This window comes from Salvelinus fontinalis, chromosome 17 (assembly GCF_029448725.1).
Source record: "Salvelinus fontinalis isolate EN_2023a chromosome 17, ASM2944872v1, whole genome shotgun sequence".
In the NCBI taxonomy this organism is placed as follows: Eukaryota; Metazoa; Chordata; class Actinopteri; order Salmoniformes; family Salmonidae; genus Salvelinus; species Salvelinus fontinalis.
The window spans coordinates 46,331,474-46,475,652 of NC_074681.1; the positions used below are offsets into that span (position 1 = coordinate 46,331,474).

The 144,179-nt window shown below is 43.6% G+C and overlaps 7 protein-coding genes across 13 annotated transcripts in view; 4 read left to right on the forward strand and 3 right to left on the reverse strand.

The window, feature by feature from the left end:
• Positions 1–10,746, forward strand: part of saga (S-antigen; retina and pineal gland (arrestin) a) — a 12,583-nt gene extending 1,837 nt beyond the window's left edge. Inside the window, exons 4-16 of the mRNA XM_055867611.1 lie at positions 1–11; positions 251–450; positions 678–737; positions 943–1,010; positions 1,719–1,854; positions 4,122–4,206; positions 4,651–4,723; positions 4,884–5,021; positions 9,142–9,219; positions 9,338–9,352; positions 9,458–9,510; positions 9,651–9,660; positions 10,284–10,746. The exon at positions 1–11 is cut by the window's left edge and continues 34 nt beyond it. Coding sequence (XP_055723586.1) covers positions 1–11; positions 251–450; positions 678–737; positions 943–1,010; positions 1,719–1,854; positions 4,122–4,206; positions 4,651–4,723; positions 4,884–5,021; positions 9,142–9,219; positions 9,338–9,352; positions 9,458–9,510; positions 9,651–9,660; positions 10,284–10,392 — 1,036 coding nt within the window. The 3' untranslated portion in view covers positions 10,393–10,746. The remainder of the gene's footprint in view (positions 12–250; positions 451–677; positions 738–942; positions 1,011–1,718; positions 1,855–4,121; positions 4,207–4,650; positions 4,724–4,883; positions 5,022–9,141; positions 9,220–9,337; positions 9,353–9,457; positions 9,511–9,650; positions 9,661–10,283) is intronic.
• Positions 10,747–19,604: 8,858 nt separating this feature from the next.
• On the reverse strand, positions 19,605–24,138 carry LOC129814615 (inner ear-specific collagen-like). The gene is made up of 5 exons (XM_055867788.1): positions 24,010–24,138; positions 21,538–22,003; positions 21,095–21,175; positions 20,873–20,953; positions 19,605–20,733 (listed from the first exon to the last, which is right to left on the reverse strand). Exons 1-5 carry the CDS (start codon positions 24,034–24,036, stop codon positions 19,838–19,840), a joined length of 1,551 nt encoding a protein of 516 aa, XP_055723763.1. The 5' UTR covers positions 24,037–24,138; the 3' UTR covers positions 19,605–19,837.
• An 11,923-nt stretch (positions 24,139–36,061) lies between these two features.
• On the forward strand, positions 36,062–42,962 carry proca (protein C (inactivator of coagulation factors Va and VIIIa), a). 2 transcript variants are annotated; one of them, XM_055867612.1, is made up of 9 exons: positions 36,062–36,170; positions 36,694–36,793; positions 37,901–38,058; positions 38,166–38,190; positions 38,526–38,636; positions 38,920–39,060; positions 41,418–41,536; positions 41,874–41,991; positions 42,279–42,962. In XM_055867612.1, the coding sequence occupies exons 2-9, from the start codon at positions 36,724–36,726 to the stop codon at positions 42,824–42,826; spliced, it is 1,290 nt and encodes a 429-aa protein (XP_055723587.1). In that variant the 5' UTR covers positions 36,062–36,170; positions 36,694–36,723; the 3' UTR covers positions 42,827–42,962. The 2 variants fall into 2 exon arrangements, with proteins under 2 accessions (XP_055723587.1, XP_055723588.1); XM_055867613.1 differs by lacking the exon at positions 36,062–36,170 and adding an exon at positions 36,333–36,504.
• Positions 42,963–47,556: 4,594 nt separating this feature from the next.
• On the reverse strand, positions 47,557–56,756 carry dusp28 (dual specificity phosphatase 28). Its single transcript, XM_055867614.1, has 2 exons — positions 55,953–56,756; positions 47,557–48,356 (listed from the first exon to the last, which is right to left on the reverse strand). Exons 1-2 carry the CDS (start codon positions 56,310–56,312, stop codon positions 48,240–48,242), a joined length of 477 nt encoding a protein of 158 aa, XP_055723589.1. The 5' UTR covers positions 56,313–56,756; the 3' UTR covers positions 47,557–48,239.
• Positions 56,757–60,690: 3,934 nt separating this feature from the next.
• Positions 60,691–102,073, forward strand: wdr33 (WD repeat domain 33). Of its 5 annotated transcripts, none has more exons than XM_055867615.1 (23): positions 60,691–60,885; positions 63,806–64,033; positions 66,912–66,980; positions 67,205–67,309; positions 71,664–71,759; positions 71,992–72,143; positions 76,055–76,152; positions 82,640–82,766; positions 83,078–83,232; positions 83,540–83,618; positions 83,938–84,048; positions 87,610–87,704; positions 89,573–89,659; positions 89,888–90,027; positions 90,175–90,285; positions 91,139–91,909; positions 92,210–92,270; positions 96,084–96,414; positions 96,736–96,828; positions 97,495–97,655; positions 97,807–97,914; positions 98,363–98,563; positions 100,572–102,073. In XM_055867615.1, the coding sequence occupies exons 2-23, from the start codon at positions 63,830–63,832 to the stop codon at positions 100,682–100,684; spliced, it is 3,468 nt and encodes a 1,155-aa protein (XP_055723590.1). In that variant the 5' UTR covers positions 60,691–60,885; positions 63,806–63,829; the 3' UTR covers positions 100,685–102,073. The 5 variants fall into 5 exon arrangements, with proteins under 5 accessions (XP_055723590.1, XP_055723591.1, XP_055723592.1 ...); XM_055867616.1 differs by having other exon boundaries at positions 96,087–96,414; XM_055867617.1 differs by having other exon boundaries at positions 89,894–90,027.
• Positions 102,074–102,648: 575 nt separating this feature from the next.
• Positions 102,649–103,686, reverse strand: sft2d3 (SFT2 domain containing 3). The gene has a single exon (XM_055867620.1). It carries the CDS (start codon positions 103,579–103,581, stop codon positions 102,907–102,909), a length of 675 nt encoding a protein of 224 aa, XP_055723595.1. The 5' UTR covers positions 103,582–103,686; the 3' UTR covers positions 102,649–102,906.
• A 29,198-nt stretch (positions 103,687–132,884) lies between these two features.
• si:ch1073-184j22.2 (dual specificity protein phosphatase 18) lies at positions 132,885–136,177 on the forward strand. 2 transcript variants are annotated; one of them, XM_055867622.1, is made up of 2 exons: positions 132,885–133,113; positions 134,053–136,177. In XM_055867622.1, exon 2 carries the CDS (start codon positions 134,059–134,061, stop codon positions 134,653–134,655), a length of 597 nt encoding a protein of 198 aa, XP_055723597.1. In that variant the 5' UTR covers positions 132,885–133,113; positions 134,053–134,058; the 3' UTR covers positions 134,656–136,177. The 2 variants fall into 2 exon arrangements, with proteins under 2 accessions (XP_055723597.1, XP_055723596.1); XM_055867621.1 differs by lacking the exon at positions 132,885–133,113 and adding an exon at positions 133,123–133,806.
• Positions 136,178–144,179: the final 8,002 nt, after the last annotated feature.

The following is a 144,179-nucleotide window of genomic DNA, read 5'->3' on the forward strand; positions in this document are numbered from 1 at the left end:
AGGGAAAAAAGGTCTGCATCTCACCAAACGTGTGCGTGTGTGTACATGGGCAAGTGTATGTGCCTGTGTGCGTGGAACAGGGTTGGGCTCCGTTTTAATTGAAGGCAGTCAATTCAGAAAGTGATTTGAATAAAAAAATCATATAAAATGGAACAACTTTTAAAATAAATAGCTTTTACTTCAACTTTTTTTGAGAAGCCATTGAAAATAGCAGTACTTATTGTAATCATATATCTTTGACGCCCCCTAGCGTTCGTCCAGCTGTCCTGCACGTTCCGGTACGGTCGTGAAGATATGGACGTGATGGGAATTGCCTTCCGTAGGGAGATCTACATAGCCATCCGTCAGGTGTATCCGCCCAAACAGGACAGGGAGCAGTCCACACACACCAAGATGCAGGGCAAACTGCTGCGCAAACTGGGAGACAATGCCTTTCCTTTCTTTTTCGAGGTGAGGGCCAAGGACCTCAAGAGATACCAACCTTTTATTGTACATGCAAATTGCAAATTAAAAACACATATACATGTCAAGGAAAACACAAAACTCACATAGGCCTACTCGCCTCATTACACACACACACACACACACACACACACACACACACACACACACACACACGCGCGCGCGCGCCTCTCGTTCATCTTAATTACATTTTTCTGTGTGTGTGTGTGTTTCAGTTCCCTGATAACCTGCCTTGTTCAGTGGGTTTGCAGCCTGGCCCTAATGATTCTGGGAAGGTAAGGATCGTGAACCTTGACCTGGTTGTCTCTTACATTGCTTCATTTTATTATGTGATATTTGGTCATTATACTTGAAATGCATATACTGTATTTTGTATTCTGAGAATTTTTACATTGTGACGATTGACGTATACAGTTCATGTAATCTAAAATGTAAGAAAAATGTATCTCTGATTGTGAGCAAGCTCTGTTGTCTTGGTAGCAATGTGTCGTGGAGTTTGAGGTCAAAGCCTTCAGTGCGGAGAGCCAGGAGGCCAAAGTCCGCAAACGGTCAGTGGAGTTTTCTCTGTCCCAGATAACCCCCATTCCTAACCCCAAGTCTCCACCATCGGCCCTGGAGAGCTGCTTTAACAGAAATAGCCGCTTGTGGCTCTATATCACAACAAACTTTGATGGACGGTGTCACGAAACCAATAACTAGCCTACCAATGTTGTTGCACTTGATTTGTTTAGGGGTCCTAGGCCTAGTTACACGGTCTGTAACTTGAATGAATGTGTTCATTTTTGTGAGAAATCAGCCTTTGAGGACCATGTTGGATGCACATGTGCCCAGGGAGACAGCCATCTTCCTTTAGGCAAAGGGCCAGCTCCTTCTTGATCTCTTGGTCGGCCAGTCCAAACTGATTATTATTTGTTCAGTTGGTGACAAAACAGAAATATGTAGAAAAGGAAAAATAAAAAAAGGCATGCCCAAACTAAAGACTCCAAAACAAACAAAAGGCCTCATGGACACCAAACTAAACCAGCAGCCTCACGGCTTTTCCAGCTGGGTCAGTGACAATCGCATAATTGGCAGCACCTGTCTCCTTATCAACCAGGCTCAGCACCTGGACACGGTTCCCTTGGGGAATGGAGTGTGGAATTGGTAGTGAGCTGTAGCGTGCTGTCTAAACTACCTAACATATTCCATAACAATGGTTCTTTCTCATCCATTCCCTCCCTTCCTCTCCCCTTCCCCCTTCTCTCCTTCCTCGATAGGAGTACAGTGCATCTGATGATCCGGAAGCTGCAGTATGCCCCGGAGAATAGCGGGACGGCTCCCTCTGTGAAGACCACCCGTGAGTTTGTCATGTCCGACAAGCCCCTGCACCTGGAGGCGAGTCTTGACAAGGAGGTGGGTAGGATACCGTTAGAGTCAACAGCACATCACTGGCCTTAGATTTTATGCATTTGCTCATACATGATTAGTGAAGCATCTACAGAGCATTCAGAAAGTATTCAGACCCCTTCCCTTTTTACACATTTTCTTACATTACAACCTTGTTCTAAAATGGATTAAATCGTTTTTCCGCACACACCTGTCTATAAAAGGTCCCACAGTTAAAAGTGCATGTCAGAACAAAAACCAAGCCATGAGGTCGAAGGAATTGTCCGTAGAGCTCTGAGACAGGATTGTGTCGAGGGACAGATCTGGGGAAGGGTACCAAAACATTTATGCAGCTTTGAAGGTCCCCTTAAAACACAGTGGCATCCATCATTCTTGAATGGAAGAAGTTTGGTGTCACATTCCGGACCTGTTTTCTGTTATTTTTGTATGTGTTTAGTTGGTCACGGCGTGAGTTGGGGTGGGCATTCTATGTTTTGTGTTTCTATGTTTAGGTCATTGGTAATTAGCCTTATATGGTTCTCAATCAGGGACAGGTGTTTGACGCTTCCTCTGATTGAGAACCATATAAAGGTAGGCTGTTCACACTGTTTGTGTGTGGGTGGATGTCTTCCCTGTTTGTGTCTGTGCACCACACGGGACTGTTTCGTTTGTTCGTTCGTTTGTGTAGTCTGTACCTGTTCATGCGTTCTTCGTGTTTATGTAAGTTCTCTCGTTCAGGTCTGTCTACATCGTTTATTTGTTTTTGTAGTTTGTTGAAGTATTTTCGTGTTTCGTCATTACTTTAATAAATTCATTATGTCATATCACAACGCTGCGCTTTGGTCCAATCCCTACTCCTCCTCTTCGGACGAAGAGGAGGAGGACAACCGTTACATTTGGAACAACCAAGACTCTTCCTAGAGCTGGCCACCAGCCAAACTAAGCAATCGGGGGAGAACAGCATTGGTCAGGGAGGTGACCAAGAACCCGATGGTCACTCTGACAGAGCTCCAGATTTCTTCTGTGGAGATGGGAGAACCTTTCAGAAGTACAACCATCTCTGCAGCACTCCACCAATCAGGCCTTTATGGTAGAGTGGCCGGAAGTAAGCCACTCCTCAGTAAAAGGCACATGACAGCCCGCTTGGAGTTTACCAAAAGGCACCAAAGGACTCTCAGACAATGAGAAACACGATTCTCTGGTCTGATAAAACCAAGATTGAATTATTTTGCCTGAATGCCAAGCATTACATCTGGAAGACACCTGGCACCATCCCTACGGTGAAGCATGGTGGTGGCAGCATCATGCTGTGGGGCTGTTTTTCAGCAACAGGGACTGGGAGACTAGTCAGGATCGAGGGAATGATAAGTGGCGCAAAGTACAGAGAGATCCTTGATGAAAACTGACTCCAGAGCGCTCAGAATCTCAGACTGGGGCAAAGGTTCACCTTCCAACAGGACAATGACCCTAAGCACACAGCCAAGACAACGCAGGAGAGTGTTTGGGACAAGTCTCTGAATGTCCTTGAGTGACCCAGCTAGAGCCTGGACTTGAACCCAATAGAACATCTCTGGAGAGACCTGAAAATAGCTGTGCAGCGATGCTCCCCATCCAACCTGACAGAGCTTGAGAGGATCTGCAAAGAAGAATGGGAGAAACTCCCCAAATACAGGTGTTCCAAGCTTGTAGCTTCAAACCCAGGAAGACTCAAGGCTGTAATCGCTGCCAAAGGTGCTTCAACAAAGTACTGAGTAAAGGGTCTGAATACTTGTGTAAATGTGATATTGCATGTTTTTATTTGTAAAACATTTACACAAATTTCTAAAAACCAGTTTTTGCTTTGTCATTATGGGCTATTGTGTGTGGACTGATAAGGGGAAAAAAATGATTTAATACATTTTAGTCAAGGGGTCTGAATACTTTTCGAATACACTATATATAGTGTTTGTTGAAAGTGGGACCAGCGGTCGTATGTATTAAGAGTAGGATTTCCTATATAGGATCAGGTCCCTCCTGTCATGTTATCTTATTCACTGTGATCTAAAATGAAAAACTGATCCTAGATCAGCACTCCTACTCTGAGACGCTTGATACACACAACCCCAGATTTTACATGTGCTGGGGCTTGTTCAATGGGGTCCAACATTTCAAACATTGCTGGTATAAATGTTATTTATAGACCTTGGACAAAGCCTGGGATTTTTTCAGAGAGTTCCATATGGTCATATGGCCACAACAAAAAATTGGCCGCCACAAGGAGCCCTCCTGTCTGACATGATTTCCTTCCCTTGCAGATCTACTACCATGGAGAGCCCATTAATGTGTGTGTCAACGTCACAAACAGCTCCAACAAGAATGTGAAGAACATCATTGTCTCCGGTAAGGAAAGACCAACCCGTGGCAAACTTTACAAACGGACACACACGCGAACGAACAAGATATCTACTCTATATTATATCAAAACTGTAACAAGCAGTACCCCGCAATTTGCAAAGCACCAGATGTAAGAACACATCATGTTACCCTTATTATATTGCTGAATGATTTGTGAAGTGTCTATGTAGGCATTATAAAGACTTTATGGGTCCTGTACAGCTCAGTTGGTAGAGCATGGCACTTGCAGCGCTAGGGTTATGTGTTTGATTCCCCACGCGGTACCAGTACGAAAACACTTGAAAATGTAAGCCCTAAGCACTAAGTCTGGATAAGAATGTCTGATAAAATGTCAAAATGTTATGAAGCCTGACTCGTGCCCTATAAGTTAGTCTTCAAAGTCTGACTGGAGATGTCATACTCATTCTATCTCTATATTTTATTTCTCAGTGGACCAGGTGGCCACTGTGGTCTTGTATTCCAATGACAGCTACGTGAGGGCAGTGGCCTTAGAGGAATCTGGGTAAGCGTCCAGCCTTTGAGTGAATACATGTTTAATCTGCACTAAACCACAATGGGAAATTATATTTTAATCATTGGAATCAGCTATGCAGTGTGACTGCTATACATACGACCTGGAAAGCACTCCAAAATGTCTAACTCGGACTCTCCCATTGGTCTAGGGATGCTGTTGCTGCTGGTGCAAGCCTGAAGAAAGTGTACACCCTGACTCCCCTATTGGTCTGCAACCGGGAGAGGCGGGGCATAGCTCTTGATGGCAAGTTGAAGCATGAAGACACTAATCTGGCATCGTCGAGCATGTGAGTATCTCGTCAGTCATCGGCAACTAGTTAAACAAGTGGTGATGCTGGAGGACAATCTGTGTCGTGTTCAGTGGGACACTCCGTAGCAAAACATTTGGAAAACGAGAAACGCTTCTTACTGGACAAATTCAAATAGTACCTCCCCTTTACCTTTTCGCAACCTTTTCATTCGTTTGTGCCTACTGAACACGACTATGGAACATTCAGATATATTGTGTAGAACAGACATCCCAGCAAACCAAAATTGGTTCTATGAAAGTTCCCAGAACACTCGTTAGGTCGTGTCAAATGTTCTCAAAACACAAAAAATGTCCAGTCGTCCTGATGATTATACACTGAACAAAAATATAAATGCAACATGCAAAGTGTTGGTCCCATGTTTCATGAGCTGAAATAAAAGATCCCAGAAATGTACCATATGCACAAAAAGCTTATTTCTCTCAAATTTTAGACAAATTTGTTTACATCCCTTTTAGTGAGTATTTCTCCTTTGCCAAGGTAAACCATCCACTTGACAGGTGTGGCATATCAAGAAGCTGATTAAACAGCATGATCATTGCACAAGTGCAGCTTGTGGACAATAAAAGGCCACTCTAAAATGTGCAGTTTTTGCACACAACACAATGCCACAGAATTCTCATGTTTTGAGGGAGGGTGCAATCGAATAAGCCCCCACTTCCCGATTGAATAAACCCCCACTTCCCTCCATTCTGCTAGCAAACGAACTATCTTTGGACAATAAAATCTACTAGTTACTGGGAAGATTAAACTACCAACGGGACATTAAAAACTGTAGCATCTTATGCTTCACGCAGTCACACAAAATCAACATACAGCTGGCTGGTTATACGCTGTACTGGCAGGATAGAACAGCGGTGTCTGGTAAGACAAGGGGCAGCGGACAATGTATTTTTGTAAACAGCTGGTGCACGATATCAAAGGAAGTCTCGAGCTATTGCTTGCCTGAGGTAGAGTATCTCATGATAAGCTGCAGACCACACTACCGAGAGTTTTCATCTGTATTCTTTGTAGCTGTTTACATACCGCCACAGTCAGAGGCTGGCACTAAAACAGCATTGAATGAGCTGTATTCCGCCATAAGCAAACAAGAAAACGCTCACCCAGAGGCGGCGCTCCTAGTAGCCGAGAACTTTAATGCAGGGAAACTTACAGAAATTTGGTAAAACGGATATCAGCATGTTAAATGTGCAATCAGAGGAAAAATAACTCTGGACCACCTATACTCTACACGCAGAGACTCATACAAAGCTCTCCCTCGCCCTCCATTTGGAAAATCTGACCATAAATTTATCCTCCTGATTCCTGCTTACAAGCAAAAGTTAAAGCAGGAAGCACCAGTGACTAGATCAATAAAAAGTGGTCAGATGAAGCAGATGCTAAGTTACAGGACAGTTTTGCTAGCACAGACTGGAATATGTTCCAGGATTCCTCCGATGGCATTGAGGAGTACACCAAATCAGTCATTGGCTTCATCAATAAGTGCATTGATGACGTCGTTCCCACAGTGACTGTACGTACATACCCCAACCAGAAGCCATGGATTACAGGCAGCATGCGCACTGAGCTAAAGGCTAGAGGTGCCGCTTTGAAGGAGAGGGAGACAGCCTATAGGGAGTAGGTCAGAGACCTGGCCGTGTGGTGCCAGGACAACAACCTCTCCATCAATGTGATCAAGACAAAGGAGATGATTGTGGACTACAGGAAAAAGATGACCGAGCACGTTCCCATTCTCATCGACGGGGCTGCAGTGGAGCAGGTTGAGAGCTCCAAGCACACCAAGACAGTCGTGAAAAGGGCACGACAAAACCTATTCCCCCTCAGGAGACTGAAAAGATTTGGCATTGGACCTCAGATCCTCAAAAGGTTCTACAGCTGCACCATCGAGAGCATCCTGACTAGTTGCATCACTGCCTGGAATGGCAAGTGCTCGGCCTGTGACCGCAAGGCACTACAGAGGGTATTATATTACTGGGGCCAAGCTTCCTGGGCCTCTATACCAGGCGGTGTCAAAAGAAGGCCCTAAAAATTGTCAAAGACTCCAGCCACCCTAGTCATTGACTGTTCTCTCTGCTACCGCACAACAAGCGGTACCGGAGCGCCAAGTCTACGTCCAAGAGGCTTCTAAACAGCTTCTACCCCCAAGCCATAAGACTCCGGAACATCTAGTCAAATGGCTACCCAGACTATTTGCAGTGCCTCCCCACTCAGCCCCTCTCACCCCCTCTTTACACCACTGCTACTCTCTGTTGTCATCTATGCATAGTCACTTTAATAACTACCTACATGTACATTCTACCTCAAAAAAACAGTGCCCCCGCACATTGACTCTGTTTTGGTGCCCCCCTGTATACAGTGGCTTGCGAACGTATTCACCCCCCTTGGCATTTTTCCTATTTTATTGACTTACAACCTGGAATTAAAATATATTTTTGGGGGGTTTGTATCATTGGATTTACACAACCTTCCTACCATTTTGAAGATGCAAAATATTTTTTATTGTGAAACAAACAAGAAATAAGACAAAGAAACAGAAAACTTGAGCGTGCATAACTATTCACCCCCCCAAAGTCAATACATTGTAGAGCCACCTTTCTCAGCAATTACAGCTGCAAGTCTCTTGGGGTATGTCTCTATAAGCTTGGCACATCTAGCCACTGGGATTTTTGCCCGTTCTTCAAGGCAAAACTGCTCCAGCTCCTTCAAGTTGGATGGGTTCTGCTGGTGTACAGCAATCTTTTTCGTCATACCACAGATTCTCAATTGGATTGAGGTCTGGGCTTTGACTAGGCCATTCCAAGACATTTAAATGTTTCCCCATAAACCACTTGAATGTTGCTTTAGCAGTATGCTTAGGGTCATTGTCCTGCTGGAAGGTGAACCTCCGTCCCAGTCTCAAATCTCTGGAAGACAGAAACAGGTTTCCCTCAAGAATTTCCCTGTATTTAGCGCCACCCACCATTCCTTCAATTCTGACCAGTTTCCCAGTCCCTGCCGATGAAAAACATCCCCACAGCATGATGCTGCCTAACCATGCTTCACTGTGGGGATGGTGTTCTCTGGGTGATGTTGGGTTTGCGCCAGACATAGCGTTTTCCTAGATGGCCAAAAAGCTACATTTTAGTCTCATCTGACCAGAGTAGCTACTTCCATATGTTTTGGGAGTCTCCCACATGCCTTTTGGCGAACACCAAACACGTTTGCTTATTTTTTTCTTTAATCTTTCTGGCGCAGGCATTCCGCTAGCGACCCACCTCGACAACATTGTACTAGTATAGACATGATGTTGCATGAATGTTCCCAGAACACATTTTTTCTGTTCTTTAAAAGGTTCCCAGAATGTTTCATTCAGGTGAGCTTTTGTGTTTTGGGAACATATAAACAGTATATTTTGTGATGTCCCCATAATGTTCTCACCAGACTGTTCCCACAACCTAATGAAACATTCTGGGAACCTTTTAAAGAACATAAAAAAATGTCTTCTGGGAACATTCATGCAACATCAGGCAAACCTTTTATAAAAACATTATACACTGAAACATATATATATAAAAGCAGCATCCAACAATTTCAAAGATTTTACTGAGTTACATTTCATATAAGAAAATCAGTTATATATATATATACTGTATTTTTTTTTTTAAATGGAAAACATTCTTTAAATGTTTATGGGATGTTATCCTAATGTTAGATTAAACCCTAACTAGAACTTAATGGGAACCTTATGGAATGTTCCCGGTTTGCTGGGATTTATCTCAAAACAAATAATCATGTAAGCTCTATTCTTGTCATTTCTATCTGCAACGTTCATGGCGTTGCTTCCTGAACACAAATGTTGTTCCTTATTGAAACATATTAAAGTGGCAACACTTTCGGGTGATACAAGTAGCCTTTTATACTGGTGACTTAATTACACGTCTCCACTTTCTTCTTTCTTCATTTCCATTCCTTTCACCTCGTTCTCTCTCTCTCTCTCTCTCTCTCTCTCTCTCTCTCTCTCTCTCTCTCTCTCTCTCTCTCTCTCTCTCTCTCTCTCTCTCTCTCTCTCTCTCTCTCTCTCTCTCTCTCTCTCTCTCTCTCTCTCTATCCTGCTCTACAGTGTTAAAGAAGGTGTGCAGAAGGAGGTTCTAGGAATCCTGGTGTCATACAGAGTCATGGTTAAGCTCATCATCGGCGGGTCAGTCCACTGTGCATGTGCGTGTGTGGCGCGTTTGTGTTTGACGCTTGGGTTCGTTATTGGTTATGTTCTTTATTTTGTATGTTTAATACGTTTTTTCTCTTTTATGCTTTCGTAGAATAATGGGATCTAGGTATGATGGCTTTATCTTATTCAGCATTGCATTTCTAAGAGTGTGTGTGTGCAGTTGCTTATATTATATGTGCGGTTAATCTGTATCCTATTTGTTTTACTTCAGTGAGGTGGGAGTAGAGCTGCCACTCACACTGATGCACCCAAAACCTGACCTAGGTACAAATATTTTTGTTTCAAGATGTGGGTATGAGTGTATGTTGCATTTTTCTGAAGCTTTCAAGGCTTCACTCCATAGTCCAAAAGTACCTAACCCATGAAATCTAATCACTCGTGTTGTTATCTTTTGCCTTCTGAAGTGAGGGAAAGGTAAAATTGGATTATCTTTCCTCCATGTCTTGCTTAGAAGTCATATGTGATTACATGATTGATCAATTGCGATTATGATCGCAAGTACAATTAATCCGTGGAGGGTGTCATATTCTGAACATGCACCTGGACACATTTAATCTCTCTATCTGTCCTTCTCTTGTTTCTCTCTGACCATGCCTCTGTGTCTTCCTCCTCTTATCGTTCTGTCTTTCATTTCTTTCTGTCTGTATTTCCGCTTACTCTGTGTGTGTGTGTGTGTGTCTGTCTGTCTAAACACCTGTCTGTCTGTCTTTTCATACACCTACCTTATTGCTTATCTGTCTGTCTATCTGTCTTCTTGTCTTGCCACCTCTCTGGCTTTACATCTGTCTGTCTGTCTGTCTGTCTGTCTGTCTGTCTGTCTGTCTGTCTTGTCTTGCCACCTGTCTGTCTGTCTATCTGTCTGTCTGTCTGTCTGTCTGTCTGTCTGTCTGTCTGTCTGTCTGTCTGTCTGTCTGTCTGTCGGTATGTCTGTCTGTCTGCCTGTCTGTCGGTATGTCTGTCTGTCTGTCTTCTTGTCTTTGCCATCTCTCTGACTTTACATCTGTCCGGTTGTCCATGGACACATTTGTTGGGAGCAGCGAGCTGGAAGAGGAGATGGTGTTTGAGGAGTTCAAGCGCTCCTACCTGAAGGGGGTGGCCGACGATGAAGAGGAGGGCAACGTGTCTACAGGAGACGCCGCTTCCTGAGCAGGGCCCCTCGTCGCTGGCCAGGCAGCCTCGGTCACAGCACCCCTTGTGGTTGCCTCCAGTACTCCATGCAATGAGGATGGAAAACGGGGATAGTATTGAGTAAAAAGTATAACGATAGCAGTCAAAACAATTGTGGTTAGGTGTTTGAGTCACCCTTAGAGGTAGTTTAGAACATTGCTGGTGGATGATTAATAATTTATTCACAAAGCTTAGGGGGTCTGTATTTCAGCCTCACCATCAGTAGACTCTTTCAGCTTTGTAATCTGCAGGATTTCACTCACTGTCTTATGGTCACTGTGAGCACAGGGTAATGTAACATCCATCCCTGTCTTTAATAAAGAGTTTGGCAGCGATGTTGTGAGGTGAATGGCGGCCATTTTGAGTCATGTAGAAGATGCTCTGTTACATTGACTATTATTAGCGTTATCTAGTAGATAAAATTGTAGTGCACTAGATAACTGGGCATATGTTTGTGCTTGCAGTGAAGACCAACTGTCTTGTACTGGCGTTATGGTATTAAAAGCTAGAGATGTTCTCACAAAAGCTATAGTATTACATTTTCATAGCATCCTTTCATACAGGGAAGATACTTTGTCAACGCAGGCTTTACCTAGCGGGGGTTGGATTAAAATCTACCTGGGAGGCACACTTTTAGAAAAAAGGTACTATCTAGAACCTTATAGGGTTCTTCAGCTGTCCCCATAGGATAACCCTTTGAATAAACCTTTTGAGTTCCATGTAGAACTCTTTCTACAGAGGGTTTTACATGGAACTCAAAAGGGTTATACCTAGAACCCAAAAAGATTTGACCTGGAACCAAAAAGGGTTCTCCTATGGGGACAGCTAAATAACCCTTTTGGAACACTTTTTTGTAAGAGTGTAGGGCTGCCTCACAGGTGTTGTTGAGGGCAGATTTGTCCCATGCGCTTCAACAAGTCACACACAAATAAGTATGAACGATACAAAGACGGACGCACGGTTCAACCAATCAAAAACAGACAAAGACCAAGAGTTTACATTTTATTTAGGCGAGGATGAGCAATATACAGAACAAAACACAAGCAACAACCGTAAAATCCATGTACTACAAATCACAAAACAACATACCGTATCTTGTAACGCTCGTCCTCCTCCTCGTCTGAGGATAACAGACCTGAACTTGAGAACATATAAAAATGAACGCACGAACAGGAAAGAAGGAAGGAAGGAAGGAAGGAAGGAAGGAAGGAAGGAAGGAACAAACGAACGAACCAGCCCGTGTGGCACAAACACTGACACAGGAACAATCACCCACAAACAAACAGTGAAAACAGCCTACCTTAATATGGTTCTTTAATCAGAGGAAACCTAAAACACCTGCCCCTGATTGAGAACCATATCAGGCTAATTAACAATGAACCCAACATAGAAACACATAACATAGAATGCCCACCCAGCTCACGTCCTGACCAACTAAACAAAGACAAAACAAAGGAAATAAGGTCAGGAACGTGACAGTATCTACCTGTATCACAATGCATCATCAATCACTTTAGATACTATTGAGGAGTATACATCTGTTCCAAAAACCACCTGTACCAAATTCCATAATAGCCCAATGTCTCCTAAATTGCAAGGAGCCTTTTTCACAAAACGGATTATTTTGCCATTCAGGGACATGCAGTTCATTCTGAGGTCCATATACCATCAAAACATGTTTCAATACCCTTCTGCTTTTTCTGTCTCAATTCACCCAAATATAGTGTAAGGTTACTTCACAATTCAGTCAATCAATATCCGAACTTAAACAACTAAGACGGTTAATCATTTTGACTGCATGAATACATTTTTCTTATGTCGTCCACAAGATTAATAAATGAATGAACAAAAATGGTGTGGGCATAGAGAGGAAGGTCTGCAACAGGATACGTGTGCTTGCTGTTTTCAAAGCAAAAGCTGCATGACTATCTGACGTTACCTGACCATCGCTCCAGCTAGCTAGCTTTCGACCAGGTTAGTTATAAATAAGGGCCACCGACAAGTAATGTTAGTTAGCTAGCTAGCTGACTTCCTTCAATGCTTGGTGGCTTTACTGACAGACAACAGGGAGATTATATGTAAAGCCACAAAGCATCGAGGTAAAGGCTAAAGATAGCTAGCTATCATACCAAACAGGTGTGTGTGTGCTTGCTTGTGTCCGTCTGTACACTGTACAAGGATTGTTCAAGACTATCCAGCCCCAGCATACACAGCTTGGCACACCAAGTTTTGACCATTACACTGCAATCAAGTGAGTATTAATTAATTATCAACATTTGTCTATATGCTGTAGGTAGCTAGGTATAGGTAGTCCTTTCCTCCACTTAATAATGCCAGAGATGAAAGTCATTAAGATGGATCGGTCAATTGTTCAACCATTCAATTATTCTCAATGGTAATTAGTGAGTATAGGTGAGTATGTCTTCAGATAAATAGGTGGGCATACTGAATATGCCTGCGTATAGCCGCCACTACACCTGCACCATTGGGTGAGATTGAAGTTGTCAGTGTTGACAGTGACACTACACATATAAGCAGGCACAGCACTTCTGCCATCCCCTGCCTTGCATGGTATGACTTTGTATATACTAGAGATCTCAAACTAGACTCTGGACCTTGAAGCCAGTTCCACTGCCTTTTTTCCCTCTGAGTGACTGATTTATACCTGGGAAACCAGGAGGGTACAATGAATTATCAGGTAGAACAGAAAACCAACAAGCCCCGGACCTCGTAGGGTAAGAGTTGAATAACCCTGTACTAGAGTATAATTACATACTTCCCTCTGTTTTTCTAGAGAAGGACCTGGACAGTATGTCATGTATTTGACTTTGTGTGTAGAATATTATTTCTCCATAGAGAAGCTGGATGCAGAATTACAGTACCTTACAATCCCTCACATTCTACACATGTTCAGTAGAGAAGAACATCAACAGACATGGAGCTGTTGCAGCTGCTAGACCACACCCTACAGGTAACACACACACACACAGGAATCGATGAGCACACAAACAAACACATGGTCATCATTTCCAGATAGAAAGGCTTAAAGTCTGCATCGAGAATCTTATGAGATTCATTTGTGTGTGGTGCGAGGTAAGGTGTGTCTACGTAAGAGTGTTTCCCAATGTGCTCGGTTAGAGGGTATGTATCTGAAGGCTCTAACCTGTGTATGTGTGTGTGTGTGTGTGTGTGTGTGTGTGTGTGTGTGTGTGTGTGTGTGTGTGTGTGTGTGTGTGTGTGTGTGTGTGTGTGTGTGTGTGTGTGTGTGTGTGTGTGTGTGTGTGCGCGTAGTAAGTGAAAAGGCAGACTGTGTTGTACCCTCTGTCCTCTCTGAAGGGGTTAGTGTGAAGGCTCTAGCCAGCTGCTTCTGATGCTGCTCCCTCTGAGGAAGAGCATCCTGAAAAACATGACCTTTTACCAGGATACTCACATCTCAACCTCCACATACCAGTCAAAGGTTTGGACACAACAACTCATTCAATGGTTTTTCATTATTTCAACTATTTTCTACATTGTAGAATAATAGTGAATACATAACTATGAATTAACACATATGGAATCATGTAGTAACCAAAAAAGTGCTAAACAAATCAAAATATATGTTATATTTGAGATTCTTCCAAGTATTGATGACAGCTTTGCATACTCTCAGCATTCTCTCAACCAGCTTCATTAGGTAGTCACCTGGAATACATTTCAATTAACAGGTGTGCCTTGGTTAAAAGTTAATTTGACTAATTTCTTTCCTTCTTAATGCGTTTGAGACAATCAGTTGTTTTGTTACAAGGTAGGGTTCGTATAGAGAAGATAGCCCTATTTGGTAAAATACCAAGTCCATATTATTGCAAGAACAGCTCAAATAAGCTAAGAGAAATGACAGTCCATCATTACTTTAAGACATGAAGGTCAGTCAATCTGGAACATTTAAAAACCGATGAAAGTTTGTTCAAGTGCAGTCGCAAAAACCATCAAGCCCTATGACGAAACTGGCTCTCATGAGGACCGCCACAGGATAGGAAGACCGAGTTACCTCTGCTGCAGAGGATAAGTTTATTAGAGTTACCAGCCTCCGAAATTGTAGCCCAAATAAATGCTTCACAGAGTTCAAGTAACAGACACATCTCAACATCAACTGTTGGGCCAAGAAACACGAGCAATGGGCATTAGAATGGTGGAAATCTGTCACACCCTGATCTGTTTCACCTGTCTTTGTGATTGTCTCCACCCCCCTCCAGGTGTCGCTCATCTTCCCATATTTAGACCTCTGTTTGTATGTTGGCAGTTTGTCTTCTTTGTTCAAGCCTACCAGCGTTTTGTTTCTCAGCACCTGCCTTTTCCAGTTTCTCTTTTTTCGCCCTCCTGGTTTTGACCTTTGCCTGTCCTGACTCCGAGCCCACCTGCCTGACCGCTGACCTGTACCTTTGCCCCCTCTGGATTACCGACCTCTGCCTGACCCTGCCTGCCACCCGGTACTGTTGCCCCACCTCTGGTTTACTGACCCCTGCCTGCCTTGACCGGTCTATTGCCTACCCCTGTTGGGATATTAAACTATTGTTTATTTGACGTGGTCTGCATCTGGGTCTAACCTTCATACCTGATAGAAATCTATCCTTTGGTCTGATGAGCCCAAATTTGAGAATTTTGGTTCCAACTGCCGTGTCTTTGTGAGATGCAGAGTAGGTGAACGGATGATCTCTGCATGTGTGGTTCCCACCGGGAAGCATGGAGGAGGTGTTATGGTGTGAGGGTGCTTTGCTGGTGACACTGTCTGTGATTTATTTAGAATTCAAGGCACACTTAACCAACATAGCTACCACAGCATTCTGCAGAGATACGCCATCCCATCTGGTTTGGGTTTAGTGTTACTATCATTTGTTTTTCAACAGGACAATGACCCAACACACCTCCAGGCTGTGTAAGGGCTATTTGACCAAGAAGGAGAGTGATGGAGTGCTGCATCAGATGACCTGGCCTCCACAATCACCCGACCTCAACCCAATTGAGATGGTTTGGGATGAGTTGGATAGCAGAGTGAAGAAAAAGCAGCCTACAAGAGCTCAGCATATGTGGGAACTCCTTAAATACTGTTGGAAAAGCATTCCAGGTGAAGCTGGTTGTGAGATTGCCAAGAGTGTGCAAAGCTGTCAAGGCGAAGGGTGGCTAGAGAAGTGGTGGGTGTGAAGTGTTTTCACTGTTCTATGAAGTTGATGTGCATTCTCAGTTGTGTTTGATTTGATCTCGTTCCCAGACACTCCTGCCCAAATGCACACAAATTCTAGGGCACCACTGTTCCTGCCTCTCTTTCTCCCTGTGTGATGACATATCCTGTTTAGGCACCTGGCCAGCTGAGTGCAGGTAGGCTGTCCTGTCAACATGAGGATCCTGCTGCTCCCGCCCCAAAAACACATGGGTACACAAACACACCCACGGACACTATTAGGAATGCTAGCCTATTTAAATATATGTGTGGTGTCAGAGTTAAGGGATAATAAGACGGTGTGTGGGAGGAGGACATGGAGATGCACTCCAAGTTTCTGGACAGAAAGGTGACATATTAGTCTTTCCTTATACCCTACCATTACCCCCTACTCTCACCTAGCCCCTTCCACTTAACCTCTAACCCCTAAGTTTCTAACATGACCTGATGTGTGTTACAGGAAGAGTTGAAGGCGGAGCATGCCTCGTACCTGCAGCAGCACCTGGAGCTCCTTGCCACGACGGCCAACTTCTTGCAGTTCCTTTCACCACGAAAACCGAGCAATGTCTTCTTGTTTGCCCTCGAAGGACTTCTCCCCCTTCGCCTCCCACTGACCTCCAGGTGGCACATTCAACACCTCTCCTTGTCAACACACTGGCTGCGTCTCAATAGTCGGTTAGCTTCCTCTCACAGGCACTTTAGTGAGGACAATACTCTTGTCATTATTATGTACAGAGGCCCTCGATCATCAAATATGAACGCTTTAATGGAGGTTTTGTATTTCAATTGTGTGATAGTTTTTACCGTTATTGTATGACTGAGCTTCACTGAAAACAATTCCAATCAACTCTGTCGATATGGCAATCACAAGAGTTAGTTATGTCTTGTATATTTCCATGGTTGATTTCTGTTAAGAACTTTATCCTCAAGTGTGGTAATTTTAGTAACTGGTACTTTGCTTTCGCTCTGATGTGATCACCCCATACATTTGTAAGGATAAAGTTACTAATGCGATTGTTTGTTTAACTTCACTGCCCTTATTTCCTAGGGAAATGATCATGTCTACTCCTAACACATATTAATTCATTACAAAACGGACAGCTGGCGAATATGTACAATGATTCATAAATGTACAGAACCCACTGCATTTACTAACAAGTCAATGTTTTTATTGTAACATAACAAAAATATATTAACAACTTCACGCCAAAACAAAATATAATCATTTCCAACAATTGACACCCTTGAAAAAGATTAGCAAAAAAAGGGGAAAAGCTTCAAGTTGCTCTGTGTACATGTGAAATGGTACACCCACACAGACAGTGTGGTGAAGATGCAACAGCGCCTCTTCAACCTATAGAGACTGAAGAAATTTGGCTTGGCATCTAAGACCCTCACAAACTTCTACAGATGCACCACTGAGAGCATCCTGTCGGATGTATCGCTATATGTATCGCTGCATGGTACAGCAACTGCACCATCTGCAACCGCAGGGCTCGTCAGAGGGTGGTGCTGTCTGCCCAATGCATCACTGCCTGCACACTTCCTGCCCTCCAGGACCTGCTGTCACAGGAAAGCCAAGAAGTTAATCTAGGACTTCAGCCACCCGAGCCACGGCCTGTTAATCCCGCTACTATCCAGAAGGGGAGATCAGTACAGGTGTATCAAAGCTGGGACCGAGAGACAGCTTCTATCAAGGCCATCAGACTGTTAAATAGTCACCACTAGCCGGCCTGTGCCCAGAACAGTACCCTGCCTTGAACTTTAGTCACTGTAATTAGCTGGCTACCACCCAGTTCCTCAACCCTGCACCTTAGAGGTTGCTGCCCCTAAGTACATAGTCATGGAACACTGGTCCCTTCAGTATTGTTTACATACTGTTTGACCCACATATGTATATACTGTGTTCTAGTCATGTCCTATCCTATTTAACTCTTGCTGTACATATACCATTCTATCCTACGTATTCTACAGATATACTACATATTGCATCCATAAACTGTCCATAATGTCTATACATAGCATCACATACAGTGCCTTCGGAAAGTATTCAGACCCCTTGACTTTTTCCACATTTGTTATGTTACAGCCTTATTCTAAAATTGATTAAATAAAACAAATTATTCAGCAATCTACGCACAAAACCCCATAATGACAAAGCGAAAACAATTTTCTACATTTTTGCAAATGTAATAAAAAAAATTATTAAATACCATATTTACATACAAGTATTCAGCCCCTTTGATATTAGACTTGAAATTGAACTCAGGTGCATCCTGTTTCCATTGATCATCCTTGAGATGTTTCTACAACTTGATTGGAGTCCACCTGTGGTAAATTCAATTGATTGGACATGATTTGAAAAGGCACACAACTGTCTATATAAGGTCCCATAGTTGACAGTGAATGTCAGAGCAAAATCCAAGCCATGAGGTTGAAGGAATTGTCCGTAGAGCGCCAAGACAGGATTATGTTGAGGCACGATCTGGGGAAGGGTACCAAAACCTTTCTGCAACATTGAAGGTCCACAAGAACACAGTGGCCTCCATCATTCTTAATTAAATGGAAGAAGTTTGGAATCACCAAGACTCTTCCTAGAAGCAATCGAGGGAGACTGAGCAAACGGGGGAGAAGGGAATTGGTCAGGGAGATGACCAACTACCCGATGGTCACTGACAGTGCTCTAGAGTTCCTCCTGTCTCAGTAGCTTGTGTCGGGGGGGGGGGCTATGTGTAGTGTCACTGAAGCTGGCAGTGTTGACAATCTCACCCAGTGGTGCAGGGGTATTGGTGGTCATACGCTGGCATACTCAGTATTCCCACCTATTTTGGGAATTGTCTTCCGTGTCTGTGTATGTCGCACCACACGGGACTGTTTTGTTGTCGTTCGTGTATGTAGTCTGTTCCTGTTCGTGCGTTCTTCGTGTTATTATGTAAGTTCCATGTTCAGGTCTGTCTACGTCGTTTTGTTATTTTGGTAATCATTTCAAGTGTTCATCGTGTTTCGTCTTGTTATAATAAATCATTATGGATTCAACCTACCCTGCATTTAGTCCGACCCTTACTCCTCCTCTACAGGCATTAGACGAACGTTACATTTCCTCTACAGATATACTCACTAATTATTATTGAGAATGATTGAACGATCCATCCTAATTCCTTTCATCTCTGCCATTATTATGTGGAGGGAATAACCACCTATAGCTAGCTACCTACAGCATATAGACAATTGTTGATACTTAATTAATACTCACCTCATGACAGAGAAAGGGTGATGCTCAAAACTTGGTATGTCAAGCCTTGTTAGCTGGGGCTGGATTGTCTTGAATGAGCCGTGTACAGTCTACAGACACACACAATTGTTTGGTATGATAGCTCTCTAGCTTCAGCCTTTAGCTCGATGCTTTAAATATAAAGAGACCAAGTATTGAAGGAAGGCAGCTGGCTAGCTAACGAACTAACGTTGCTTGTTGGTGGCCCTTATTTATAACTAACCTGGTCGAAAGCTAGCTAGCTGGAGCGATGGTCAGGTAACGTCAGTCACACAGCTTTTACTTTGAAAACAGCTAGCAGAAGTATCCTGTTGCAGCTCCTCCTCTACACCTATACCGTCTCTGTTCATTAATTAAATCTTGTGGACGACATAAATGTATTCATGCAGTCAAACATTAACCGTCTTATGCAGATTTGTTTTGTTTTTTACAATAGCTCTAATGTTGAATCCCAAAAATATAGCTCTTATCAGACCGCTAATATTGTAAACATGTGAGTAGCAACATGGTTGGATTTTTGTATCAAAAAGCAGATAACTATTTTGAATTTAACTGAGATTTTGTTCTCATATATGGAGCTTATATGTGAATGTGGAGGTCACAAAGCTCCAGGAATAAAATGTCCTAAATCTGCACTATGCAAGAACAAGAGATTTTGCTAAACAATACAATCATGAGCACACTCTCACTCATTAAGATAAACAAATCAGTCAAACAAATAGGTCGTTTTGTAGGAAATTTTATTCATTCATGTTATAGAAAACTACCCAGAGCTAACAGGCCATTGGAAATGGCTTTTGATTTATAGAAGGTGCTCTGTTGGTGTTAACTTCGAGAACTTTGTTAATGTATGTGTATGTGGATTGTGTGTCTTCAAATTCTATGTGTGTGTAACCTGTGTCTGTGTACCTGACTCTCACTGACTAAGGCGATGGGGTGGTGGATGGCCCCTCAATCTACCCCCAACTATAGATCCCCTCGTCACCACCTGGAGCGCCTGCTGGAGGAAAGTCTCGGAACAAGGGCAAGTCGCAGGAGTCAGGGTAGAGCAGGAAGCCAGAGAAGGTGCTTCTGCTCTCGTTGTCAGCATACATGCCGTTGGAGATGTTGTCCTTCACCTGCAGCCACACCCGGTCGCCCATGACCAGGTGGAGCACCACCTGGTGGCTAGCGGTGCCCAGCTGGGCTGGCTCTGTGGTCTTCACGATAGAGTTGAAATTATGGAACAGACCCACCTTCAGCACCTTGCTGAACACCATCAGGTGGTAGCTGAAGACATAGGTGCCGTTCACTGGTGCCCTGTAGATGCCCATGATGGGGTCGAAATGAAACTGCCGGTTGTTGATGACTTGGGTAAACGGCACGGGCTTGTCCGGTAGCGGGTAAATTGTGCCGAGCGCGGCGGTGAATGAGGACTGGATGGCTGGAGAGCATGGCCCGGGAATGCCCATCATACCGAGGTCACCCTGGTCTCCCTTTTTACCGTTGAGACCCATGGCACCCTTAGGGCCCAACTCACCTTGCACTCCCTTGGGCCCAGGGATCCCTTGTTGACCGTCTGCCCCGTCTGCTCCATCTGTGCAGTTGCACTCGCCCTTTGCCCCTAGTTCACCTTTCTCACCATTCGTCCCGGGGACCCCAGGGGAACCCATGTACCCTGTTTCGCCCTTGGCCCCCGTAGTCCCTGGAGGGCCTGCTACTCCAGGGAGACCCCTGGCTCCAGCCACACCGGGTATCCCTGGTTGTCCTGCACGGCCCTGAACACTTTCACAGGACGCAGGACAGGTCCCTACCTCTCCCCGGGGCCCCATCTCTCCTTGTGCACCCTCCAGACCCTGGTCCCCTTTGTCCCCTGAAACAAAAACAAAAAATGCACACCGCGCACAACACACATACACACACACGCATACATACACATAGATGAGATCTAAAGTTCCAAAGTTGGATGACGGAGAGATGAGTTTAAGTTCTGCATCTGTTGTTTAACTGACCTTTGAAGCCGCGGGCCCCCTTGGTGCCGGTGAAACCCACTAGCCCACGTTCGCCCTTCTCATTTTCATCACCCTTCTGACCTGTAACAAATAGGTAGAAAGTAAGAGAAAGAGAGAACAAAGTTGCAAATCATTTTCTGCAAGCTTGTTTTACGGTCATTGCTCGGACACAGCTTTTTTGCTTTTTTTTGAGTCTTAACAGAATTGACAAGTATCACTTACCCTTCAGCCCTTGGCGGCCCACGAACCCAGGGTGACCTCTGAACCCTGTGAGTCCTCTTCTCCCAGGACTTCCTGGAATACCTTTGTGGGTTAAGAACAATGACGTAAACAATATGTAGCTAGCTAATGTACTGTATTTAATATCTTATATCTATGCTTGAGAGTGGCAGAGAGAGAGAACCGAGAATGAGGCAAAGACTGTGGATGCAGCTAGTTATATCATTTGTTTAGGAAGTTTAGATGGTGTGTTAGACCTAAAATACTGTCAGAGCAAAAGAAAAGGTCCACACTTCTAATTAGGGTGAAAAAAACGACATGTTTTTGATCCATTTCAGATAAACCATTTTAAGAGAGTGTACATCTCTTGTTCTACTTCTAATGGAACTACCTGGTAAAATAAAGGTGAAATAAAAATGTATACTATTCTATGCCTTTCTACATACCTGTGAGGCCCCTGTCTCCTCTGTCCCCTTTGGGTCCCACGCTGGCCTTGCAGCGGGAGCAGACACAGAACCAGGGCACCTGGTCCATGGGTGGTGGCACTGGCACCTCCAGTAGTGTCTGGCAGTACGACATGTCCGGCTCCGACCCGTCCTCAACTAGCAGCAGTTCCCCAGTTCGCCGGTTCCCAGTCATGTTCATGTAAGGGCTTGGTGGCATGGGGAAGCCATGATTGGGGTAGTCGGAGGGGGGCATTGGACCGCTGTGGGCATTCATGTTCTGGTTGTTGGTGGACATAGGGTAGCCAGATCGCATTGGGTCCATGTGGAGGTCCGTAGGGGGGATGGGGCTGTCTTGGGAGCCTGTGAACGGGTGAGGGGGAATCTCGTTGTATTCCCCTTTGGGTGAAGTATGCATCGCAGAGGAGATGGTGGTGCATAGGATCAGTCCCAGCAGACTGGTAGTCTTCTAGACAGAGAGAGAGAGAGACAGAAAAAGAGACAGACATACACACACAGATCCAGAGAGTCAAAAAGTGAGAGACAGATAGAGTGAGAGATTTGCCCAGCTGTTTTCATGATTTTTGTATAATATGATAATCATTCAAGAGAACTACTTAATCAATTTCATTTCTTCAAACAATGACCCAAAACTTATTTTTGCTACAAAATGGGAAGAAAAATACCGTGGTATCCCATCGGGCACGAACTGGTTAAATCAACATTGTTTCAACGTCATTTGTGACATGGCACCTACGTGGAAAATACATTGGATTTGAAAGGGTGAAACTTCAACCACAGGATTATGTCATCGTGGTAACCAATTTTCAACATAGACAAACCTTGTACAAAATATGTTGCACTTGTACCTTTGAAACGACGTCAGATCTTCAACGTTATATCCACCATCAGAAAAAAACAATAGGCTGGGCAGCACCTCCTACTGGAAAGCTGCTCTATCTAGAGCTATCCACTTGGTCTCTCGTCCAGGATTTTAACCAATCCCAGCTTTGATATTTATCACTGACTACTACAAATGTTCTATCTATCTCAGCCAAAAATCTAACTCAGTACTATGCTTTCATTTAGATTTTTGGTTGAGATGGACACATGTATCCAACATACAAATTATTCATTTGTAGACAAACTTGAATTAACACCAGACTAAGTCAGTGGCACAAAACATACATCTCCTTCAAATGTTGCTATTAGGTTGCGTTGACAACCAAACACAATTCAATATCACTTTTGCAATACAGTAAATAGTGTAAAGGTAAGACTTTCTTACAAACTAATGTGCCAATATTTATTCAACCTTAAAAATGAGTAACACACCCATGGCCACATTTTAAGATGACAATAAATGTCTTCTTACGTAATCATAGAAAGCGTGCATGTTCAAGGTCGCACGCAAAGGTCACAGGTCTGTGGAGAGCTTCACAATTGCTGTAGTAATCTGTGCAGAATCTCGAACAGCATTGATGTAATCTCAACTGCACTCCAGGTCATTTGGTTGTGCTATTAAATGAAGCATGGTGATAACACATTAAGTTGTTGTAAATCTATCTGACATTGTATTCCCATTTTAACGTTGTTGTTGTGTTTTTAAATGATTGAAACCCGCAATGACAACACATTTCGATGACAAATCAGACATGGTTTTTCCATAGACATTTGGTTGTGCTTGGTAAAACACTAGAATTCAACAAACTTCTGGCTGTCTTTTGTGTGAACACAGCTTGAAGTCTCATTGATCAACGTCTCAACCAAATATTACCCACATTTCCATGCTGAAATGATGTGGTGTGCCCAGTGGCATGTTTTCAGTTAACCTATACCATACTTCATTTTGTTTATCGCAAAGTTATAATAGTGATTAGTGACTAACGTACTTGTTTCCTGAGAATTATCCACCAATCCCTTACCAATCACTGCACACTCATGTCTAACCAGTTTATTAAAGTTCACCATGAAGACTATCATCTACTACAGATAATGCAATAAAAGAAATGTGCTTCTTACTATAGGACCATGCAATCCCTACCAACCAATAACACATCAATCACCAAAACACTTATCAACACATCAATTGTACCACTCATCCATAAAACTGAACACTCATTCACGACTCACCAATCCCATTGGTCAATACTCATACAAGAACAGCCCAAACTATCAACGGTCCTAACCAACAGCCTTGACTCACTGGTAATAGTCTTTTGAAGTTTTCCATTATTCAAAAGACTGTTACCAGTGAGTGCTCCGTGCGGATTTTCAACCACCACAGATATCCTTTTCACACTACCTTGCCGTTTCAAACCAAACTGTGCTGACTCTTTAATTTGTACATGGTCCTTTTCAGCAAAGTTCCAGCAGCTATGGTGGATGTATACAACTAGGCCAACTCAGTACAGCTTGGTTTGGCTCAGCTCAGTTCTGCTCAGTAGTGTGAAAAGCCCCAAGAGTTGCACTCACCCTTCCTTTGGAGTCTTGTATCATCATGTGCAGGATGAGAGATGTTGGTGGAATGATGAGCGGGACAGAAGCATTGATCAATATATAGGCCTTGCCCCAAAAAAAACACTTCTTTCAATCCACCTCGCACCCTCTAGACCTGCAGACAAAGGATAGGAGGGAGGAATGGAGGGTGGGAGGGAGGAGGAAGAGATACTTCATTGTGCTGTGGACAGAGTAACTAGGGCTTCTACCTGTAAGACGACCTCATTAGCGATCAACAGCATGGGCCACAGAATTATAATAAAAATAATAGACGGGTAAACAAGTGAGAGAGAGGCGTCACCCATGTTGCTACAGTATATTCCACCCTATTCCATGTCCCATGACTCCCTCCACCTTGCTATGTCTTCCCTTTTCCTCTCACCTCTCACTTCTCTCCCTTAATGTCACTTTTCAGTCTTCCTCTCTCTCTTCTCTCGCTCCTTTTCTATCACCTCTACTTTCTTCCCCTTTTTCACTATCTCTCCATCTCCCTTTCCCTCTCATTCTCTGCCTCTCTCCCTCTCCTCTACGAGGTTTCAGAGAAGGTGTTGATGGAGAGATAAGGAGCTCAGACAGAAAGCAGATCTATTTCAGACAGCTGGGTCTGTTGTAACCAGCACTCCAGAGACACAAGGGGCTCCACTGGCCTACTTCAGCTCGTGTCTGTTTCTGGACTGGACTGCTGTAGGCCCCTAACAGGAAATGTCAGGACCCCCCAATATAGACCTGGGCCCATATTCATAAAGCATCTCAGAGTAGAATAACTAATCTAGGATCTGTTTCGGCTTTTAGATCAAAATGAATCAGATTGGATGGACAGGGGGTGACCCTATCCGAGATCAGCACTCATACTTTGAGATGCTTTATGCCTACAGGCTCTGATAAATCACATTGGAGCGAGTGCAGTGTGTGGAGTCTCTTGTATAATATTTATTTTATATCCAGGACTTGCTCAAAGACATTGGTATGTCTGTAATATTTTCCAATATCCCCCAATATAATAAAATATTGTATTGACACACTGCATTTTATTGAGGAAATATATGTTGAAGTCTTGTTTAAAGTAATGGAAGGGTGACATGGTCTTGTCTTTGGGGTTTTCAGAGAAAAGGAAACTTTTGTAGAAATATGACCCAAAGGCAAATTAATTAAGGGCAATAGTTCAGATAATTTGTGTGACAATTATTTATAAAATGTCTATATGGATTAATAATGTTATGTTCATCAATAATGTTAATTTCATCATATAAGCATAATAAAAGATGCACTATGCAGAAATGTCTCCACTCTTTTCCTGGTTTGTCACGTGTGATTTGGGTGGGCATTCTATGTTCTCTATTTCTTTGTGTTTGGCCAAGTGTGGCTCCCAATCAGAGACAGCTGTCTTTCATTGTCTCTGATTGGGGATCATACTTAGGCAGCCCTTTTTCCCTCCTTCAGTGCGGGATCTTGTCTTTGTTTGAGTGCAGGGAGTTTGCATGACGAAGCTTTTTGGTCGTTGCATTGTTTTTCTTGGTGGAACATTTAAATAAAAGAATGTACGCCTACCACGCTGCACCTTGGTCTCCTTCCGACGACAAGCGTTACATGGTTGCTAAAATCCTGATGGTTTACCTCATTTCAGTTTATGTGACAAAACAAGCAAGTACTGTATAGTGTAGAGAATCATTGTACCATCTAAACTGCAGTGAAATATATTTTCAATCACTAAAAATATTGTATTTTCAGCTGTTCGAAGCTTGTGTGCAAAACCGAAAGTAAAAGATGCAAAAACGAACACGCATAGAACAGATCTACCTTGCTTTCAATGAGAATGACAGACCTATAACCCACATTTCTATGTGAATTTTGTTGGGTCGCCCAAAAGTTACATAATTGGTAGCTTTAATATATTAAGTCAAAGTAAATCACGTATTTCACGAGTTGAGGATTTATGTCTTTACGATCAAATCTGCACATACACATTTTTTGGGTACAAATGAAGCCCCACCAATGATGACTGTGCTTCTCACGTGTTTCAGGGAAAGAGGATTAGGGTGGACCGGTAAACTGGTCTGGGACACAAAACAGGCCCCTAGCGACCAAAACAAACCCCTGGCCCTGTTACGCGTGGGGGACCGTCTAGCGGGACGGCCAGTTCTGTACCCATTGTGTCCTGGGGAATAACCACAACCTTTGCTCCAAACACCTTTGTTCCTCCCGCAGAACTCTATTATCCAGGCCGGTTCTGTATAAAATCAACAGCGTGGATACAACAGAAACCTGAGCCATAGACACAAGGCTCAAGCACAATGAGGATAATGGAGGATGAATGGCTAACCCTAATAACTGTCCTCATTTCCACGCTCTCAGACACAAATACAGGCCAACCGAAGGTGGTGTGTTGTCAACGTGCCTCTGTTTTCTAGTACCCTCTGCTCTTTCTCATCTTTGTGCCCCTTTCAACAGTATATCGAAGGTGTAGTATGTCTCTGTGTGTGTGTGTGTGTGTGTGTGTGTGTGTGTGTGTGTGTGTGTGTGTGTGTGTGTGTGTGTGTGTGTGTGTGTGTGTGTGTGTGTGTGTGTGTGTGTGTGTGTGTGTGTGTGTGTGTGTGTGTGTGTGTGTGTGTGTGTGTGTGTGTGTGCTCGTATGCGTGTGTGAGCATGCGCGTGTGCGCACACATTTATTCATGCTTTTCTCTGTGCTCTATTGTTCGTCCATATGTAGTCCTATGTGTTTAAGTTTAGAGTATTTTGACCTTTAAATTGAGGCTTCCTACGCTATCGTGTTGAGAAGGACAGTAGTATCTTAAGAAGGCTATTTGATGCCTTCCCTCTTTCTGAGTTGTGAATTTGCATGGGAGTGTGTGCTACATAATTGAAAAATGAGAAGAATCATTCATATCTTCATGTCTTTCATGGACAGGGATGATTTGAGTTTGTCCGTACAGCGTTGTAATCCACTGTTGACCCAAATTAACAGAATTTGTAGAAAGTATTGGTAAGCCTTCATATGAATTCCTTCTCCATTATGCATTATAAGCACATTCACAATGCTTTATGAGCTATGCATAATGCACTATCAACAACAGAGTTGCTAATAGCTGCTCATAAGCATCTATAACTACACACATAAAGTATTATTGTCACGTTCCTGACCTGTTTTCTCTTGTTTTTGTATGTGTTTAGTTGATCAGGGCGTGAGTTGGGGTGGGCATTCTATGTTATGTGTTTCTATGTTTAGGTTCATTGTCATTTAGCCTGATATGGTTCTCAATCAGGGACAGGTGTTTTACGTTTCCTCTGATTGAGAACCATATTAAGGTAGGTTGTTCACACTGTTTGTTTGTGGGTGATTGTCTTCCATGTTTGTGTCTGTGCACCACACGGGACTGTTTCGTTTGTTCGTTCGTTTGTGTAGTCTGTACCTGTTCATGCGTTCTTCGTGTTTATGTAAGTTCTCTCGTTCAGGTCTGTCTACATCGTTTATTTGTTTTTGTAGTTTGTTGGAGTATTTTCGTGTTTCGTCTTACTTTAATAAATTCATTATGTTATATCACAACGCTGCGCTTTGGTCCAATCCCTACTCCTCCTCTTCGGACGAAGAGGAGGAGGACAACCGTTACAGAACCACCCACCTACCAAGGATCAAGCAGCGTGAGAGGAACCAGCAGCAGCGGCCAAAAAAACAGGACTCGTGGACTTGGGAGGAAATATTGAACGGAGTAGGACCCTGGGCTAAGGTGGGAGAGAATCGCCGCTCTCGGGAGGCGATGGAGTCAGCGAAAGCCCAGGATCGGTGGTATGAGGAGGCAGGTAGGAGACGTGGCTGGAAACCCGAAAGTAAACCCCAAAAATGTATTGGGGGGGGGGATAAAAGGGAGAGTGGCGAAGTCAGGTAGGAGACCTGCGCCTACTCCCTCTACTTACCGTGGAGAGCGAAAGTACGGGCAGACACCGTGTTACGGAGTAGAGCGCATGGTGTCTCCTGTATGTGTGCATAGCCCGGTGCGGTACATACCAGCTCCTCGTATCGGCCGGGCCAGATTGAGCATTGAGCCAAGTGCCATGAAGCCGGCTCTACATATCTGGCCACCAGTGCGTCTCCTCGGGAGGGCTTACATGGCACCAGCCTTACGCATGGTGTCCCCGGTTCGCCTACATAGCCCGGTGCGGGTTATTCCACCTCCCCGCACTGGTCGGGCGACGGGGAGCATACAACCAGGTAAGGTTGGGCAGGCTCAGTGCTCAAAGAAGCCAGTACGCCTGCACGGTCCGGTATTTCCGGCGCCACCTCCTCGCTCCAGCCCAGTACCACCAGTGCCTGCACCACGCACCAGGCTTCCAGTGCGTCTCCAGAGCCCTGTTCCTCTTCCACGCACTCTCCCTGTGGTGCGTGTATCCAGCCCAGTGCCTCCAGTTCCGGCACCACGCATCAAGCCTCCTGTGCGTCTCCAGAGCCCTGTACGCACTGTTCCTTCTCCCCGTACTCGCCCTGATGTGCGTGCCCTCAGCCCGGTACCACCAGTGCCGGTACCACGCACCAGGCCTATAGTACGCCTTGAGAGTCCAGTGTGCCCTGTTGTTGTTCCCCGCACTAGCCTGAAGGTGCGTGTCTTTAGCCCGGTACCTCCAGTTCCGGCACCATGCACCAGGCCTACAGTGCGTCTCAGCCGGCCAGAGTCTGCCGTCTGCCCAGCGGCGCCTGAACTGCCCGTCTGCCCAGCGGCGCCTGAACTGCCCGTCTGCCCAGCGGCGCCTGAACTGCCCGTCTGCCCAGCGGCGCCTGAACTGCCCGTCTGCCCAACGGCGCCTGAACTGCCCGTCTGCCCAACGCCGTCTGAACTGTCCGTCTGCCAAGCGCCGCATGAACTGCCCGTCTGTACTGAGCCTTCAAAGCCGCCCGTCTGTACTGAGCCTGCAAAGCCGCCCGTCTGCCATGAGCCTTCAGAGCCGTCTGCCAGACAGGAGCCGCTAGAGCCTTCCGCCAGACAGGAGCCGCTAGTGCCTTCCACCAGACAGGAGCAGCCAAAGCCTTCCGCCAGACAGGATCAGCCAGAGCCTTCTGCCAGACAGGATCAGCCAGAGCCTTCCGCCAGACAGGATCAGACAGAGCCTTCCGCCAGACAGGATCAGCCAGAGCCTTCCGCCAGACAGGATCAGCCAGAGCCGTCAGCGAGCCATGACCAGCCAGAGCCGTCAGCCAGCCATGACCAGCCAGAGCCGTCAGCCAGCCATGACCAGCCAGAGCCGTCAGCCAGCCATGACCAGCCAGAGCCGTCAGCCAGCCAGAGCCGTCAGCCAGCCATGACCAGCCAGAGCCATCAGCCAGTCCGGAGCTGCCCCTCAGTCCGGAGCTGCCCCTCAGTCCGGAGCTGCCCTTCACTTCGGAGTTGCCCCTCAATCCGGTGTTGCCCCTCATTCTGGTGTTGCCCCACATTCTGGTGTTGCCCCTCATTCCGGTGTTGCCCCTCATTCCGTTTTGCGTTTTGTTGCTGTGCGTTTTGTTGCTGTGCGTTTTGCTGCCACCTTTACTTTGCTAGCTGACAACTTTACGTTTTTTTTTTTTTCTTTTTATTACCGTTTATATTTTTTGTTTTTCCATCGCAACTTTTTTCCCTCATTCAACTTTTTCACTCCGGACGCTTTATCTGGACATGGTTCGTAAGCACCTTCAACAGCCGAAGCTAAGTAGTAACATTAACATTATGTCTTCTAATTGCAGTCCCTGTACTCATAATATACAGGAGAACGATCGCCTTACGGCGAGGATAGCTGTGCTACAAGCCCAGCTTCAGACGCAATCGTTAGGCAAGGGTAATTTCAGTGTAGGAAAGGAAGAAACAGCGTCTGTGCCACCAGTAAGTACAGATAGTAACGTTAGTATAAACCCCCCCGCAGAGTCCCCGCTGCCGGACAACTTTCTCATGGCTTCTGGAGGGAAATGCTGTTGGAATGCTCAACTGGTGTCGCTCATTCAGCCGACAGAAACTTTCAACCGGTTTTCCCCATTATGTAGCGAGTCGGAGTCTGAGGCCGAGTCTTTTCTTGTTTCTACTCCTCCCGCTACGGGGTCTGAGACGCCGAAGGCTCCAACCATTAGCTCTGACAAATTGAAAACCCTAGTCATTGGCGACTCCATTACCCGCAGTATTAGACTTAAAACGAATCACCCAGCGATCATACACTGTTTACCAGGGGGCAGGGCTACCGACGTTAAGGCTAATCTAAAGATGGTGCTGGCTAAAGCTAAATCTGGCGAGTATAGAGATATTGTTATCCACGTCGGCACCAACGATGTTAGGATGAAACAGTCAGAGGTCACCAAGTGCAACATAGCTTCAGCGTGTAAATCAGCTAGAAAGATGTGTCGGCATCGAGTAATTGTCTCTGGCCCTCTCCCAGTTAGGGGGAGTGACGAGCTCTACAGCAGAGTCTCAGCACTCAATCGCTGGTTGAAAACTGTTTTCTGCCCCTCCCAAAAGATAGAATTTGTAGATAATTGGCCCTCTTTCTGGGACTCACCCACAAACAGGACCAAGCCTGACCTGCTAAGGAGTGACGGACTCCATCCTACCTGGAGGGGTGCTCTCATCTTATCTACCAACATAGATAGGGCTCTAACTCCTTTAGCCCCACAATGAAATAGGGTGCAGGCCAGGCAGCAGGCTGTTAGCCAACCTGCCAGCTTAGTGGAGTCTGCCAATAGCACAGTCAGTGTAGTCAGCTCAGCCATACCCATTGAGACTGTGTCTGTGCCTCGACCTAGGTTGGGCAAAACTAAACATGGCGGTGTTCGCCTTAGCAATCTTATTAGGATAAAGACCTCCTCCATTCCTGCCATTATTGAAAGAGATCGTGATACCTCACATCTCAAAATAGGGTTACTTAATGTTAGATCCCTCACTTCAAAGGCAGTCATAGTCAATGAACTAATCACTGATCATAATCTTGATGTGATTGGCCTGACTGAAACATGGCTTAAGCCTGATGAATTTACTGTGTTAAATGAGGCCTCACCTCCTGGTTACACTAGTGACCATATTCCCCGTGCATCCCGCAAAGGCGGAGGTGTTGCTAACATTTACGATAGCAAATTTCAATTTACAAAAAAAAAATAAGTTTTCGTCTTTTGAGCTTCTAGTCATGAAATCTATGCAACCTACTCAATCACTTTTTATAGCTACTGTTTACAGGCCTCCTGGGCCATATACAGCGTTCCTCTCTGAGTTCCCTGAATTCCTATCAGACCTTGTAGTCATAGCAGATCATTTTCTAATTTTTGGTGATTTTAATATTCATATGGAGAAGTCCACAGACCCACTCCAAAAGTCTTTCGGAGCCATCATCGACTCAATGGGTTTTGTCCAACATGTCTCTGGACCTACTCACTGCCACAGTCATACTCTGGACCTAGTTTTGTCCCATGGAATAAATGTTGTAGATCTTAATGTTTTTCCACATAATCCTGGACTATCGGACCACCATTTTATTACGTTTGCAATCGCAACAAATAATCTGCTCAGACCCCAACCAAGGAGCATCAAAAGTCGTGCTATAAATTCTCAGACAACACAAAAATTCCTTGATGCCCTTCCAGACTCCTTCTGCCTACCCAATGACGTCAGAGGACAAAAATCAGTTAACCACTTAACTGAGGAACTCAATTTAACCTTGCGCAATACCCTAGATGCAGTTGCACCCCTAAAAACGAACAACATTTGTCATAAGAAACTAGCTCCCTGGTATACAGAAAATACCCGAGCTTTGAAGCAAGCTTCCAGGAAATTGAAACGGAAATGGCGCCACACCAAACTGGAAGTCTTCCGACTAGCTTGGAAAGACAGTACCGTGCAGTACCGAAGAGCCCTCACTGCTGCTCGATCATCCTACTTTTCCAACTTAATCGAGGAAAATAAGAACAATCCAAAATTTCCGTTTGATACTGTTGCAAAGCTAACTAAAAAGCAGCATTCCCCAAGAGAGGATGGCTTTCACTTCAGCAGGAATAAATTCATGAACTTCTTTGAGGACAAGATCATGACCATTAGAAAGCAAATTACGGACTCCTCTTTGAATCTGCATATTCCTCCAGGGCTTAGCTGTCCTGGATCTGCACAGCTCTGCCAGGGCCAGGGATCGGGAGAGACACTTAAGTGTTTTAGTACTATATCTCTTGACACAATGATGAAAATGATCATGGCCTCTAAACCTTCAAGCTGCATACTGGATCCTATTCCTACTAAACTACTGAAAGAGCTGCTTCCTGTGCTTGGCCCTCCTATGTTGAACATAATAAACAGCTCTCTATCCACCGGATGTGTACCAAACTCACTAAAAGTGGCAGTGATAAAGCCTCTCTTGAAAAAGCCAAACCTTGACCCGGAAAATATAAAAAACTATCGGCCTATATCGAATCTTCCATTCCTCTCAACATTTTTAGAAAAAGCTGTTGCGCAGCAACTCACTGCCTTTCTGAAGACAAACAATGTATACGAAATGCTTCAGTCTGGTTTTAGACCCCATCATAGCACTGAGACTGCACTTGTGAAGGTGGTAAATGACCTTTTAATGGCGTCAGACCGAGGTACTGCATCTGTCCTCGTGCTACTAGACCTTAGTGCTGCCTTTGACACCATCGATCACCACATTCTTTTGGAGAGACTGGAAACCCATATTGGTCTACACGCACAAGTTCTGGCCTGGTTTAGATCTTACCTGTCGGAAAGATATCAGTTTGTCTCTGTGAATGGTTTGTCCTCTGACAAATCAACTGTACATTTCGGTGTTCCTCAAGGTTCCGTTTTAGGACCACTACTGTTTTCACTATATATTTTACCTCTTGGGGATGTTATTCGAAAACATAATGTTAACTTTCACTGCTATGTGGATGACACACAGCTGTACATTTCAATGAAACATGGTGAAGCCCCAAAATTGCCCTCGCTAGAAGCCTGTGTTTCAGACATAAGGAAGTGGATGGCTGAAAACTTTCTACTTTTAAACTCGGACAAAACAGAGATGCTTGTTCTAGGTCCCAAGAAACAAAGAGATCTTCTGTTAAATCTGACAATTCATCTTGATGGTTGTAAAGTCGCCTCAAATAAAACTGTGAAGGACCTCGGCGTTACTCTTGACCCTGATCTCTCTTTTGACGAACATATCAAGACTGTTTCAAGGACAGCTTTTTTCCATCTACGTAACATTGCAAAAATCCGAAATGTTCTGTTCAAAAATGATGCACAAAAATTAATCCATGCATTTGTTACTTCTAGGTTAGACTACTGCAATGCTCTACTTTCCCGGATAAAGCACTAAATAAACTTCAGTTAGTGCTAAATACGGCTGCTAGAATCCTGACTAGAACCAAGAAATTTGATCATATTACTCCAGTGCTAGCTTCCCTACACTGGCTTCCTGTTAAGGCAAGGGCTGATTTCAAGGTTTTACTGTTAACCTATAAAGCGTTACATGGGCTTGCTCCTACCTATCTTTCCGAGTTGGTCCTGCCGTACATACCTATACGTACGCTACGGTCACAAGACGCAGGCCTCCTAATTGTCCCTAGAATTACTAAGCAAACAGCGGGAGGCAGGGCTTTCTCCTATAGATCTCCATTTTTATGGAACAGTCTGCCTACCCATGTGAGAGACTCAGACTCGGTCTCAACCTTTAAGTCTTTACTGAAGACTTATCTCTTCAGTAGGTCATATGATTGAGTGTAGTCTGGCCCAGGAGTGTGAAGGTGAACGGAAAGGCTCTGGAGCAACGAACCGCCCTTGCTGTCTCTGCCTGGCCGGTTCCCCTCTCTCCACTGGGATTCTCTGCCTCTAACCCTATTACAGGGGCTGAGTCACTGGCTTACTGGTGCTCTTTCATGCCGTCCCTAGGAGGGGTGCGTCACTTGAGTGGGTTGAGTTACTGACGTGATCTTCCTGTCTGGGTTGGCGCCCCCCCTTGGTTTGTGCTGTGGTGGAGATCTTTGTGGGCTATACTCGGCCTTGTCTCAGGATTGTAAGTTGGTGGTTGAAGATATCCCTCTAGTGGTGCGGGGGCTGTGCTTTGGCAAAGTGGGTGGGGTTATATCCTTCCTGTTTGGCCCTGTCCGGGGGTATCTTCGGATGGGGCCACAGTGACTCCTGACCGCTCCTCTCTCAGCCTCCAGTATTTATGCTGCAGTAGTTTATGTGTCGGGGGGCTAGGGTCAGTTGGTTATACCTGGAGTACTTCTCCTGTCCTGTGTGAATTTAAGTATGCTCTCTCTAATTCTCTCGTTCTCTCTTTCTTTCTCTCTGAGAACCTGAGCCCTAGGACCATACGTCAGGACTACCGGGCATGATGACTCCTTGCTGTCCCCAGTCCGCCTGGCCTTGCTGCTATTCCAGTTTCAACTGTTCTGCCTGCGGTTACGGAACCCCTACCTGTCCCAGACCTGCTGTTTTCAACTCTTAATGATCGGCTATGAAAAGCCAACTGACATTTATTCCTGATTATTATTTGACCATGCTTGTCATTTATGATCATTTTGAAAATCTTGGCTCTCTCTAATTTTCTCCTTCTCTCTTTCTTTCTCTCGGAAGACCTGAGCACTAGGACCATACGTCGGGACTACCGGGCGTGGTGACTCCTTGCTGTCCCCAGTCCGCCTGGCCTTGCTGCTATTCCAGTTTCAACTGTTCTGCCTGCGGTTATGGAACCGCCACCTGCCCCAGACCTGCTGTTTTCAACTCTTAATGATCGGCTATGAAAAGCCAACTATTTATTCCTGATTATTATTTGACCATGCTTGTCACTTATGAACATTTTTGAATATCTTGGCATAGTTCTGTTATAATCTCCACCCGGCACAGCCAGAAGAGGACTGGCCACCCCTCATAGCCTGGTTCCTCTCTAGGTTTCTTCCTAGGTTTTGGCCTTTCTAGGGAGTTTTTCCTAGCCACCGTGCTTCTACACCTGCATTACTAGCTGTTTGGGGTTTTAGGCTGGGTTTCTGTACAGCACTTCGAGATATTAGCTGATGTACGAAGGGCTATATAAAATAAACTTGATTGATTGATTGATTGATTCCGGTGCTGCCCCTCATTCCGGTATTGCCCCTTAGTCCGGTGCTGCCCCTTAATCCAGTGGGTTTAATTTGGAGGGTGGTCATTGGGAGGAGGCTAAAAAAGCGGGGATTGATTATGGTGGGATGGGGACCACGCCCAGAGCCTGAGCCGCCACCGTGGACAGATGCCCACCCAGACCCTCCCCTAGACTTTTGGTGGTGCGTCCGGAGTTCGCACCTTGAGGGGGGGGTTATGTCACGTTCCTGACCTGTTTTCTCTTGTTTTTGTATGTGTTTAGTTGGTCAGGGCGTGAGTTGGGGTGGGCATTCTATGTTATGTGTTTCTATGTTTAGGTTCATTGTCATTTAGCCTGATATGGTTCTCAATCAGGGACAGGTGTTTTACGTTTCCTCTGATTGAGAACCATATTAAGGTAGGTTGTTTACACTGTTTGTTTGTGGGTGGTTGTCTTCCGTGTTTGTGTCTGTGCACCACACGGGACTGTTTCGTTTGTTCATTCGTTTGTGTAGTCTGTACCTGTTCATGCGTTCTTCGTGTTTATGTAAGTTCTCTCGTTCAGGTCTGTCTACATCGTTTATTTGTTTTTGTAGTTTGTTGGAGTATTTTTGTGTTTCGTCATTACTTTAATAAATTCATTATGTCATATCACAACGCTGCGCTTTGGTCCAATCCCTACTCCTCCTCTTCGGACGAAGAGGAGGAGGACAACCGTTACAATTATGAGCAGGGAGCATGCTTGTTTGTACTATTTTTCATGTCATGTATCTCTTATATGTTTCTTACTTAATAACTATTAATGATTTAACAGAATTTGGTACATTATATAACAACATGTATGTACACATTAATGATACCATTTGATTTTATGTATATGACCTTAATTAATGCGTATTCATGTGCGCGTGCCTGTGCTTTTGCTCATTTGTGCGTGCTCAGGTTAGAATGGGAGGTGAGTATTGTGTTAGGGAACACTGACTGAGATAGACAGTAGTAACGCAGACTGTGGACTCACAGTAAACATCTGTAGTTAGTCATTAACACAGTTTAAACAGCACATCCCGTCAGTCCTGTCCCGGCCCTGATTCTGAAGATGTAAGTAAAAAAATATATATTTTATGAATGCTTTGTTTTGCCATTTCTCTTTTTCATTGGAAAATTGTCTGGTTTGATCAACGATATGTTTTTATTAGTTGAGGGCAAGGTCATGAATCAATGCTAATTCACTCTATGGGCATGTGTCCCTCCTATCATTTGGACAGGGCCATGTTTGTAGAGATTCCACGGTCGCTAGTCGTATCTTTATAAACGTTGCATGAGGAACGATGCAACCGAAGTAACCCAAAGCATAGGGAATCAGCACACCAGTTTGATATTTTGAATCTCTGTTTTCTTCGAGAAGAACATTGAAGTGGCGATAATTGAGTTTGTAGGTCTTTAACTATCTGTTATGGGACCTCTATTTTTATTGAGCAATAATTCATGTGGTTTAATGAAGATATAGATCTTATACCAGTACAACGTGTTCATACTGAGTGTTCAGCTACTGTGTGAACATCAGATTGATGTCAACATAAATCTCTATGCTACCGTTCACAAATGCGTTCCCTGTTGACAGTTTCCATTGGCTGCAGGGTCTGTAGATATCATGGGCGAGCTTTTCCTCTGCGTGAGTGCGGCTCTCGCTTTGTGGTCGGCTTCTGCTCTCAGCACATCAGGTAAAAAAAAATGTATCATCTGAAGAACCAGTAGCACGTTTTTCAATGGCGTTAAACATATTGTCCACCACCAATACGACGCGATCACCTGTAAGGTCACAGCTGTACGGACAAACACTACTAAGTGTTTCTGTATTTTTGTCATGTTTCTATATAGTATATAATAGTACTGCATGTGTAATAGGAGAGACCAGTGATTGGGTTGTGTGTAGGTAGCGAAAGTGTTGTGATTCCAAATATCACAGGGCTAGAGTAATGCACAGTTCTGGTGCTTAAAGAGTTACATTTCCTGAAAGTTTGTGTGCCATGTTGCACAAGCACATTGAATAACATTCTAACCTTACAAGACAGTTCATTGAGGTCTAATATAAGTTGCATTTTGCAATGCAACGCAAAAATGAACGTTTCATATTGGACAAGTACGTGGCAGGGGTGGAAAAAGTACCCAAATGTCATACTGTAGTAAAAGTAAAGAAACCTTCATAGAAAAGGACTCAAGTAAAAGGGAAAGTCACTCATTGAAATACTATTTGAGTAAAAGTCTAAAAGTATATGGTTTTAAATGTACTTAAGTATTGAAAGTAAATGGAATTGCTAAAATATACTTAATTATCAAAAGTAAAAGTATTAATAATTTAAAATTCCTTATGTTATGCAAACCAGAAGGACATTTTCTTGTGTTTTAATTTTCTTTACTGATAGCCAGGGGCACACTCCAACACTCAGACATTCATTTAAAAATGAAGCATTTGTGTTTAGTGAGTCCACCAGATCAGAGGCAGTAGGGATGACCAGGGATGTTTTCTTTATAAGGGGGTAAATTGGACCATTTTCCAGTTAAAATGTAACAAGTACTTTTGGGTGTAAGGGAAAATGTATGGAGTAAAAAGTACATTATTTTCTTTAGGAATGTAGTGAAGTAAAAGTAGTTGTCAAAAATCTAAATAGTAAAGTATAGTACAGATATCCCCAAAAATCTACTTAAGTAGTACTTTAAAGTATTTTTACTTAAGTACTTTACACCACTGGTTCATGGTAGTCCCTCCCTGTTATAGCCGGTTTTCCTCCTTTTAATGCCAAATGAACATACCTGGTTTTGTTGGTCAGTGTTTTCCAGCGGCCCTGAGGCCAACATGCTTCTCCGTTCCAAAAGGGCCAACACCTTCCTGGAGGAACTGAAGCCTCCATCAATGGAGCGGGAATGCGTGGAGGAGAGATGTGAGTTTGAGGAGGCAAGGGAGATTTTCATAGCCAGGGAAGCCACGGTAAGCTGTTTTTAATTCAATGAAATGTTACGTTTTTGTGTATACCGTTTATCAATTCTGTATGGCTAAGGAATAACATACATGGACCGTTTTCTACTACTTTTCAGTTGGAATTCTGGACGGTTTATACAGGTCAGTGAAGTCTTTTGTTCCTGAATAGACTCATATATCCTTCTAACTGTCTTGTATTTTATACTGTTTATGTTGTACACTTTGTAAGGACATTGGCAAACATGCACAGTCGGGAATCAGTTGAATGAACAAACAGATATCTACACAACGGTTAAACTACAAGCAAATGTTTTCTACCAAAACAGCTTCATTGTCGGTCTCCCTGTGTCAACGTACTGTACCTCTCAGACACAGCGTACAACGCTTCTGTCCTGTGATGGAGAGGAAATGTTGCCATGTTGTTTGGCCTGCTTATCGGAGTTCAGGGTTACATCTGTCTTTGGTGTGTGTCTTAGATGGAAATCAGTGCATTTCAAACCCGTGTGTGAATGGGACCTGTGTGGACCTCTACCAGTCCTATGCCTGCCGCTGCAATCCAGGATTTGAGGGAAAACACTGCGACCAACGTGAGCCCCTTTACACCGCTGTGTTTGATACGTTTGCACCTGCGATGTTCTTGACTTTTGACTGTTTGTCGTGTATCTTTTTTTTCTGTGATCAACTTTTTGTTTTCTAATATATGAGAAACAAACATTAACATGTGTTTGTTATGTCTGTGATGGGATGTGAAACGTCTTTTCTGATGTGTGTTTTGTCTGGGAGAGTACTTGTTATGTCTCTGGTTCTGGTTATGTTCCTTGTGTCGGTGCTTCTTTGTGTTTTGGCTTTGATACTGTCTGTTGTGTTTAGCTAGCACAGCCACTAATTGTGCAATAGCCAACGGTGGTTGTGACCATGAGTGCCAAAACGATAAGGATGGCCTGAGACGTACCTGCAGCTGTGTCCGGGGATACCGTCTCCACCAAAACTCTAGACACTGTGTCCCCGAAGGTAAGAATTACTCTGGGACCCTGTCTAGAAACAACCCTGGCTAGGGATGTTTCTGAACCATGCCTGGCTCTCTTCTGTGGTACAGGGAATTCTCCTCAAACGGGATAACATTTATGTAGGGGATTGTCTAATTTGTAAGTATGTGTTGTAAAAATGTGTACAAGAGTACACAGTGTTTTGGAAATGTTCATCCATGTGTGTCTTAAACGAAAAACTCGAGCAGGTGGAGAAAGCAGAATGAGGCAGGTGGAAAGGATGGGACAGCGATGTTGTGTTTCCATCTTTGCTGACAGCGATGTTGTGTTTCCAGAAGTGGATAAATTGGTCTAATTTAGCATGTATGGTAAAGCCTCAACCCTTAGATAACTCTTCAATTTGAGCAACAAAAAAAAGAGTTAATAACGACAAAACGTTTTGTGTTTTGTGTGACTACGGTGCCCAAATAAGTAAAGATAGAGATACGTTCTAATTGAGCGAGGCGTCAAAGCGAACAACCCACCCACCGTGCTTCGTTTGGGTCATTATAATTAAGCAATAAGGAACGAGGGGGTGTGGTATATGGCCAATATACCACGGCTAAGGGCTGGCCTCGACGCAATGCCGAGTGCCTTATCACAAATCCCCGAGGAGCCTTATTGCTATTCTAAACTGTTTACCAACGTAATTCGAGCAGTAAAAATAACAGTTTTGTCATACCTGTGGTGTATGGTCTGATATACCACGGCTGTCAGCCGATCAGCATTCAGGGCTCAACCCACCCAGTTTATAATTCAAAACCATGCAACCATGCATTGCCATTAAAGGGTGGACAAAATAAATTCATGAGCATGGCCTTATTTCTATTACAGCATATTGGAAGACTCTCATTCATACTCTAATCACCCAGTTCAATGTAACAGCGATAGGTTTAGGCTACTACCTGATACTACAATTTTCCCTATACTCATCATGAGGTTGCTACAACCTAGCCTATGAATGAAAGTTTACAACGTAGGTGCCCACAGGTCGAGAGACAAATTTGAGGTAACAGACAGTGATACATGGCACACAGTGACATTCAATACCGCCTTGCACACTCTTGCCTGCACCTAGCTGATATAGGGTGTAATCATTAGTCCAACAGTTGCAAACAAGAGTTTCTATTGGACAAATTCAGCTATGTTTATCCCTGTTTTGTTCCATTTGATTGCGTTTAAGAAACTTTTTCAACAGAATCGGCGGAATGAATACACCCCTGATCACGTGTAAACACAGTTCACTTTCATAGCAGGCACGTTGTATTCCTTCTCGCATCTATGCGCTCTCCTCCTCTCACCTCTTCCCTTTGCTTGTGGGCCTCAATGCAAAACACATCAGCTGTATGTGACCAGGCCAAAAAAACTTTCCAAGCCAACCCGCTACACACAGCCTACATCCTTGTCACCATATTAGCTAAAGTAACGTCAAGGTCAGCATGGCTAATAGAACTAACGCATTAGTAAAGCCGCTACAATCATGCAGTAACATTACAGTGTACAGTCAGTAAGCAGTTACACCGGTGGGCCCGATGGCAATAAATTAGTAATACCAAAAGCTTATCTTGAATTGGAAGAGTTCCAGTGCTGTGTTGAAAAGTCATAGCCAGGGCCTCCCGAGTGGCGCAGTGGTTTAAGGCTAGCTGTGCCACTAGAGATTCTGGGTTCAAGTCCAGGTTCTGTCGCAGCAGGCCGCGACCGGGAGGCCCATGGGGTGGCACACAATTGGCCCAGCGTCATCCGGGTTAGGGAGGTTTTGGCCAGCAGGGATATCCTTGTCTCATCGTGCACTAGCAACTCCTGTGGCGGGCCGGGCGCAGTGCACGCTGACACAGTCGCCAGGTGTACGGTGTTTCCTCCAACACATTGGTGCGGCTGGCTTCCGGATTGGATGGACATTGTGTCAAGAAGCAGTGCGGCTTGGTTGGGTTGTGTTTCGGAGGACGCATGGCTCTCGACCTTCGCCTCTCCCGAGTCCGTACGGGAGTTTCAGCGGTGAGACAAGACTGTAACTACTACCAATTGGATATCATGAAATTGGGGAGAAAAAGGGGGTGAAAAATACAACAATAAAAATTATAATAAGTTATAGCCAGCTAGCTAACATAGCACCCCTCTTTTTGAGCGGGGCGTTTCAGTAGGCTAAACTAGCTAGCTGCATTTGCTAGCTGTGAAACTGAAAGTTATATCTTTTTTTAAATTGTTATGTTTATATTTATCTAAAAATGATAACTTTTTAAATGTTTTTTAACTTTATAAATCTTTATGAAATTCACTGAGGAGGATGACTGCTTGTGTTTTAGTGTACAGTACAGTTTCTCTCCATTCCTTTCTTACCTTTAGGTGCCCACTCCTGTGGGCAGATACTGGTGGCCAAGACCTCCTACAGTAAACCCATTCAAGGACTACTGCCCTGGCTGGTAGGGGGAGAAATGGGCAAGAAGGGGGAGAGCCCCTGGCAGGTACCATCCATACCTTGATCCATACACTACCCATACATTGATTCTGTTTCAGTACCCATGCACTACAACTGACATCAAAAGTAGTCAAGTGTCAAGATGATTCCACTTCCCAGCCCATAAAGGGAAAAGATAGACATTTCCTGATTTGCAGGGCAATATTATCTTTTTCATTCATTTGGGGTTGAAACATCTAGCTGGATCTATACAACCAATGACGTGGGATGTGGAATCGTGTTGACATTAGACTACAGCGGAAATCTGAAAACATCTGACGAACATACATTTAGGAGTGTAATATGCCTTTAAAAATTCCTAAAGTTGTTTGTGTGTGTCTTAGGCTCTTGTGTTGAATGCAAAGGGAAAGTTTCACTGCGGAGGGGTCTTAATTGATGAGAACTGGGTCCTCACCGCAGCCCATTGCCTGACCGGTAGCCTTCGCTTCAGCGTCAGACTGGGTAAGTCACATTATACCTTCATCACTACCCCGATACAAGGTGAGTTGATTATTGTGATTATTATTATTATACACTCCAGAAGACCAATCCTTCTCATCTTCTTCTCCCTATACATGGCCAGATTAGGGTAGTGTTCAATGCAAAGGAAAGGTTTAAAACCTATTGCAATGGAAAATGAGTGTTTCTTATCAGTGACTGTAAAACACTTTATCCTATGTTGCTGCAACCAGCTCTTTATCACTGATTATCCATATTTAACTTTCACCCATCTACTATTTCAACAACAGGTGACTACGAGCGCTATAAGTTGGAGGGCACCGAAGTCACCCTGCAGGTGATCAAGACCTTCTCTCACCCGAACTATGACAAAGTCACGGTGGACAACGACATCGCCCTACTGCGCCTGGCCTCTCCTGTCTCCTTCTCCGAGTACATCCTCCCGGCATGCCTCCCTAGCCGTGCTCTGGCCGAGGGTGTGCTCCACCTCAACGGCACACGCACAGTGGTGACGGGTTGGGGCAAGGAGGAGCAGAACTCCCAGCGCTTCACCTCAGCTCTCAACTTCATCGAGGTGCCGCTGGTGGAGCATGAGCTGTGTGCCCGTCAGATGGTCAACAACGTGACAGGCAATGTTCTGTGCGCCGGTGTGCTAGGCCGGCGGGAGGACGCGTGCGAGGGCGACAGCGGCGGCCCAATGGTCACCTTGTACCGTGATACCTGGTTCCTCATCGGCCTGGTGTCCTGGGGCGAGGGTTGTGGTGACGAGGACAAACTGGGCATCTACACCAAGGTGTCCAACTACAATGAGTGGATTGAGAGTGTGCGGAAGGGGTGAGACAAGGCTCCTGAGCCCTAAGACAAGTCCCTCTATGCTTCCAATTCCTTCCCTCCATCCTCCCTACTGAGTCTATCCACCCGGCTACAGTTTAGATATGTAACATGCTTTGTGAAATAAATCAACACATTCTCAAGTTTCACAGTTTTTCTTTAATGTTAGTGATTCATTATTCATTATTTTGTCATCTTTACAAACAAAGGTACAGTAGAATACTGGCCTTTGGTATAATTCACTTTTTTATTTTATTTAACTAGGCAATTCAGTTAAGAACAAATTCTTATTTACAAAGACGGCCTACTACGGCCAAACTCTAATAGTGCTGGGACGCCAACTGCCCTATGGGACTCCCTATCACAGCCAGTTGTGATACAGCCTGGAATCACACCAGGATCTGCAGCACCGCCTCTAGCACTGAGATAGACTGCTGTACCACTCGGGAGCCCAAAGCTGTTTATCCCCTGACCGGGAATTAAACCCGGGCTGCAATGGTGAAAGCGCCAAATCCTAACCACTAGACCACCAAGGAGAGATTCTAATCACACATTATTTGGATAGTCCCATAAAGATGATCTACAGATGGTCATACTATAAAAAAAACTATCTGTTGGTAAGCAATTGCTTGCTAAGGTTAGGGTTACAACTTTAGAGTAAAGGGTAAGGATTAAGGTTAGGGTTAGGTTAAGGGTTAAGTTTAGGGTTGGGATAAGGGTTAAGGTTTTCCTATGAGATTTACAGTGATATACTTTATTAAAGGGATTGTAGTTGCCTAATATTCAGCCCTAGTTCATACAGAAGTATTTTTTTCTATTGGCTATTTCTACCTTGTTGTAGCACAAACAGTATCACAGTTAAAGGCCAGCACTTGTACAAACAGTTGTACAGCATTCTTTTTGAAATTCACAGATATACAGTCTCAATTATCATATGGTTGATTTCTTCTCTCTCGTCTAGATTTTTCTTTGTCTCGTCTTGATTTTTTTATGGCTTAAACATGTCAGACACATAGCTTCGGTAAAGTCTCAAATATTTTAGGCTACACAAGCAGCACCTGGCACGTAATGCATGTAAACAAAATGCATGCAATACCAAAGACAGGTCATCGATTAACCTATAGCAATGAACAACATTAAACAACACTGACAAAGGGAATAAAGTGTTAAAAATGCCTGAAAGCACCCAAGATGTCCCCCGTGTATACATTCAGCAGACAGTTTCATCCAGAAGCAATTAGTGCAAAGTGCCTTCCTTAAGGGTACGTCGACCGATTTTTCCACATCGTGTGCTTGGGGATTTGAACCAGTGACCTTTCAGTTCCTGGCTCTATGCTCTAAACCGCTATGCTACCACTTGCCCCATATAAGGGGAACATCTGATCATGGTTGCAAACAGGTTTACATGAAATGGGTGCTGGGATGCACTCCCAATAACAAATCAGGGCACAGTGGCGCCAGGGCACCCTGAGTTCAAAATGTTAAAGTGGGCACCCATATAAGCGCCATATAAGAACCCCAACAGCCAAATCAAATCAAATTGTATTGGTCAAGTACACATATTTTGCCGATTTTATCGCAGGTGCAGCAAAATGCTTATGTTTCTAGCTCCAACAGTGCAGTACACCGAACAATACAAAACCATACACAAATGAAAAAAAAATAATGAAAGAACTTAAGAAATATCAGAACAAGCAATGTCAGAATCCAGTATATATATATATATATATATATATATATATATATATATATATATATATATATATATATATATATATACAGTGCCTTTTACTTTTTTCACATCTTGTTACGTTACAGTCTTGTTCTAAAATGTATTGTATTTTTAAAAATCAGCAGCAATCTACACACAATACCCCATAATGACAAAGCGAAAACAGGTTTTTGACATTTTTTAGAGCTCCGAGACAGGATTGTGTCGAGGCACACATCTCTGGAAGGGTACCAAAAAATGTTCAGCATTAAAAGTCCCCAAGAACACAGTGGCCTCCCTCATTCTTAAATGAAAGAAGTTTGGAACCACCAAGACTCTTCCTAGAGCTGGCCGCCCGGCCAAACTGATCAATCGGGGAGAAGGGCCTTGGTCAGGGAGATGACCAATGACTATGTACATAGGGCAGCAGTCTCTAAGGTACAGGGTAGAGTACCTGGTGGTAGCCGGCTAGTAACAGTGACTAAGTTCAATTCAGGTTACTTGGCAGAGGCCGGCTAGTGATAACTATTTAACTGTCTGATGGCCTGGAGATAAAAGCTGTCTTTCAACCTCTCGATCCCAGTTTTGATGCACCTGTACTGTCTCCTCCTTCTAGATGGTAGCAGGGTCAGACTGCTGCTCCACTTGGGAGCCCCCAGTAGGTGTGTCCAAACTTTTGACTGGTACTGTATATGTATATATCATCATTTACATTACTGTAAGTGTTTATATAGTAAAACAACATTCAATGCATCTTTAAAGCTACAAATTATCCTAGCCGCGTCCTCAGAGCAATCTGTCGTCCCCACTTGCTTCATTATGTCCACCATTGTTCCTGTACCCAAGAAAGCAAAGGGAACTGAACTAAATGACTATCGCCACGTAGCACTCACTTCTATCTCATGAAGTGCTTTGAGAGGCTAGTTAAGGATCATATCACCTCCAACTTACCCAACATTGAAGACCCACTACAATTTGCATACCGCCTTAACAGATCCACGGATGGCGCAATCACCATCGCACTGCACACCATCTGGACACGAGGAATACCTATGTAAGAATGCTGTATATTGACTATGGCTCAGCCTTCAGATCCACTAAGGTCAGAGCCCTGGGTCTGAAACACGCCCTGTGTAACTGGGTCCTGAATTTCCTGATGGACCGACCCCAGTTAGGGGGTGAAGGTAGGTAACAACACCTCCGCTACGCTGATCCTCAAGATGGGGGCTCCACAAAGGTACGTGCTCAGCCTCCTCCTGTACTCCCTGTTCACCCATGACTGCGTGGCCATGCACGTCTCCAACTCAAACATCTAGTTTGCAGACGACACAACAGTGGTAGGCCTGATTACCAACAATGACTAAACAGCTTAGAGGGAGGAGATGAGGGCCTTGGCGGAGTTCTGCCAGTAAAATGAACCTCTCCCTCAATGTCAACAAAGAGAAGGAGCTGATCGTGGACTTCAGGAGACAGCAGAGTGAGCACGCCCCCATCCATATCCATCGACCAGAGAGGATGAAAAGCTCCAAGTTCCTTGGCGTGCACATCACTGACAACCTGAAATGGTCCATCCACATAGACAATGTGGTGAAGAAGGTGCAAAAGCGCCTCTTCAACCTCAAGAGGCTGAAGAAATTTGGCTTGGCCCCTAAGACCCTCACAAATTTCTACAGTTGCACCATTGAGAGCCTCCTGTCCAGATGTATTACCGCCTGGTACAGTACGGCAACTGCACCGTCCGCAACCACAGGACTCCCCAGAGGGTGGCGCGGTCAGCCAAACACATCACTGGGGACACACTGCCTGCCATCCAGGACATCTGCAGCACCCTGTGTCACAGGAAGGCCAAAAAGGTCGTCAGGGACCTCATCCACCCAATCAATGGCATGTTCACCCCGCTACCATCTAGAAGGCGGAGACAGTGCATGTGCATCATACTGAAAAACTGCTTTTATCTCCAGGCCATCAGACTGTTAAATATTCACGACTAGCTGGCCTCCACCCAGTATCCTGGCTTGAATTTGTGTCACTGCTACTAGCCAGCTGCCAACCAGTACTCAACCCCGCACCTTAAAGAACACTGCCCTATGTACAATTGAACACTGGTCACTTTAATAACGTTTACATACTGTTTTACGCACTTCATATGTATATAGTGTATTCTAGGCAAGGCTCATCCTATATAACTACTGCTGTACACACCTTTTCTATTCATATACTGTCCATAATGTCTATACACACCATCATGTTCATATATATATTTATATTCTGGACTCTGACATTGCTTGTTCTAATATTTCTATATTACTTTCTTTTTATTTTCGGGGATTTGCGTGTATTGTTTTGTATTGTCAGGCGTTACTGCACTGTTGGAGCTAGGAACATAAGCGTTTCGCTACACCCGCGATAACATCAGCAAAATATGTGTACACGTGACCAATACGATTTGATTTGATTTGATGCTTTATCTAGTCAATAGCAGCCCTCTATTGTGACTTGTTGTATTACCTGAGCACAGGTCATTGCACCTGCTCTACATTAGCTGCTATAACTAACGTTTAACGGCTAAGACTCGTTAAATCCCTGCAGAGTTAAGGTTCAGAGTATTGCTCAGATAAATATTTCATGTGCAGAGGAGAAAAGTTTCTGAGCTGTAGAGATTTCAACGCAAAAAGTCTGTGGTAGTATGTCTCCACAAAGCAGCCCATCTGGTTTGTCGTGTTTTGTACTCTATTCCATTGTAATACTTCCCTCTAGAGGTTAAAGGTGGCACTGCAACAGCCTCTTCAGTGTTTGTACAGGGGCACGTGCTGTCAATGACTATAGAGCCAGAGTAACACTCTATGCAACCCCATGGAAATATACATTATTGTGACATATAATTTAAGAGATTGGGTTGATTTATGAACCAACTGTACATAATGCATTATGATGGCACTTACATTGTCTATTATCACCCACTTGTGCATTATAATACCTTTTTTCCATTGTATATCTTGCTATAAGCATTCATAGCAGTGCATGGCTCCTTTCAGCAGGCTTTTTAAATGCCTAAAGGCTACACATGTATTCATAACACATATACATAGACATATTTTTGCTAAAAGGACTCCATATGGCTTCTTATAAGAAATTATATAAATGCATACATGTAATGAATTTAGAATGCATTACAAAGCATGTGGCTTTGTAACGCATTGGATTTGTAATGAACAAATGGAGGGTCCTTTTGAGGGTAAAAAGTAGCGCTTCTCTTTGGTTCTCTAAGGGGTAGAGAGGGCCAGGGTCACACAGGGTGGAGTTCGATGTAGAAGTAGCCCCTAGCCTACCACAGATCTAGGATCAGATTACCCAACCCAAAATCATAACAACCATTAGGAGGATGGACAATATCGGACCCTGGCCCAGCGATTATAGGGGCAACTTCTACCAACTCCAGAGGTGGGGGCTCCTCTAGACCGGAGGCTCGTCCACCTTTTTAGATACAATGCTAGTTTCCCAGACACAGATGTCCTTTAAAAATGCTATGTAAAACGCATGTATCATTAAACCTAGTGCTGGATTTAAAATGGAGATGCTCTATTGACCACGGTTTTTAATCTAGGATTAGGCTTAATCTGTGTCCGGGAAATTGGCCCAAAGAGTTTCAGGACTGTTGGTTTACGGTGGAGAGCTGCAGGGTCCTAGAGGGCGAGGCATTGGCACAACGTTAGGTTGGGGCGTTGTCCACCTCCCCCCGCCTCTTTTTCAGCTCTTGCTCATATCTTTCCAGCTGGGCCCAGAATCCCGAGTTGGGGTCCACCACTGAGCGTGAAGTCCTCACTTTCTGGAGAAGAAGACGAAGAAAAGGAGTGTATAATGGTAATCAGTTACCTGATCAGCCCTGGTACATACATACTGTATCTGAATCACACAACACATTGGGTGCATCTCAATACTCTAATATGACTTCCTCTCCTCTCCTCCTGATGCAATGACAAAGAACTGGGCAGGTATTTCAAGCAAGCAAAGTCTTGGTAAGCGTCCTTGATATAGCTTTAACTCAGCCGTGGTTAATTTCAGATCATTGAAGATGAAAGAGAGGAGACGAGGATAGGAGACTAAAGGCATGCTTCTCAGCTGAAACAGTTCAGAAGAGTTTGTGCATTCAGTACCAGTCAAAAGTTTGGACACACCTACTCATTCAAGGGTTTTTCTTTATTTGAACTATTTTCTACAATGCGAAATAATAGTGAAGACATCATTGAAAAATAGTGAAGACATGAAAAAAGCCTAGCCAGCTCTGCTAGATGAGTAGAATGGAGAGTGAAGACGTATTCTCTCGTTTGTGTCTGGAAGTAGCGTTAGCTAGCAAGCTAGCCAACTTTAGCCAGTTAGCTTGGGTGTGAGGCAAGAAAAGTATTATATTTTATGAGAGTTGGATCAAGATCAACCTTGCTCCTTGTGAGAATCAAGGAGAGTGGATAAGAGATAACATGTTAAAGTGGACTCCCTGTGAACAGAAGTCATCTTTGTTTTGACTGTAATTGAAAGGCTAATTTAATAGCGAGGCGATTTCGATGTAATACGTTGTGTGGCCTAAATGGTCTGCTGGAAAAACCTTGTGAGAATGGAGTCGTATTTGAATCACTGAATCATGAACTGAATGTATCCTTGTAAACAATTGCAAGTGTTTGTTTTCTTACTTGTAGCCTACTCAGGAGAGACAGTTGCCTAAATCTAATGAATTCTGATAATAGCGGATAGGCAATTGCAATAGAGCTGTGACCATGATCATGATAAAACAAGGCTACAACAGCAATGGATCGAAGTTTCGGGTGGTAAGAGGCTGTGATATTGTGCCCACCGAAATGTGTTTTTACCTTATAAATTGGCTGATGTATTTTATACATTTGGCGCATTGTCTTCTAGTAAGGAGAGAATAATCATGGTTTGGTTTCTTTTATTTTCTAAACCTTACGATGGGTGACAGTGACTAAGACATTGATAAAGAGGGTTGATGTACACTTAATGAGTGTTGACAATATGTGAATGGTAATATGTTATTTGTGAGTTTTTTGATAGCACTCTAATGATGCAATGTTTTAGTAGAACAAGGTACAAGGTTAAATAATGAGGAGTGGTAATGGAGACTACTGCGCCCGCTGCATTTGGGGGGGGGGGGGGGGGGGGAATGCTGCGATGCAAGCCGTAGCATCTTTTCAAAAGAGCAGCAAAAAATCCTCTTGAAAGCAGCAGGACAGGAAAATGGTACATAGCGGTGTATGGCCTCAGTTAGATCAATAGTGGTTCATAAAGATTACGCTCTTTATGTTAAGGGAGACGTAGGAGACCACGTCTCAAACAACTTTTTAATAGATGCCTGGGATCAAATATCACTGATTCCTTATGCTAAATAAATTGACACTTTTTTTCCAGGAGAATGTGGGCAGTCATTTTTTTTTCTCTCTCTTTGAAACCTTTCCCAAGGCTATGGTTTTTGTGAGAGAGCAGTGAGTTAAATTCTGCAGTGTAGTTAGTATAAGAGTAAACTACCAAATTAAATAAAGCCTGGCCATTTTTTTTGCCATAAGACTGTAACGGCACTCGTCGGATGAAGAAGGAGACCAAGGTGCAGCGTGGTAGGCATTCATGATTTTTAATAAACTGAACACCGCAACAAAATAACAAAGTAGAAAAAACGAAAGCGCACAGTTCTGTCAGGTAACAAAAACAGCTAAACAGAAAATAACTCCCCACAAAACCCAAATGGAAAATGACAACCTATATATGATCCCCAATCAGAGACAACGATAGACAGCTGCCTCTGATTGGGAACCATACCAAAAACACAAAGAAATAGAAAACATAGATTCTCCCACCTGAGTCACACCCTGACCTAACCAAACATAGAGAATAAATAAGGATCTCTAAGGTCAGGGCGTGACAGTACCCCCCCCCCCCCAAAGGTGCGGACTCCGGCCGCAAATCTGAACCTATAGGGGAGGGTCCGGGTGGGCATCTACTCTCGGTGGGGTCTACGGTGCGGGACGCAGACCCCACCCCGCTTTAGGCTCACCCCACTTTAGTGGCGCCTCCGTTGCAGGGATCGTCGCCGGGACCTCCGGATCGTAGATCATCGCCGGAGGCTCTGGACTGCACACTGCCGCTGGGGGCTCTGGACTGCAGCTCGTCGCTGAATACTCCGGACTGTGGATCGTCGCTGGAGGCTCCGGACTGCGGATCGTCGTTGGAGGCTCCGGACTGCGGATCATCGCCGGAGGCTCTGGACTGGGAACCCCCCGCTGGAGGCTCTGGACTGCAGCTCGTCGCTGAAGACTCCAGACCGTCGCTGGAGGCGCCGGACTGGGGACCGTTGCTGAAGGCTCCGGACTGGGGACCGTCACTGGAGGCTCCGGACAGGGGACCGTCGCTGCAGGCTCCTTGCCATGGATCGTCGCTACAAGCTTTGGGCCATGGATCATCACTGGAGGCTTCGTGCCATGGATTATCACTAGAGGCTCCGGGCCATGGATTATCACTAGAGGCTCCGGGTCATGGATTATCACTGGAGGCTTCGTGCCATGGATCATCACTACAGGCTCTGGGCCATTAATCATCCCTGGAGGCTTTGGACCATGGATCATCACTGAAGGCTTCGTACGTGGAGCCGGAACAGGTCTCACCGGACTGAGGAGACGTGCTGGAAGCCTGGTGCGGGGAGCTGCCAAAACACATCTTGGCTGGATACCCACTCCAGCTCGGTGAGTGTGGAGAGCTGGCACGGGACGCACTGGGCTATGACGACGCACTGGAGGCATAGTGCGTAGAGCCGGCGCAGGATGTGCTGGGCCGTGGAGGCGCACTGGAGGTCTGGAGCGCAGAGCTGGCACAACGCGTCCTGGCTGAATCCCCCCTGTAGCACGGCAAGTGTGGGGAGCTAAAACAGGCCGCACTGGGCTGTGGTGGCGAACTGGGGATACCGTGCGTAGACCTGGAGCAGGATATCCTGGACTGAAGAGACGCACCGGAGGCCAGAGCGCTGAGCCGGCACAATCCGTCCTGGCTGAATGCCCATTCTAGCACGGCAACTGCGGGGACCTGGAATATAGCGCATAACACGGTGCCCGACCGGTCACACGCTCCCAACGGTAAGCACGGGGAGTTGGCTCAGGTCTAAACCCTGACTCCGCCAATCACCCCGTGGACCCCCCCAAAACATGTTTGGGAGCTGCCTCTCGGGCTTCTGTGTTAGCCATGACCCCTTGTATAGTTGCTCCCTCCTTGCTGCCTCCGTCTGCTCCCATGGGAGGTGATCCCTCCCAGCCAGGATCTCCTCCCACGTCCAGGATCCTTTACCATTCAGGATGTCCTCCCACGTCCATTCCTCCCGATTACGCTGCTTGGTCTTTTTGTGGTGGGGAGTTCTGTAACGGCACTCGTTGGATGAAGAAGGAGACCAAGGGGCAGCGTGGTAGGGGTTCAAGATTTTTAATCAACTGAACACCGCAAAATAACAAAGTAGAAAAAACGAAAGCGTACAGTTCTGTCAGGCTACAAAAACAGCTAAACAGAAAATAACTCCCACAAAACCCAAATGGAAAATGACAACCTATATATGATCCCCAATCAGAGACAACGATAGACAGCTGCCTCTGATTGGGAACCATACTCAGCCAAAAACACAAAGAAATAGAAAACATAGATTCTCCCACCCGAGTCACACCCTGACCTAACCAAACATAGAGAATAAATAAGGATCCCTAAGATCAGGGCGTGACAATGATTTACCTTACACACACCAGCAGGCACACAACCTACTGATTATGAATATGGGTTAGTGCCAAGGTATCTTAAAAGGGCATACACATGGAATTTCCTGAAGTTTTTCTTTCCTGAGTTTTAATTGACCACATGTGAATTCTTCTGATAAGAAATGTACTGTAATCTTACTGTAAACCTGGGATACAAAATGTATGAAATTATTTATTGTTTTTCATGAATTAGTCTAATATAGTAAGAAACACTTATTTAAAGGGTTTGAATGACCTCTAACCTCTGTCCTGACTTTCTAGTGTGGTTTGATCATCCTCACTGGAAAGCCAAAAGGTAATTTGTACTGATGATAATTACGGAGGAGGTTATAATTAATTGTTCTATTTGTAATTCGGACCACGAGAAGGATAGTCCTGTCTCTAGTTTATTTTTCTATTCCTTGAATCAAGTTATGGGTACAAGTTTTTCTTTATGTGTCACGTCTGCTCCTGCTCCTCCCTTCCGGCGTACGACGTCGCCAGTGTACTAACCACCGATCCTGGGATTCATCACACCTGGACTCCATTACCTTCATCTCCTCCTTTATGTCACGCTCCCATGTTCACTCACCAGTTGGTATTGTTATTGTGTATCAGCGTTCTGCCTCATGTTAGTGTCGTGTTCTTGGTTTTGTTGTTTTATTAAAACGTTGCACCTGCTTCCGACTCACCGCCCCATTACAGTATGGAGTTATTATGGGTAGTGATTCTAATTAGATTTTGTTATTTTAAATTGTTTTGTTTTATTTCTTAACCAGTAGTGTTGTTTTTACAGTCACTATGGTGAGTCATGTGTCAAGATGGGGAATTACCCGTCTTGAGGTTTTTTTAATTGAAGTTTACACACCTTGAGTGATATGTATTGAGTGATAAATGAAGGAGTGTATTGTCTCTCTTGTTGTGATGTGTGTTTTGTCCTATATTATTTTTATTTATTTTTTAATCTCAAGATTGTTATATTTATTCACCAAATGTTTTTTTGTTTTTTATAGAGTAAGGCTCTTAGGACTCTCTCTGAGTTAACTGAGTGGAGTTTGTGCTGAGTTTATGGAGCTTGTGCTGGCATCTGATTAAGTGATGGCTTGGTGATAAAAACCCTACAGCTGGCATTCCATAGATCAGATGTGGTAGGTGTCACTGAGATGGAGAGAGCCTGGAGGAACAGAACAAAGGCCTCAGTATTCCAATTTATCATGGTATCTGGGAGACAACACCAGAGGCAGATGACCAGAAGATGAACCCAAAGTGGCTTATGGTGCCCCCAATCTATATGGGGGGGTTGAACCAGCTATGACTGAGCAATCTTGGTATCAGGTATTTAAGCATGGTCTGTAAAGGGTAGGCTCTCGGCCCAACAGTCAAGACTTGAGTTGACGGTTTCATTATTACATCACCTCCAGGCTGTGTAAGGGCTATCTGACCAAGAAGGGGAGTGATGGAGTGCTGCATCAGATGACCTGGCCTCCACATTCACCCGACCTCAATCCAACTGAGATGGTTTGGGATGAGTTGAACCGCAGAGGGAAGGAAAAGCAGCCAACAAGTGCTCAGCATATGTGGGAACTCCTTCAAGACTGTTGGAAAAACATTCCAGGTGAAGCTGGTTGAGAGAATGCCAAGAGTGTGCAAAGCTGTCATCAAGGCAAAGGGTGTCTAAGAATATAAAATATAAAATATATTTCGATTTGTTTAACACTTTTTTGGTTACTACATGATTCCATATGGGTTATTTGAAAGTGTAGAAAATAGTAAAAATAAAGAAAAACCCTTGAATGAGTAGGTGTGTCCAAAATTTTTACTGGTACTGTAAATATATATATTTTTCTATATATATTTTTACTATTTTCTACATAAATCCAAAAATGGATGTAGCAACTACAGATTGCCCCTTTAAGTCTATCAAAAGTGTGTGAGTTTGACTTTGGATGACTACAGTAGTCACACCACACGCCTATTCCTACTCTTTTCCCACGATCCATCAAACCCATTTGGTGTGTCATCATAGTGTTCTCTGACTCGTGGTCAGACTCACTCAAGTGGAACAAACTTAAACTTGAGCCTTTTTTCAATGCTGATTTGAAGGTCATTGAGAAAACAGAGAACTGTCAAATAATTTTTTTCCGCAAACATCCTTTCTGAATTGAAAAGTAATACTTGAAGTAATCATCTAGTTTTTCAAAAGTATCTGTAATCTGATTACAATATTTTAGATGTAATCTGTTACCCCCCAACCCTGTCTGTAATCAAATCAAATCAAATGTTATTGGTCACATACACGTGTATAGCAGATGTTATTGCCGGTGTAGCGAAATGCTTGTGCTTCTAGCTTCGACAATGCAGTAATATCTAACAAGTAATATCTAATAATTACACAACATATACCCAATACACACACATCTAGAAAAGGAATGGAATTAAGAATATAAAAATACATGGACGGGCAATGTCATAGAATAAGCTACAGTAGAATAGTATAGGATACAGTATATACACATGAGATGGGTAATGCAAGATTTGTAGACATTATTAAAGGGACTGGTGTTCTGTATACCACCCCTACCTTGTCATAACACAACTGATGTGTTCAGATGCATTATGAAGGAAAGAAATTCCACAAATTAACTTTTAACAAGGCACACCTGTTAATTAAAATGCATTCCAGGTGACTACGTCATGATGCTGGTTGAGAGAATGCCAAGAGTGTGCAGAGCTGTCATCAACTACTACATGTGTTATTTTATAGCTTTGATGTCTTCACTATTATTTTACAATTTAGAAAATAGTAAATATAAAGAAAACCCTGGAATGAGTAGGTGTGTCCAAACTTTTGACCGGTACTGTATATTGTTCGTTTTGGACTTCGGTCAAGGGTTTTTTCGTCTGTTGGGCACACAACATTTTTTCTCTAGGCAAGCCAAAGTCTGTAGCAGAAGTCTATGCCCCTTCGTCTGTGATTGGTCAACAGTAGGGATTCTTCAATAAAGTATTTGTTGTCATTCAATGAGAGACGACTCATTTTCATGCACATTTTTCATTGTCAAATACTGCACCAAACATTTAAAATTGCGCAACTAAGATCTCTTCAGCAAAAACCTCCAAAATGTATGTCAGGTTTCTTGAGTTATCTTATAAATGAATGCTGACTATTTTGAGGAAGCGTATACTGGCTACGGCATCTCAAATTAGACAAACAGTACCATTGCCCCTTTTTTCTCGTTGTTCACGTGAAGGTCTTTTAGGGAAGCATGCCAGCACACTTCGGTTAGGTTCGCCTATCAGAGTTCGGCTAGGTGCCAGGCGAACTGAAGAATGCTGAGGCCTTTGAGATCCACTCATACGTTTTTCAACCAGAAAAACAAAGACTGACAGATAATCAGTTGATTATTCTACTTTGCATTAGAGGCTGAGTTTGGGTGAATTCAATTTAAATTCAGTCTATTCAGGAGGTCATTGGAAAAGTCCCAGTTATTGTCAATGAGGATTTTTAGTATTCACTTTGTGAATTGACAGAGCTATTAACCATCTAGCCATGGAAAGAAGCACAATTACATTAAAATGACAATTAGACCAAAAGCCATCTTTAACCCATCACTCCCATCCACTCCTCCCTCCCTCTTTTTGTCACCTACCGTAAACGCCTCCGCCAATGAGAGCTTGCGGTATTTCATGAGGTAGGCCACGCAGATGGTGGCCGAGCGGCTGCGGCCATTCTTGCAATAGACGACGGTGTGGCCTCCCTTGGATGCCTCGTCCCGGATAGCGTCTGCACAGCTATCGAAGTAGCGGTAAAGGTCCTCAGTGGGGTCGTCGTAGACGGGCACACGCAGCGCAGCGATGCGTGACGACTCGGGGAAGGGCTGCTGCTTGGACACGTTGATGCACAGCGTCACTGCCTCCTGCTGGATGAGGTCGTCAGTGCAGGCCGAGCGTGCATTGCTGATGAACAGCGCGTTGGTGACCTTGCACAGCTGGAGCTGCGGCTGGAGCATCTTCGACGGATGACCTTTGACCCTGGTGGCACGTCGACCTTTGCTAACTAACCCTGCGCTGCGCTCACACACTCACTCGCACCAATGTCAACTTTACTTTCTCCTATTCCACGTACATACATGCACTTGCGTACAACACTTTCGACTTGTATCTTTCCCACAAACACTTCACAGTGACATTCTCACACTACACACACAAATAAATAACAGTAGCATACACACTGCACACAAGTAGATTCACACTTTTCTCGTGCACCCCCTAATATAAACACATCCAATCACACTTAAGGTGACATTCATCAATTCCACAAACATACATACACTCACGAAAAACCGTCTACGCACTTGCTCTCTCACTGCAACACACACTCTTCATAGGGAAACTGTCTCTCCTTCAGTCTATGGCATGTGGGGGTTGTCATGTCGGTCAGCTATGGCCATCTGACTCTGTCCTAATAGCAAGCTATATTTATTGTAGGGGGTAGGCAGGTCCACGGTCAGGCACTCCCTGGGTCCTAACACCAGTTCGTTCACGTTCGAAGGATCCACAGTGATTCATATTCTATGTGATGAGCTGGGGTTAGATTTAATAGAGTAGGTGGTCATTTTTAGTGTAGTGATCATGCAGTGTGCACCCACACACTTATGCACAACACACACACATCTGAAAAGTAGATCAGAGAGGAAATTGAATTATATAAATTAAAAGAGTATAAATTCACACAGTGGGGGATATGAACCATACAAAAACAGCACACATTTGAAGCTGGTTATGTGTGATGGAAAACATGATTAATACAATTCATTATGACCATAAACACACCAGTATTCCACAATCATAAATTCACTGAAATCCTATGAACTAATAAGAATCCCATTGATTCAGAGACATGCACACGCACACAGACTTGGTGCCAGTCTGTGCAGCTGTCCTGCTTGCTGTGTCACCACCACCCTATCCTCCTGCTTCATCATCACTGGACTTTGGAGGTGAAACTCTGACTGACTCAGCAATTGCCTGATGCCTACCCATCCATAGCTTACAGTATTTATCTGTCTTTCTTTCTGTCTGTCTGTCTGTCTGTCTGTCTCTCTGTCTCTCTCTCTCTCTGTCTGTCTGTCTGTCTGTCTGTCTGTCTGTCTGTCTGTCTGTCTGTCTGTCTGTCTGTCTGTCTGTCTGTCTGTCTGTATGAAGTGAGAAGGCGGACTGTGTTGTACCCTCTGTCCTCTCTGAAGGGGTTAGTGTGTGAGGGCTCTAACCTGCTGCTCCCTCTGAGGAAGAACATCCCGAAAAACATAACCTTCCTCTCCTTTCACCAAGACACGCACATCTCAACCTCCATATATGTGTGTCTATATGTGTGTCAGTTGTTTTAGTCTGCCCTACACATAAAACTGTTTTCACTGTTCTATGAAGTCTATGTGTCTTCTCAGTTGTTTGATTTAATTTAGTTCCCAGACACTTCCACCCAAATGCGCGAAGAGTCTGGTGGGCCAACACATGCGGCGAGAGAGAGGAAAAGAGAAGCACCGATCTCAGTTGTCTGTAGGTATATTTAGCTGAGAGCGAGGGAGCGAGAGAGAGAGATGAATGAAGAGGCTAGTAACCAAGCGCCTTAAAATTCTATCTTCAAAGAGTACAGTTAGGTTGTTGTATAGGTTTATGCAAAAAATGGTTTCGGGTTTAAAAACATGGCCACAAAATAACCTTTAAACATTGGGACATTTCTACTTTACAGTGGGCGGATTGGATTATGCTGAGCCGCGGGGCACTGGTCTATGGCTTGTGACATGAACAGCAAAAGCAATGAGGGAGGAATGCCCTTCCCTAATCAACAGTAACCTCTCTGCACCTCTCAGTCATGTTGTCAACAAGGCATTATGGTGCATTGTCCAGAAACATACAAACACATAAAATATATGTTTGAATTTTTAAACGAGTTTTCATTGGGAAGGCAGATTAAGCGTTTATATCAAAAGCAAACCCTTTTGCATGTGAAAACACAAAATCCTACTCATTACTCCACATGCTTACGTCATTTTTGTTTTGAGCCGACTTCGCCATGGGCTTTGAACAGGGAACCTGGTTCCAAAACGAATGGGATCAACTTTTCCGCCTCGCGAAAATAGATTGCAGTCAGTGTGCAGTATAAATGCAGTTAGAGTGCATTATAACTGCAGTATGCTGCAAATACTTCATCCAAAATAACACTGTTTTTTTACTGCAGTAATTTTGCAGTATAACTGCAGTTATAGTGCAGTATAACTGCAGTTCAACTGCAGTACACTACAGTTATTCTGCTATTACTGCGTTGAAAATACCACAGTTGATTTGGCGTACACATCACTGACAAACTGAAATGGTTCACCCACACAGACAGGGTGGTGAAGAAGGCGCAACAGCGCCTCTTCAACCTCATGAGGCTGAATAAATTTGGCTTGCCAACGCTTCATCGGGGACAAACTACCAGCCCTCCAGGACACCTACAGCACCCGATGTCACAGGAATGCCAAAAAGACCATCAAGGACAACAATCACCCGAGCCACTGCCTGTTCACCCCGCTACCATCCAGAAGGCGAGGTCAGTACAGGTGCATCAAAGCTGGGACCGAGAGACTGAAAAACAGCTTCTATCTCAAGGCCATCAGACTGTTAAACAGCCATCACTAGCACAGAGAGGCTGCTGCCTACATACAGACTTGAAATCATTAGCCACTTTAATAAATGGAACACCAGTCACTTTAATAATGAATACATAAAACTCAGCAGAAAAATAAACGTCCCTTTTTCAGGACCCTGTCTTTCAAAGATAATTCGTAAAAATCCCAATAACTTCACAGATCTTCATTGTAAAGGGTTTAAACACTGTTTCCCATGATTGTTCATTGAACCATAAACAATTAATGAACATGCACCTGTGGAACGGCCGTTAAGACACTAACAGCTTACAGACGGTAGGCAATTAAGGTCACAGTTACAAAAACTTAGGACACCAAAGACTCTGAAGAACACCAAAAGAAAGATGCCCAGGGTCCCTGCTCATCTGAGTGAACGTGCCTTAGGCATGTTGCAAGGAGGCATGAGGACTGCAGATGTGCCCAGGGCAATAAATTGCAATGTCAGTACTGTGAGACGCCTAAGACAGCGCTACAGGGAGACAGGACGGAAAGCTGATCGTCCTCGCAGTGGCAAACCACGTGTAACAACACCTGCACGGGATCGGTACATCCGAACATCACACCTGAGGGACAGGTACAGGATGGCAACAACAACTGCACGAGTTACACTAGGAACGCACAATCCCTCCATCAGTGCTCAGACTGTCCACAATAGGCTGAGAGAGGCTGGACTGAGGGCTTGTAGGCCTGTTGTAAGGCAGATCCTCAGCAGACATCACCGGCAACAACGTCGCCTATGGGCACAAACCCACCAGGGGTGGACCAGACAGGACTGGTAAAAAGTGCTCTTCACTGACGAGTCGTGGTTTTGTCTCACCAGAGGGGATGGTCGGATTCACGTTTATCGTCGAAGGAATGAGTGTTACACCGAGGCCTGTACTTTGGAGCGGGATCGATTTGGAGGTTGAATGTTCATACAAATATTTACACATGTTAAGTTTGCTGAAAATAAACGCACTTGACAGTGAGAGGACGTTTCTTTTTTTGCTGAGTTTATCTTGCATTACTCATCTCATATGTATATACTGTATTCCATACCATCTATTGCATCTCAGCCTATGCCGCTCTGCCATTTTTCATCCATATATTTATTTTAATATTTTCTTATTCCTTTCCTTTACTTAGATTTGTGTGTATTAGGTATTTGTTGTGGAATTGTTAGATATTACTTGTTAGATATTGCTGCACTGTCGGAACTAGAAGCACAAGCATTTCGCTACACTCGCAATAAATTGAATGCCCTTATTATTATTTGTAGTAGTAGCTATTAGTAGTAACAGTACCATAATTATGTGATGACATTAGGAATCTCTAACTGCAGGCTTAATGTAGTCAGTCATGTTGAACAATTTTTTTATCAACTTTTTACCCTTGAGGAAAACGATTGCAATAAGAGTGCAGTATAACTGCAGTATGCTACGTCCAAAATGACATTTTTTTTTACTTCAGTAATTTTGCAGTATAACTGCGATTAATGCATCCAAAATATCACAGTTGACTGCAGTTACTGCAGATTTTAAAACGGTAATATTTTTTTGTAAGGGCGCCGGTGCAATAGACGCCTACCCGGGCGCCCGGTCCAGATGATCGAATCCCCTTATTGTTATTATTATTATTATTATTATTAGTTGTAGTAGTAGTACCAGTACCCTAATTACGTGATGACGTTTGAAACTCCCACCGCAGGCGTAATGTAGTCAGTCGTGTTGAAAAAAAATAGAAGCTGAACGAGGAGAAAGCGCCGAAATGGAGGCCGGCGTAGGTGGCTAAACACGAGAAGTGACAAACCGATACATTTTCAATAAACTTTGAGGCGCTTATGATTCTCAAAAAGAGTATATCTGAGAAGAATCTAGTTATCCATAGCTAGATAACTCTGCATTGGATATTGTTGGTGAGTTTCTAAGCATCGCGTTGTTGTTGTAAAGACGACTTCCACCGGGCGCCATTTAATTACGTTGTCAAGTCAGGAACAAAACATCAATTTGAAGAGGAACGGATTGTGATGTCTATTTTCGTGTTAGACACAAACCTTGAAATAGCTTACTATCCATCCATACGCCGTAAACTAATCCCTTAATAGTTTGGCAGCTAACTAACGTTTTTCTTTGTTATTCATATTGACCTACGTTAGCGTGTTAGCTAAGAATTAGCTAGCAAGCGTTAACGTTAGCTGGCTAGCCACCACCTCGTCCATTTCCAAGACTAGTAACGTTAATGGCTTGTTGACATCAACTTAACTAGTTAGCTAACTTTAGGCTTAGTTTCCCCCAAATAAAATACTATTGGGGTCTTAACTATTGCAGTTGGTCAACAACTTGGATAACAACCAAACCAGCCAGTGTAACTTCACGTTAACTTAGCTAATCAGCCGATCACTGGTTGCCAGGATCTACTGTGTGCTAGCTAACATTAGCTGGTTAGCTAACTAGCATAGAAACCTCGTGTGCTGCTAGCTAGATAACGTTACCGCGGCAAGAAATTCAGACTCAGAGAACTGAAACAGTAGCCAGTTAGCTTATACATTTAGCTATCCGTCTTAGTAACCAATAGCTAACCAACCTTAGTTAACTACTGGTAATTAGCTACCTCTCTGACTCTGGACATAATAACGTTTCGGGTAACTTTAGTTAGCTAATCAATTAGCTTAAGTTGATTCCAGTTAACGTTAGCTAGCTACCTCCCAACCATGCTGGCTTTGGACACTCATCCCAGTAAGCTATATTTTGGACCCGGGCTAGGGGTACAAATAAAGTTGTTTGAATAGTTGCATATGTTGCCCTCACAAGGTAGCTAGTGAGTTATGTCTGTCAATTAAACTGTTTTATCGTTTACTTTTAAAGTTGTCAATTATACAAATCCAACAAGGAACAATTGCACACCGAATCACTGCATTGTGTCCTGGTTATAATGGACTGTCCTTATGCACACAATAAAGTGGATTTTATTATGGACACATGTTGGGAAAATGTTGATGTGTTGAAAAGAATGACATGAAACCATTTTGTCAACTGTAGCCTATTTGATACGAGTCATTTTGTGAAGTTCCTGAACTTAACGTTGGATAAAGGGTATCACTGCCAGTGGGTTCTGTTTTTATTACAACATTATGTAAAATGTCTGCTCATTTAGTTATTTACATGTGTAAATGTACTGAAATGCACTTTGATTAGCCTTGTGATAGTTTGTTTGTTCTTTAGGCAACTGTTCATTCATTGTCATGCCAAACACGTTTCATGCTAAACAGGTATGACATAACATGTATGACATTGATAAAGGAGTTGGCTACAGTGTGGGACCAGAGCATGTTGGGATATTGCTTCATTGCCCAATTATTATAAGTGGTCCCACTCTTTGATGATTAACATATTAGTATCACATCTAGTTGTAGGATATGTTTGTGTTTTTATGTTTCTGGTCATTTTCCTTTATGTAAACCCAGCCTTATGCCTATGCTGTGTGTAAAAGGCAGAAGGCATCCGGGAGTGTTTTCTTTGACTTCATTGAGATGTTTTCTGCAAATGTGTGTACAGTACTGAATGTTGTTGCTCTAGTAGGCCTCTACATAGGCTAATTTGCCTAAACTGAGTTTGTGTGGAAAGTGGGGTGCTCAAAGCTCACTCAGGTACTGCTTACATGCGGCATACATGAATGTCACGGTGCAATAGCGTAGACTGGCTGTTGCGTTCTTAGTTTGAATTGTGTTCATGGCAGGTTTGCTGTACACCTAGGTTCACCATAGGTTCAATGTATAGATTAATAAGCTTGTGCACGATAGTATGCCAGTACAAAGTTTAAATGAAACCTATAATTGATGCTTGCAAGATGGTATGACTGAAGCCATGTTTTTTTGTTTGTTTCCTATGTCTCTTGTTATGAGAGACGGGCAAAGAAAGTCTGGAAACCTGCTGCAACAACACCCCTTTTGCCACTCATTAATTTAGACTTGCCCATATTTGCAAGCTCACCAAACTAGAACTCACCTGAACTGATTTACATCAGTCACTGCTAGTCCAGGGTCAGATGTTTTTACTGACCTAAATAGTAGGCCCATGACAAAAGTGAAAACACGAAGCACACAACTCTTTGATTCTTTAAGAACCTGCTGTATGTGAAATATTGTGCTATAGCTTGGAAAATGTAAATAAATGTGACTCTGGATGACAACATGTTTGTTTCCAACATTAGGGCTGATTTCCTAAATGAGTTCATATCTGCTTTGTTTGTTTTCTTGCCACGATACTAATGGGTATCATCCCGGCCCCAGTAAATAGGCGTACTTTAAGGTTGTTAGAATTTGGGGTTGGATCGGCTGATCCTAGATTTGTCTGAAACTGTGATCACTTCCCACCTGTGGTGTATGTTCGCAGTTTCAGCTGTGCCTGTCCAGTCAGGGGAGGTGTCATGCCTTGTTTTTTGAAAAGACAGAACTCTGCAATTAGACAGCATCTACTTATAAGTTGACTGTTCTGAGAATTGTATATTGTGGGTGTTGGTGATGATAAAGCTTCTTGGTAGAGGAATGTTGCAAATTCCATGCCTAATCAGTTACATGGGCCGAAGCTGAATTTGTCATCTGTAGTTACAGTATAATTAATCTCCTAAATAATGGCTGCACAAACCTGTTAGACCCGATGAGATGGCTTTGATGCCCTTTCAAAATAGATTTAGTACGTTATATTTTGAAGAAGCACTGCCCAAGTGTTTTGTGAGAATATTGTGTTTAGCATTTTCTCTGTACTCATGACACATTACTTTTCAACCAACCGATCAATTGCCTCTCACCTCCGCCCCCATCTTCCATCTCTCCCCAGGTTTAAAGGAGCAGCAGATTGACCATGGCGACGGACACCAGCTCCCCGCCACGGTTCTTCCACATGCCGCGGTTCCAGCACCAGGCACCACGGCAGCTCTTCTACAAGCGCCCCGACTTCGCCCAGCAGCAGGCCATGCAGCAGCTCACCTTCGACGGCAAGCGCATGCGTAAGGCTGTCAACCGCAAGACCATCGACTACAACCCCTCGGTCATTAGGCACCTGGAGGTAATGGACGTGACATGGAGCATCAGTTATTTTGTGACCAAACTTTTAGGTTCTCTTGTGACCCACTCAATGAACAACCTTTTTCCAGCTACCAAAGCACAGGCGTGTTTCTAGAGAAACTGGACTTTGTGTACAGATTAATGGCGCTGCATTGGATAGCAGCTCAGGGCTCAACATTGTCCTATTTTCCAAGACAAGTAAAATAAAAATCAGACAAATAAAATAAATACACAAATCACTATCAACGTATTTATTCTGATCAAAGGCCAATATTGGAATAATATTCAAATCTGTTTTTCATGTAGGCCTTTACATATATATAAATTTTAAAAGCCTGCATGTCAAAGAGTAGGTAATATGCAGGTGATATTGGCTTACAGCGTCATGTCCAAACCGATGCTGACATGAGGTAGGTGACAGAAAATGTAGCCTAACTTTAATAAGACTTTTAATTACATAAATATAGGCTAAATGCTGGTAATGTTTGACAAATATTATGAAAGATCGAATCCTACTACAACTTCTCTGACGCTCTTTGGCTCATTGGATGTGGCAGGGCTTGCAAACTCACAAATTACAAAGGGAAACCCAGCCACAAGCTGCCCAGTGACGCGACCCTACCAGACGAGCTGAATTCCTTCTATGCTCGCTTCGAGGCTAACATGGAACCATGCATGAGAGCACCACCTGTTCCAGGGGACTAAGTGATCACCCTGTCCATAGCCGATGTGAGTAAGACCTTTTAAACAGGTCGACATTCACAAGGCCGCAGGGCCAGACGGATTACCAGGACGCGTACTCGGAGCATGCGCTGACAACTGTCTTCATTGACGTTTCTCTTCCTCAATAGTGTGCAGCAAATTTTACTATATGAAAAGCCAAAATGAGTATGACATCCTGGCATTTAACGGATACTACATTTTCTAAATGTTATAAAAGCTTAATTTTTTCCCGTACCCAACATTACTACTATTTAGAATGCAAGTACGGCTATTCAGACACGGCCAGTTTCTAATATCCACACGCAGACATGACAATGAACGTGGAAAGCTGTACTTGAGCAATCACTTCCACGTATGTACAGTGCATTTGGAAAGTATTCAGATCCCTAGACTTTCCACGTTTTGTTACGTTACAGCCTTATTCTAAAATCGATTTTTAAAAATCCCCTAACCAATCTACACACAATACCCTATAATGACAAAGCAAGAACTGTTTATGTAAAAATAAAATCAGCTAATTTATCATTTAAAAAAAATCTGATTTACATAAGTATTGAGACCCTTTACTCAGTACTTTGTTGAAGCACCTTTGGCAGCGATTACAGCCTTGAGTCTTCTTGGCTCTGACGCTACAGGCTTGGCACACCTTTATTTGGGGAGTTTCTCCCACTTTTCTCAAGCTCTGTCAGGTTGGATGGGGAGCGTTGCTGCACAGCTGTTTGCAGGTCTCCTGAAATGGTCGATCGGGTTCAAGTCTGGGCTTTGGCTTGGCCACTAAAGGACATTGAGACTTGTCCCGAAGCCACTCCTGCGTTGTCTTGGCTGTGTGCTTAGGGTCGCTGTCCTGTTGGAAGGTGAGCCTTCGCCCCAGTCTGTCCTAAGTGCTCTGGAACAGGTTTTCATCAAGGATCTCTCTGTACTTTGTGCATCTTTCCCTCAAACCTGACTAGTCTCCCAGTCTCTGCTGCTGAAAAACATCCCCAAAGCATGATGCTGCCACCCCCATGCTTCACCGTAGGGATGGTGCCAGGTTTCCTCTAGACATGGCGCTTGGCATTGAGGCCAAAGAGTTCAATCTTGGTTTCATCAGACCAGAGAATCTTATTTCTCATGGTCTGAGAGTCCTATAGGTGCCTTTTGGAAAACTCCAAGCAGGTTGTCATATGCCTTCTACTGAGGGGCTGGCCACTTTCCCATAAAGGCCTGATTTTTGGAGGTCTGCAGAGATGGTTGTCCTTCTGGAAGGTTCTCCCATCTCCACAGAGAAACTCTGGAGCTCTGTCAGTGACCATTCGGTTCTTGGTCATGTCCCTGACGAAGGCCCTTCTCCCCCGATTGCTCAGTTTGGCCGGGCGGCCAGCTCTAGGAAGAGTCTTGTTGGTTACAAACTTCTTATTTTTAAGAATGGTAGATGCCCCTGTGTTCTTGGGGACCTTCAATGTTACAGACATTTTCCTTACACAGATCTGTGCCTAGACACAATCATATCTCGGAGATCTACCTTCGACATCATGGCTTGGTTTTAAATGTAATCTTTATTTAACTAGGCAAGTCAGATAGGAACAAATTCTTATTTTCAATGACGGCCTACCCTGGCCAAACCCGGACGACTCTGAGCCAATTGTACGCCGCCCTATGGGACTCCCAATGACGGCCAGATGCGATACAGCCTGGATTCGAACCAGGGACTGTACTGAAGCCTCTTGCACTGAGATGCAGTGCCTTAGACTGCTGCGCCTCTCGGGAGCCGATTGCACCACTCAAATCATGTCCAATCAATTGAATTTACCGCAGGTGGACTCCAAGTTGTAGAAACATCTTAAGGACGATCAATGGAAACAGGATGCACCTGAGCTCAATTTCGAGTCTTATAGCAAAGGGTCTGAATACTTATGGAAAGGTATTTCTGTTATTTTTAATGCATTAGCAAAAATGTCTAAACCTGTTTTCGCTTTGTCGTTGTGTGTAGATTGAGGAAACTTTTATTTAATCCATTGTAGAATAAGGCTATAACATAACAAAATGTGAAAAAAGTAAAGCGGACTGAATACTTTCTGATTGAACTGTATGTATTTGGCTGAAATGTGTTTAAATGCAAAGACCTTTGTCCATTTTTTTTCGTGGTTCCTTAAATGCTCTCTTTTTCTTGACTGCAGAATCGTTTGTGGCAGCGAGACCACAGAGATTTCCGTGCTATCCAACCAGATGCAGGATGCTACAATGATGTAAGTATGGACAGATAATAGGCTTATATGATTTACAGTTAAAACTGGGATTTTGACCTTATGTTGTCCGTAATCTAAGAAGAAAATATGTTATCAATGAATCTGTGTCCGGGTGTTAGCAAGTTCTTGTTCCTGCCTAGATCTGATAAATGTTGTACCCATTTGTAGACAATATGCTGAAATGTGTTTATTCCTCTGGCTCTTTATTCCTCTGGCTCTTGTAGCTGGTTCCTCCTGTGGGCATCTTGAGTAACCCCATGAATGCAGTTACCACAAAGTTTGTCCGAACTTCCACGAACAAAGTGAAGTGCCCTGTCTTTGTCATAAGGGTAAGTTTCTTTTCTCTCACACTTTCCGCACTTGTTCAGGGCAGACTACTCGTATTTTTCTGAGACCATGTGAAGCCCATAGTGCAGGGGTGTCACTCAATTCCTGGAGGGCTGTGTGTCATCTGGTTTTTATTTCTGTTGATTTTGTGTCCAATTTAAGACCTAGACAACCAGGTGAAGGGAGTTCCTAACTAATCATTAGGCAGGTTTCCATAGACAAAAGCAATGTTGCAAAAAAACATTGCGGCATGTGTAATGGAAAATTCAGCTATAGGAGACATGTTCTAAAGATGGACAAAGTTCTTCTGTTCAGCGGATGGATTTTATTTTGTCTGACTTTCTTCACTGCGACAAATGATGGAAACTGTTTTTTTAAAATAAATGATTGCCGAATAGTTTTGAAGGTACGCGTATCTATAAAGCTCCAGTCCACATTTTAAATTAAATGCCTACTGCTTGCTAAATCATTTTTTTTTTCAACTATAAAAATGTTTATTTGCTGAGGAAGGATTGTCCTCGCTTTCAAGAATGCCTGAATATTTTCGCCTTGCTTTTCTGGTTGGCTGGATGCAAGTCTCACCTTCCAATGCAAGTTTCACCTCCGAATTAGGGCTGGGCTATAAGGCCTAAAAAGCTTTAATTTTAATGTAAAAAATATATATTTTTACTAATGGGCAATTCACAATATACAGTGCATTCGGAAAGTATTCAGTCCCCTTGCCTTTTTCCACATTTTGTTATGTTACATCCTTTTCTAAAATTGATAAATGTATATATTTTTTCATCAATCTACACACAATACCCATAATGACTAAGCACGAACAGGTTTTTAGAACAAAAAAATGATATCACGTTTACATAAGTATTCAGACTCTTACGCAGTACTGTGTTGAAGCACCTTTGGCAACGACTACAGCCTCGAATCTTCTTGGGTATGACGCTACGAGCTTGTCACACTTGTATTTGGGGAGATTCTCCCACTCTTCTCTGCAGATCCTCTCAAGCTTTGTCAGGTTGGATGGGAAGTGTCGCTGCACAGCTATTTCCGGTCTCCAGAGATGTTCGATTGGGTTCATGCCCTGGCTCCGGCTGGGCCACTCAAGGACATTCAGAGACTTGCGCCGAAGCCACTCCTGTGTAGGGTCGTTTTCCTGTTGGAAGGTCAACTTTCGCTCCAGTCTGAGGTCCTGAGCAGGTTTTCATCAAGGATCTCTCTGTACTTCACTCTGTTCATCTTTCCCTCGATCTTGACTAGTCTCCCAGTCCCTGACAATGAAAAGAATCCCCACAGCGTGATGCTGCCACCACCATGCTTCACCATAGGGATGGTGCCAGGTTTCTTCCAGACGTGACGCTTGGCATTCAGACCAAAGAGTTCAATCTTGGTTTCATCAGACCAGAGAATCTTGTTTTTCATGGTCTGAGAGTCCTTCTGTTGCCTTTTGGCAAACTCCAAGCAGGCTGTCATGTGTCTCTTTCACTGAGGAGTGGCTTCTGTCTGGCCACTTTCCCATAAAGGCCTGATTGGTGGAGTGCTGCAGAGATGGTGGTCCTTCTGGAAGGTTCTCCCATCTCCACAGAGGAACATTACATTTAAGTCATTTAGCAGACGCTCTTATCCAGAGCGACTTACAAATTGAACATCATTTTAGAATGATTGAGGCCACTTTGTTCTTGGGGACCTTCAATGCTGCAGACATTTTTTGATACCCTTCCCCAGATCTGTGCCTCGACACAATCCTGTCTGGGAGCGCTATGGAGCGCTATTCCTCTGACCTCCTGGCTTGATTTTTGCTCTGACATGCATTGTCAACTGTGGGATCTTACATAGACAGGTGTGTGCCTTTCCAAATCATGTTCAATCAATTGAATTCAGGTATCTTTTCTTTTTTGAAATATTTTATTTGCTAAGCTAAAAACCTTTTTTCGCTTTGTCATTATGGGGTAATGTGTGTAGATAAATGAGAGACAAATATTTAAATTTGAGAATAAGGCTGTAACGTAACAAAATGTTCTGAATGACCTGTAGAGCCCGATTTAAAGAAATTCGCTTTGTTGCACAAGTAAACATCAATACACTGCATTTCAAACAGTCTGGAATTGTCCAATGAAGACTTGTAAAATTATACCTAAGCTAAATATAAGCCTTCAACCATTAGACCCACTAATCATTTCATTATTTGATCAAAATAGATTACCTGCTTTGTTGCAATAATCACTGATCTGGCTTTCAAGTATGTCTACGAAAATGCCCTTTTTACAAATGTAAATAGAACCATGCACATTGCACATCCACTAATAATGACCAACTTCTGGTAGCAAGCATTGTAGAAAATGTATACAGGTCTCATAAACAATCTCTCAAGCACAAGCCCACTGCTGGTGAGTAGCCAGCTAATCCTTTATGTTTAAAGTCTAGCCAACTTGTATCTATTTGCTTGCTAACAAGGTAGAACAGTTGAACTGTTATGAATGCACCCTCCTGTCCGTCTCCAACTGTTTGAACAGCACAGCCCGTTCCCTTTTAGTCGTGAACTCAAGTGGCCTAGCTACATGGATAAGAAGATGCTTATTTCTCAGAATGTGAACGAGTTGCTAATTCCTTATACAAATGCATTTTTTAATGCTCAATGCGTGTTTATTTAAAACAGACTAGACGGCTTGCACATAAGCCTGTGGCTAAAGTGGTGCTACCAATGCGTGGTACCGCAATGCCGCAGGCGACAAACTGAGCGTTTATTTTCCACAATCGTGTTAATTCTTGATACTCCTGGATTAGTAGGGACTGCTCTGTTGTGCATTTTGGGAGTTGAGACATAAAAAGGGTATTGTTACAAAGGTTACATGTTGGGACATACCTTAAATGCAAATAGCGAGTTGAAACTGCTTGTTGTCAGAGAGGAAGATGTGATCTTTCGTCCCTTTTTTTGTGAGTGTCGGGGGGGAGGGGCTTGGTGTCTGTGCGAGGGGAAAGGTGCACACAGCACAGAAGGAGCGAAGGAAACGAGACCAAGAAGACACACGAAGAAAAATACCTTGATTCTTGCGATACAAGCATTTGGAACATCGTGCTAAAACATACACTACCGTTCAAAGTTGGGGGTCACTTAGAAATGTCCTTGTTTTTGAAAGAAAAGCAAAACAAATCCCATTTAAAATAACATCAAATTGATCAGAAATACAGTGTGGACATTGTTAATGTTGTAAATGACTATTGTAGCTGGAAACGGCTGATTTTTAATGAAATATCTACATAGGTGTACAGAGGCCCATTATCAGCAACCATCACTCCTGTGTTCCAATGGCACGTTGTGTTAGCTAATCCAAGTTTATAATTTGAAAAGTCTAATTGATCATTAGAAAACCCTTTTGCAAATATGTTAGCGTAGCTGAAAATTGTTGTTCTGATTTTAAAGAAGCAATAAAACTGTCCTTATTTAGAATAGTTGAGTATCTGGAGCATCAGAATTTGTGGGTTCTATTACAGGTTCAAAATGGCCAGAAACAAAGGATCTTTCTTCTGAAACTCGTCAGTCTATTTTTGTTCTGCGAAATGAAGGCTATATTCCATGCGAGAAATTTCCAAGAAACTGAAGATCTCGTACAACGCTGTGTACTACTCGCTTCACAGAACAGCGCAAACTGGCTCTAACCAGAATAGAAAGTGGAGCACAACTGAGCAAGAGGACAAGTACATTAGAATGTCTAGTTTTAGAAACAGACGCCTCACAAGTCATCAACTGGCAGCTTCATTAAATAGTACCCGCAAACACCAGTCTCAAGTTACACCGTGGTACGGACCGTGGCGATACGTTGGCACATGAGAATGATTAGAATATGGCAAATATTAGTCAATTCTATGCATTGTGTCCATGCTGGCTTTTGTGGGCTACCTGAGACATGAACCAGTTAGGTGGGAGGGCAGTCACTAATGCGCAAGTTTGGAAACACTTCAACCACTTCCTTTTTATTCGACACTCAAGGTTTTAGCTGAATTTTTTTTGTGTGGGGTGTTTTGTCATTACGTTAAGCTGTTTTTATTCGACGCAACAGTTCAATGGAAATGCAACGTAGCAGCCATTTGTTGCATCTGTTTTCTATGCCAACGTTTTAAATGTCGCCCAAAACAATTTAGGATACGTTTATGGAAACATAGCTCTTGCACTTAATTGATCAATCAAGTACAAGGGATAAGCCAAAACCCACACCCTTGGCCCCACCAGGAATTGAGTTTTCTGCAGAATATAAATGTGCACTTCAGAATATGATTACTAAGTTCAGTCTCACTCTCTTCCTTTTCTTACCTATTTTTGCCTCCCTTTCTCTCCATGTCTCCTCCATCCCTCGTTCATAGTGGACTCCTGAGGGGAGGCGACTTGTCACAGGAGCCTCCAGTGGAGAGTTCACCTTGTGGAACGGACTCACCTTCAACTTTGAGACCATCTTACAGGTGAACATTGAATCCACCCTCCTACAACACTTTACCCATGAACTTAAACCTTTTGGCTCTGCCGCCTGAATACACTTTCTTAAAAAAAGAAGTTGAAGGTTAGGCATGGGGTTAGCGAGTCACCTCTTGGAACCACAAGAAACGTCACCGTCTTCTAGAAATGTGTCTCCAGCCCTGTGTTTTTGTGTCCTAGTGCTCTCTCTGACTGCGTCTGTCTCTCTACACCCCTCAGGCCCATGACAGCCCCGTGCGGGCCATGACCTGGTCTCACAACGACATGTGGATGCTGACGGCTGACCACGGCGGCTACGTCAAGTACTGGCAGTCCAACATGAACAACGTCAAGATGTTCCAGGCTCACAAGGAGGCGATTAGAGAGGCCAGGTCTATACACAATCTACCATTTTCTGTAGTTAACCCCAGCCTATTACTGTTGTTATTGCTGTTTCCCCTGAAAATGATTGATACATGTACGTCTGTGCTGTCGCAACACTGCACTGATCTCTTCTTCTTGCCATCATCATTGCCTGTGGCTCACGATGAGTTGTGTATCTTGATTTTTTCTATACATAACTACTATGTACAGAAAAGGTTGATTTTCACGGTGTTGTTAAATAAAGTGTTGATCTATATCTATATTCAAAAGGTATTGGCGCACGTTAAAAGACTACTGATTTACATAGATGAGCCCAGAGGGACAGAGTAATACCGAATAAAGTTGGAGAGGTTGCACTTGACGTTGCTGCATAGGGAGTTTTGAATGTGGTGCACTTCCACAAGGGGACAGTATTACCCTCTTATGGACACACATAGGGTCTCCATACACACACTGTACCACAGTCCCATGGTTGGTTTGAAGTTTTTTGAGATGTAGGCAAATGCATATCTACAATTCCCACCTTTTGAATCCACCAATATTGCCACCCCCATGTTGTCTCCCGTTTAATTTATCCCAGTAACAAAACCCACATCCACAAGTGACCCCATAGCTTCTTGAATAAAGACTTTATTTCTGTTGAACACGCAACCAAATTTCCTCTGGGTTTAGAGCAGTTGGCTATCACCCTTCACTTATAATTCCTATGCTACCCACAAGGTCGCTTTGACCACCCACCTTCCCAATAACCCTGGTATATTCAAAGTTAAAGATGCACTATGCAGAAATCGCTCTGCCATTGCTTCGTTGCTAAAATTCGAATAGTTTGCCTAATTGTCAGTTTGTGACAAAACAAGCAAGTATAGTGTAGAGTATCATTGTACCATCTAAACCGCTGTGAAATATTGCATTTTCAGCTGTTTGAAGCTTGTGTACAAAACCGAAAGTAAAAGATGCAAAAGCAAAACTTTAAGAACGGGAAGTATAGAAATAGTGCACATAGAAGAAATCTACCGCTTCTTAGACTTGCTTTCAATGAGTGACAGATCTATGACACACTTTTCTATGTGCATTTGGTTGGGTCAGCCAAAGAGTTACATATTGCAGCTTTAGTATCTTCATTGAATGGGGCGGTGGAGTTAGAGGGATTTATTGAATAAAGGTTGCCATTGTGTATATTTCTACCTTTGGTGGTGGTTGCCTTCATGGAGCTTTACGAAAATATTCAATAAAGATCATGAATAGGGTTTTATGCTGGGTTTATCTCTGATCTAAAACAACTTAAAGCTTCACTGTTGAATACATCATTTCTCAATGCCACCACTTATTTTCTTTGACTGTTAATGTTTGTGAGACACTTTTACTGTCTTGTTGTTAATGTTTAACGTGCATTGATTCTCCAGGACCAATTGAAAATAAAGCGTCTCAGGGCTGTGGCCATAGCCCTGAGGAAATTGTGACAGGAGGAAAAGGGCACTGCCATCATACAAGCATTGATGGCTATGCTCCAAAACTGAAGATTGCAATTAGGGAACTAGTCAAGAAGTTCCTCAGGTGTCTGTTATGTCAGGTGTAGGCTGTCTTTGCTGTTGGTATGAGTCAAGTTCGGGCCTATAGGCTGGGTGGTCAGGGGGGCTCTAGTATGCTAGCTCATCACCATGTTACAACTGTTGCTCCAACTACAGATGGAGCCATATTATCTGATTGACTAACAGGAATGCACTACCTCATGACGCTGTAAAAAAATAAATCAGTTTGTCTGTTTTCAGACCTAGGCCTAAGCAAATCTGGAAATAATATGATGCCACCGCTTATCATTTCCATCATTTTGTAAAGTGTATATTGCTTGATCCACAAAACATCTCTACAGAAGTCCAGTTGGTCAAATACTACTGCTCTGTAATCTCACACTAGACATCCGAGTTACATTTTCCCCTAGCTTCTACTTGCTTGTGTGCACAAATCTGATTTAGTTCATGCGTTGTGGCCGTTTCACAAGGTCTAGTGGAGGGCAAGGCGGAGCTTTCGCCATATTGGCTTCACCTTTCTGATCACCGCCGTCTGTAAACACTGAAGGGAATAGGAATAGAGGTGGGTAGGACCGCAATGGGACTGACTAAGAGTTGTTGAAGATCATGAATCACTTGCAGATATCGTGCATGTTGATAAGAAGGGTAGGTTTTAGATTTCATTTAGAATTTCAACAGAACTTCGATTTTTAGCTGGCTTGCTTACTGTTGCTTTAGTGTAAGGCCAAGACAAATGCACTTATTGGTAATTTGTGGTGGAGTATAGATGGTAATGCTTGTGTAAACTGAGAAAGATTAATTTAACTTGGGTCTAGTGTGAAGCTTGCTTTTGGGTTACAGTTTAGCCCTGATTGTGTGTTTTTCATTTTTATTGTTATACATATTTATGTGGACACCTGCTCATCGAACATCTCATTCCAAAATCGGGCATTAATATGGAGTTGGTCCCCCCTTTGCTGCTATAACAGCCTCCACTCTTCAGAGGAAGGCTTTCCAATAGATGTTGGAACTTTGCTGCGGGTACTTGCTTCCATTCAGCCACATGAGCATTAGTAAGGTCGGACACTGATGTTGGGCGATTAGGCTTGGCTCTCAGTCGGCATTACAATTCATCCCAAAGGTGTTCAATGGGGTTGAGGTCAGGGCTCTGTGCAGGCCAGTCAAGTTCTTCCACACCGATCTCAACAAACCGTTTCTGTATGGACCTTGCTTTGTGCACGAGGGCATTGTCATGCTGAAGCGGGAAAGGGCCTTCCCCAAACTGTTGCCACAAAGTTGGAAGCACAGAATTGTCTAGAATGTCATTGTATAGCTTTAAGATTTCCCTTCACTAGAAATAAGGGGCCTAGCCCAAACCATGAAAAACAGCCCCAGACTATTATTCTTCCTCCACCAAACTTTACAGTTGGCACTATGCATTGGGGAAGGTAGCGCTCTCCTGGCATCTGCCAAACCCAGATTCGTCCGTCGGACTGCCAGATGGTGAAGCGTGATTCATCACTCCAGAGAAGGCATTTCCACTGCTCCAGAGTCCATTGGCGGCAAGCTTTACACCTCTCCAGCCGACGCTTGGCATTGCGCATGGTGTTCTTAAGCTTGTATAGGGCTGCTCTGCCATGGAAACCCATTTCATGATGTTCCCGTCGAGCAGTTCTTGTGCAGACGTTGGTTCCAGAGGCAGTTTGGAAGTCGGTAGTGATTGTTGCAACCGAGAACAGACGATTTTTACGCGCTTCAGCACTTGGCTTTCCTGTTCTGTGAGCTTGTGTGGTCTACCACTTCGTGGCTGATCCGTTGTTGCTCCTAGACGTTTCCACTTCACAATAAGAGCACTTACAGTTGACCGGGACAGCTCTAGCAGGGCAGAAATATGATCAACTGACTTGTTGGAAAGGTCGCATCTTATGACGGTGCCACGTTAAGTCACTGAGCTCTTCATTAAGGCCATTCTACTGCCAATGTTTGTCTATGAAAATTGCATGGCTGTGTGCTCGATTTTATACACCGGTCAGCCACAGGTGTGGCTGAAATAGCCGAATCCACTCATTTGAAGGGGTGTCCACATACTTTTGTATATATAGTGTAGGTGTTTCATTTTGGGTAGATACATTCTAGTGTATTGACTCAACATGTTAGTTGTGGGGAAAGACTGTTGAATGAAATAGTATTTGTATTGAGTTTCCATTACTGGTCCGGTCAAGTTTTGTGAATTTTGTTAAATTGCCACTACACAGCTTGATGGGAGAGGTTGCTGTTGTGCCCGGGAGATGCCCCCCTAAGTGGTTGTACTGTACTAAGTTGTACTAGGATTTGACGCTGTTGTAAACCCTGGGAGGCCAACTGTGTCTTCCTGCATTGTTGATTCTCTTCCTGCCTCACTCTGTCTTCAGTTTCTCACCTACGGATAATAAATTTGCCACTTGCTCTGATGACGGAACCGTACGCATCTGGGACTTTCTACGCTGTCACGAGGAGAGAATTCTCAGAGGTATGTTTTCTGTTGAATACACATACAGCTGTACCTCATTGATACACGCCACTGAACACTGACTCAACCCCCCCTCCCCCCCCCCCCCCGAAAAAGACACTCCTGCAGACACTTTTTGGTGACTGCACTGCAACATGTACCTTTACTGTAACCATAAGTCTGAACCATCCATGAACACAAACCTTGGTGATTGTACAGGTAGGCCGAGCCCAACACCAACTAGGCACGTTGCATGAGCATTGACTTTTAATTGTATTTTATATAATGTAGCTAGACAGGCTAAAGCTAGTTCAGTTTCCAAACATATATGTCGTACATAATGTATTTTACGTGGTGACGTTGGTTAGTAACAGGTTATTATTCCAATCGTTTTTTGAATTAGTGAAATAATTTGGGCTCTGCAGTACGGAAGCATTGACGTTTAGCATGCTATCATTAGCATATTTATTTCATGTTTATTATTTTTGATACACCATTCTTATGGCGTTAGATAAACCATAGCTAGGTTTTTGAAGGTGCAGTTACAGTTCACACCACTATCTGCAGTAATGAACAGCTGCTTCTTTTCATCTAGCTAGCTAGAAGTTTAAAATGGAAGTTCATATTTTGCACCTTCATTTTAGATGGTTTCTTAATGTTTTCCTTAATATTGCTTTCTGTTTCATGGTTCTTCCCCTGAAGTAGTCTATGGGCCAGGAGAAACTGTAATCCATGGTTCATTTATTTATTTATATATATATATATATATTTCTTTTAACAGCTACCACAAACTTGAGGTAATTTTTGCCACAGCCAGCTAAAAATCTATGGGAGTAATGGGGCACCCGTTAAAAATGGAATGGCCAGATAGCTTAATAATTTGGTTTGATGTTACTTAAAGGTGATTTGAGAAAAACATTTTTTTTTTCCAGGAACCGCATGTAACCACTCCCATTTAGATTTTTAGATAACGATGACTAAAGTTAGCTGAAGTTACTCTATAAAGAAACCGTGGATTAAATGTTGTACTGGCCCATCGACTACTTTCATGAGCAACTATCTTACATTAAGGTGTACAATACTGAACTTTCCCTTTATTGTTCATCTTTCAACACCATTACATGCACTACTACAGTGCATACGGAAAGTATTCAGACACCTTGACTTTTTCCACATTTTGTTATGCTGCAGCCTTATTCTAAAATGGATTAAATACTTTTTCCCATCAATCTCCACATAATACCCCATAATAACAAAGAGAAAATAGGTTTTTAGAAATGTTTGCAAATGTCTAAAAATAAAAACAGACCTTATTTACATAAGTATTCAGACCCTTTGCTATAAGACTTGAAATTGAGCTCACGTGCATTTTGTTTCCATTGATCATCCTTGGGATGTTTCTACAACTTGATTGGAGTCCACCTGTGGTAAATTAAATTGAATGGACATGATTTGGAAAGGCACACACCTGTCTATATAAAGTCCCACAGTTGACAATGCATGTCAGATCAAAAACCAAGCCATGAGGTCGAAGGAATTGTCCGTAGAGTTCGAGACTGGATTATGTCGAGGCACAGGTCTGGGGAAGGATACCAAAACATTTCGGCAGCATTGAAGGTCCCCAAGAACACAGTGGCCTTCATCATTCTTAAATGGAAGAAGTTTGGAACCACCAAGACTCTTCCAAGAGCTGGCTGCCCGGCCGAACTGAGCAATCGGGGGAGAATCCCCTTGGTCAGGGAGGTGACCGAGAACCCGATGGTCACTATGACGGAGCTCTAGAGTTCCTCTGTGGAGATTGGGAGAACCTTCTAGAAGGACAACCATCTCTGCAGCACTCCAACAATCAGGCCTTTATGGTAGAGTGCCAGACAGAAGCCACTCATCAGCAAAAGGCACATGACAGCCCGCTTGGAGTTTGCCAAACCAGATTCTCTGGTTTGATGAAACCAAGATTGAACTCTTTGTCCTCAATGCCAATCGTCACTTCTGGAGGAAACCTGGCACCATCCCTACGGTGAAACATGGTGGTGGCAGTATCATGTTGTGGGGATGTTTTTCAGCAGCAGGGACTGGGAGACTAGTCAGGATCGAGGGAAAGAGGAACGGAGCAAAGTACAGAGATCCTTGATGAAAACCTGTTCCAGAGCACTCAGGACCTCAGACTGGGGCAAAGGTTCACCTTCCAACTATACAATGACCGTAAGCACACAGCCAAGACAACGCAGGAGTGGCTTCCGGGACAAGTCTTAATGTCCTTGAGTGGCCCGGACTTGAACCCAATCGAACATCCCTGGAGAGATCTAAATATAGCTGTGCAGCGTCGCTCCCCATCCAACCTGATCTGCAGAGAAGAATGGGAAAAGCTTGTAGCGTCATACCCCAGAAGATTCAAGGCTGTAATCGCTGCCAAAGGTGCTTCAACCAAGTACTGAGTAAAAGGTCTGAATACTTATGTAAATGTGATATTTCCGTTTTTTTATTTTGTATAAATTTGCAAACATTTCTCAAGACCTCTGTTTGCATTGTCATTATTGTGTGTAGGTTGATGAGCGGGAAAACCCCATTTAATGCATTTTAGAATAAGGCTGTATCGTAACAAAATGTGGAAAATCCTTTCCGAATGCACTGTAGGCTGAGCAGGATTTATTAGTGATGGTATACTATATCCACAGGAACCGGTTTTCAGCGTCCCACCTCCTTGTATATTAGTACATCATAAGAGTACACGGTTTGGTGTGTTTTCTGTAGTGTTTCCTATGTTAGGATCAGGATGGTTCAGCATGATTCACAGTCACATCAAGACATCAAGTCTTTGTTGCATAAACACCCTAGTCAGGCAAAAACAGTCCTCCTCGATAGCATGCTTTGCTTTCTTTTAATAATTGCTGGGCAGGGATAGCCTTGTTGCCGGTCTGTGTTCAGCTATTACGTTCCACTCCTTGTACTCTGTCGTTTGTCTTTGTCACGTGACACGGAGTACAAGGAGTGAGTGGAAGTTAGACAGGTACTCAGACTAGCGAAGGGACTGGGGGTAATTCATTGTAGTGCATGTTTGCATCCTTGTGCGAATTGAATAAAATGCTTTCAGCCAAGTATGAATAAAGCAAACCTCTTGTTTTAGTATTATGCTAATATGTTCACAGTTGCAGTCTGACAATTTGTGTACTTGAACTATTCACAGGCCATGCAGAAAGTTTAGGCCTCATCTGCAATTGGCTTATTCACAGATTCTGTACCGTGTGTGCAAGTTTACTTGTCGTCCGACTTCGGTTAAGGCCCTTTTGTTTGCTTTATTTATTTTGAAACAAAATAATTTTTACTGTACTCATTGAAGAATAATGCATAAATGATCACTTAGCCTACTTGAAACCAGTTTGTCTTGCTTTTGTTTTTTTTTAGCCTTTCAATAAACTAAACTTTTCTGTGCCACTTGAAGAATAAATGCAGAGTTTTACTTTTACTTAACAAGTTTGCCGTTTCTTTTTACTCTAGTAGACACCCTGATATTTTGAATATAACCTAATGCATTACCGTTGGTTGACAACGGTTGTTTTGATTTGTGGGTATTGAGAAGCCTTGTGTACCAAAACTAGAGATACACTCAGATTTGTGCAAATCTTGAGTGAATTGACTTTTAATTTATATACACTCAGCAAAAAAAGAAACGTCCTCTCACTGTCAACTGCGTTTATTTTCAGCAAACTTAACATGTGTAAATATTTGTATGAACCTAAGATTCAACAACTGAGACAAACTGAAATAGTTCCACAGACATGTGACTAACAGAAATGGAGTAATGTGTCCCTGAACAAAGGGGTGGTCAAAAGTAACAGTCAGTATCTGGTGTGGCCACCAGCTGCAATAAGTACTGCAGTGCATCTCCTCCTCATGGATTGCACCAGATTTGCCAGTTCTTGCTGTGAGATGTTACCCCACTCTTCCACCAAGGCACCTGCAAGTTCCCGGACATTTCTGGGGGGAATGGCCCTCGCCGTCAGCCTCTGATCCAACAGGTTCCAGACGTGCTCAATGGGATTGAGATCCAGGCTCTTCGCGCACAGAACGAGAAGTTTGGCTGGTGGCATTGTCATAATGGAGCGTCATGTCAGGATGAGCCTGCAGGAAGGGTGCCACATGAGGGAGGAGGATGTCTTCCCTGTAATGCACAGCGTTGCGATTGCCTGCAATGACAACAAGCTCAGTCCGATGATGCTGTGACACACCGCCCCAGACCATGACGGACCCGCCACCTCCAAATCAATCCCGCTCCAAAGTACAGGCCTCGGTATAACGCTCAATCCTTCGACGATAAACGTGAATCCGACCATCACCCCATGTAAGACAAAACCACAACTCGTCAGTGAAGAGCACTTTTTACCAGTCCTGTCTGGTCCACCCCTGGTGGGTTTGTGCCCATAGGCGACGTTGTTGCCGGTGATGTCTGGTGAGGACCTGCCTTACAACAGGCCTACAAGCCCTCAGTCCAGCCTCTCTCAGCCTATTGCGGACAGTCTGAGCACTGATGGAGGGATTGTGCGTTCCTGGTGTAACTTGGGCAGTTGTTGTTGCCATCCCGTACCTGTCCCGCAGGTGTGATGTTCGGATGTACCGATCCTGTGCAGGTGTTGTTACACGTGGTCTGCCATAGCGAGGACGATCAGCTGTCCATCCTGTCTCCCTGTAGTGCTGTCTTAGGCGTCTCACAGTACTGACATTGCAATTTATTGCCCTGGCCACATCTGCAGTCCTCATGCCTCCTTGCAGCATGCCTAAGGCACGTTCACACAGATGAGCAGGGACCCTGGGCATCTTTCTTTTGGTGTTTTTCAGAGTCAGTAGAAAGGCCTTTTTAGTGTCCTAAGTTTTTATAACTGTGACCTTAATTGCCTACCGTGTGTAAGCTGTTAGTGTCTTAACGGTCGTTCCACAGGTGCATGTTCATTAATTGTTTACGGTTCATTGAACAAGCTTTAAACAGTGTTTAAAACCCTTTACAATGAAGATCTGTGAAGTTATTTGGATTTTTACGAATTATCTTCGAAAGACAGGGTCCTGAAAAAGGGACGTTTCTTTTTTGCTGAGTTTATTTCACTACTCCCTTAGTTTTGTTTCCACTTTAATAAATTGATTGGTGATGTTGCTATCAATTTACCCATTTGTCTTATGTTCTTATTAAAATAATGTGCTTTTACAGCAGAAATGCCTTGCTGCACTTCTAGGTAAAAATGGATTTAGTACTATTTTACTTTATAGTCAAAAGGCAAAATTAGCAGCTTTTAACTAAAGTTAATCTAGCAAGTACCCCCCCCCTCCCCTCCACCTGATCTTATTCTGGTTTAGTAAGGGAACCACAAAGCATTTGTGTTATGTGAGATGGAGTTGATTCAAACATGAACACCGGTACGAAGGACCCAGCAGACTGAGGACATTATTTTGTATAATATATATTTGTATAATATATATTTGTATAATTTAGAGTTAAGTTGGAACATGTTTTTAAAAGCTGTCAATCTAAGCTAGTTGGAATGTCTCAAGCCATGATTATCTAAGATGTGTCTTAGACTGTGAGGATGCTGAGGATGCTGAATCGCAGGGTATCCGATCTCTAGTGTGCAGATGATTCACACACACACACACACACAGTCAATCTGCACCCATTTTAAAGCCAGACAAAGTTAATTGTCTTCTCACTCCTTCACCATGTTTTGTTTTTACATGGTACATTATCACAAGCATATATCTACCTGTGCACATATTCTTGAAATGGAACCCCTGTGTGTGCTTTCACGTAAATATTTAGGCTGAAGGGGTTACACGCAAGAATGCACTGCTCAAAATCACTTCATGTAAACTGTCATAAATCCCAACATATTTGTTTGTAGAATGTTAAACTGCACATAGCAATATCAGGTAAAACAAAGGCAACGTTTATTTGGTGTCATGTAGTGCTTATGTAGACCTGAAGAAGGACTTACTTACTTACTACTTGTAGAATCAAAAGGTAAAATTGTTGAGTGCCTAACACCCAGAGGAATTGGCTTAGTTAATTTGTTCCAAATTTTTACAAGGTCAACCAGTCATGTTATCACCAATGGTTTGTACACTCATGTATCTCCTCACACACAAATGTACACATTGTTAAACCTTGTTGGTGTCTCAATTACGTTTGTTCACTTCTTTTGCTCTCTCTTGGCATACACACACACACACTTTGCAATCTTCCGGTATGTGTAATTACTTTGGATTTGGTCTGCTACCACATCTACTATTTTAATAATAATGTATGTGCATTGGTACAAGTATATTGGCCAAGTTTTATGCTTACTCACCCCACAGTGAGTGAGGATGGAATTGAGTGACTCCCCTAAGCACACAGTCTTTGTCACACACACCCGTAGACCGCACCATCTCTTACATTCACATACAAGTGAACGATTGTATATTTGTCCTGTCCTTTTGCCTCTGACACACACCTACAGATACTAAAGGTGTTCTTCCTCCACAGGTCACGGAGCTGACGTGAAGTGCGTGGACTGGCATCCCACTAAAGGCCTGGTGGTTTCTGGGAGCAAAGATAGCCAGCAGCCAATAAAATTCTGGGATCCCAAGACCGGACAGAGTTTGGCCACACTGTGAGTTTTACTCAAAGGCAGCGGAAAGTGGCATAAAGCACCTCATCCCCAAAACCCAGAGCCGCCTGAGAAATTATCTAACAAAATGTGGTACTTCTCCGTTACAATTTGTGCCTTCTTGTTAAAATTGTTGTTACTGTGTAGTTTCTCAGTAGATGACTGATGTTAAAGGGAGCTGTAAAATAGTTCAACCTTTTTAAAATGCTTGAGGCAACTTGGAGGATAGAAAGAAACTTATACCCTTTTTACACTACTGTGCCAAGCTGATCTGTACTGTGATGGCTCTGATATACACCCTACCTCTTCGTCAGTCACGCCCATAAGAACACGGTGATGGAGGTGAAGTGGAACCTGAACGGTAACTGGCTGCTGACAGCATCACGCGACCACCTGTGTAAACTCTTTGACATCCGCAACCTCAAGGAGGAGCTGCAGGTGTTCCGAGGCCACAAGAAAGAGGCCACAGGTATGCTTTGTCTTGACTGACTTGACTTGGCTTATTCCATTTAGCACCTAGTTCAGCAAATGGCCTCTGCTGTAGTTAGAGGAATGTTATGATGCCAAATGTTGCTTAGTTTATTTACCATGTGTTTCCATGGATTGTTTCTGCAGTGCTCTGTCAAGGGTGTGAATAAGTCCTCTATCGTTTTTACTGGTGCAGGAGAAACTCCTTGAGTTGACATACCACTTTATTTTTGTGGTGATCCTGAGTTTGAGACATTAAACTTATGTTAGTGAAATATGTGTGTTAACCCTTTGTCTCCTGTCTCCAGCTGTAGCGTGGCACCCTGTCCACGAGGGCCTGTTCGCCAGCGGAGGCTCAGACGGATCCCTCCTCTTCTGGAACGTAGGGTAAGAGTGACAGCTCAACCCTCAAATCGACACACAGGATCTCGTTTCCTCTACCAATCACTTGCCAGAGGCCCGATTCCTTTGTCGGACTGTCATTTCATTGAACAAAGTAAAAAAAATGTATGATTGCAAGCATTAATCGTGTGTAAGAGGCCATGCGCATAAATGTAGTCAGGATACCTCAAAGTGAATAATTCCTACACAAAACCTGTATTCATGACATTAGACTTGTTACAAAGGACTGGGTTCATTACCAATTATGACCGTTTCATGTCACACCCCGCCCTTATGATTTTATTCCTACTGCGCTTTCTGTCAGTGTGGAGAAGGAGGTGGGCGGAATGGAGATGGCCCATGAGGGCATGATATGGAGCCTGGCGTGGCATCCGCTCGGGCACATCCTCTGCTCGGGATCCAACGACCACACCAGGTAAGCTTACAAGTTGCATACAGTGCATACGGAAAGTATTCAGTCCCCTTGACGTTTTCCACGTTTTGTTACATTAGAGCCTTGTTATAAAATTGATTAAATACAACATTTTTCCTCAATCTACACACAAAACCCCATAATGACAAAGCGAAAACAGGTTTTTATACATTTCTGCAAATGTATTAAAAATAGTAAATAGATACTTTATTTGCATTAGTATTCAGACCCTTTGCTATGAGACTTGAGATTTGAGCTCAGGTGCATCCTGTTTCAATTGATCATCCTTGAGATGTTTGATAAGACATGATTTGTCTATATAACACCTGTCACACCTGTCTATATAAGGTCCCACAGTTGACAGTGCATGTCAGGGCAAAAACCAAGCCATGTGGACGAAGGAATTGTCCGTAGAGCCCCAAGACAGGATTTTGTCGAGGCACAGATCTGGGGAAGGGTACCAAAACATGTCTGCAGCATTGAAGGTCCCCAAGAACACAATGGCCTCTTTCATTCTTCAATTGAACAAGTTTGGAACCACCACTCTACCTTGAGCAGGCCGCCCAGGCCAAACTGAGCAGTTGGGGGTGAAGGGCCTTGGACAGGGAGGTGACCAAGAACCCAATGGTTATTGTGACAAAGCTCCAGAGTGGAGATGGGAGAACCTTCCAGAAGGACAACCATCTCTGCAGCACTCCAACAATCATGCCTTTATGGTAGAGTGGCCAGACAGAAGCCACTCCTCAATAAACATTTGCCAAAAGGCACCTAAAGGACTCTCAGACAATGAGAGACAAGATTCTCTGTTCAGATGAAACCAAGATTGAACTCTTTGGCCTGAATGCCAAGCGTCACGTCTGGAGGAAACCTGGCACCATCCCTACGTGAAGCATGGTGGTGGCAGCATCATGCTGTGGGGATGTTTTTCAGCGGTAGGGACTGTGAGACTAGTAAGGATCGAGGGAATGAGGAACCGAGCAAAGTACAGAGAGATCCTTGATGAAAACCTGCTCCAGAGCACTCAGGACTTCAGACTGTGGCGAAGGTTCACCTTCCAACAGGACAATGACCCTCAGCACACAGCCAAGACAACGCAGGAGTGGCTTAGGGACAAGTCTCTGAATGTCCTTGAGAAGCCCAGTTAGACCCCGGACTTGAACCCAATCGAACATCTCTGGAGAGACCAAAAATATCTGTGCAGCGACGCTCCCCATCAAACTTGACACAGTTTGAGAGGATCTGCAGAGAAGAATGGGAGAAACTCCCCAAATACAGGTGTGCCAAGCTTGTAGCGTCATACCAAGAAGATTCAAGCATGTAATCGTTGCCAAAGGTGCTAAAACAAATTACTGAGTCATGGGTCTGAATACTTACGTTAAAGTGACATTTCAGCTTTTTATTTTAAATACATTTGCTAAATTTTCTAAACTTTTTGCTTTGTCATTTTGTAGTATTGTATGTAGATTGAGGGGGGAAAAAACAATGTAATACATTTTTGAGTAAGGCTGTAACATAATAAAGTATGGAAAACTCAAGGGGTCTGAATACTTTCCGAATGCACTGTATACACAAGACCTAGAGAATCACAACAATTGGGCGTACACTAACTCTCCACCCATACCAGAGTGTATACTGAACAAAAATATCAAAGCAACAAATGGTGTGACCACCATTTGCCTCATGAGGCGCGACACATCGCCTTGGCATACAGTTGATCAGGCTATTGATTTTGGAATGTTGTCCAACTCCACTTTAATGGCTGTGCGAAGTTGCTGGATATTGGCGAGAACTGGAACACACTGTCGTACATGTCGATCCAAAACATTCTCAATGGGTGACATGTCTGAGTCTGGAAGCCATGGAATAACTAGGAAATGTTCAGCTTCCAGGAATTGTGTACAGATCTTTGCATCATTACATTATCATGCTGAAAAATTAGGTGATGCCGGCAAATGAATGGCATTACAATGGGCCTCAGGATCTCATCACGTTATTTTTGTGCATTCAAATTGCCATTGATAAAATGCAATTGTGTTTGTTGTATGTAGCTTATGTCTGCACATACCATAACCCCACCGCCACCACAACGTTGACATCAGAAAACCGCTCGCTCACATGACGCCATACACTTGGTCTGCGGTTATGAGGCTGGTTGGACATACTGCGAAATTCTCAAAATGACGTTGGAGGAGGCTTATAGTCGAGAAATGAACATTCAATTATCTGGCAACAGCTCCGGTGGACATTCCTACAGTCAGCAGGCCAATTGTACGGTCCTTCAACTTGTTGTTTGACAAAACTGCACATTTTAGTGGCCTTTTATTGTCCCCAGCACAAGGTGCACCTGTCTAATGATCATGCTGTTTAATCAGCTTCTTTATATGCCACACCTGTCAGGTGGATGGATTACCCTTGTTAAAGAGAAATGCTCACTAACAGGGATGTAAACATTTGTGCACAACATTTTAGAGGAACAAGCTTTTTGTGAATATGGAACATTTCCCTGGATGTTCTATTTCAGCTCATGAAACATGGGACCAACACTTGTTGCGTTTTATATTTTTGTTCAGTGTAGACAGGGAAGCAAGACTAAATGGAATTGTTGATAAGGTTGAAAGATGAGGGTGTAACAATAAACTGATATAGATCAGAATCCGGTTCAAATGTTTAAGATACGAGCACGTTGGTCCGTGGGACTCTTAACTGATCCAAATGTGGCATGTATCGGTCAGAAAAACGATTAACTTTACAAACCACCGGTTCACTAATGTTTTTTACTCCCATTACTTTCCTTCCAAAAATTATTTGAGTCTTTTCTGACTGAACTGGGGCGCCCTTTCCTTATGTGCAACTGTGTATGACAGTAATGGATCTACAAGTCATCTTGCATGCCGAGCCACCCCCAATAGCTGTCATTCTCCTTTGTAACATTTCTACGCGCGGTGCACAGCTTCCCGCACTGTCCAGCGAGAGGTAGGCCTTAATTTAGAATGGAAAACTCATGTCTTAATGCAACAAATGTTAGTGCATCGAATCTCAACTAATCATTTTGAACTTAAACGTATCGTTCCTGTATCATATCGGAGCCGACATGGTTCTTGAATTGTCTTGTCTTGCACACCCCTATTGATAGACCTTTCTCCCATATTTATATCGTCCCATGGTTTGCTAAAGGCTCTGTTGGTAGGTTTTGGGTTTGATTTCCACACTGGCCGCATACTGAATGTGTTGCGAGAGTGGCAGATAGTCTAGGCTTAGAGCGTGGGGCCATTAACCTAAAGGTCTCTTGTTCAAAATCACGAGCCGACCAGGTGAAAAATTGTCTGTGCCCTTGTGCAAGGCACTTAATCCTAATTGCTCCAGGGTCGCCGTTGATAATGGCAAACCCTGCCCGGACCCCACTCTCCAAGGGTGTCTCAGGGTAGTTGGGATATGCAAAAAACACATTTCCAATTCACACATGAGTATAATACACACCTGTGAAATAGGACAAATTATTGTTATTTTGGATGTCTGTTCTGGTGTGCTTTGAAGTGTGACCTGCGTGATTTATATCCCTTTCAGTAAATTCTGGACGAGGAATCGGCCAGGGGACAAGATGAGGGACAGATACAATCTGAATTTGTTACCTGGGATGTCAGAGGATGGAGTGGAATACGGTATGATGTGTAGGAATATTTTGTGCGAGGTGTAAGTATGTATGCTGTGTGTGTGTTTTGAATTTGTCTGTGTATAGAGCCCCACAGTGGATGTCATAACAGGGAAATTGTTCCAATCTTTTTTCCACAGTTCATTTTTGCCGTAGGGAATTTTAGAATCACTTAAAATAAGGAATGTGTTTAGTGTAGGCTTACCATGGCATAATGTTTTGATAACCATGTAAATCTCTAGGACAAGGTGACTTTCATCAATATGTTCAGCTCTATTTACAAAATGCTAATTAGCATCAAAGTAGACAACATGCAAGACTACAAATCCCTGCAGGCTCGTGCACGTCGTCTCTAGCAGACAGCTTTGCTAACAGTTATTGTGTCAATTTAAAACTTGCACAAGACAGTTCACAGAATTGTCAATTGAATTAAATTTCACCAGTTTATTTATTACAATTTCGCTAACATTAGATAGTTAATCCAGACATTCTTACCTTTGCCTCGATTCGTCAGTCAAATGCCTGATCAACATGGCATTTGTAGTTCTTTGTTGGCCACATTAGCAGCTAATTAGCGTTTGATTTTTTGGGGGGTAAATACAGGCGAATATATTGATAAGTCACCTTGTCCTAGAGAGATTTACACGGTTATCAAAACGTCACGCCAGGGTAAGCCTACACGTAACACATCCCTTATTTTTAAGTGTTTCTATAATCCCCTATGGGAAAAATGTATGGTGGGAAAATTATTGGAACAATTTCCTTGTTTGACCGCTAGGTTTTATGGATATTATGACTCATACTGTGGTACTCGATTACTGGGCTGCACAACTGTGTTCACTAAGCAATAGACAGCAGATTATCCTTGTGCATGGATGATTATCTAAGCCATAAATGTTACACCTTTATGATCTAAAATAGATTCACTACTTCGGGTCCAAGGCGTGGAAGACGGAAACGGACAATCCAATGATTCTCAATTCCATTTGTGTTTGGGAGAATTCATATAAATTCATGAGGTGAAAAGAACCAATATCGCCAGGCACCCCTATTTGGAATAACCCCACCTTACCTCTAGTGTTTAGTGACAACACCTTTCAGTCCTGGCACCAAAGTGGCATCATGACTTTTGAACATGTACTATGATGGATCTCTACTGTCATTCAATCAATCTCAAGAAAGAGTTGGCTTATCCAAGGCTGATTTCTTTAAGTACAATCGCTTCAACAGAGTCTGGATGAACTGAAGGCATCTAGCATAGAAACAATCCTGAGAGAAGCTGCTACGCCAAAGAAGTCGATTGCCAAGTTATATCAAGGGTTGATTGAAACTCGACCTGATGGTTCAGAACCTAGAAGGAGACAATGGGAAACTGAGGAGAACCATTGGTCACAGATATGTGAAAATGCTCATACCTGCTCATAAGACATAAAGTACTGCAATTTAAGATCGTTCACAGGACATTTCATGCACTCCTGCCAGAATGCATGTAATGCACCCAGAAATGTCACATCTCTGTTGGAGATGCAAAAAGGAACTCTTATTGCATGGTCATTTTGGGATAATGTACAGTATTGTGCTGTCATTTCATTTTTGTCTAGAAATTTTTGTAATCTAGGTCTTTATGCTGCAAAGAAATGTATAGCTATCAATTGGAAAGCCTTGTATTCACCCTCAGTAACAAACTGAAGGACTGAACTATCTAGTTAAAAACAGAAATATTTGGCAGAATTTGGAGGACACGCGTTGATCACCTTAAAGAATGTTTTCTATAGTGGGTGTTTGAAGTCATGTAGAAAAAAATGTTTTTAACGTGTCCGGTCAAGGTTACATGGTGTCACCATTTGACTTGTTGTTCTGGGTCTGTTTGTTTTCCAGATGACATGGAGCCAAACAGCTTAGCTGCCATTCCTGGCATGGGGATCCCCGATCAGCTCAAAGCTGCCATGGAACAAGAGGCAAGCGGTGAGGACACACACGTACACACATTCACACTTCTCAAACAATTCTTTGTCTCGTCTAAGTCAAAGAGATGGTTTGGGGGGGGGGGGGGGGTTAAGGTTTAGTTTTGTAGTTGAATTAGCTCTAATAAAGTTGCAGCAATGGGCTGTGACTTCCACGGTCTATACAGTTCCAGCAAGGTTGGCGTGGTAGATTGGTGGACTATGGGTAACGTTGTTTGATTTTCTCAAGATAAAGAGACTGCAGCCGAGGAGGAGATGAGCATCCCAGGTCTGGATTGGGGGATTGAGGAGATTTTACAGAAAGACCAGAAGAAAGTGCCACAGAAGAAGGTCCCCTACGCCAAACCCATCCCTGCCCAATTCCAACAGGTAACTTAGTCTTGATTCAGTTTTGTATACAAGAAGCAAGAAAAACGAAGCAAGATGGGTCTGTTGTGAGTAAATTTGAGTATTTGCTCCGTGAAATTTCTCACTCTTTCTCACTTCCTTTGTCTCCTCCCGCTTTCCTTCCTTCAGGCCTGGGCGGATAATAAGGTGCCTCTCGTGCCACCGGGAGGAGAGAAGAAAGAAAGGATGGATGAGAAGAAAATGGATGGGAAGACCAACACCAACCCGATGATGCTAGAGGTGAGAGGTCCTCTTTGAAACAACAAAAATGTGTAACATGAATGAGCGATTGCAAGAGAAATGCATTTTAGGTCAATGGTCAACAAACCTAGCCCTGCAGTGCAGCTACAGGCATTTGTTTCAGATTAAAAGGATAGTTCATGCAAAATCTATATTTGGGCCTTAACTTGAGTTGTTTCTGAAGGCCCATGGTGACAAAATCCACAATAATCCATTATTTACTTCTGGCTAGCGTTGTCAGATTTCATGAACGGAAACGGCCGGACCGATGTTAGCAAAGCTGCACTACAAGCCGAAACTCCCTAAAAAACACTTCAAACTAAGTTTGGCAGTTGGACGTAGCAGGGATTTTTTTAACCTGCATACTGCTGAAATAATTGCTGGAATTTGGTTACTCAGAACTGGAACTATGTCCTCACGTAGCCACAGCACAGAGCATCTGTATGCATCTTCCAGTGATGACGTCATCCCCTGTGGCAGGCTCTTGGACTTGTATTGCTTTCCAGATGTGAACAAAACTGACCCGTGAACATAAGAAGTATCAGAGCATTAAAAAATGTGAATTTTATTGCAAAAATAACATTCTCGTGGGAAAGAAAACAGGTTCTTGCGAGTATCGACGCTAGTGTTTTTGAGGACGTTCCAGCTCGGCTGTTTCCATTCATGAAATCTGACGAAAATAATAGATTATTAGAAATAAATAGAGTAGATTATTATGGATTATTTCAACATGGGCCTTCAGACAGACACAACTGAAGGGAAGTGTAATTTTACTCAGATATAGATTTAACGTGAACTATCCCTTTAAACGATACGCTGAATCAGGTATGATAGGCTGAATCATTTTCCCCAGCAAATGAAGATGGACCGTATGAATCAGATGGATGGGAACATGCCTCCCCCGGGAGGTCCACAAGGACCCATGCCACCTTTCCCTGGTCAGGGAGGAACCATGCCCCCACCTCCTCAGGGCTTCCCCCAGTCCATGCCCCCTCAGCAGATGCCCCACAACATGGGGCCCCCCATGGGCCCTGGCGTCATGCAGGCTCCGTTCATGCGTCCGGGCCAGATGGGCCCCCCTCCAGGGTCCCAGCACCACCAGGGGCCTCCTCAGGGCATGATGGGTCCCCCTGACCTCCATGGGCCCCAAGGCATGCAGAGGCACCCCGGCCCCCACAGAAACATGGGCCCCCAGGGGCCTCACGGCATGCCTCCCGGACCCAGAGGGATGCAGGGCCCCCCCGGAAACATGCAGGGCCCCCCACCAGGAGGAATGATGGGGCCCCCTCCTCGAGGCCAGGGGCCTCCACCACAGGGGGGCATGATGCCCCCTCAGGGGAATATGATGGGCCCACAGGGACCCATGCAGGGCGGGGTGGGGATGGGGCCTCCCATGCAGAACCCTCCCAGGACACACGGCAACATGCCAAGCATGGGGGGCATGCATGGGATGGGCAACATGCAGGGGCCACCCCCAGGTGGGATGCACGGGCCCCCACCGGGTAACATGCAAGGACCCCCCGGGAACATGCAGGGCCCCTCTGGAAACATGCAAGGACCCCCAGGCAATATGCAGGGCCCACCAGGCAACATGCAGGGGCCTCCATCCTACATGCAGCACCAGGTGAGATTGTCAAACTAGCTGTAAAACAAATAAATGTCAGAAATATGAAGGTATGCTAATTTCATAAGAATGTGGCAAGAGCTTTTGTTGAATCTAAAGAGGTAAATATTAATCTGGGGAAATTGTAGCAACATTGTCTTGTTGGTTAGCCAACAACATTGAGTTCAAATTCAATATTTAAGCAGTAGGGCTGTTTGTGTGCAATATGAAATGATCCAAGATGGTTCAATTCAATGCTTATTGAAACGCCCCTTTGTGTTTACAAAAAGTCTCAAATCCTAAAAACTACACTTCACACAGGTGGGACAAAACACTGGCCCCATGATGCATGGGATGGGACAGCAAGGACCCAATGGCAAAGGTAGGTGAACACAAATTCTCATGAATCTAAGATAAAATCAACGTTTTTTTGGTCGCTTACACAGATTTGCAGATGTTATAGCAGTTGCAGCGAAATGCTTGTGTTTCTATCTCCAACAGTGCAGTAATACCTAGCAGTAAAAAATAAACTATATACACATAATCCAGAAAAAAAATCTGAAATGAAGAAATATCAGAACGAGCAATGTCAGAAACCGGAATATAAATACACTTCATGGCCAAAAGTATTTCAACAACCCTTGAAATGAATGGATTCGGCTATTTCAGCCACACCCGTTGCTGACAGCTTTATAAAATCGAGTGCACAGCCATGCAATCTCCATAGATAAACATTGGCAGTAGGATGGCCCGTGCTGAAGAGCTCAGTGACATTCAACGTGGCAGCGTCATAGGATGCCACCAGTCAGTTTGTCAAATTTCTGCCCTGCTAGAGCTGCCCGGGTCAACTGTAAGTGCTGTTATTGTGAAGTGGAAACGTTTAGGAGCAACAACGGCTCAGCCGTGAAGTGGCCTAGTCACACAAGCTCACAGAACGGGAACACCGTGTGCTGTAGCGCGTAAAAATTGTCTCTCCTCAGTTGCAACACTCACTACCAATTTCCAAACCGCCTCTGGAAGCAACATCAGCACAAGAACTGTTCTTTGTGAGCTTCATGAAATGGAGCCATGGCCGAGCAGCTGCACACAAGCCTAAGATCACGATGCACAATGCCAAGCGTTGGATCTGGAGCAGTGGAAATGCGTTTTCTGGAGTGATGAATCACGCTTCACCATCTGGCAGTCCCACGGACAAATCTGGGTTCGGCAGATATCAGGAGAACGCTACCTGCCCCAATGCATAGTGCCAACTGTAAAGTTTGTTGGTGGAGGATGTTTGGGTGTTTTTTCATGGTTCGAGCTAGGCCCCTTAGTTCCAGTGAAGGGAAATTAGCATGCAATGACAGTTTGGGGAAGGCCCTTTCCTTTTTCAGCATGACAATGCCCCCTTGAAAAAAGTGAGGTCCATACAGAAATGGTTTGTTGAGATCTGTGTGGAAGAACTTGAATGGCCTGCACAGAGCCCTGACCTTAACTCCATCAAACACCTTTGGGGATGAATTGGAATGCTGACTGCGAGCCAGGCCTAATTGCCCAACATCAGTGCCCAACCTCTCTAATGGTCTTGTGGCTGAATGGAAGCACGTCCCCGCAGCAATGTTCCAACAACTAGTGGAAAGCTTTCCCAGAAGAGTGGAGGCAGAAGTATGTGATGTGTGTGTATGTGATGTGTGTGTGTGTGTGTGTGTGTGTGTGTGTGTGTGTGTGTGTGTGTGTGTGTGTGTGTGTGTGTGTGTGTATGTATATATACACTACCGTTCAAAAGTTTGGGGTCACTTAGAAATTTAATTTTCTTTTTTTTTGTCCATTAAAATAACATCAAATTGATCAGAAACACAGTGTAGACATTATTAATGTTGTAAATGACTATTGTAGCTGGAAACAACGCTGTGTACTACTCCCTTCACAGAACAGCGCAAACTGGCTCTAACCAGAATAGAAAGAGTGGGAGGCCCCGGTGCACAACAGAGCAAGAGGACAAGTACATTGGAGTGTCTAGTTTGAGAAACGGACGCCTCACAAGTCCTCAACTGGCAGCTTCATTAAATAGTATCCGCAAAACACCAGTCTCAAAGTCAACAGTGAAGAGGCGACTCCAGGATGCTGGACTTCTAGGCAGGTTTCCCATGCTTGTTCAATGAACCATAAACAATTAATGAACATGCACCTGTGGAACGGTCGTTAAGACACTAACAGCCTACAGACGGTAGGCAATTAAGGTCACAGTTATGAAAACTTAGGACACTAAAGAGGCATTTCTTCTGACTGAAAAACACCAAAAGAAAGACGCCCCGAGTCCCTGCTCATCTGCGTGAATGTGCCTTAGGCATGCTGCAAGGAGGTATGAGGACCGCAGATGTGGCCAGGGCAATAAATTGCAATAGACGCCTAAGACAGCGCTACAGGACGGACAGCTGATCGTCCTCGCAGTGGCAAACCACGTGTAACAACACCTGCACAGGATCGGTACATCCGAACATCACACCTGCAGGACAGGTACAGGATGGCAACAACAACTGCCCAAGTTACACCAGGAACGCACAATCCCTCCATCAGTGCTCAGACTGTCCGCAATAGGCTGAGAGAGGCTGGACTGAGGGCTTGTAGGCCTGTTGTAAGGCAGGTCCTCACCAGACATCACCGGCAACAACATCGCCTATGGGCACAAACTCACCGTCGCCTATGGGCACAAACCCACTGTCGCCTATGGGCACAAACCCACTGTCGCCTATGGGCACAAACCCACTGTCGCCTATGGGCACAAACCCACTGTCGCCTATGGGCACAAACCCACCGTTGCCTATGGGCACAAACCCACCGTCGCCTATGGGCACAAACCCACCGTCGCCTATGGGCACAAACCCACCGTCGCCTATGGGCACAAACCCACCGTCGCCTATGGGCACAAACCCACCGTCGCCTATGGGCACAAACCCACCGTCGCCTATGGGCACAAACCCACCGTCGCCTATGGGCACAAACCCACCGTTGCCTATGGGCACAAACCCACCGTCGCCTATGGGCACAAACCCACGTCGCCTATGGGCACAAACCCACCGTCGCTGGACCAGACAGGACTGGCAAAGTGCTCTTCACTGACGAGTCGCGGTTTTGTCTAGCCAGGGGTGATGGTCGGATTCGCGTTTATCGTCAAAGGAATGAGCGTTACACCGAGGCCTGTACTCTGAAGCGGGATCGATTTGGAAGTGGAGGGTCCGTCATGGTTTGGGGCAGTGTGTCACATCATCGGACTGAGCTTGTTGTCATTGCAGGCAATCTCAACGCTGTGCGTTACAAGGAAGACATCCTCCCTCATGTGATACCCTTCCTGCAGGCTCATCCTGACATGACCCTCCAGCATGACAAAGCCACCAGCCATACTGCTTGTTCTGTGCGCGATTTCCTGCAAGACAGGAATGTCAGTGTTCTGCCATGGCCATCGAAGACCCCGGATCTCAATCCCATTGAGCACGTCTGGGACCTTTTGGATCGGAGGGTGAGGGCTAGGGCCATTCCCCCCCAGAAATGTCCGGGAACTTGCAGGTGCCTTGGTGGAAGAGTGGGGTAACATCTCACAGCAAGAACTGGCAAATCTGGTGCAGTCCATGAGGAGGAGATGCATTGCAGTACTTAATGTAGCTGGTGGCCACACCAGATACTGACTGTCACTTTTGATTTTGACCCCCCCCCCCCCTTTGTTCAGGGACACATCATTCAATTTCTGTTAGTCACATGTCTGTGGAACTATTTCAGTTTGTCTCAGTTGTTGATTCTTATGTTAAGTTTGCTGAAAATAACAGGGAGAGGACAGTGAGAGAACGTTTCTTTTTTTTGCAGAGTTTACATATAATGGTGCGTAAAGACAGCATATGAATAGTAAAGGTGTGTACAGCAGTAGTTATAGAGGATGAGGCATGGCTAAAATACAGTATATACATGTAAAGTGGATAAAACGGTATGTAAACATTACTGAAGTAACCAAGGAAGATTACTTTTCAAACACATACTGTAGTAAAAAATACAGTTGATACTTACTGGCATAAGCACTTGGGGCTGGTTTCCCAGACACAGATTAAGCCTAGTCCTGGACTAAAAAGCATTCTCAATGGCGTTTCTCCATTGAAAGAGCTTTATGTTTTGTCTGACTTACATTTCAGTATGTGCCCTCTGTTTTGATGTCTCCGATTCTCCCAAGGAGATACCCGAGGGCCTCCTAACCACCACATGGGTCCTCCACCTGGGGGCCAGGGGCAGGGCGGCCCTGGGGGCCCTGACCAGGGCTCTGGTTCTTACTGGGGAGACTCTCAGCAGGGGCGCCGATCCAACGACTTCAATGAAGGTGGCCAGGACTTCCACGGACGGGGGGAGGAGAGCTGGAGGAGAGGGTCCAGCCAGGAATACCAGGGAGGCCACAGAGGAGGAGGGGGAGGGCAAGGGGGAGGAGGGGGGAATGGGGGAAACTGGGGCTCTTCTGAGGAAAGATTCCCCCGTGATGGGGGAGAGTTCCGAGGCCGCAGGGACGACAGGTGAGCTTACCTGGCTTTTCGGTTGTGACCTTTAACCTCGCGTCTGTCTTGACTTAACGTCTGTGCCGCCACCTCTACCGGCTCTCTAACCTACATCTTTATACTTAAAATCTCACCTTAGCTCTCATAGTGTTTACCTGTACCTCTACACCTTAAATCTCACCTCTCACTTACTTTTTCATCATTCTCATCTTAACCCCAACCTTCGTCTTTCAAACCTACCTTTGCTCTGACCCTTAACTTACCATATTAGTGGATCTATAGGTTGCTTCTGCCTCGGGTTGCTCAAACTATCGGCTTATGTGCGTGTGTGCATGTCAGGTTTGGTGGTTATGTGAGTCCAGGAGAGGAGTTTGACCAGAGGCAGAGAGACAGACTGCCTCCACCAAGGCATGGCCAGGACTCAGACGACACGTGGGTCTAACTTTCCTACTAACTCACTGACTAACTTGCCTACCAGCTCGCCACCTAGCTTTCCTACTAACTCACAAACTGTCCTAACTGGCAACCTAGCCTTCCTACAAACTCGTCTACAAACCCGCAGACCAACTTTCCTACTAACTACGTTACTGTCAAAATACACTGTGAAAGCTAGAACACAGACATTATGCATACCAAGGCCAGGATTCAATCCAAGTCACATTATAGAGCAGCGCATTATAGCAGACTTTTAAAGGTAATTTACACTTGAGCCGACATGTGCATAGTTCACCCTGAATGCAATCTCTGCAAACGTCTGGGGAAAATTAATTTAAAAGGCGCATTGTCGGCTGTCTAGTGCAATGCTTTTTAACGCACGTTGGATTGCCCAAGTTATCTTCTTAGTGGATGTTTCCTCTAAAAACAGAAGCTGAGATTCTGTTTTGAATCATGCATTTGGACTGGCAGTTGCAGTATCACATATCACACTGCTGAGAGTAAGCACAATCGTATGTGATTTGTTTTATAGCCTTTACTTAGTGTCCTGAAGTGTGAACCTCTCCTTTTTTCGAAAGAAAGGGTAAAGCATGGACAGTGGAGCGTGGATGTTTCAACGGGCGTTCTGTATCTCCACTCAAACGGCGTCTCTTTTCTGTGCAGGTACAGAGGGGTTGGACAGGGTCGCCCTGGGGGGAGGGGGTTCCCTGATGAGTTTGGTGGGCCGGAAGAGAACTTTGACACCTCAAATGAGATGGCCGGAGGTTGGGACAACGGTGGGAGGGGGAGACCCCCCCGAGGAGGGGGCCCACCCAGAGGAGGAGGTGAGACCAGCTGAGTTTGTCTTGTCTGTCCCTCTTTTATGATCTGTCTCTGTCCTCATCTAGTTCTCTCTCTACCTCTTTCTCGTCTGTCTGTATCTGTCCATCAATCTATGGGTCCTATCTTTCATTCATCCCTCGGTTGTTACCTCAGGAGGTGGTGGAGGTGGACGGCAGGGCTTGCTCCCCACCCCTGATGAGTTCCCCCCACACTATGAGGGAGGCAGAAGTCAGGAGGCCTGGGAGGGCGGGCAAGATCAAGGTAAAGGGGCTGTCTTATCGAACCAGGGTTGCGTGGCAGGCCAACAGCTCCCAACGCTAGCCATAAGGAAATAATAGCATAGTAGGCTAACCCTTACAGAAATCATGGCTAGCAGCCAGTCTCACTCCAAGTGAAGTACACGTTCAAGGTAGTGAAAGGACTAATCAATGTATATGGCAGCCCCAGAGGATTTTTAGTGCGACACTACTAAGGAATTCATTTTTTAGGGGTTCATTTTGACAGCTCAGCGCCAGGTTATGAAATAAATAGTGCCACAAGTAGTGTGAGTAATAGTGTCCGTTTTATCCACATCTCCCCCATGTTGACCCTGTTGGGAAATAACTGTGTTCATGTAATTGCGTGTGTGTGCTTCTGTGTGTGTGTGCTTCTGTGTGTGTGTGTGTGTGTGTGTGTGTGTGTGTTCCCGTGTGTGCATGTGTGCTCCCAGGTCACGAGGCTTACAGAGAAGGCCAGCGCTCCGAGCACGGCCCGCCGCACGACAGCCCGTCCCCTGCCAGCCGTGAGCGCTCCTCCTCCCTGCAGGGCATGGACATGGCCTCGCTGCCCCCACGCAAACGCCCGTGGCACGACGGCCCGGGCACCGGAGACCAAGACTCCCCGGGAGCAGGGGTAGAGGACAGGACAACAGGTATACAGGGGAGAGGGGTTAGGGGGGTGTTTGTGTGACAATGACTGATGCTAAGGCTGTCATGTATCCATTACTTGTCATGTCATGGAGACTTTGAACTACTAGCCTAGCCCACCATGTCTCTTTATTTCTCTTACAGTATACAGTGCATTCGGAAAGTATTCAGATCCCTTGACATTTTCCACATTATGTTATGCACATTCATCTTCTGTACATCTATCACTTAAGGGTTTAATTGCTCAATTGTAATTATTTCACCACTATGGCCTATTTATTGCCTTACCTCCCTAATCTTACCTCATTTGCACATACTGTATATAGACTTTTTCTATTGTGTTATTGACTTTATGTTTGTTTATGTCGCACTGCTTTGCTTTATCTTGGCCAGGTCGCAGTTGTAAATGAGAACTTGTTCTCAACTGGCCTACCTAGTTAAATAAAGGTGAAATAAAAAAACTAAAATGTTAGCCTTATTCTAAAATGGATTAACTAAAGAAAAATCTACACACAATACCTCATAATGAAAGCTTTTTAGAAATGTATAAAAAATAAAATAATTATCTTATTTACATAAGTATTCAGACCCTTTGCTATGAGACTTGAAATTGAGCTCAGGTGTATCCTGTTTCCACAACTTGATTGGAGTCCACCTGTGGTAAATTCAATTGATTGGACATGATTTGGAAAGGCACACACCTGTCTATATAAGGTCCCACAGTTAACAGTGCATGTCAGAGCAAAAACCAAGCCATGAAGTCGAAGGAAATGTCTAAAGAGCTCCGAGACCGGATTGTGTTGAGGTACAGATCTGGGGAAGGGTACCAACAAATGTCTGCAGCATTGAAGGTCCCCAAGAACACAGTGGCCTCCATCATTCTTAAATGAAGAAATTCGGGACTTCCTAGAGCTGTCCACCTGGCCAAACTGAGCAATTGGACAGGAGGTGACCAAGAACCCGATGGTGACAGAGAGCTCGATTTCTTCTGTGGAGATGGGAGAACCTTCTAGAAGGACAACCATCTCTGCAGCACTCCACCAATCAGGCATTTATGGTAGTGGCCAGGCGGAAGCCACTCCTCCAGTAAAAGGCACATGACAGCCCACTTGGAGTCCGCCTAAAGTAACCTAAAGGACTCTGGCCATGAGAAACAACATTCTCTGGTCTGATGAAACCAAGATTGAACTCTTTTGCCTGAATGCCAGGTGTCACGCCTGGAGGATTCCTGGCACCATCCCTACGATGAAGCATCATGCTGTGGGCATGTTTTTCAGCGGCATGGACTGGGAGACTAGTCAGGAGCAAGGAAAAGATTAACGGAGCAAAGTACAGAGAGATACTTGATGAAAAACTGCTCCAGAGCGCTCAGGACCTCAGACTGGGGTGAAGGTTCACCTTCCAACAGGACAACAACCCTAAGCACACAGCCAAGACAACGCAGGAGTGGCTTTGGGACAAGTCTCTGAATGTCCTTGAGTGGTCCAGCCAGAGCCCGGACTTGAACCCAATCTAACACCTTTGGAGAGACCTGAAAATAGCTCTGTAGCGATGCTCCCCATCCAACCTGACAGAGCTTGAGAGGATCTGCAGAGAATGAGAGAAACTCCCCAAATACAGGTCACCAAGCTTGTAGCGTCATACCCAAGACTCGAAGCTGTAATCACTGCCAAAGGTGCTTCAACAAAGTACTGAGTAAAGGGTCTGAATACCTATGTATATTTCAGTTTAGTTTTGCAAAAATGTATAACCTGTTTTTGCTTTATCATTATGGTGTATTGTGTGTAGATTGAGGGGTATAAAGAAAAAGAAAAAACATTTTAGAATAAGACTAACGTAACAAAATGTGGAAAAAGTAAAGGGGTCTGAATACTTTCTGAATGCACTGTATTGAGACTTCTATAATCTGTCTTTGCATGTCATTCTTTGTTGGTATTAGGGTTAAGTGGTTTTATGTCCTAATTTGAAATGGAACGGAGTCCAACCCTAGTCTTTTCCCTCTGCGCTCTCCAGGCCGACCGCCCCAGAGAGAGGAAGGCGGCTACGGCCCCTTGACCCGCGGCGGCAGAGGGGGCTGGAGGGGGGCGCCCCGCGGGGCCCCCAGGGGAGGAGGGCGTGGCCGGTAGGACTGAAGGAACAACTCACTACCAATCGACCTACCTGCTCCCCACCAAACCTCCACTCTCTTACCTCCCCATCCCCTTTTCCCTCCTATTCACCCCCCCCATCCCCTGCAAAGAGGACAGGGACCAAAAAGAGAGACACAACCACTACCGCCACCTCCTGTCCCCCAGATCAGTGGATCATCTCTGGGCTCAGACTACACCTCTTCAGGCCTGCTTGTAAGGCTGGAGGATGGATTGTTTACTGTGTGTATAGGGGCCTCGTGGAGTGGGAAAGGGCCTTTATTGCTGTATGTGTCGAAAGCCTCAGGTCTCTCACTACGGGATGGACGAGTTGCTATCTTTACATTTGGATCCTTTAGACGACAGATTCCGCCCTATGGCTCTTTGCCATACTCATCCTGATTGGTCGCTGCGGGTGTTGTCTAGTGGCCTGATTGGACGCGACAAGCTGAAGCAATCACTGATTGGTCAAGGTTTCTATTCCAAGTTCAGACATGGGCCACATAACAGAATGGTTTTTGTCAGTGTGGTTTGAACAAAGCATTGCAAGAAACCTGGGGTTTATTCAGGAGGGTGCAACGTTTAGAACATTGCAGACAGGCATTGGTAGGATTCCTCATTCTGCATGAGAAAGAATTGTCTGTTCTCAACATATTTCTGTCTTAATGTTTTGTAATGCTGCACCCTCCTGAATAAACCCCTGGACACACTTCATGTGATAATGTGAACTGCCCATAGTTTCTCTTTTCTACATGTACTGTAACAACCACGCATAATTGAAAGAGTCCAGGATTTTACGCAGTTGGACACATTGAACTTTGCCGATAGGAATACAATGTACAGATCAGACAACTTTTGTTTGTTTTGGGGAGAATAGAGAACCATGTCCACTCTGTACATTACATTTATATCTGAAAATGTTCAGAGGCTGCTGCGCCACACTGAAAATGCCCACCGTTTCAAGATTCATTATTCCAGGAGAGGATTTGGTCCTCGGCTATAAGTGCGCATCCCAAATGGCACCCTATTCCCTATATAGTGTACTCCTTTTAACACGGCCCATATGGGGTATGGTCAAAAGTAGTGCACTATATAGGGAATAGGGTGCCATTTGGGATGCTCAGCAGTCCTGTTTGTCACTGATAGTTAACAAACAGAACAGGGCGTTGAATGTGTTATTCCCCCCCCCAAGTCCTCGGCTCCATTTATTTAAGTTCATTTTTAAATGTCCAATAATGGAGAGAAGAATCACTGTCTCATCGCCGGGCTCCCCTGACTATCGAGGCGGCCTTCCTCTCTTTCTAAATGTACAGTTTGTCATGAGATTGTCATATTGCTTTTGTCCATTTTTTTGTATGAGACTATAATAGAAATGTGTGCAAAATGTCACCCTCGTTTCTGGTCTTTCATTCTTTGTGCAATGACTGTGGGGAGGTGGAGGAAGAGTGTGTACTTGTACACCCTTAGCCTGGTCGTAGATCGGTCTTGCCATCTCCCTGGTTTGGAGTGGCAATGACCATAGAAGTCAAGACATTAAACACATCTGGGACCAGGCTAGTAGTATACACTGGTGTTCCGTAGACTTCAGCAGGTCACGTAGTGCCCACGTCATCCCATTAACTGTTAATTCAGACACCATTGCAATGACTCGTACGCATATTGCCAATCTAAAGGGCTATATTAAATCAGAACTTCATACATAGCCTTTTTGGATACTCTCAATAAGTGATTACCTAAAAAGGAGGAAGTCAGGATGCATTATCTGACATGTTTGGATGAGTAAAACCTCAAGGAAAGACATGAAATATGCATTTGAAATTAGCCAGACCTGAATACAGACTTTCAAATAGCCTACGGTTTTAGAAATACGTTTGATTTAGCACTTTTGGTCCTGCACCAAGTATTTCATCCACTCTAGGCCAATAATCTATCCCTTGGTTCAGGATAGAGAAGACATTCCATGATAAGATTGTACATTTTATTAGTTGGGGGAAAAAAACATGAGGCTTCATAGTTCTCTGCTGGTCTGTTCCATTTGAGTCTTATTCTGATATTACTGGGCATGTTGGTCCATCAGAAGTAAATTACAAGAGAAAACAAGGAATTAACACCATTGTCATGGGCCACATTATGACTTGGTTTTGCTAGTGCACTCTAAGCTAGTCATTCAGTCCTATTCACAACAGAGGGCAAAAATCCGTTCGGATTAATTGAAGTGGTGGTTAAATTGGCATCGTTTTACCCGTGACAGTCCTTTTGATAGCAGACACTGCCATCCCTCCCATGAATCGAATTCCTGCGCTACCGCCCGGCAGCAAAGAGACGATGTACCCAACGATTACGGCAACCTGGACAATGGCTCCGATGGCGGTGAGTATGGTGCTGTGAAGGCTGAGCGCTGCATAAAGTGTACATCCAATAGAGCACAGATACACCAACGCGCTGGGAGTCGGCCTCGCTATGAGCTTGCTGGGTCCCCGCAGTATCGCTGCTCCCAGAATTGCGAAAAGAGAGCCGAGCGACCAGAGAAGGGCAAATTTGCGCGCATACAACAGCAACAAGGGTGCGTACAGGGCGGACAGTCCAAAGCACAACGCTGAGAACCCAATACACACTCCGAAAGCGACCAGTCGTTGCGAGCGACTCATTCCCGGAAGACATGGGTCTGGCTCCGTAGACCACGGCCAGGAATAGCCGCTGCCCAACCCTTGGCCTGTCGAACCTCCGCCGCGACTGCTGGAGCCAGAGAACGGGCTCGACCAGCTACCGAACCAGCTCCCAGCTACTGAAGTGGATTCGATATCTATGGTCGTACTTGAGCTGGACTGAGATATCGTCTTGGCACCACCTTTAGACTGAGCCAGATATTCTTGAAGACTTCGATTTAATTCCGCCATAACTTCTCGTCGACATGTATGTTGACAAATTTCCTTTATGTGCGACTAGTATTCTGCCTGCAGCAAAAATGATGACGTCACGTTAGTATGACAAGGCCTTACGTTTACATTGTGGATAACGCATTCAAAATATTACATTTTAATCAATGTCAATTTGTATTGTGCTTATATTCAAATACAAAAAGGAATTTACGAAAACAATTCGAATTATGCTTCAGAAACCACACTTTTTTTCACTATAGTTGTAGTCCTAAATCCCGGAAATGAGTTAGCTCTGGTTCGTTCAGCCATCCCTATTGGGAAAGAATAGGGTTTTGCGATACACACTGAACATAAGTTTAACACAGGCTTAGGATATCCTATGCGTTTTTTCTGACATAAAAGTCAGTTAACATGACCTTAATGAATTATGAAGCCTTTGTGATTAGTTTTATTTTATTATTACATACATTCGTCAAAATTCACAATAAGTGACGTTGGCTGATGAATATGATGCCATAGAACAAAACGTGTAAGATATCCTAAGCCTGTTATTACCACAGAACTTATTTTCGGTGTTTATCCAAAACACATACAAAAACGCCATTCATTTCCCTCATAGAGAGACACAGCGTGCACACATTTTGCGTAATCACGTTGCCGTATGGTACATATTACGCAATTGTCGCAATTCAACCCACACTCAGGGTTGTCATGTCCGCAGTTTTCCTGAAATTGGACTACTTTGAAAACGATGTCGGGGGTGAAAATCTATTGGTCGCGAGTTGCGGGTTTTTGTGCTACTTCTAAATTGCACCGCTATGGCAATTTCTTAAACATAAACAGTACCCGTCAAACGTTGAGACACCCTTTGCTTTGATGACAGCTTTGCATACTCTTGGCATTCTATCAAATCAAATTGTATTGGTCACATTTAAATCAAATCAAATTGTATTAGTAACAAGTGACGAATACAACAGGTCTTACAGTGAAATGCTTACTTACGAGCCCCTAACCAACAATGCAGTTTCAAAAAAATATGGATAAGAATAAGAAATAATAGTAACAAGTAATTGAAGAGCAGCAGTAAAATAACAATAGCGAGACTATATATAGGGGGGTACCAGTACAGGATCAATGTGCGGGGGCACCGGTTAGTTGAGGTAATATATAGGTAGAGTTAATAAAGTGACTATGCATAGATGACAACAACAGAGAGTAGCAGTGGTGTAAAAGAGGGGAGGGGGGTCAATGCAAATAGTCTGGGTAGCCATTTGATTAGGTGTTCAGGAGTCGTATGGCTTGGGTGTAGAAGCTGTTTAGAAGCCTCTTGGACCTAGACTTGGCGGTCCGGTACCTCCCTCTGCAACTGGATCTTGGACTTCCTGACGGGCCACCTCCGGGTAGTAAGGGTAGGGAACAACACATCCGCCACGCTGATCCTCAACATGGGGGCCTTTCAGGGGTGCGTGCTCAGTCCCGTCCTGTACTCCCTGTTCACTCATGAATGCATGGCCAGGCACGACTCCAACACCATCATCAAGTTTGCAGATGACACAACAGTGGTAAGCCTGATCACCGACAACGATGAGACAGCCTATAGGGAGGAGGTCAGAGACCTGGCCGTGTGGTGCCAGGACAAAAACTTCTCCCTCAACGTGATCAAGACAAAGGCGATGATTGTGGACTACAGGAAAAGGAGGACAGAGCACGCCCCCATTCTCATCGACGTGGCTGTAGTGGAACAGGTTGACAGCTTCAAGTTCCTTGGTGTCCACATCACCAACAAACTATCATGGTTCAAACACACTAAGACAGTCATGAAGAGGGCACGACAAAGCCTATTCCCCCTCAGGAGACTGAAATGATTTTGCATGGGTCCTCAGATCCTCAAAAGGATCTACAGCTGCCCCATCGAGAGCATCCTGACTGGTTGCATCACTGCCTGGTATGGCAACTGCTCGGCCTCCGACCGCAAGGCACTACAGAGGGTAGTGCGTACGGCCCAGTAGTGCGTATGGCCCAGTACGTCCTGCCATCCAGGACCTACATACCAGGCGGTGTCAGAGGAAGGCCCTAAAAATTGTCAAAGACCCCAGCCACCCTAGTCATTGACTGTTCTCTCTGCTACCGCACGGCAAGCGGTACCGGAGCGCCAAGTCTAGGTCCAAAAGGCTTAACAGCTTCTACCCCCAAGCCATAAGACTCCTGAACAGGTGGCTACTCAGACCCCTCTTTTACGCTGCTGCTACTCTCTGTTTATAATCTATGCATAGTCACTTTAACTCTACCTACATGTACATATTACCTCAGTTACCTCGACTAACCGGTACCCACGCATATTGACTCTGTACTGGTACCCCCTGAATATAGCCTCGCTTGTTATTTTACTGCTACTGTTTAATTATTTGTTACTTTTATTTTCTATTTCCTATTTTTTACTTAAAAGGATCTGCCCTTTTTCCCCCCAATTTTCGCCTAAAATGAAATACCCAAATCTAACTGCCGGTAGCTCAGGCATTGAAGAAACGATATGCATATTCTTGATACCATTTGAAAGGAAACACTTTGAAGTTTGTGGAAATGTGAAATGAATGTAGGGGAATATAACACATTAGATCTGGTTAAAAAAAATACAAAGAAAAAAACAACCGTTTAAAAATAAAAAATGTGTACCATCATCTTTGAAATGCAAGCGAAAGGCCATAATGTATTATTCCAGCCCAGTTGCAATTTAGATTTTGGCCACTAGATGGCAGCAGTGGATGCGCAACGTTTTAGACTGATCCAATGAATCATTGCATTTCTGTTCAAACTTTTGCTTCAAGACTGCCCAAATGTGCCTAATTGGTTTATTAATAACTTTTCAAGTTCATAACTGTACACTCTCCTCAAACAATAGCATGGTATTATTTCACTGTAATAACTACTGTAAATTGGACAGTGCAGTTAGCTTAAATTCTTGTTAATCTTTCTGCCCATTACAGATATGTCTATGTCCTGGGAAATGTTCTTGTTACTTACAACCTCATGCTAATCGCATTAGCCTACGTTAGCTCAACCGTCCCGTGGAGGACCCACCGATCCTGAAGAAGTTTTAACACTTATTTCAATTTTCTTTCTTAAAACTTCTTAAAGCATTGTTGGTTAAGGGCTTGTAAGTAAGCATTTCACTGTAAGGTCTACAACTGTTGGATTCGGCGCATGTGACAAATACAATTTGATTTGATTTGTAGTGCTAATGCAAAACAAAAATGTGCACCCCTTTGAGTCCCCAGGACCAGGACTGAGAACCATCACTCTTTATTGGGACCTCTTCATGTGCAGACAGGCTTTCACAGTTCTCTGTATCTGAGGACAGAAAACATGATACTTAAATTAGACAGCATTGGATATGATGTTACTATTATCTCTGGCCTCACTTCTAGGGACTGATATTACACAAAAGTACCCTATCCAGTAGCCCTATCCAGAATAGGCTACTCTGTCCCTTTGACAGTTGGGGCTCCTATCCTTTCACCCTCCTCCATGGCTGTTAGCTAGCTACCTACAAATGCATTTGGAGTTTGTTTTTTACAATGATAAATACATCAAGATAGTTAGCTAATATGAAGTTAGGTAGCTGGTGATATTTAATTCATACATTAGGTAAAGTTGGCTAGATAGCTAGCTAGCTATGTTAGCCACTCATTTGAGTCAGCCTTCACTGTAGTATTTACTTACTTGAATAGGTTTTCCCAGCCATGTGGACGATTGGAAACAAGTTTGTTTGTCACCAGATTGGTTTAGAGAATATTTACCAGTGAATAAATTCATGAAATAGAGAATGGATTAAACTATTTACCCATTTAATAACCAGACCTTCATAGAAACTTGCTATGCCAAATTCTTCACGCAAAATCGAACGTACTGCTATATGCTGCCAGCACACCCACAAGCGAGCCACTATGGGCAGCAGGAGCGACATGCTGCAATTTACCACGTACTAATGGGGAGTGATTCAGGCCAGAATTCAACCTAGTGAAGCTACTGATACCTCTCACTAAGTCACCTAACATCTTCCTAGCGACGTAAAATACCGTCATGAATTAACATGGACTGTCAATGGAGAAGTTTTGTTCTAAGGCGTCAAACTGCCGACGCGTTCACGCCACGTTCATGTCATGTTGACGTAGTGTTCACATCGTGTAACGTGGCACTGACACGTCAGTTTGTGTAAGTTTATTATGAAAGATATCACCATGAACGCCTTAACGTCTACATGACATCTACGTGTACATCAAGCTTTCACGTTGTGTAAACCCAACACATCATGTGTTAGTTTAAGTGTCTGTTTCCATGCAACACTGGAAATGTTGTGTGAGAAGGTAGCAGGGCTGAGGGGGAGTTTAGCCAGAGTGAAATTCTCACGCTCCAAGAAGAGAACAAGGCACTTGCAGCCAAGGTAAAAATCCACGATTCTAAAATGGATTGTTTACTCAGGAAAACAGGTTGATGAAGGAGTCGCTAATAGACATACAAAGTTGTAGCATGCGTGAAAATCTAATATTTTCTGGGATTCCTGAGGACACATCCAATAATCCAGAGGGCGCGATCAGAGAGTTCATGCAATCCGCCTTGAAACTTCCTCTAGAGACTGTAAACAAGGTGGCTTTCCACCGTGTACACAGACTTGGAGCGACAAGACCAAGGGTCCCCGACCGATCATCGCAAAATGAGACAGCTCCATAACACCGTGGCTGTACTAAATTCTACAGGGACATCAGGTTACGAAAAAAAGAAATAGTAACACATTATACAGGATACATTTGTACTGTAGTGAAGCTGTATCTATAGTAATGCAAAGTCTCTTTCATGATCATGTGAAATGTCAATTGCTGTGGAAATGCTGGGATGTGTTTTTCAATTATGTTAAATGTAATTATGATGCAGCTATGATGGTGATACGATATGGATTACAATTATCATCATGAATATTAAGACTATACGCACTACATGTTACACACATAGACACTCAACCATGCATATTGGCGGGGTTATTATTTTTTTGTACATCAGACATTATAGTCTTACTCTTTTACAGATATTGTACACACACACTAAATCACATCCAATATCATACACATCAACTTACTCAGGTTTACTACACACATAATATCTTGTCTCAATTTTCTAACATCTGTGGCATTGGCTCACAGGCAAACAGGCAAGGGAATAAAACATATATTGCTAGAACCTATTTCTTGAATCCAAAATATCGGACATTTGAAAGCTGACCGTCATAATACCTCTGATGGCAGTAACTTTACAAGCACTAATTATGGTAAATTTAGACTGAGAATCGTATCTAGTTATGGTAAGGGGTGAATAAGTGTAGCCAGTTATAATTGTAACGATTTAGCAGATTATAAAAAAAGATCAGTCTTTACGTGGCTAAAAGGAAAGGTATATAACATATCCTGTTTACAAGAAACTCCCTCTACATCCTTAGATGAAGTTGCGTGGAAAAAATGTTGATCTGAATGTGCAAATAGGAATGATTCGCAAGGAAGGTGGATATTTTTGAATATGAAAGTGGATGAAAAAGAGATTTGGCTCATTAAACAAATCAAATGTATTTATAGCCCTTAGATCAACTGATATCTCAAAGTGCAGTACCGAAACCAGCCTAAAACCCCAAACAGCAAGCAATGCATGTGTAGAAGCATGGTGGCTAGGAAAAACTCCCTAGAAAGGTCGAAACCTAGAGAAGAACCAGGCTATGAGGGGTGGCCAGTGCTCTTCTGGCTGTGCCAGTTGGAGATAATAACAGAACATGGCCAAGATGTTCAAATGTTCATTAATGACCAGCATGGTCAAATAATAATAATCACAGTAGTTGTCGAGGGTGCAACAGGTCAGCACCTCAGGAGTAAATGTCAGTTGCCGCAGGCAGAACAGTTTAACCTGGAGCAGCAGCACGGCCAGGTGAACTAAGGACAGCAAGGAGTCTTCATGCCAGGTAGTCCTGAGGCATGTTCCTAGGGTTCAGGTCCTCCGAGAGAGGGAAAGAGAGAATTAGAGAGAGCATACTTCAATTCACACAGGATAAGACAGGAGAAATATTCCAGATATAACAGACTGACCCTAGCCCCCCCGACACAAACTACTGCAGCATAAATACTGGAGGCTGAGTCAGGAGACACTGTGGCCCCATCCAGTGATACCCCCGGACAGGGCCAAACAGGCAGGATATAACCCCACCCACTTTGCCAAAGCACAGCCCCCACCCCACTATAAGGATATCTTCAACCACCAACTTACCATCCTGAGACAAGGCCGAGTATAGCTCACAAAGATCTCCGCCACGGCACAACCCATGGGGGGGCGCCAACCCAGACAGGAAGACCACGTCAGTGACTCAGCCCACTCAAGTGATGCACCCCTCCTAGGGACGGCATGGAAGAGCACCAGTAAGCTAGTGACTCAGCCCCTGTAATAGGGTTAGAGGCAGAGAATCCCAGTGGAGAGAGGGGAACCGGCCAGGCAGAGACAGCAAGGGCGGTTCGTTGCTCCAGTGCCTTTCCGTTCACCTTCACACTCCTGGGCCAGACTACACTCAATCATAGGACCTACTGAAGAGATGAGTCTTCAGTAAAGACTTAAAGGTTGAGACCGAGTCTGCTTCTCTCACATGGGTAGGCAGACCATTCCATAAAAAATGGAGCTCTATAGGAGAAAGCCCTTTCTCCAGCTGTTTGCTTAGAAATTCTAGGGACAATTAGGAGGCCTGCGTCTTGTGACCGTAGCGTACGTGTAGGTATGTACGGCAGGACCAAATCGTAAAGATAGGTAGGAGCAAGCCCATGTGTCACGACTTCTGCTGAAGTCGATGCCTCTCCTTGTTCGGGCAGTGTTCGGCGGTCGATCCATTTTTAATTTTCCATTTGTTTTGTCTCATTTTCCCACACACCTGGTTCTCATTTCCCTCATTATGTGTGGTGTATTTAACTCTCTATTCCCTCCATGTCTTTGTGTGGTATTGTTTATTGTAAGTGCTTGTGCACATTTTGTTTGACTGGTGCGCGTCGGGTTATTGTGCCCATACTTTGTATTTCTTATGCCGTTGGTTTTACTATTAAACTGCTCCGGCTATAATCAAGTTCTGCTCTCCTGCGTCTGACTTCCCTGCCACTAGATACGCACCCCTTACACCATGTAATGCTTTGTAGGTTAGCAGTAAAACCTTGAAATCAGCCCTTGTCTTAACAGGAAGCCAATGTAGGGAGGCTAGCACTGGAGTAATATGATCCATTTTTTTTGTTCTAGTCAGGATTCTAGCAGCCGTATTTAGCACTAACTGAAGCTTATTTAGTGCTTTATTTAGTGCTTTATCCGGGTAGCCCGGAAAGTAGAGCATTGCAGTAGACCTAGAAGTAACAAAAGCATGGATTAATTTTTCTGCATCATTTTTTGACAGAAAATGTCTGATTTTTGCAATGTTAGGTAGATGGAAAAAAGCTGTCCTTGAAACAGTCTTGATATGTTCGTCTGTTTGCAGCCATCTACTTCCTTATGTCTGAAACACAGGCTTCCAGCGAGGGCAATTTTGGGGCTTCACCGTGAAAACAATAGTGGTCCTAAAACGGAACCTTGAGGAACACCGAAATTTACAGTTGATTTGTCAGAGGACAAACCATCCACAGAGACAAACTGATATCTTTCCGACAGATAAGATCTAAACCAGGCCAGAACTTGTCCGTGTAGACCAATTTGGGTTTCCAATCTCTCCAAAAAAATGTGGTGATCGATGGTATCAAAAGCAGCACGAAGGTCTAGGACACAAACACGAAGGTCTAGGTGTCAAACTCATTCCACGGAGGGCCGAGTGTCTGCGGGTTTTCGCTCCTCCCTTGTACTTGATTGATGAATTAACATCACTAATTAGTTAGGAACTCCCCACACCTGGTTGTCTAGGACTTAATTGAAAGGAAAACCCAAAAACCTGCAGACACTAGGCCCTCCATGGAATGAGTTTGACACCCCTGGTCTAGGAGCATGAGAACAGATGCAGAGCCTCGGTCTGACACAATTAAAAGGTCATTTACCACCTTCACAAGTGCAGTCTCAGTGCTATGATGGGGTCTAAAACCAGACCGAAGCATTTCGTATACATTGTTTGTCTTCCTTGAGAGGAATGGGAGATTCGATATAGGCCGATTCGTTTTTTAAATATTTTCTGGGTCAAGGTTTGACCTTTTCAAGAGAGGCTTTATTACTGCCACTTTTAGTGAGTTTGGTACACATCTGGTGGATAGAGAGCCATTTATTATGTTTAACATAGGAGGGCCAAGCACAGGAAGCAGCTCTTTCAGTAGTTTAGTTGGAATAGGGTCCAGTATGCAGCTTGAAGGTTTAGAGGCCATGATTATTTTCATCATTGTGTCAAGAGATATAGTACTAAAACACTTGAGTGTCTCCCTTGATCCTAGGTCCTGGCAGAGTTGCGCAGACTTAGGATAACTGAGCTTTGGAGGAATATTCAGATTTAAAGAGGAGTACGTAATTTGCTTTCTAATGATCATGGTCTTTTCCTCAAAGAAGTTCATGAATTTATTACTGCTGAAGTGAAAGCCATCCTCTCTTGGGGAATGCTGTTTTTTAGTTAGCTTTGCGACAGTATCAAAAATAAATTTTGGATTGTTCTTATTTTCCTCAATTAAGTTGGAAAAATAGGATGATCGAGTAGCAGTGAGGGCTCTTCGATACTGTACGGTACTGTCTTTCCAAGCTAGTCGGAAGACTTCCAGTTTGGTGTGGCTCAAATTCCGTTCCAATTTTCTGGAAGCTTGCTTCAGAGCTCGGGTATTTTCTGTATACCAGGGAGCTAGTTTCTTATGACAAATGTTTTTTGTTTTTAGGGGTGCGACTGCATTGCGCAAGGTTAAATTGAGTTCCTCAGTTAGGTGGTTAACTGATTTTTGTCCTCTGACGTCCTTGGGTAGGCAGAGGGAGTCTGGAAGGGCATCAAGGAATCTTTGGGTTGTCTGAGAATTTATAGCATGACTTTTGACGATCCTTGGTTGGGGTCTGAGCAGATTATTTGTTGGGATTGCAAACATAATAGAATGGTTGTCCGATAGTCCAGGATTATGAGGAAAAACATTAAGATCCACAACATTTATTCCATGGGACAAAACTAGGTCCAGAGTATGACTGTGGCAGTGAGTAGGTCCGGAGACATGTTGGACAAAACCCACTGAGTCGATGATGGCTCCGAAAGCCTTTTGGAGTGGGTCTGTGGACTTTTCCATGTGAATATTAAAGTCACCAAAAATTTGAATAGTATCTGCTATGACTACAAGGTCCGATAGGAATTCAGGGAACTCAGTGAGGAACGCTGTATATGGCCCAGGAGGCCTGAGCAGGCTGCATAGATTTCATGACTAGAAGCTCAAAAGACGAAAACCTCGGGGGGGTTTTGTAAATTGAAATTTGCTATTGTAAATGTTAGCAACACCTCCGCATTTGCGGGATGCGTGGGGGATATGGCCACTAGTGTAACCAGGAGGTGAGGCCTCATTTAACAGAGTAAATTCTACAGGCTTAAGCCATGTTTCAGTCAGGCCAATCACATCAAGATTATGATCAGTGATTAGTTCATTGACTATAACTGCCTTGGAAGTGAGGGATCTAACATTAAGTAGCCCTATTTTGAGATGTGAGGTATCACAATCTCTTTAAACAATGGCAGAAATGGAGGAGGTCTTTATGCTAGTGAGATTGCTAAGGCGAACACCGCCATGTTTAGTTTTGCCCAACCTAGATCGAGGCACAGACACGGTCTCAATGGGGATAGCTGAGCTGACTACACTGACTGTGCTAGTGGTACACTCCACTAAGCTGGCAGGCTGGCTAACAGCCTGCTGCCTGGCCTGCACCCTATTTCATTGTGCAGCTAGGGGAGTTCGAGCCCTGTTTATGTTCATAAATAAGATGAGAGCACCCCTCCAGCTAGGATGGAGTCCGTCACTCCTCAACAGGCCAGGCTTGGTCCTGTTTGTGGCTGAGTCCCAGAAAGAGGTCCAATTATGTACAAATTCTATATTTTGGGAGGGGCAGAAAACAGTTTTCAACCAGCGATTTAGTTGTGAGACTCTGCTGTAGAGCTCATCACTCTCCCTAACTGGGAGGGGGCCAGAGACAATTACTTGATGCCGACACATTTTTCTAGCTTGTAGCACAGCTATCCTCGCCGTATGGCGAGCATTCTCCTGTATATTATGAGTACAGCGACTGCAATTAGAAGGCATCATGTTAATGTTACTACTTAGCTTCGGCTGGTGAAGGTCCTGACGAACCATGTCCAGATAAAGCGTCCGGAGTGAAAAAGTTGAATGAAAAAAAAGTTGAGTGAGGGAAAAACTAAAAATATAAACGTAATTAAAAGTAAACACCGTAAAGTTGTCGTAGCAAAGTAAGGTTAGCAACAAAACGCACAGCAGCACGTAAACAAGTCTGCAAGTTGTGACCGGAAATGACACGTGACACTAAACTCCCTGCTTCCTTAATCTATATGGTCAAAATCAGGATGATCCATACTTCTTCAAATATTTATACCAATTTATTGAACCTACAGGCAACAAATTATCAAAGCATTATGGTAGGAGACTATAACACAGTGTTAAGTACTTCAATGGACTGTAAATGAAATGACTCTACAAACTATCATCACCGTGCCCTTTTAAGGAAATCAATCATCTTGACTACATTCTTGTCTCTTTCGCTCTTGCATCAAAGGTTAAGGAGACAGAATGCGATCGGATTATCATCTAATTGGCCTTCACATAACTCTTATAGAATTTCCTCGTGGACGGGGATATTGGAAATTTTATCAGTTTACTGGAGGACAACTTATTTTTCACTAAGACAAAATAATATATAACTGCATTTTCCCAGTATAATATAGGAACAGAAAATCCACTACTTGTTTGGGATACCTTTTTAAATGTACCTTCAGAGGTCATTCAATTCAATATTCATCAATAATAAAAAATACCTTTCTGGCTAAAGAGACAAGACTAACAAGGGAAATCCATGAACTAATAGTACAGGTACATAGCAAATAAACAATACTCCAGAGATACAAAATAAATAACAAAAAGAACTTGAGGAACTTATTCAAGAACGATCTAATGTAATCTTTTTCAAAAATAAAGCAAACTGGATGGAATATGGAGAAAAATGCACAAAATTCTTCCTGAATCTCCAACAGAGGAATGCTAACAAAAATAATTTGCATATTTTAAGCAGATGTTCTCTTTTCTGTCTCATCCTCTCCCACTGAATGAAGATTACGGTAAGGAATTCTTTCCAAATAATACAACAATTGGAAAATTAACAAATGTACAGAAAGATCAGTGCGAAGGCCAAATTATAGATAAATAACTTTTTGAGGCTATTAAATCCTTTCAGTCAGGGCTTGATGGCATACCGGTAGAGTTATATCAAGCCTTTTTTGATATACTAAAATCTCCATTATTAGATTGTTTTAAATACTCCTATAGAAATGGTAGTCTGTCATGTAATCAGCAGGAAGGACTGTTTTCACTATTAATTAAAGACCCAGATGGCAAATATAAAGATCCAGTCTATCTAAAAAACTGGAGGCCCCTTACACTTCAATGCAAAAATACTAGCGAAGTGCATAGCACTCAGAATTAAAAGGGTTTTACCAGGTATTGTTCATCCTGATCAGACTGTTTTTTTTACATGGATGATACATTGGAGATAATATATTATAACTACTAGAAAAAATAGAACATCACGAAACATCTAAGAAGCCAGGCCTGGTATTTATAGAGATTTTGAAAAGGAATTTGATAAAGTAAGACTGGATTTTATTTATAAATGCCTGGATTTTTCACTTTCAGTTATTCTCTTATAAAATGGGTAAAAGTAATGTATATTGGGGAAAACGGTAAGTTTCTAACATTTATGGTTTAGATTGAATTAATATAAATATAAACTATGCACCTTATGACTTTAATTAACATGCAGGCGTCACGCAGACTTAGTAAGGCGTTGGTATCATTTTATGTCAGTCAGATGTTCAATGGTAGGCAACAGCCACACGGTGGTACTGTTGCCTAGGCTGAATTTAGGCCTCTATCACCCCCCATACAGTACACTTAAGTGAGTCTAGTGAGTGAAAGGAGACAGAGCAGCATACAAGCATGTAGTAACAACTTTTTACCAGTTGTGGGTAGGTTATTAAGATTGTCATTATGGAGACACATATTTCCAACCCTTTTTCCATAAAACATATTAATGCTCTAGAACTCATGAAATAATGGTGACAATCCACAGGAAAACTAATTTCGGCTAAATTCGCTTGGAGGGGGTTTAATTTGCATTCTAATGTCGACTTTGCTTATGGGTAACCATATCAAGCAAAGGGTTTTACGCATGGGTTTTACGGACATTTGAAATGGAAGTTATGGAACTCCCTCAAGTGCTTCTGTTATGGGGAAAAGTCCCCAATGAAACTCATATTAAATGTGGAGAATGATACATTTGCATCTGCTGGCCATCAATTAGCCTATAACTTCAGTGTATTGTTGTTTTAGCCTTGTGTTATTATGCAATTATTACTGGCCATGTTAAGTTAATGAAATGGGAAGTTATCAATTGTGATCATGGTCACAGTTCTATTGCAATTGCCGATCAGCTGTTGTTCGAATGCATTAGATTGAAGGTAACAGTCAATCAGATTAGTTTACAGGTAAAAAAACAACAACCTGGTTGTTGCTGACAAGCATAGGCCTATTCAGTTCATATCCACATTTTAATATTTGATCCAGTGATTTGAAATTACGACCCCATCCTTAGTAGCCTATTCCAGTAGGCTGTTGGGCAACGGAAGCGTTTCTTACCTTGAAATTGCCTCGCTGTTCATGTTGAATAAGTGAGTCCGTCAATTTGAACTAAGCAAGCTGCAAAATTGTTCATTTTACCAAGGCTACTTACTGTAGAATACCTGAAATTACAGTGCCTTCGGAAAGTATTCAGACCAATTTACATTTTCCACATTTTGTTAGGTTACAGCCTTATTCTAAAATTGATTAAAAAAATAAGAAATCTTTAGCAATTTACACATAATACCCTATAATGACAAAGCAAAAACAGATATTTGGAATTTTTGCCAAAAAATAAACAGAATAAATGAAATACCTTATTTACATAAGTATTCAGACCCGTTGCTATGAGACTCGAAATTGAGCTTGGGTGCATCTTGTTTCCATTGATCATCCTTTAGATGTTTATACAACATGATTGGAGTCCACCTGTGGTAAATTAAATTGATTGGACATGATTTGGAAAGGCAAACACCTGTCTATATAATGTCCCACAATTGAGAGTGCATGTCAGAGCAAAAACCAAGCCATGAGGTCGAAGGAATTGTCCGTACTCCTGTACTCCCTGTTCACCCATGACTGTGTGGCATGCACGCCTCCAACTCAATCATCACGTTTGCAGACGACACTACAGTGATAGACCTGATTATCAACAACGACGAGACGGCCTACAGGGAGGAGGTTAGGGCCCTCGGAGTGTGGTGTCGTGAAAATAACCTCACACTCAACATCAACAAAACAAAGGAGAAGATCGTGGACTTCAGGAAACAGCAGAGGGAGCACCCCCCTATCCACATCGACTGAACAGTTGTGGAGAAGGTGGAAAGTTTTAAGTTCCTCGGCTTACACATCACGGACAAACTAAAATGGTCCACCCACACAGACAGCGTGGTGAAGAAGGCGCAACAGCGCCTCTTCAACCTCAGGAGGCTGAAGAAATTCGGCTTGTCACCAAAATCACTCACAAACTTTTACAGATGCACAATCGAGAGCATCCTGTCGGGCTGTATCACCGCCTGGTACGGCAACTGCTCCGCCCACAACCGTAAGGCTCTCCAGAGGGTAGTGAGGTCTGCACAACGCATCACCGGGGGAAAACTACCTGCCCTCTATGACACCTACAACACCCGATGTCACAGGAAGGCCAAAAAGATCATCAAGGACGACAACCACCCGAGCCATTGTCTGTTCACACCGCTACCATCCAGAAGGCGAGGTCAGTACAGGTGCATCAAAGCTGGGACCGAGAGACTGAAAAACAGCTTCTATCTCAAGGCCATCAGACTGTTAAACAGCCATCACTAACATTGAGTGGCTGCTGCGAACATAATGACTCAATCTCTAGCCACTTTAATAATTAAAAATTGGATGTAATAAATGTATCACTACTCACTTTAAACTATGTCACTTTATATAATGCTTACATACACTACTCATCTCATATGTATATACTGTACTCTATACCATCTACTGCATCTTGCCTATGCCGTTCGGCCATCGCTCATCCATATATATTTTTCTGTACATGTTCTTATTCATTCCTTTACACTTGTGTGTATAAGGTAGTTGTTGTGAAATTGTTAGATTACTTGTTAGATATTACTGCATGGTCGGAACTAGAAGCACAAGCATTTCGCTACACTCGCATTAACATCTGCTAAACATGTGTATGTGACAAATAAAATTTGATTTGATTAAGAACTCCGAGACAGGATTGTGTCGAGGCACAGATCTGTGGAAGGGTACCAAAACATTTCTGCAGCATTGAATGTCCCCAAGAACACAGTGGTCTCCATAATTCTTAAATGGAAGAAGTTTGGAACCACCAAGACTCTTCCTAGAGCTGGCTGCCCGGCCTAACTGAGCAATTGGAGGAGAAGGGCCTTGGTCAGGGAGGTGACCAAGAACCTGATGGTCTCTCTGATTGAGCTCTAGAGTTCCTCTGTGGAGATGGGAGAACCTTCCATAAGGACAACCATCTCTGCAGCAGTCCACCAATCAGGCCTTTATGGTAGAGTGGCCAGATGAAAGCCACTCCTCAGTAAAAGGCACATGGCAGCCCACTTGGAGTTTGCCAAAAGGCACCTAAAGACTCTCAGACCATGAGAAACAACATTCTCTGGTCTGATCAAACCAGTATTTTACTCTTTGGCCTGAATGCCAAGCATCACATCTGGAAGAAACCTGGTACCATCCCTACGGTGAAGCATGGGGGTGGCAGCATCTTGCTTTGGGGATGTTTTTCAGCGGCAGGGACTGGGAAACTAGTCAGGATCGAGAGAACGATGAACGGAGCAAAGTACAGAGAGATCCTTGATGAAAACCTGCTCCAGAGCACTCAGGACCTCAGACTGGTGCGAAGGATCACCTTCCCGAAAGGACAACAACCATAAGCACACAACCAAGACAATGCAGGAGTGGCTTCGGGACAAGTCTCTGAATGTCCTTGAGTGGCCCAGCCAGAGCCCAGACTTGAACCCAATCAAACATCTGTGGAGAGACCTAAAATTAGCTGTGCAGCAACACTCCCCATCCAACCTGACAGAGCTTGAGAGGATCTGCAGAGAAGAATGGGAGAAACTCTCCAAATACAGGTGTGCCAAGCTTGTGGCGTCATACACAAGAAGACTCAAGTGTGTGTAGATTGATGAGGAAAACCATTTTTTTTAAATCAATTTTATCATAAGGCTGTAACCTAACATAATGTGTAAAAAGTCAAGGGGTCTGAATACTTTCCGAAGGCTACCTGCATCTAGTTAACCAAACCATGGCAAAGTTTAATTACATTCATAAACCCACATTTTAGTCTGTTGGCCTAGCCTATGCTTATTGAAATGACAATTCAATCTCGCAAATAGACCTTTCATAACGGTTTGTAGACTTAACATCTTACACATAATAATGGCACAATTGCCAGAAAATAGCCTAACATTACTTAAGGGAGAATTATATTTTCTCTTACGACATATTCAAATTCCTTTATTAGTCACATTAGCCTGCAATAATTATTATTTTAATGGAAAACCGAATTTTGATTCTTAGGTCGTTAGAAGTTAAATCAAAATTCCTTCTTAATTTGCTCCATAACGTTATGGAAAAAAGGTTTATAGACCAAATGTTTCACACCCTGATCTGTTTCACCTGTCTTGTGCTTGTCTCAAATCAAATCAAAGTTTATTTGTCACGTGCGCCGAATACAACAGGTAGACCTCACAGTGAAATGCTTACTTACAGGCTCTAACCAATGGTGCAGGGAAAAAGGTGTGTGTGTGTGTGTGTGTGTGTGTGTGTGTGTGTGTGTGTGTGTGTGTGTGTGTGTGTGTGTGTGTGTGTGTGTGTGTGTGTGTGTGTGTGTGTGTGTGTGTGTGTGTGTGTGTGTGTGTGTGTGTGTGTGTGTGTGTGTGTGTGTGTGTGTGTGTGTCTGTAAGTAAGTAAAGAAATAAAACAACAGTAAAAAGACATTTGAAAAAAGAGTAGCAAGGCTACAGTGGGGGAAAAAAAGTATTTAGTCAGCCACCAATTGTGCAAGTTCTCCCACTTAAAAAGATGAGAGAGGCCTGTAATTTTCATCATAGGTACACTTCAACTATGACAGACAAAATTAGAAAAAAAATCCAGAAAATCACATTGTAGGATTTTTAATGAATTTATTTGAAAATTATGGTGGAAAATAAGTATTTGGTCACCTACAAACAAGCAAGATTTCTGGCTCTCACAGACCTGTAACTCCTTCTCTAAGCTCCTCTGTCCTCCACTCGTTACCTGTATTAATGGCACCTGTTTGAACTTGTTATCAGTATAAAAGACACCTGTCCACAACCTCAAACAGTCACACTCCAAACTCCACTATGGCCAAGACCAAAGAGCTGTCAAAGGACACCAGAAACAAAATTGTAGACCTGCACCAGGCTGGGAAGACTGAATCTGCAATAGGTAAGCAGCTTGGTTTGAAGAAATCAACTGTGGGAGCAATTATTAGGAAATGGAAGACATACAAGACCACTGATAATCTCCCTCGATCTGGGGCTCCACGCAAGATCTCACCCCGTGGGGTCAAAATGATCACAAGAACAGTGAGCAAAAATCCCAGAACCACACGGGGGGACCTAGTGAATGACCTGCAGAGAGCTGGGACCAAAGTAACAAAGCCTACCATCAGTAACACACTACGCCGCCAGGGACTCAAATCCTGCAGTGCCAGACGTGTCCCCCTGCTTAAGCCAGTACATGTCCAGGCCCGTCTGAAGTTTGCTAGAGAGCATTTGGATGATCCAGAAGAAGATTGGGAGAATGTCATATGGTCAGATGAAACCAAAATATAACTTTTTGGTAAAAACTCAACTCGCCGTGTTTGGAGGACAAAGAATGCTGAGTTGCATCCAAAGAACACCATACCTACTGTGAAACATGGGGGTGGAAACATCTTGCTTTGGGGCTGTTTTTCTGCAAAGGGACCAGGACGACTGATCCGTGTAAAGGACAGAATGAATGGGGCCATGTATCGTGAGATTTTGAGTGAAAACCTCCTTCCATCAGCAAGGGCATTGAAGATGAAACGTGGCTGGGTCTTTCAGCATGACAATGATCCCAAACAGCCCGCTCGGGCAACAAAGGAGTGGCTTCGTAAGAAGCATTTCAAGGTCCTGGAGTGGCCTAGCCAGTCTCCAGATCTCAACCCCATAGAAAATCTTTGGAGGGAGTTGAAAGTCCGTGTTGCCCAGCAACAGCCCCAAAACATCACTGCTCTAGAGGAGATCTGCATGGAGGAATGGGCCAAAATACCAGCAACAGTGTGTGAAGACTTACAGAAAACGTTTGACCTCTGTCATTGCCAACAAAGGGTATATAACAAAGTATTGAGATAAACTTTTGTTATTGACCAAATACTTATTTTCCACCATAATTTGCAAATAAATTCATTAAAAATCCTACAATGTGATTTTCTGGATTTTTTTTCCTCATTTTGTCTGTCATAGTTGAAGTGTACCTATGATGAAAATTACAGGCCTCTCTCATCTTTTTAAGTGGGAAAACTTGCACAATTGGTGGCTGACTAAATACTTTTTTGCCGCACTGTATATCCTGTCTGGCTCTGGCGTTCCGCCAGTGGAACTCCTCCCACATTCCACTGAAAAGGCAGAGCGCGAAATTCAAAATATATATTTTTGAAATATTTAACTTTCACACATTAACAGGTCCAATACAGCAAATGAAAGATACACATCTTGTGAATCCAGTCAACATGTCCGATTTTAAAATGTTTTATAGCGAAAACACCACATATATTTATGTTAGCTCACCACCAAATACAAAAAAGGACAGACATTTTTCACAGCACAGGTAGCATGCACAAAGCCAACCTAACTAACCAAGAACCAACCAAACTAACCAACAAACAACTTCATCAGATGACAGTCTTATAACATGTTATTCAATAAATCTATGTTTTGTTCGAAAAATGTGCAAATTTCAAGGAATAAATCATAGTTTACATTGCAGCTACAATCAGAAATTGCACCGAAGCAGCCAGAATAATTACAGACACCAACGTCAAATACCTAAATACTCATCATAAAACATTTCTGAAAAATCGATGGTGTACAGCAAATTAAAGACAAACATCTTGTGAATCCAGCCAATATTTCCGATTTTTTTAAAGTGTTTTACAGCGAAAACACAATATAGCATTATATTAGCTTACTACAATAGCCTACCACACTACCGCATTCATTCATCAAGGCACGTTAGCGATAGCAATAGGCACGTTAGCGAGGGGAAAAAACAGCTAGATATATAATTTTTGACTAACCTTGATAAGCTTCATCAGATGACAGTCCTATAACATCAGGTTATACATACACTTATGTTTTGTTAGAAAGTGTGCATATTTAGAGCTGAAATCAGTGGTTATACATTGTGCTAACGTTGTGCTAACGTTGTGCTAACGTAGCATCTTTTTCCCACAACGCCCGGATATTTTTCTGACACTTTTTCTGACACACATATTCTGACCAAATAACTATTCATAAACATAACTAAAAAATACATGTTGTATAGGAAATGATAGATACACTAGTTCTTAATGCAATCGCCGTGTTAGAATTCTAAAAATAACTTCATTACGACATCCAGTTTAGGTATAGCGAGAGAGTACCCAAAAGCTGGGCGCAAACGACTAGCACAACATGTTCGACAGATATATGAAATAGCATCATAAAATGGGTCCTACTTTTGCTGATCTTTCATCAGAATGTTGTACAAGGGGTCCTTTGTCGGGAACAATCGTTGTTTGGATTTAGAACGGCCTTTTCCCCTCTCGATTTAGCAAGCACACTTGCCAAGTGGCGCGAATCTCTCCATCGTCAACAAACGGAAGAGAACGGAACACAGCAAAACTCCCGAAAAAGTTTCAATAATCTGATTAAACTATATTGAAAAAACATACTTTACGATGATATTGTCACATGTATCAAATAAAATCAAAGCCGGAGATAATAGTCGTCCATAACGACAGCTTATCAGAAGGCAAATCCAGGTCCCTTGACGCGCTCTCCAGAAAACAGGAAACTGGTGACACGTCATGCCAAGAGCTATTATCCGAGCCCAGATCAAGTTACACACTCAATTTCTTCTCTCACTGCTTGTCGACATCTAGTGGAAGACGTATGAAGTGCATCTAAACTAATAAATATCAAGGACTTTAATAGGCAGCCCCTAGAACAGTGCATCGATTTCAGATTTTCCACTTCCTGTCAGGAAGTTTGCTGCAAAAGGAGTTCTGTTTTACTCACAGATATAATTCAAACGGGTTTAGAAACTAGAGAGTGTTTTCTATCCAATAGTAAAAATAATATGCATATTGTACGAGCAAGAATTGAGTACGAGGCCGTTTAAATTGGGCAAGATTTTCCCCCAAAGTGAAAACAGCGCCCTCTGTCCTCAACAGGATATACAGACACCTGTTAGTCAGGCTTATTGAGGTAGTATGTACATGTAGGTATCGTTAAAGTGACTATGCATATATGATGAACAGAGAGTAGCAGAAGCGTAAAAAGAGTGGTTGGGGGGGGGGGGCACACAATATAAATAGTCCGTGTAATCGTTTGGTTACCTGTTCAGGAGTCTTATGGCTTGGGGGTAAAAACTGTTGAGAAGCCTTTTTGTCCTAGACTTGGCACTCCGGTACCGCTTGCCATGCGGTAGTAGAGAGAACAGTCGAAGACTGGGGTGGCTGGGGTCTTTGACAATTTTTAGGGCCTTCCTCTGACACCGCCTGGTGTAGAGGTCCTGGATGGCAGGCAGCTTTGCCCCAGTGATGTACTGGGCCGTAAGCACTACCCTCTGAAGTGCCTTGCGGTCGGAGGCCTAGCAATTGCCGTACCAGGCAGTGATGCAACCGGTCAGGATGCTCTCCATGTTGCAGCTGTAGAACCTTTTGAGGATCTCAGGACCCTTGCCAAATCCCCACCCCCTCCAGGTGTCGCCCATTTCCCCCATTATCCCCTGTGCATTTATACCTGTGTTTTCTGTATGTCTGTTGCCAGTTTGTCTCGTCTCGTCAAGCCTACCAGCGTGTTTTTTCCCCGTACTCCTGTTCGTGCTAGTCTCTGTTTTCTAGTTCTTTCAGTTTTGACCATTCTGTCTGCCCTGACCCTGAGCCTGCCTGCCGTTCGGTACCTTTCCGACACTGCCCAGGATTACTGATGTAATATTTGACAAATAATTGTTTAATCAATGTTGTATTGTATTGTAGGCTATACCAAACTCATTATAGGCTATTCAATTTCAGCTTCCAACATTGATAGTTTCATGTACCATGGGCAAAATATTGTTTCTTGCTGTATTGTATTGTAGGCTATACCAAACTCATTTTGGGCTAGTAGATTTCAGCTTTCAATGTCAATAGTTTCATTTACAATTGGCAATTTTGTAATCAGCAGCCAACTATTAATTAAGTAAATACATAATGAGTGTACACAATTTACCCAATGCTTGCTCCTATCTTGTTGAGTAGGTCAAACTGGCCCTGGTCAAGTCAAAAGTACCTTTGTAATTCCTCTCCAAAAAGGCCGTGTTCCATGACCAGCCGATTTGACTCCCCATGCTGCTTTCTGGTCTGCAGCAGCAGCTGGACCCAGAAAGACCTAGGGCGCCGGCGGGCGTTATTGTCCTCAAACAAGGAGCAGGAGCTTCCTAAACTTCGGTCTCAACTAACCAAGTTTCCATCCAACCTTTTTATTCGAGTAAAGTAGGTCTACATGTCGGATAAAAAATGTCATGACAGGACTGATGGAAACATTTTCTTTCCAGATGTTGACAAAACAAAATACGCTAGAAAAGGTGGGATTTTTTGGTCGGTAAAATTAAATAAATGTCAGTGGAAATGTTTTTATGCGCATCTATTGATTGACAAGCTAAGTAAACTTGGAGACATGCGATGACATGTTGTGTGGTCCTCCCACTGAAGCATGCAGTTTATTAGGTTACAGATGAAATAAGTTATGAATGTATTTTCATGTGCACTACATCATCACGCAAGTCAGTGGAAACATCTCTGGTGGAAAATGTGCATATTATTTTTATGCAGTATTAGATTATTAGCATGAAAACCTGTCACCAATTGGATGGAAACCTAGCTACAGTGGTAGATGAATGAAAACCTTTCAGCGAAATAGCCTATATATACATTTCCTGTGAAAATGTCCTTCTCAAATATACCCTAAATACCGCAAAAAATATTCAATATTTACCTTTAAAAAAAATATTGTAGCCATCCCATAAACACAAAGCTGAAAGCTACACATAAGCACCTTCTTCAGTGGTTTATCTACTTCAGTTTCTGTGACCACATGGCAAAGCAACATACAGTGCCTGCGAAAAGTATTCAGACCCCCTAAGTTACAGCCTTATTCTAAAATAGATTAAATAATATAAAAAATAAATACCTTATTTACATAAGTATTCAGACCCTTTGCTATGAGACTACATGCTACAACTTGATTGGAGTCCACCTGTGGTGAATTGAAAGGCCACTGTACAAGTTGGAAATATCCAAAGCATGCATGCACGGCAGCCCAGTCCAGCAGATGTATGGCAGATGAGTTGCAGCAGTGTGGATTGTATCCCATTGAAATTAAAAACTTCTTAAGGATAGGGGGCAGTATTAGGAAGTTTGGATGACTGAGGTTCCCAAAGTAAACTGCCTGTTACTCAGGCCCAGAAGCTAGGATATGCATATAATTGGTAGTATTGGATAGTTTCGAAAACTGTTAAAATAATGTCTGTGAGTATAACAGAACTGAAGAAATCTGAGAAAAATCCATCCAGGAATTGGGATTTTTTTTGATGTGGGTACTTTTCAATTGAATGCCTATAGAGTTTCCAATGAGTTAGGACCCAGATTGCAGTTCCTATGGCTTCCACTAGATGTCAAGAGTCTTTAGACATTGTTTCAGGATTGTTTTCTGAAAAATGAAGAAGAATGAGACTTTTCTCTCAGTGGACTGAGGAAGAACGCAGAGCTGGTTTGTGTGCGTGACCGATCGCGCGCCCTTCGTTGTTTTTCCTTTCTATTGAATATGCTATTGTCCGGTTAAAATATTATCGATTATTTAGACAATTGACAACCTGAGGATTAATTATAAACATCGTTTGACATGTTTCAACGAACTTTACCGGTACTATTAGGATGTATTCGTCTGCATGTTTTGACCGCCTTTGAGCCAGTGGATTACTGAACAAAACGCGCCAACAAAACTGAGATTTTGGGATATAAAAGAGGGACTTTTTTGAACGAAACTAACATTTATTGTGTAGCTGGGACTCTTGTGACTGCAACCATATGAAGATCTTCAAAGGTAAGTGATTAATTGTATCGCTATTTCTGACTTTTGTAATTCCTTTACGTGGTTGTAAAATGTTTGTATGCTTTTGTAAGCGGGGCGCTGTCCTCAGATAATCGCATGGTATGCTTTCGCTGTAAAGCCTTTTTGAAATCTGACAAAGCGGCTGGATTAACAAGAAGTTAATCTTTAAGCCGATGTATAACACTTGTATTTGTTATGAATGTTTATTATGACTATTTCTGTATTTTGAATTTGGCGCTCTGCAATTTCACAGGATGTTGTCGAGGTGCGTCGCTAGCGTAACGTCTTTGCCAGACAGGTTAATTTTGCTGGACCCCAGGAAGAGTAGTTACTGCTTTGGCAGCAGCTAATGGGGATCCATAATGAATACAAATACCTCAGTCCCCTTCAAATAACACCCAATATATAAGACTTACAGAAATCTCTGGAACATGCTAACATCTCTGTTGACGAATCTACGATTCGTAAAACACTAAACAGGAATGGTGTTAATGGGAGGACACCACGGAAGAAGCCACTGCTGTCCCAAAAAAACATTGCTGCACGTCTGAAGTTTGCAAAAGAGCACCTGGATGTCCACACAAAATATTCTGTGGACAGATGAAAATACAGTTGAGTTGTTTGGAAGGAACACATAACACTATGTGTGGGGGAAAAAAGACACAGCACACCAACATCAAAACCTCATTCTCGCTGTGAAGTATGGTGGAGGGAGCATCATGGTTTGAGGTTGCTTTTCTGCCTCAGTACCTGGACAGCTTGCTATCATTGATGGGGAAAATTCATTCCCAAGTGTATCAAGACATTTTGCAGGAGAGTGTAACACTATCTGTGATGCAACAGGACAACAACTCAAAACACAGAAGTAAATCAACAACAGAATGGTTTCAACAGAAGAAAATACACCTTCTGGAGTGGATCAGTCATAGTCCCGACCTCAACCCGATTGAGATGCTGTGGCATGACCTCAAGAGAGAGGTTCACACCAGACATACCAAGAATATTGCTGAACTGAAACAGTTTTGTAAAGAGGAATGGCCCAAAATCCCTCCTGACTGTTGTGCGGGTCTGATCCGCAACTACAAAACATTTTTGGTTGAGGTTATTGCTGCAAAAAGGAGGGTCAACCAGTTATTAAATCAAAGGGTTCACATACTTTTCCTACCCTGCACTGTGAATGTTTACACGGTGTGTTCAATAAAGACATGAATATGTATAATTGTGTGTTATTAGTGTAAGCAGACTGTGTTTGTCTATTGTTGTGACAGATGAAGATTAGATCAAATTTTTTGACACATTTATGCAGAAATCCAGGTAATTCCAAAGGGTTCATATACTCTTTCTTGCCACTGTAGATTCTACAGACCCTACTGAGTAATCCCAAACCCACTTTTACTTTGGCACATAGAATAGTTTTTTCTCTATAAACCAATATGTACTTCATATACAATGTATTGCATTGGATTGAATGGAATGGGTGGAGTAGAAGGTGCTGCTGGTTATTTAGACCACAGTCCCCATGAAATAACACCAAATGTAGATTCTACAGACCCTACAGAGAATTGTATTGATAGTGTATTTTTCTTTAAATATAGCTCACACAATAGCCTTCAACATACCAGTATTGGTATAAACTTTCTAAAGACATACTGGTATAAATAATACAACATTCAAAGTAAAAGTATGTCAAATTAACTATACATTTTTTAAAATGTGTTTGCAATGCTGTGAAAACAGTTCTACTGCACTAGAGTGCAAAAAAAATGGATATTCCCAAAGTTCAAATCAAATTTTATTTGTCACATACACATGGTTAGGAGATGTTAATGCGAGTGTAGCAAAATGCTTGTGCTTCTAGTTCCGACAATGCAGTAATAACCAACGAGTAATCTAACCTAACAATTCCACAACTACTACCTTATACACACAAGTGTAAAGGGATGAAGAATATGTACATAAAAATATATCAATGAGTGATGGTACAGAACGGCATAGGCAAGATGCAGTAGATGGTATAGAGTACAGTATATACATATGAGATGAGTAATGTAGGGTATGTAAACATGAAGTGGCATAGTTTAAAGTGGCTAGTGATACATGTATTACATAAAGATAGCAAGATGCAGTAGATGATAGAGTACAGTATAGACATATACATATGAGATGAGTAATGTAGGGTATGTAAACATTATATTAAGTGGCATTGTTTAAAGTGGCTAGTGGTACATTTTTACATAATTTCCATCAATTCCCATTATTAAAGTGGCTGGAGTTGAGTCAGTATGTTGGCAGCGGCTGCTAAATGTTAGTGGTGGCTGTTTAACAGTCTGATGGCCTTGAGATAGAAGCTGTTTTTCAGTCTCTCGGTCCCTGCTTTGATGCACCTGTACTGACCTCGCCTTCTGGATGATAGCGGGGTGAACAGGCAGTGGCTTGGGTGGTTGTTGTCCTTGATGATCTTTATGGCCTTCCTGTGACATCGGGTGGTGTAGGTGTCCTGGAGGGCAGGTAGTTTGCCCCCGGTGATGCGTTGTGCAGACCTCACTACCCTCTGGAGAGCCTTACGGTTGTGGGCGGAGCAGTTGCCGTACCAGGCGGTGATACAGCCCGACAGGATGCTCTCGATTGTGCATCTGTAGAAGTTTGTGAGTGCTTTTGGTGACAAGCCGAATTTCTTCAGCCTCCTGAGGTTGAAGAGGCGCTGCTGCACCTTCTTCATAACGCTGTCTGTGTGGGTGGACCATTTCAGTTTGTCCGTGATGTGTACACCGAGGAACTTAAAACTTTCCACCTTCTCCACTACTGACCCGTCGATGTGGATAGAGGGGTGCTCCCTCTGCTGTTTCCTGAAGTCCACAATCATCTCCTTGGTTTTGTTGACGTTGAGTGGGAGGTTATTTTCCTGACACCACACTCCGAGGGCCCTCACCTTCTCCCTGTAGGCCGTCTCGTCGTTGTTGGTAATCAAGCCTACCACTGTAGTGTCATCCGCAAACTTGATGATTGAGTTGGAGGCGTGCATGGCCACGCAGTCGTGGGTGATCAGGGAGTACAGGAGAGGGCTCAGAACGCACCCTTGTGGGGCCCCAGTGTTGAGGATCAGCGGGGTGGAGATGTTGTTACCTACCCTCACCACCTGGGGGCGGCCCGTCAGGAAGTCCAGGACCCAGTTGCACAGGGCGGGGTCGAGACCCAGGGTCTCAAGCTTGATGACGAGTTTGGAGGGTGCTATGGTGTTAAATGCTGAGCTGTAGTCGATGAACAGCATTCTCACATAGGTATTCCTCTTGTTCAGATGGGTTAGGGCAGTGTGCAGTGTGGTTGCGATTGCGTCGTCTGTGGACCTATTGGGTCGGTAAGCAAATTGGAGTGGGTCTAGGGTGTCCGGTAGGGTGAAGGCGATATGGTCTTTGACTAGTCTCTCAAGCACTTCATGATGACGGAAGTGAGTGCTACGGGGCGGTAGTCATTTAGCTCAGTTACCTTAGCTTTCTTGGGAACAGGAACAATGGTTGCCCTCTTGAAGCATGTGGGAACAGCAGACTGGGATAAGGATTGATTGAATATGTCCGTAAACACACCAGCCAGCTGGTCTGCGCATGCTCTGAGGACGCGGCTGGGAATGCGGTCTGGGCCTGCAGCCTTGCGAGGGTTAACACGTTTAAATGTTTTACTCACCTCGGCTGCAGTGACGGAGAGCCCGCAGGTTTTGGTAGCGGGCCGTGTCAGTGGCATTGTATTGTCCTCAAAGCGAGCAAAAACGTTATTAAGCCTGTCTGGGAGCAAGACATCCTGGTCCACGACGGGGCTGGTTTTCTTTTTGTAACCCGTGATTGACTGTAGACCCTGCCACATACCTCTTGTGTCTGAGCTGTTGAATTGCGACTCTATTTTGTCTCTGTACTGGGACTTAGCTAGTTTGATAGCCTTGTGTAGAGAATAGCTACACTGTTTGTATTCGGTCATGTTTCCGGTCACCTTGCCCTGGTTAAAGGCAGTGGTTCGCGCTTTCAGTTTCGCGCGAATGCTGCCATCAATCCACGGTTTCTGGCTTGGGAATGTTTTAATAGTTGCTGTGGGTACGACATCGCCGATGCACTTGCTAATAAACTCGCTCACCAAATCAGCGTATTCGTCAATGTTATTGTTTGATGCAGTGCGGACCATATCCCAATCCACGTGATCGAAGCAATCTTGAAGCGTGGAATCAGATTGGTCGGACCAGCGTTGAACAGACCTGAGCGCGGGAGCTTCCTGTTTTAGTCTCTGTCTATAGGCTGGGAGCAACAAAATGGAGTCGTGGTCAGCTTTTCCAAAAGGAGGGCGGGGGAGGTCCTTATATGCGTCGAGGAAGTTAGAATAACAATGATCTAGGGTTTTAACAGCCCTGGTAGCACAATCGATATGCTGATAGAATTTAGGGAGTCTTGTTTTTCAGATTAGCCTTGTTAAAATCCCCAGCTACAATGAATGCAGTCTCAGGATATGTGGTTTCCAGTTTACATAGAGTCAAATAAAGTTCGTTCAGGGCCGTCGATGTGTCTGCTTGGGGGGGAATATAAGCGGCTGTGATTATAATCGAAGAGAATTCTCTTGGTAGATAATGCGGTCGACATTTGATTGTGAGGAATTCTAAGTCAGATGAACAGAAGGACTTGAGTTCCTGTATGTTGTTATGATCACACCACGTCTCGTTAATCATAAGGCATACCCCCCCGCCCCTCTTCTTACCAGAAAGATGTTTGTTTCTGTTGGCGCGATGCGTGAAGAAACCAGCTGGCTGTACCGACTCCGATAGCGTGTCTCGAGTGAGCCATTTTTCCATGAAGCAAAGAACGTTACAGTCTCTTATGTCTCTCTGGAATGCTACCCTGGCTCGGATTTCATCAACCTTGTTGTCAAGAGACTGGACATTGGCGAGTAGTATGCTCGGGAGCGGTGCGCGATGTGCCCGTCTCCGGAGCCTGACCAGAAGACCGCTTCGTCTGCCCCTTTTACGGCAACGTTGTTTTGGTTCGCCGGCTGGGATCCGATCCATTGTCCTGGGTGCTGGGCAAAACAGAGGATCCGCTTCGGGAAGTCGTATTCCTAGTCGTAATGATGGTGAGTTGACGTTGCTCTTATATCCAGTAGTTCCTCCCGACTGTACGTAATAAAACCTAAGATTACCTGGGGTACCAATGTAAGAAATAACACGTAAAAAAAACAAAATACCTCATAGTTTCCTAGGAACGCGAAGCGAGGCAGCCATCTCTGTCGGAGCCGGAAGTTTATCATGTCTTTGCAGGGGGACTCTGCAAAGACGATCCGTGATCGTAGTGCTAGTAGAAGGGTAATATTTGCAATGCATTGGAAACATAGAGCTAGATAGAGGACTCATCTTCATGTCTTTATACCATTGAGGCTACAACCCATAGGAATCCCCACTCAGTTAAATTTGAGTAATTTAGCAGAAACTCTTATCCAGAGCAATTTGCAGGAGCAATTAGGGTTAAGTGCCTTGCTTAAGGGCACAGATTTTTCACTTAGTCGGCTCTGGGATTTGAACCAGCGGCCTTTCGGTTACTGGCCCAATTCTCTTAACCACTAGGCTACCAGTTGACTAATTTAAAATGGCGGAATCATGGCGGGAGCCCTCTATTGCAATGTCCATGCTAAAACAGGTTATCTATCTCCTCTATCTATCTCTATGGTTGGAATGCAAAAACAAGATGGTGCAGACTAACTACATCACTTGCCGTTTAAACGCACATTGATGTTGTGTATAACGTTAGACATTTCTGCCTCCAAACATAGAGCATCTATATACTTTGCCTCTTCCTCTCTGATCCAAATGCATTAGATATTAATAGTCAATTCAAGGTATACGTCCTGGCAAAAAATGATTAATGTATCGACAAAGTTTCACCTTTGTTAGTAGAGTCTGTCTTTTTGAAAGGTGACTGACAAAAACATGAATAAGAAAACGAAGTTTAATATTTTATGTGCATTTATTGCATGTTTCACAAGGGTTATAATAATCCAGAAAACATATTAGCCTAAATGTGAACAGCATGTTAATCCATTAATGTCAATGTAGGTCTATGTCTTGATGTCACAAGATATGATTTAAAGGTATTTTATTTGACCATGCATCCCACCCCATATCAAATAAGAAAAGGAAGTTAATATTCAACCGGTATATCCAATGGTTAAGGTTAGGCATAGGGATAAAAATGGGCTAAGAATAGGGCTACATTTAAGGTCAGGATTAGGGTAAAGTTAGGCATTGGTTAACTTTCCCCCATCCAAACCGATCTGACACCCAATGAAGAGAGAGATGTATGCTGTCTAGAGCTTGAATACAAATGTGACTGAGATTTTACAACCACAAAAAATACTGATCAAAGGACAACTGTTGTGTATTGCAACATGTCGTTTGACTTTTGTCTGCTGTAGTAACTTATGTCACTGCCTCTCCTGGTAATTCCATCCAAATTGGATGGTGATAATTGGAAATGGATCCCTGTCAGATATATAGGACGTGTGTGTGTGTGTGTGTGTGTTGGGGGGGGGGGGGGGGGGGGAAATGTGGGTGCACGTGACAATGTTTTCAGGAGCTGTACCCCAGCTGCCGGGGTAGTCTAAAATTAATCTCTCTCTTTATTGGCCATCAGGCCCAAAGCCTTTTTATGGGTGTGTGTTTGTGCTATGTGAGTGCCCCAACAGGGGTTCGCTTCTCGTGACCAGAAATGTTCTAACCTGAGAGACAGATCCAGACATACAGAGGCAGCCTACTACTAAAGGACCAGGTGAGTCACTATACACACAAACACACAGGCGGCAGCTCAGACTAACATCGTCTCACAACACATTACACAACACATAGGCTCACTCCTATGAAACGTGACTGAGAATTGCACAAGCTTTGCATACGGTGGCAAGCATAAATAACTCTAAAACATTTAAAAAACACAGAGCTTTTACTTTATGAATATGACACCATTGCGTTTACATATAAGCCCGCCGTTTAAAATGTTCATGGTATTGAACCACAATGTCTTTCTAGTCACCCACATGACATGCTCATTTTACTGAGGGTAAAGGATTGTGAACGTGGGCAGAATGGGTATTCATAGAATAATAGAAGACGGATTGGTTCTTACTAACTTCACGTCCACTTTGTTCAAAAGGTTGTCTTTTTACTATGATAAAATGGTACAAGTATTTTGAGTGCGTATCATGCTACAATTTGTTTCTATCCAGGTCCTCGTAAAATATTTGTGTTGAACTCAACAATTTAGTAATGATGATCTCTTACTAGGTTGTATTGATGGAAATGAAGTGGTCGCCAAGTCTGGTCCTAGAGAACAGGTTATGCTTTGGAAACAGCCAAAACACCTGATTCAACTAAAGGTCTTGATTATGTATTTCGATATATGACTTTGGATGCATTAGGTGTGCTAGTGCTGAACTGGAACGAAAGCCTGCACTCCAAGACCAGGGTTAGTAGCTACAGCATATTAGGCATATTATAGATCCCCCACTCAGGTTCTAAGTGGTAGAGTGTAAAGGTTTTGTTCCTCCAATCACACACCTGTTTCAAATAATCAATAACATTATGTAATATCATGGTCTGATCATTATTTTTTTTGTCTGGACCCAGATAAGCTGATGCATGTGTTACTAGTGCTGAGACGGAACTAAAGCTTGTATTGGTAATGAGGTGTTTGTTTGTGTTTCCCTCGCAGGCAGCCATGTCGGTCTCTCAGATCACCCCCACCCTGTTCCTGAGTGGAGCAGACGCCCCCCTCAACCAGGCCCTGGTCTCCCGCAAGGGCATTACCCTCATCATCAATGCCACCCTCAACCACGCTTGCCCAGTCTACCCAGGCGTGGAGTGCCTGCGTGTGCCCGTCTCCGACCTGCCCAGCGCCCGTCTGGGCGACCACTTTGACCGTGTGGCAGAGCGCATCCACAGCAACCGGACGGGGGGTACGCTGGTGCATTGTGCGGCTGGCATGAGCCGCTCGCCGGCCCTGGTCATAGCATACCTAATGCGCTACCGGGGCGTGACTCTGTGCCGGGCCCACGCATGGGTGCAGGAGAGTCGGCCGTACGTACGACTCAACGCGGGTTTCTGGGCGCAGCTACTAGAGTTTGAGAAGAGGCTCTATGGGAAGAATACGGTTAAGGTGGCTGCGCCCATGCCGCCGGTGAAGCCGCCCCTGTCGCCATGGACACTGCGGTCATCATGGACACAGCGGTCACCACCGCTGTTGCCCGGGTCACCGTTGTTGTCGTCTTTGTCGCAGGCCAAGAGGTTGAAGAAGGGTAGGCTTGTAAGGAAGTAGTAGGGAGGGAAGTTTGCTTTTCTGTCTGAAGATGTGAGGGAAGAACTTACAGCCCTACTGCCTGAGGATGTAAACCAGGGAAGCAGGCATGTCCCCTGCCTTGATTTGATAAGGGAAATATAGTACAATAATAATCTTTATATATATGTACACTGAACCAAAATATAAACACAACATGCAACAATTTCTAAGATTTTACTGAGTTACAGTTTATATAAGGAAATCATTCAATTTAAATAAATTCATTAGGTCCTAATCTATGGTTTTCACATGACTGAGAATACAGATATGCATCTGTTGGTCACAGACACCATAAAGAAAGGTGGGGGCGTGAATCAGAAAACCAGTCAGTATATGGTGTGACCACGTTTCGCCTCATGTATCGCGACAGATGAGTTGATCAGGCTGTTGATTGTGGCCTGTTGAATGTTGTCCCACTCCTCTGCAATGGCTGTGCGAAGTTGCTGGATATTGGCAGGAAACTGGAACGCGCTCTCGTACACGTCGATCCAAAGCGTCCCAAAAATGCTCAATTGGGGACATGTTTTGTGAGTATTGTGTACAGATTCTTGCGACATGGAGCCGCGCCTTATCATGAGGTGATGGCGGCGGATGAATACCACGACAATGGGCCTCAGGATCTCGTCACGGTATCTCTGTGGTTTCAAATTGCAATTGATTAAATGCAATTGGGTTTGTTGTCCATAGCTTATGCCTGCCCATACTATAACCCCACCGCCACCATGGGGAACTCTGTTCACAACGTTGATATCAACAAACCGCTTGCCCACACGACTCAATACACGCTGTCTTCCTGGTACAGTTGAAACCAGGATTTCTGGTACAGTTGAAACCAGGAGTCATCCGTGAAAAGCACACTTCTCCAGCGTGCCAGTGGCCATCGAATGTGAGCATTTGCCCACTGAGGTCGGTTACAACGCCGAACTGCAGTCAGGTAAAGATCCTGGTGAGGGCGACGAGCACGCAGATGACCCTGACACAGTTTCTTACAGTTTGTGATGAAATTCTTCAGTGGTGCAAACCCCCAGTTTCATCAGCTGTTTGGGTGGCTGGTCTCAGGCGATCCCGTAGGTGAAGATGCCGGATGTGGAGGTGCTGGACTGGCTTGGTTACTCGTTGTCTGCGGTTGTGAGGCTGGTTGGACGTACTGCCAAATTCTCTAAAACGCTGGTGTATGTTAGAGAAATTAGAGATATTATCTGGAAACCGATTTGGTGGACATTTCTTGGGTCAGCACACCAATTGCACGCTCCCTCAAAACTTGAGATATCTGTGGCATTGTGTTGTGTGACAAAAGTGCACATTTTAAAGTGGTCTTTTATTGTCCCCAGTACAAGGTGTAATGATCATCATGTTGTTTAATCAGCTTATTGATATGCCACACCTGTCAGGTGGTTGGATTATCCTGGCAAAGGAGAAATGCTCACTAACTCACTACAAATTTGTGCAATTTTTAAAATATATTTTAGCTCATGAAACATTGGACCAACACTTTACATGTTGCGTTTATATTTTTGTTCAGTATATATATATATATATATATATATATATATATATATATATATATATATATATATATATATATATATATATATATATATATACAGTACCAGTCCAAAGTTTGGACACATCTACTCATTCATAGGTTTTTCTTTATTTTTCCTATTTTCTACATTGTAGAATAATGGTGAAGACACCAAAGAAATCCCACAAATTAACTTTTAACAAGGCACACCTGTTAATTGAAATGCATTCCAGGTGACTACCTCATGAAGCTGGTTGAGAGAATGCCAAGAGTGTGCAAAGCTGTTATCAAGGCAAAGGGTGGCTAATTTGAAATACATGTATTTAATATTTTTTGGGTTACTACATGATTCCATATGTGTTATTTCATAGTTTTGATGTCTTCATTATTATTCTACAATGTAGAAAATAGTTCAATAAAGAAAACCCTTGAATGAGTAGCTGTGTCCAAACATTTGACTGGTACTGTTTTGTATATATATATTATATATATTATGATATAATTTTTTTTTAAGTATATTGGAATTCCACTTCCCTTTCATATTAAAATGTTTAAATGCAGATAGGAATGAGAGGGGGAGAAAGTTGAGGTGAAACACAGCACAGGACATTTAAGAGGCATTTTGTGGTCCAGAGTTGGCAGCGCCACCTCTGCACAAAAATGTGTATTCCACTACCCGAGGAAGAATGCGGACAGCAAATCTTCTGCCTAAAGTAATGAGGGAATTGTTATGGCCATCTTTCTCGCTGTAAGGGGAGTTCAAGTTAATTGAAGTCATTAACATTCAACAATTGATCTTTGAATTGTGGGATGAAAAAAAGATATACTAATAGAAAAACACAAGCAAACAACAATGCAACACAAATTTAGGGAACTATTGTTGTTGGCTGTTGCTTGTGTTCACTGCTGTGGAATCTTGTTCCTGGGAGTTTTCCTAGGTTCTTCCTGAAGTTTAAAACTGTACATGACAGTGGAGTAAGATCTTCTTCACATTCACATTATCTCAAGGATGTCCAGTAAGGACTAAGCCTGGAACTACAGTTTTTTTTTAGTATGTGATTGTTGTTGTTGCATTGATGTAATTTGTAATGCCTTGTTTTAATGCTGGATATGAACATCAACCCTTTTAAAGTTAAAGCGTGTAAAATGTGTAGACGCACCCATGACATTATGTTTGACATCATTATATTTCAGGAGGCTTTTTATGCAGAGGCCTTTGTTCTTAACGTTTACAGCTAGGCCCTTTCTGCAGTAGGGTGGTTTTGCAACTCAGGGCCCATTATCAAAAGAAAATCTGGATATTTTGGGTATTGCAGATTGTTCTGGCAATTCTCACATAGAAACTAAATTAGGAGGATGTTTGAAATGTTATTTTTTTTTGTCACAAAGCATTTTTGGGAAAATCATTATGAAAGGGACAATTTTTATGCCCTACACATGCCTCCTGTAAGGCCCTAAATACATGATACAAACATATTGGTGTCATTATGTTCCTTATACTGTAGTGTGCTGTAACATATGGAGTATGTCTAGATTCTGAAATACAAATGCTCACATTCATTTATTCAACATAAAAAATTATTGATATAAATATCTCAAAACTATCGTTTTTGATTTTGTTCATTTTTACACAACTTCCATAAATCCCATATCCAACCTAGCAGGTCTCACTGAGGGCACATATTTCACATATTTCTGTATGATCTGGATCCTGGAGCGGTTGATATCCTGATCCACGCTAAAAAGCATATGTGAAACGTGAACGAATCCTGGCACAAATACATCCTGGACCCTGCAAGGGCTGTGGGTCAGAGATCCAGTACCAGGGTCCCAGGTATTGTGACACGGCAACAGCCTGTGCTGATGTTCATGTGTCATAAAACTTTTAAAATACAGGTTGCAACTGGAGCGATATTCGTTATTTTTTGTTGGTTATTCAACTTTTGTTATCCAGTTAACGTTAGGTAGACAATTAGCGAAAAAAAATACATTTCAAATAAGGGCAAAGGGGTGACATGGACCGTCTGTGAAACCGAGACCTTACTGCAGATCTGGGGGAGAGTATCAAGGCAGAAATGGCAAACACCCACAAAAATACGGCAAAAGGCTATTCAGGGAATGCAGAGCAGTGTAGGACAAAGATTTTTTTTCAACTACGCTCACAATACATTTCAGCGAGGAATGCACTCAGGAAGTCGGGAAGCTCAGCAGATGAAAAGGACAAGTGTCAATATTTTGATATGATTGACACTATCATTGGCTCACGACCAACAAGCAATCCAGTCGGAACTGTGGATACATCGTCAGAGACAGTCCTGTGCCTGCTGCTGCAAGTTAAAGTCCAAACAAGACACTGAACAGTTTGTCATCTGAAATTACGATTTCTTCCCCAGTGGTAAGTTGACAGTAGGCTATGCATAGCAATGGTACACTGTAAGCTAACGTGAGCTAGCCAGCAAAAAGTAATAACTTTAGACCAAGTAACATCAGCCTGTGATTAGTCCATTGCTTACAATAACTAGCTAGCTCAGTCACATTCCAACTTTTTTTGGTTACAGTAACCAATACCGCAAATGTATTAAATGATTTGACCTTTGTTTTTTAGATGATCCTGCTTGTACTTCAGGGGATGTTATCCATCAAGCGGGGACATGTACCACAAGTGAGGCTAGGCGGAGCGAGCTTGCAGATCAACTGGTGGCATGGACAGCAAATGAGGAGAAGAGCAGTGAAAGGCAGCTTCAGCAGTGAAAATAAGATCTTTCTTACTGTGTTTCAGCACTTGGCAAACACATTTGAACGTGTGGCAGGGGCCCTTGTCCTACCTCACCAAAGCTGTCCCCCAACAACATAAAGCAGGCCCAACAACACAGCGTGGTATCCCCCCACACCACCATTTGGCGCTTCAATGTATACAGCCTCAGATCTGAATCACCTTTACACCATTTTTTTAAAATTTAATTTTATTTTATTTCACCTTTATTTAACCAGGTAGACTAGTTGAGAACAAGTTCTCATTTGCAACTGCGACCTGGCCAAGATAAAGCATAGCAGTGTGAACAGACAACAACACAGAGTTACACATGGAGTAAACAATAAACAAGTCAATAACATGGTAGAAAAAAGAGAATCTATATTCAATGTGTGCAAAAGGCATGAGGAGGTAGGCAATAAATCGAATAATTACAATTTAGCAGATTAACACTGGAGTGATAAATCATCAGATGATCATGTGCAAGTAGAGATACTGGTGTGCAAAAGAGCAGAAAAGTAAATAAATAAAAACAGTATGGGGGTGAGGTAGGTAAATTGGGTGGGCTATATACCGATGGACTATGTACAGCTGCAGCGATCGGTTAGCTGCTCAGATTGCAGATGTTTAAAGTTGTTGAGGGAGATAAAAGTCTCCAACTTCAGAGATTTTTGCAATTCGTTCCAGTCGCAGGCAGCAGAGAACTGGAAGGAAAGGCGGCCAAATGAGGTTTTGGCTTTAGGGATGATCAGTGAGATACACCTGCTGGAGCGCGTGCTACGGGTGGGTGTAGCCATCGTGACCAGTGGACTGAGATAAGGTGGCACTTTACCTAGCATAGCCTTGTAGATGACCTGGAGCCAGTGGGTCTGACGACGAACATGTAGCGAGGGCCAGCCGACTAGGGCATACAGGTCGCAGTGGTGGGTCGTATAAGGTGCTTTAGTAACAAAACGGATGGCACTGTGACAAACTGCATCCAGTTTGCTGAGTAGAGTATTGGAAGCTATTTTGTAGATGACATCGCCGAAGTCGAGGATCGGTAGGATAGTCAGTTTTACTAGGGTAAGTTTGGCGGCGTGAGTGAAGGAGGCTTTGTTGCGAAATAGAAAGCCGACTCTAGATTTGATTTTGGATTGGAGATGTTTGATATGAGTCTGGAAGGAGAGTTTGCAGTCTAGCCAGACACCTAGGTACTTATAGATGTCCACATATTCTAGGTCGGAACCGTCCAGGGTGGTGATGCTAGTCGGGCGTGCGGGTGCAGGCAGCGAACGGTTGAAAAAGATGCATTTTGTTTTACTAGCATTTAAGAGCAGTTGGAGGCCACGAAAGGAGTGTTGTATGGCATTGAAGCTCGTTTGGAGGTTAGATAGCACAGTGTCCAAGGAAGTGCCAGAAGTATACAGAATGGTGTCATCTGCGTAGAGGTGGATCAGGGAATCGCCCGCAGCAAGAGCTACATCATTGATGTATACAGAGAAAAGAGTCGGCCCCAGAAAAGAACCCTGTGGTACCCCCATAGAGACTACCAGAGGACCGGACAACATGCCCTCCGATTTGACACACTGAGCTCTGTCTGCAAAGTAGTTGGTGAACCAGGCAAGGCAGTCATTAGAAAAACCGAGGCTATTGAGTCTGCCGATAAGAATATGGTGATTGACAGAGTCGAAAGGCTTGGCCAGGTCGATGAAGACGGCTGCACAGTACTGTTTTTTATCGATGGCGGTTTGTGATATCGTTTAGTACCTTGAGCGTGGCTGAGGTGCACCCGTGACCGGCTCGGAAACCGGATTGCACAGCACAGAAGGTACAGTGGGATTCGAGATGGTCAGTGATCTGTTTGTTGACTTGGCTTTCGAAGACCTTAGATGGGCAGGGCAGGATGGATATACGTCTGTAACAGTTTGGGTCCAGGGTGTCTCCCCCTTTGAAGAGGGGGATGACCGCGGCAGCTTTCCAATCCTTGGGGATCTCAGATGATACGAAGGAGAGGTTGAACAGGCTGGTAATAGGGGGTGTGACAATGGCGGCGGACAGTTTTAGAAATAGGGTGTCCAGATTGTCAAGCCCAGCTGATTTGTATGGGTTCAGGTTTTGCAGCTCTTTCAGAACATCTGCTATCTGGATTTGGGTAAAGGAGAATCTGGGGAGGCTTGGGCGAGTAGCAGCGGGGGGGGCGGAGCTGTTGGCCAAGGTTGGAGTCGCCAGGAGGAAGGCATGGCCAGCCGTTGAGAAATGCTTGTTGAAGTTTTCGATTATCACGGATTTATCGGTGGTGACCGTGTTACCTAGCCTCAGTGCAGTGGGCAGCTGGGAGGAGGTGCTCTTGTTCTCCATGGACTTTACAGTATCCCAGAACTTTTTGGAGTTAGAGCTACAGGATGCAAATTTATGCTTGAAAAAGCTGGCCTTTGCTTTCCTGACTGACTGCGTGTATTGGTTCCTGACTTCCCTGAACAGTTGCATATCGCGGGGACACTTCGATGCTATTGCAGTTCGCCACAGGATGTTTTGTGCTGGTCGAGGGCAGTCAGGTCTGGAGTGAACCAAGGGCTATATCTGTTCCTAGTTCTGCATTTTTTGAACGGAGCATGCTTGTCTAAGATGGTGAGGAAGTAACTTTTAAAGAATGACCAGGCATCCTCAACTGACGGGATGTCAATATCCTTCCAGGGTACCCGGGCCAGGTCGATTAGAAAGGCCTGCTCGCAGAAGTGTTTTAGGGAGCATTTGACAGTGATGAGGGATGGTCGTTTGACCGCGGACCCGTAGCGGATACAGGCAATGAGGCAGTGATCGCTGAGATCTTGATTGAAGACAGCAGAGGTGTATTTGGAGGGCAAGTTGGTCAGGATAATGTCTATTAGGGTGCCCATGTTTACGGATTTAGGGTTGTACCTGGTGGGTTCCTTGATGATTTGTGTGAGATTTAGGGCATCTAGCTTAGATTGTAGGACTGCCGGGGTGTTAAGCATATCCCAGTTTAGGTCACCTAACAGAACAAACTCTGAAGCTAGATGGGGGGCGATCAATTCACAGATGGTGTCCAGGGCACAGCTGGGAGCTGAGGGGGGTCGGTAGCAGGCGGCAACAGTGAGAGGCTTATTTCTGGAGAGATTAATTTTTTAAATTAGAAGTTCGAAGCGTTTGGGCATAGACCTGGAAAGTATGACAGAACTTTGCAGGCTATCTCTGCAGTAGATTGCAACTCCTCCCCCTTCGGCAGTTCTATCTTGACGGAAAGTGTTATAGTTGGGTATGGAAATCTCAGAATTTTTGGTGGCCTTCCTAAGCCAGGATTCAGACACGGCAAGGACATCAGGGTTGGCAGAGTGTGCTAAAGCGGTGAGTAAGACAAACTTAGGGAGGAGGCTTCTGATGTTGACATGCATGAGACCAAGGCTTTTTCAATCACAGAAGTCAACAAATGAGGGTGCCTGGGGAAATGCAGGGCCTGGGTTTACCACCACATCACCCGAGGAACAGAGGAGTAGTAGGATGAGGGTGCGGCTAAAGGCTATCAAAACTTGTCGCCTAGAGCGTTGGGGACAAGGAATAAAAGGAGCAGATTTATGGGCGTGGTAGAATAGATTCTGGGCATAATGTGCAGACAGGGGTATGGTGGGGCACGGGTACAGCGGAGGCAAGCCCAGGCACTGGGTGATGATAAGAGAGGTTTGAGAATTGAGAATGAGATTGAGAATGCGCTGTCAACATCCACCATGACCAAATATTATCGTCTGTAGCTATCCATTGCAGAACTTTTGTCTTGTCTGACTTGATCAGATACATATAATTCTAATTTGTTCAGTTTTGGTTTTTAGATCATAAATAATATATTATTTATTTGATCAGATTTAACGAACATCAATTGATGCAAATATTTATTATATAACATTATCTTTATGTTACATAATAATAGCATGTTAATAATGTAATAGCCAACGATTGTCATCTTGAATAGATAAGGCCCCTGAGGCCTACTTCATGAACATGGATTACTTAAATACTACATGGAACAAAAATATATTCGCAACATGCAACAATTTTAAAGATTTTACTGAGGTACAGTTCATATAAGGAAATCAGTCAATTGAAATATATTCATTAGGCCTTAATCTATGGATTTCACATGACTGGGAATACACATATGAATATTTTGATGACAGATACTTTAAAAAAAGGTAGGGGCGTGGATCAGAAAACCAGTCAGTATCTGGTGTGACCACCATTTGTCTCATGCAGGTGAGGCAGATGAACCTGTAGCCATATTACTTCAACAGTATTTAACATTAGATTGTCTCTGGCTCGTTGAACAAGTTTTAACCTGTCTATTTGCAATGTCTTACAATGGGCATTTACCATCACGAATTAGACATGCTCTAATATACTGCAGAAATACCCAATTGACTGACTCGTTGAACTCGGGATGGCCGAGCAGTGACAATGGTTCCTCTCCATCACTCGTTGGTGTTGATTTCAACTTGTCCATTTGGTGATGGTAAATCCCTCATAAAAAAAATTGGAAATGTACACTGTCCATTCGCAATGTATTACAATGGGCATTTACCATCACGAATTGGACATGCTCTAATATACTGCAGAAATGTCTAAATGACTGGCTCGTTGAACTCGAGTTGGCCGAGCAGCAATAGTGGTTCCTCTCCATCGCTCGTTGGTGTTGATTTCAGCCCGTCCATTTGGTGATGGTAAATCCCTCATTAAATACATTGGAAATGTACACTGTCCATTTGCAATATAAAATGTACAATGCCGATATATTATACTGCCATCAAGTCAGCCATCAGTCAATAAGATATCATATTGACACCAAACTCACTTTGTCCAACTCTTTTAGAAGCCAACTCTCACATATTTTAGAGCTGGCCCACAATTCATAGTGCCTTTTGTTAAAACCATTAAAAAAACATAGTTATATTCAAGCTGCGGGTCCAGTTCTGACATTATGTGTAGGCCTATCTGAGGTGTCCTCGAATCCCGAGTTTTGGGTCAATAGGTCATTCAGAGCCCAAGCAGCGACCTTAATCAGTGCTGAAAATTAACTTATTTCTGGGGGTCTATGGACTACGGGGTCCCTGCATGAGCTATCGACCAGAAACGTGTAGTGTCAGTCTCTATGGGCTGAGGCAGTTTCAATGCACCTACTCTTGTGATTCTGGGACTTTTCTAAATGTTGCCATTTTCGCAACGTAAAAAATGTAT

Excerpts from the sequence above, each read along its gene's own strand:
- LOC129814615 (XM_055867788.1), bottom strand. The coding sequence starts at position 24,036 with ATGATGATACAAGACTCCAAAGGAAGG. Across the intron at positions 22,004-24,009 it reads TACAAGACTCCAAAGGAAGG|AAGACTACCAGTCTGCTGGG; the intron begins GTGAGTGCAACT and ends CTCTCTGTCTAG. Across the intron at positions 21,176-21,537 it reads AGGAGACAGGGGCCTCACAG|GTATTCCAGGAAGTCCTGGG; the intron begins GTATGTAGAAAG and ends TAACCCACAAAG.
- proca (XM_055867612.1), top strand. The coding sequence starts at position 36,724 with ATGGGCGAGCTTTTCCTCTGCGTGAGTGCGGCTCTCGCTTTGTGGTCG. Across the intron at positions 38,637-38,919 it reads GGGAAAACACTGCGACCAAC|CTAGCACAGCCACTAATTGT; the intron begins GTGAGCCCCTTT and ends TGTTGTGTTTAG. Across the intron at positions 41,992-42,278 it reads TCGCTTCAGCGTCAGACTGG|GTGACTACGAGCGCTATAAG; the intron begins GTAAGTCACATT and ends TTTCAACAACAG.
- dusp28 (XM_055867614.1), bottom strand. The coding sequence starts at position 56,312 with ATGCTCCAGCCGCAGCTCCAGCTGTGCAAGGTCACCAACGCGCTGTTC. Across the intron at positions 48,357-55,952 it reads CATTGGCGGAGGCGTTTACG|AAAGTGAGGACTTCACGCTC; the intron begins GTAGGTGACAAA and ends CTTCTTCTCCAG.
- wdr33 (XM_055867615.1), top strand. The coding sequence starts at position 63,830 with ATGGCGACGGACACCAGCTCCCCGCCACGGTTCTTCCACATGCCGCGG. Across the intron at positions 64,034-66,911 it reads CGGTCATTAGGCACCTGGAG|AATCGTTTGTGGCAGCGAGA; the intron begins GTAATGGACGTG and ends TCTTGACTGCAG. Across the intron at positions 72,144-76,054 it reads GAGGCGATTAGAGAGGCCAG|TTTCTCACCTACGGATAATA; the intron begins GTCTATACACAA and ends CTCTGTCTTCAG.
- sft2d3 (XM_055867620.1), bottom strand. The coding sequence starts at position 103,581 with ATGGCGGAATTAAATCGAAGTCTTCAAGAATATCTGGCTCAGTCTAAA.
- si:ch1073-184j22.2 (XM_055867621.1), top strand. The coding sequence starts at position 133,741 with ATGACTTTGGATGCATTAGGTGTGCTAGTGCTGAACTGGAACGAAAGC. Across the intron at positions 133,807-134,052 it reads GCCTGCACTCCAAGACCAGG|GCAGCCATGTCGGTCTCTCA; the intron begins GTTAGTAGCTAC and ends TTTCCCTCGCAG.